This window comes from Schistocerca nitens, chromosome 1 (assembly GCF_023898315.1).
Source record: "Schistocerca nitens isolate TAMUIC-IGC-003100 chromosome 1, iqSchNite1.1, whole genome shotgun sequence".
Taxonomy (NCBI): Eukaryota; Metazoa; Arthropoda; class Insecta; order Orthoptera; family Acrididae; genus Schistocerca; species Schistocerca nitens.
In genome coordinates this window covers 188849997-188994175 of record NC_064614.1, presented here as the reverse complement: position 1 = coordinate 188994175, position 144179 = coordinate 188849997, and the positions used below count along the sequence as shown (strand labels likewise).

General features: G+C 42.5%; 1 protein-coding gene across 1 annotated transcript; it reads right to left on the bottom strand.

Annotated features, from left to right (window-relative positions):
* Positions 1 to 41863: 41863 nt before the first annotated feature.
* Positions 41864 to 100396, bottom strand: LOC126245198 (heterogeneous nuclear ribonucleoproteins A2/B1-like). Its single transcript, XM_049948296.1, has 5 exons — positions 100276 to 100396; positions 66296 to 66445; positions 59586 to 59757; positions 56765 to 56899; positions 41864 to 42587 (listed from the first exon to the last, which is right to left on the bottom strand). Exons 1-5 carry the CDS (start codon positions 100328 to 100330, stop codon positions 42572 to 42574), a joined length of 528 nt encoding a protein of 175 aa, XP_049804253.1. The 5' UTR covers positions 100331 to 100396; the 3' UTR covers positions 41864 to 42571.
* Positions 100397 to 144179: the final 43783 nt, after the last annotated feature.

Here is a 144179-nt window from a genome sequence, read left to right as displayed (position 1 = left end):
CTCGCAACTGTTCCTCGCGACTCCCTACACGCAACTACGACTGAGTCCAACTCACAACTACAACTGAACTCTCGCGCGGTCAAGCGCAGACTAGCAACGATAAATAACTCTCTGGTCAAAGATTCTGTCATGCCTCGCCATCGCTGTTAATGGATACACTGAATACATACGTGTTTCATAACCCTCCACTTGGGGGGGGGGGGGGGGGCAAAAATTTGGCACCGATGGTGAGTCATTTGGACTTGCCATGAGCAACAAATTTTTTCTTAACTAATTAATTTTACAAACAGAGAATATACAGATATAGAACATGAAGTAAATATGGTGCACATGCACCGAGTACACAACATTTCAGACAATGACAAAAATATATATACAATGAGTACAGAACATATCAGCAAATCAGAAAAATGTATATACAAATCATATAGATAAATGACAAAGGTGCACACTTACTAAAGTAGTGAACAGATCAGGAAATCACAAATGTCTAGGCAACGAGTACAAATCATATTGCGAAATGATAAAAGTGCACATCACTGAAGTTCAGCAAAAAACATATTAACAAATGACATAAGTGCTCATGCACTGAAAAATACTTCACAACAAATAGATATAATGAGTACAAATCTCATTGACAAATGACATAAGTGCACATGTACTGTAGTTCACAACATATCAGCAAATGAAAAAAAATGTACATACAATGAGTAGAAATCATGTTAGAAAAATGACAAAAGTGCACACGCACTATAATTCAGAATATATCAGCAAATCAAAAAAAAATGTATTGGACATGAATATAAATCATATTAGCAAAAAATGATTTTCACTATGTTACAAGAATTAGGATAGGAAAGGGAAGGATTGCATCATGGTTGTAGCACTTTAGGTTGCACGCAGCTGCACTGAAAGTCCATATCTTTCTACTGTAGCACAACACCAAGTGGAACAATCTGAAGTTCTTTTCCCAGAAGTATTTATCAGCGTAGCCAAGACACTGAAATGTCGTAGTAGTATTCCATGTTATCATTTTGGCAGTACATTAGGTACACCAAACAGTGGCACCAAAATAACACCTACATCGCTCAAGGTGGTGGACAGCATGTCGTGTCAACACCACGTTCTTGTAAGGTACACCAACGTAGAATTAGTGCAAAAACCAAATATAGTGCTCCATGATCAAGAGGATATACAGGATAAACGGATATTGCAGTAATTCAGGGTAGTTAGGCCACAAGGTGAAGGACATTAAGTCACATATTAGTCTTCACTGAGAATTACATTAGTAGTTTGCGGCATTCATTGCCCAGTTATTGAACATTTCTGTACCATGTATGTAGTATTACAGCATAATGTTCATAAATTGGCGTTATACAGAGAACATTGGCACTTATTGCCTAATTATAAATCATCAGAAGTCATAATATTCATATGGTGTTTTACAGAGAACATTGGCACTCATTTCCTAATTACAAGTCATCAGAAGTATAAATGCGGTGTTTTACAGAGAACATTGGTACTCATTTCCTAATTACAAATCATCAGAAGTCATTACATAATAATATTCATATAATGATTTAAAGAGAACATAGGCACTCATTTCCTAATTACAAATCATCAGAAGTCATTATATTCATGTGGTGCTTTACAGAGAACATTGGTACACATTTCCTAATTACAAATCATCAGAAGTCATTATATTCATGTGGTGCTTTACAGAGAACACTGGCACTCATTTCCTAATTATAAATCATCAGAAGTCATTACATAATAATAATATTCATATAATGATTTACAGAGAACATAGGCACTCATTTTCTAATTATAAGTCATCAGAAGTCATAACTTAAAACAGGAGGTAGTCAATAACATAGTATTACAGAATAATGTTCATAGTTAATCATTGCTCACTTCAATACAGTAATCAGTAGCATTCATTTCCCAGTTACAAAGCATTATTATTCATTATGCAAGTGACATACTATTCAGAGCTGAGCAGTAATACTCAGAACTTTCTTAAACTGGTATCATTATTTGGGAATGGTAATACATTTTTTGTTAGCAATGCATTGCGTTGGGTAATTAGAGGGGAAAGAAAAAAAATTGCTTTTGGCTTGTTGCTGTAAATGAAAATGTGTAACGTCATTCGTCATGAGTCAGCTGTAGCAAGATTATGAAACAAATAGAGTATATGTAATCACATTCATAAGTGACACAGGTTTAACGACCAACTGCTTATAACACATTAATTTCATGAATGATTTCTCCTGCAAAAAATACAAAATGGATTATTAAACTGAAAGAAGAAACGCATATTATGCTGAAAAGTAGTGAACTTAGAATTAACAGGTAGTGAAATGTGTATAAAAAATGTGTTCCATAGCTGTCCTTTCCAAAACCTTCAGTCATCCCACTATGCAATATAACACATACTGTCAAAACGAACTGCAACAAATACTTAAATAACTACATAGCATAAATACATAACTTCAACATTATCCTCATCTGTAAAGAAAAAACTTCATTATCCATCACTTCATTATCTATATTATCATAACCCCATTATTATCATCACCTGTAAAGAAAAACTTCATTATTCATAGTAGCATATTCTTCATCATTATTCATCACCATTCATTATCATCTGCAAAAAAAAATCACTTCATTACTCATTATACAACTATTCCTTATTTCTATCATATTTCATCACTAAAACTAAGATGTGTAGTTCTGTCAGACAGCCTGCATCAATCGCCTCGTATTCTGAAAGAAAAAATTAGTTAAGACTGCTATTCTACGATGTGTATAGTATATTCTTGTTAATGCTTGTTAATCCTGAACCATTTACTCTTCATCACGAGGTTTGCATCTTCTTTCGTTCATTCCGAAGGTGAAATTCCCATTTCTGTTTAATTTATTTCTTTTACGCATCATTTCTTTCTGAAATTGATGAACAAAGATTAATGTCTTGCATTTAAATCATATACTCACTAAATAATGATTGGTTTATGGTAACATAATTAAGCATACAGCATAACATGACAGAAAACGTAATATGTCAAAAAAATAGACAGTGTTCAAATGCAAAAATGTACACAGAATATCACAATGCAGCAGTAAAAAATGTAAAACAGTCACAATGTTGAGATATCATAGGGCAAAAATGTCCAAGTCAACTGGTGTGTGTTATATCTTAACTATTTCACAGTGCATACAAACAAAATATGAAAACAATCGTACATACATAAAAAAAATGATGACAAGAAATGTGACCTTCTTTGAGTTCAGCTTGTATGTTGTGTAGTTAATAGAGGCGAGAATTAAAGACTTTAATGGAGAGAGAATTTAATAAAATTAATATGTCACTAGATAAAATTGCATAATTATTCATAGCATACGTAATTTTATCTGGAAAATTGTGCACAGTCTGATATGTAACGACAAGAAGAGCGACCTGCTAACCTTACCTTGCCGGGCACTTGCCAAGAAAAAATACGACAGTCATCAGTAAGTAATCACATAAATGTAATTGCATAAATGGTCATAAAATGTGTAAATTCATCTGGAAAAATATGCACGGTCTGATGTGTAACGACAAGAAAAGCGACCTGCTAACCTTACCTTGCCGGGCACTTGCCAAGAAAAAATACGATAATCATCAATAAGTAGTCATGTGAATATAATTGCATAAGTGATCATAAAATTAGCAAATGGCATTATAGCGTGTTAAATCATAAAGTATCTTCATTCAATAAAAGGTTTGATGTTTGACCAGTGGTGGTTTCCTTTCGATTTTCTGGTTCTCAAAGTTTCGACGTGTACAACACTCGAGTGAGGAATGTTGCGAATCCGATATGGTCCTGCGTATAGAAGTTCAAATTTACTGCACCTACCTTTTCCTTTATTAGATAAATGGTGTGTACGTACTAATATCTTCTGTCCAATGTGAAAGTCACGGCGTATACAAACCCGTTTTTGCTGTCTTCTCCGGCGCTCTGCGGCACGTTTGATGTTGTTCAGCGCAATGTCAATTATTTCATGGTGTCGTTGTCGAAGAGATGTAGGAAATGTTACTAATTCTTTAATTTTGTTATGTGGTTCAACATTTTTCAGTATAACAGACGGAGATAGCATAGTAGATTCATTCGGTATGGAATTAATTACATCTTGGAATGAGAGTATGTGTGTGTCCCAATCAATATGTCTTTTATGGCAGTAAATTCTACACAGTTTACCAATTTCTTTCATTATTCGTTCACAAGGGTTCGAAGAAGCATGGTACCTGGATATACACTCCTGGAAATGGAAAAAAGAACACATTGACGCCGGTGTGTCAGACCCACCATACTTGTTCCGGACACTGCGAGAGGGCTGTACAAGCAATGATCACACGCACGGCACAGCGGACACACCAGGAACCGCGGTGTTGGCCGTCGAATGGCGCTAGCTGCGCAGCATTTGTGCACCGCCGCCGTCAGTGTCAGCCAGTTTGCCGTGGCATACGGAGCTCCATCGCAGTCTTTAACACTGGTAGCATGCCGCGACAGCGTGGACGTGAACCGTATGTGCAGTTGACGGACTTTGAGCGAGGGCGTATAGTGGGCATGCGGGAGGCCGGGTGGACGTACCGCCGAATTGCTCAACACGTGGGGCGTGAGGTCTCCACAGTACATCGATGTTGTCGCCAGTGGTCGGCGGAAGGTGCACGTGCCCGTCGACCTGGGACCGGACCGCAGCGACGCACGGATGCACGCCAAGACCGTAGGATCCTACGCAGTGCCGTAGGGGACCGCACCGCCACTTCCCAGCAAATTAGGGACACTGTTGCTCCTGGGGTATCGGCGAGGACCATTCGCAACCGTCTCCATGAAGCTGGGCTACGGTCCCGCACACCGTTAGGCCGTCTTCCGCTCACGCCCCAACATCGTGCAGCCCGCCTCCAGTGGTGTCGCGACAGGCGTGAATGGAGGGACGAATGGAGACGTGTCGTCTTCAGCGATGAGAGTCGCTTCTGCCTTGGTGCCAATGATGGTCGTATGCGTGTTTGGCGCCGTGCAGGTGAGCGCCAAAATCAGGACTGCATACAACCGAGGCACACAGGGCCAACACTCGGCATCATGGTGTGGGGAGCGATCTCCTACACTGGCCGAACACCACTGGTGATCGTCGAGGGGACACTGAATAGTGCACGGTACATCCAAACCGTCATCGAACCCATCGTTCTACCATTCCTAGACCGGCAAGGAAACTTGCTGTTCCAACAGGACAATGCACGTCCGCATGTATCCCGTGCCACCCAACGTGCTCTAGAAGGTGTAAGTCAACTACCCTGGCCAGCAAGATCTCCGGATCTGTCCCCCATTGAGCATGTTTGGGACTGGATGAAGCGTCGTCTCACGCGGTCTGCACGTCCAGCACGAACGCTGGTCCAACTGAGGTGCCAGGTGGAAATGGCATGGCAAGCCGTTCCACAGGACTACATCCAGCATCTCTACGATCGTCTCCATGGGAGAATAGCAGCCTGCATTGCTGCGAAAGGTGGATATACACTGTACTAGTGCCGACATTGTGCATGCTCTGTTGCCTGTGTCTATGTGCCTGTGGTTCTGTCAGTGTGATCATGTGATGTATCTGACCCCAGGAATGTGTCAATAAAGTTTCCCCTTCCTGGGACAATGAATTCACGGTGTTCTTATTTCAATTTCCAGGAGTGTATATATCGGAGAAATGTTTCTAGCTCGTAACATACGTGTCCTTATAGCAGATCGAAATTGTGGTCCATAGTCGGAAATTACTCTCATCACATGCCCTACATGAAATAGGAAATGTTTTACAAAAGCTTTCGAAACAGTTTTAGCAGTAGCTTTGCGTAACGGAGTGAAGGTAACAAATTTTGAAGTAAGTTCAACAGCGACAAAGATGTAACAAAAACCTCTATTAGTTCTGGGAATCGGACCAAAAATGTCTACAGCGGCCATATGTCTCAATTTAACAGGTACAATGGGATATAATGGAGGAATATGTGAAGTTGTGTCTGACTTAGCTATCTGGCAGGTTTTACATGACGCTAAAACTCGTCGTATACGTTTCTCCATGTTGGAAAAATAACAGTTCTGTCTCAGTATAAGAAAACATTTTCTAGCTCCGTAATGTGCATAACTTAAATGAGTATACCAGATTAATTTGTTAACAAGTTCGTCAGGAATGCATAATAACCAAATGTTGCTGTCAGGATGAGAGCGGCGAAATAGAATGTCATTGCGTACAGTGTAATGGTTTCTAATCGTAACATTATTCCTATCTTGCCAGAAGTCTTTAATCTCTTTCCATACGTTGTCCTTATTTTGCTCTTGTGCTATGTCCTGTAATGACGACGAAATGAAATTTTCAAATGCAACTTGTTGAATGTACATGACGCTGAAATTTGCTTTGCAGAAGTTGGTTGCGATGTCTTGCTGATTGTTGCTGAGAGAACGAGATAGTGCGTCTGCCACAACATTTTGTGTGCCGGGAATGTGAACAATTGTGAAATTAAACTCCTGCAAATAAAGCTTCCATCTACTTAACCTGTCGTGAGTAAATTTAGCGGAAAGTAAAAATTGTATAGCTCTGTGGTCTGTGTAAACTGTAGTGTGTCTTCCATAAAGAAAATGCCGAAATCTCGTAAAAGCCCAAACAACACATAATGTTTCCAGTTCTGTAACAGAATAATTTCGTTCAGCAGGTGACAAAATGCGACTTGCAAATGCGATGTTTTTAATTATTGTAGAACCATCTTCTTCAATTTCCTGAAAAATATGTACTCCTAAAGGGGTGTTGGAACTGTCGGTGGCAATGGAAAAATTTTTGGTAAGATCTGGGTGCGATAAAAGTGGTGCATTCAACAAAGCATGTTTCAGGTTCATAAATTCAGAATGTGCTTGCTTATCCCAGGACCAAATAGTGTTTTTACCTGTCAATTGGCATAATCTAGGTGTGCCTAAAGCAGAGTGATGAATAAATTTACGAAAAAAGTTAATTATTCCCAAAAAGCTGCGTAGTTGTTTCTTCGTCGTAGGAACAGTAATGTCACGTAAAGCTTGAAGTTTTTCCGGATCAGGCGCAATGCCTTCTGCTGAAATTACGTGTCCAAGAAATTTTATAGAAGTTTTACCAAAATACGATTTACTGAGATTAACTGTGAGTCCTTGTGCACGAAACGTTTGCAACAGTTGTTCAAGAATCAGATTGTGTTCAGTCCAGTTAGTTTCTGCGTTGAGAATGTCGTCTATGTACGTTGTAATTCTGTCTTTAAGTTCTGTCGAAAGTATTGTGTTCAAACCGCGAATAAAAGCTGCAGAAGAAATAGTTAAACCGAATGGTAATTTGCAAAATTGATAACAGTCGCCAAAACAGAGAAACGCTGTGTACTTTCTGCAGTTCGGATGGAACTGAATTTGCCAACATCCCGATTTTAGATCTAATGTAGAATAAATAGCAGTACCGTGAAATTTCTGTAGAAGTTCCTCTATTGTCTGTGGTCGATCTGTTTCATTAATAATTATGTCATTGATGTGACGTGAATCAAGTACGAGGCGAAGTGAGCCATCTTTTTTCTTAACAATATGTATCGGGTTTATGTACGGACTAACTGCAGGTTCTATAATTCCTTGGTCGAGCATATCTTGCAATTCTTTTTTAACTTGTTCTCTGTGGATATATGGAATGGGATAATGCTTTGCTTTAAAAGTGTCGTGCTGTTTGACTTGAAATTCATACATAAAACCGGACATAGTGCCAGGAATGTTGTCGAAAACTGGAGCTTGCTGTAAAAGAATTTTGTGTAGTTGCGTGCGTTCGTCGTCTGTATTTGCACTGCTCTGTTTAACTTTATCATAAATCATCTGCATAACGTCGTAGTCAGCTTCGTCTGGAGTATTATAGTTATGTACGTACGTATCTGTGAACAATGTGGGATTACAGTCTATGTTACGTGATACGGAAATGACCTCTGTGCGATTAATTGTCTGTTCTTCCGCAGATAAAGAGTGCTGAAATTCTAAAGCCAATTGTACATTTTCATCCTTCAACATTAAATAGGAATTTTGAAAATCAATAACTGCGTCGTGTTGTACCAGAAAATTCGTACCTAAAATAACGTCTGTTGTCAATAAAGGAACAATCCAAAAACTTGAGTGAAATGTGTGACCTGCAATACAAAATGATAAATGCGTCTGTAATTTTACATCTACTCCTTTACTCGATACTGCTCCTTTCACTTTCGTTTTGCCTAATGGTAATGTAGGATAGGTATTTCCTTTGTTACACTCGTTGAAAGTTTCTTCATTTATTACTGACATAGGTGATCCAGAATCGATTACTGCTGAAAATCTCGATGAACCAATTTTAATTTCGATGACAGGATGTGAAATGGTTTTCTGAACAACTGGTCTTTCCTGTAAAAGAGTGTCTCGGATGTCGTCAAAAGTAATAACATTTTCGTGAACAACATTCTGCGTGTCTAAAGTAGTGCTTGTGTTACTGGAAGATGCGACCTGTACAGTTTCTAGTCAGATTCTATCTGACGTGTTATTATTTTCAGGAGGATTCTGTGGCATTTCGACTATTTGAAATGTTCTGTTATTTCTTCCAGACGTATTACGTTCTGGATGATACCTACTGTCGGGTTCATTCATGAGAATATGTTGTTGCTGATCATTTTGCTGCTCGTAAAACCGACTGTTATTATACGTACGCTAATAATTGTGCTCATTGTTTTTACGTCTGTCGTGATAGTCTTTCCTATACGGTGCATTGCGATAGGAATTGAAATACTGTGTTTTCTGTACGTAGTTGTTTCTTTGCTGCCGCGCGTTACTATTTCTTGTACCAGGGACTATACGTCCACGCGGCGAAACATTAAAGCCTGGCTGAGCTTGCACACTGTATTGTTGGTTAGGTATGCTAACCGGCTGCCTTTGATGTTGTTGCGGAGAAAAACGTTAATTGTTACTAAAATGTGGTTCCTCTTGCTGATAATTTTGTCGATACTGATAATCAAAATTTTGTCTGCTATTAAAGTTTTGGTGGTTGTCGTTCCTAAAGCGTCTGTTACCTTTGCTATTGAAATTACGTGGCTGATCGTAATTGCTGTACGTTTGTTGACCTTGGTTATTATAAGAAAAATTTTTGTTAATGAAAGAATAATCCGATTGCTGTACTTCCAAAAGCTGTAACAGATCTCTGAATGCCGAAATGTTTTCCTTTGCTGGCCCGTTAAAAGTGACACTCTTAATGACCGTGGTAATTTAGAGATACATAATTGAATAAGTGCAGATTCACTATAAGGTTCACTTAGGTACTGGTTTTGTTGGACCATGTGCTCAAAAAATTGCGTGACACTGGGAAAGTTTGAGTTCTCATAATTTGGTAAACTTATTAATTGATCCTTAATTCCGCGCTGTGTCGTCTTCGACCAATACGCTGACAGAAAAGCATTCTGAAACTCTTCTACCGAATAGCATTGCCTCGCGATCGGTCTCATACGAGTTGCCGGTTCGCCTTCCAAAAAACTGCAAATAAATTCAAGTTTATGCGTTACGGGCCAAGTCGGTGGAAAAGCAAAGCTAAATTGTTGTATCCAATCCAGTGGGTGAATCTGTGTTCTGTCATTTTTTAAACACTTTACATTTTCTCACTGACAGAAAATGTTTGTAATCAAAATTATCGTCTCTGTATGACGGAACACTTCCCCCATGAACCATGGACCTTGCCGTTGGTGGGAAGGCTTGCGTGCCTCAGCGATACAGATGGCCGTACCGTAGGTGCAACCACAACGGAGGGGTATCTGTTGAGAGGCCAGACAAACATGTGGTTCCTGAAGAGGGGCAGCAGCCTTTTCAGTAGTTGCAGGGGCAACAGTCTGGATGATTGACTGATCTGGCCTTGTAACATTAACCAAAACGGCCTTGCTGTGCTGGTACTGGGAATGGCTGAAAGCGAGGGGAAACTACAGCCGTAATTTTTCCCGAGGACATGCAGCTTTACTGTATGATTAAATGATGATGGAGTCCTCTTGGGTAAATTATTCCGGAGGTAAAATAGTCCCCCATTCGGATCTCCGGGCGGGGACTACAACAAGAGGACGTCGTTATCAGGAGAAAGAAAACTGGCATTCTACGGATCTGAGCGTGGAATGTCAGATCCCTTAATCGGGCAGGTAGGTTAGAAAATTTAAAAAGGGAAATGGATAGGTTAAAGTTAGATATAGTGGGAATTAGTGAAGTTCGGTGGCAGGAGGAACAAGACTTTTGGTCAGGTGATTACAGGGTTATAAATACAAAATCAAATAGGGGTAATGCAGGAGTAGGTTTAATAATGAATAAAAAAAAGGAGTGCAGGTTAGCTACTACAAACAGCATAGTAAACGCATTATTGTGGCCAAGATAGACACAAAGCCCATGCCTACTACAGTAGTACCAGTTTATATGCCAACTAGCTCTGCAGATGATGAAGAAATTGATGAAATGTATGACGGGATAAAAGAAATTATTCAGGTAGTGAAGGTAGACGAAAATTTAATAGTCATGGGTGACTGGAATTCGTCAGTAGGAAAAGGGAGAGAAGGAAACATAGTAGGTGAATATGGATTGGGGGGAAGAAATGAAAGAGGAAGCCGACTTGTAGAATTTTGCACAGAGCATAACTTAATCATAGCTAACACTTGGTTCAAGAATCATAAAAGAAGGTTGTATACCTGGAAGAATCCTGGAGATACTAAAAGGTATCAGATAGATTATATAATGGTAAGACAGAGATTTAGGAACCAGGTTTTAAATTGTAAGACATTTCCAGGGGCAGATGTGGATTCCGACCACAATCTATTGGTTATGAACTGCAGATTGAAACTGAAGAAAATGCAAAAAGGTGGGAATTTAAGGACATGGACCTGGATAAACTGAAAGAACCAGAGGTTGTAGAGAGTTTCAGGGAGAGCATAAGGGAACAATTGACAGGAATGAGGGAAAGAAATACAGTAGAAGAAGAATGGGTAGCTTTGAGGGATGAAGTAGTGAAGACAGCAGAGGATCAAGTAGGTAAAAAGACGAGGGCTAATAGAAATCCTTGGGTAACAGAAGAAATATTGAATTTAATTGATGAAAGGAGAAAATATAAAAATGCAGTAAATGAAGCAGGCAACAAGGAATACAAACGTCACAAAAATGAGATCGACAGGAAGTGCAAAATGGCTAAGCAGGGATGGCTAGAGGACAAATGTAAGAATGTAGAGGCTTGTGTCACTAGGGGTAAGATAGATACTGCCTACAGGAAAATTAAAGAGACCTTTGGAGAGAAGAGAACCACTTGTATGAATATCAAGAGCTCAGATGGCAACCCAGTTCTAAGCAAAGAAGGGAAGGCAGAAAGGTGGAAGGAGTATATAGAGGGTTTATACAAGAGCGATGTACTTGAGGACAATATTATGGAAATGGAAGAGGATGTAGATGAAGATGAAATGGGAGATAAGATACTGCGTGAAGAGTTTGACAGAGCACTGAAAGACCTGAGTCGAAACAAGGCCCCGGGAGTAGACAACATTCCATTAGAACTACTGATGGCCTTGGGAGAGCCAGTAATGACAAAACTCTACCATCTGGTGAGCAAGATGTATGAGACAGGCGAAATACCCACAGACTTCAAGAAGAATATAATAATTCCAATCCCAAAGAAAGCAGGTGTTGACAGATGTGAAAATTACCGAACTATCAGTTTAATAAGCCACAACTGCAAAATACTAACGCGAATTCTTTACAGACGAATGGAAAAACTGGTAGAAACGGACCTCGGGGAAGATCAGTTTGGATTCCGTAGAAATGTTGGAACACGTGAGGCAATACTAACCTTACGACTTATCTTAGAAGAAAGATTAAGAAAGACAAACCTACGTTTCTAGCATTTGTAGACTTACAGAAAGCTTTTCACAACGTTAACTGGAATACTCTCTTCCAAATTCTGAAGGTGACAGGGGTAAAATACAGGGAGCGAAAGGCTATTTACAATTTGTACAGAAACCAGATGGCAGTTATAAGAGTCGAGGGGCATGAAAGGGAAGCAGTGGTTGGGAAAGGAGTGAGACAGGGTTGTAGCCTCTCTCCGATGTTGTTCAATCTGTATATTGAGCAAGCAGTAAAGGAAACAAAAGAAAAATTCGGAGTAGGTATTAAAATTCATGGAGAAGAAGTAAAAACTTTGAGGTTCGCCGATGACATTGTAATTCTGTCAGAGACAGCAAAGGACTTGGAAGAGCAGTTGAACGGAATGGACAGTGTCTTGAAAGGAGGATATAAGATGAACATCAACAAAAGCAAAACGAGGATAATGGAATGTGGTCAAATTAAATCGGGTGATGCTGAGGGGATTAGATTAGGAAATGAGACACTTAAAGTAGTAAAGGAGTTTTGCTGTTTAGGGAGTAAAATAACTGATGATGGTCGAAGTAGAGAGGATATAAAATGTAGACTGGCAATGGCAAGGAAAGCGTTTCTGAAGAAGAGAAATTTGTTAACATCGAGTATAGATTTAAGTATCAGGAAGTCGTTTCTGAAAGTATTTGTATGGAGTGTAGCCATGTATGGAAGTGAAACATGGACGATAACCAGTTTGGACAAAAAGAGAATAGAAGCTTTCGAAATGTGGTGCTACAGAAGAATGCTGAAGATAAGGTGGGTAGATCACGTAACTAATGAGGAGGTATTGAATAGGATTGGGGAGAAGAGAAGTTTGTGGCACAACTTGACTAGAAGAAGGGTTTGGTTGGTAGGACATGTTCTGAGGCATCAAGGGATCACAAAATTAGCATTGGAGGGCAGCGAGGAGGGTAAAAATCGTAGAGGGAGACCAAGAGATGAATACACCAAGCAGATTCAGAAGGATGTAGGTTGCAATAGGTACTGGGAGATGAAGAAGCTTGCACAGGATAGAGTAGCATGGAGAGCTGCATCAAACCAGTCTCAGGACTGAAGACCACAACAACAACAACATGACAGAACAGGTTCAGGATTGTATGGGAATCTGTTTGACTGTGACTGTTCGGAATCTAAGTCACGTACTCTCTGTAGATTACCCAAATTATACGCGCTGTGTGAATCTGACAAATGTTCGCAAAGTGGCGTCTGCTGTGATGTGTTATTAACTGAAATATTTTTCATCTCTGTTACTTCTTGCTGTAAACTTGACAACTTTCTACGTAATGTATTATTAGATGAATCGATCTCATTGATTGTCTGCTGTAAATTCTGAAATTCAGTTGTTTGGTTAAACGAAATCGGTGCAGTATCGTCTGATTTGTTGTCATTATTACTTTCGATAACATCAATACGACTGGCCAATTCATCATGTTTTTCAGTCAGTATTTTTGCCTGATCATCATTTTTACTGTCAGAAGCATTAATCTGTTTTTGTAATTTACGTGTGATTTCTTTCAGTTTTTTAACGTCAGCTTTGATGTCATCGGAATCCTGTGTTAGTTCTAATTGTTCGAGTTTGAATATCTACTGTGTGTGTATCTGTTTTTGATTTAAGATCAGAAATTTCATCACGTAATTCGGTGTTCAACTGTTTGATGTTATTAATTTCGTCGGACACTGTAGCAATATTGTTGTCGACTTATGTTTTTGCTTTCGCAAACAATTTACGTTTATGTACTTGTCTCTGTGCGGTGATTGTTTCCATGACTTGTCGTTTTACTTTATTCTGATCCTGTATAAATTTACGGAAACGCGTATCACTGTTTTGTATGTGAAGATTAAAACGTTCGTCAATTTGACTGTTCTGTTGTTCGAATTTCTCGTCTACTTTCGCATCCAGTGTGCGCGAAAATTCTGCTGTCATTACTTTAAACTCGTCGCGTAACTGTTGCTTTTTCGGAGCATTGTTTAGCGACTCCGCTAATTTCGTCTCTAAGTGTTTCTGTTGCAGCTGTTTGCATATCTCTTAATTCTTGAGCAACAGATCTAATTTCTTCACTACTTTTCCTAGCACAAGTCTCAATTTCCTCGCGTAACTATTCTTTAGTATCATGACACTGCGCGGCAACGGCTCTAATCTGTTCACTAAGCTGTCTGGAATTGTTGTCTAATTTTTCATTAAGTTTGTCTTGTTTTTCATTCTGTTGTCTGACCTGTTCATTAAGTTGTTTGAAATCTTCTTTAAATTGTTTGTTATCTTCATTAAGGTTGTCTTGTTTTTTATTAATTTCATTAAGTTGATTGTTCTGTTTTTCATTCATTTGTCGTAAAAATGCCATAACTTGATCCCAGTGAAAATTACCGGCTCTATTCTCCGTGCTGTGTGATGGCGTACCTGCAATTATTACATTTTGTGTGACCATTTGGTCATTCTGTGATTCACCAAAAGGTTTGCCGATCGGATGCGCACTGTTAGTCACTACCTCGGAATTAAATAAATCTGTCGTACTCTGATTATACTGTTCATTTTCATTAGAAAAACTTGTCTGTTCGTCACGTGAATTTTGCAAACCGGTTGTGTTAAGCTGGGCAGCACTCATTGCAACAGAACGCCCCACGTCATCAATTGTCGTCAAATTAACAGAGGACACAATTGAATTCGTCTGTTCATCACTAACATCAAAATCATTATTAGCGGTCGGTACGTACTGATTGTCAGTAAACGGAGGATTGTCATCAATACACTGTGTTTCACAAGTACTATCAGTGAAGTTATTTAAGTCGGTTATTCCGCTCATTATACCTCGCGATGCACTATTAACAGTCTTTCGCGGCATTTTTACACTAATCACAATTATTCACAAATGAGACAAAGACAATGCAAAATCCAACAAATACAAATACAACAAAGAGCAACGAATTGCCGATGATCTGAGGAAAGAAAGTCACAAAATTAGTGAAAGCGCTGCGCCAAATGCCAATTATTTTTTAGTAAATAAGAGCAGATATCTGGCTACTTTTCAGAAGATTCTCAAAGAAATACGATCCTGGTCCGGATGTCGCCAAGTGAAACCTCCCCGTGAAAATAAAAAACAATGATAATGAGCTAAAAGTGTAGCTTCCCCGCGAGAAATTTTTAAAAAGACAATAATTGAATAAAAATGCAAATAGTGCCAGATGTTAGCTTCCCACAATAATAAAACTCAATGTTAATAAAAAATTGCAAAAATGTTAAATCCCCACAAAATTAACGTTAAGATGAACCTGATAAATTTTATAAGGGCAGCTGCGCTGTCCTACGGCCCTGTGCAATAATTAAACCTGAACATAAAAAAATCAAAATTCTTAACTCAGTAAACTGCATCTATATCTGCTCTTATTTTCGGCACAGCACAGTGCAATGCTGGCCCATGTTTAATTCTGATTCTTGGAGGGAATGCATGGGGAATATTATTTAACTTGAAATGAATCCTTTTTGTTTAAAACAATTAGTTTAAAAGAAAATTATTATTGGGGCAATTCTTGAACAATTAATTACAATTAACATATGTTATTGCCCGAGCGCAATGCTGCTTCATTACCTTCGATAACAATATACCTCGTCCAGAACCGTGACCAGAGACCCATATCGACGCCCGCCGACTCCTCACACACAACTACTGTTCCTGCCGACTCGCTACACGCAACTGAACTGAGTCCAACTCGCAACTGTTCCTCGCGACTCCCTACACGCAACTACGACTGAGTCCAACTCACAACTACAACTGAACTCTCGCGCGGTCAAGCGCAGACTATCAACGCCGGCCGGTGTGGCCGTGCGGTTCTAGGCGCTTCAGTTTGGAACCGCGTGACCGCTACGGTCGCAGGTTCGAATCCTGCCTCGGGCATGGATGTGTGTGATGTCCTTAGGTTAGTTAGGTTTAATTAGTTCTAAGTTCTAGGGGACTGATGACCACAGATGTTAAGTCCCATAGTGCTCAGAGCCAGCCACTAGTGGGCCGGCCGAAGTGGCCGTGCGGTTAAAGGCGCTGCAGTCTGGAACCGCAAGACCGCTACGGTCGCAGGTTCGAATCCTGCCTCGGGCATGGATGTTTGTGATGTCCTTAGGTTAGTTAGGTTTAACTAGTTCTAAGTTCTAGGGGACTAATGACCTCAGCAGTTGAGTCCCATAGTGCTCAGAGCCATTTGAACCATTTTTGAACCAGCCACTAGCAACGATAAATAACTCTCTGGTCAAAGATTCTGTCATGCCTCGCCATCGCTGTTAATGGATACACTGAATACATACGTGTTTCAAGATCGTACGACGCGTAGTTCGGTAGCGTTATCTCGTCAGCAACACCTGAGTTTAGTTACTGATGGCCAACACGTGAGTTTCAAGGTGGTTCTGTCCGGTTTTGGGCAAGGTGAATGAGACACTGCAACTTACCGCCAGGAAGAAGGCACTGACGAACATCAAGTAAAAAATAAAAATCAAATTTTTTGTTCTAATAAATCCATCCAGTATCGGCCCCCACTGTACATTGCGCAGCATGTCTACGAGTATTGTACAAGGGAATTTATGGATGATTGAATGTTTTTCTCTCGATATGCATACATTTAGATTGTTGCATATCTACATCTACATCTACACGCATACTCCGCAATCCACCATACGGTGCGTGGCGGAGGGTACCTCGTACCACAACTAGCATCTTCTCTCCCTGTTCCACTCCCAAACAGAACGAGGGAAAAATGGCTGCCTATATGCCTCTGTACGAGTCCTAATCTCTCCTATCTTATCTTTGTGGTCTTTCCGCGAAATGTAAGTTGGCGGCAGTAAAATTGTACTGCAGTCAGCATCAAATGCTGGTTCTCTAAATTTCCTGAGTAGCGATTCACGAAAAGAACGCCTCCTTTCCTCTAGAGACTCCCACCCGAGTTCCTGAAGCATTTCCGAAACACTCGCGTGATGATCAAACCTACCAGTAACAAATCTAGCAGCCCGCCTCTGAATTGCTTCTACGTCCTCCCTCAATCCGACCTGATAGGGATCCCAAACGCTCGAGCAGTACTCAAGAATAGGTCGTATTAGCGTCTTATAAGCGGTCTACTTTACAGATGAACCACATCTTCCCAAAATACTACCAATGAACCGAAGACAACTATCCGCCTTCCCCAAAACTGCCATTACATGCTTGTCCCACCTCATATCGCTCTGCAATGTTACACCCAAATATTTAATCGACGTGACTGTGCTAGCACTACACTACTAATGGAGTATTAAAAAATTACGGGATTCTTTTTCCTATTCATCCGCATTAATTTACATTTATCTATATTTAGAGTTAGCTGCCATTCTCTACACCAATCACAAATCCTGTCCAAGTTATCTTGTATCCTCCTACAGTCACTCAACGACGACACCTTCCCGTACACCACAGCATCATCAGCAAACAGCCACACATTGCTGTCCACCCTATCCAAAAGATCATTTATGTAGATAGAAAACAACAGCGGACCTACCACACTTCCCTGGGGCACTCCAGATGATACCCTCACCTCCGATGAACACTCACCATCGAGGTTAACGTACTGGGTTCTATTACTTTAGAAGTCTTCGAGCCACTCACATACTTGGGAACCAATCCCATATGCTCGTACCTTAGTTAGGAGTCTGCAGTGGAGCATATATCCAGAATCATGTTTCAGTTAAATAGAATATTATCTTTTTTACACACATCCTACTGAGGACGTCCTACTGCACAGACGTTCGGCAGAGTGTATCAATTTCTGGAACTGTCATCAGTCGTTCGTCAGTAATTATGCGCTTAATTTTAAGAGTGTTAAATGATTCCGTGTAGGTGTCAAATAGTAGTATCAATAGGACATTTTACTTCTGGTTTCTTCACAGTATTTCATTCTAGTATCTCACGTGTTATGCATAGAATTTACGTAAAACAGTTATGTCACACAATCGAGATTTAATACTGTAACTCGTAAGTAATATTTAAAATATTTACATTTCTTTTTATTTTCAGAGTTAACGAATAGTGAATTCTTGTCTGTAAATGAAGCTAATTCGCTATGACCAACGATCCATAGCTATACGAATATGTGACTTTAATCGGTATGTTCAGCATCAGCCACAGTAGCATAAATAACCACCTGCTGGAACTGGAAGAAAAAGAAAGAAATAAAACAAAACACTGTAGCATGTAACAGAAGCTGCTCAAAGAGATTCAACGTCCAGCGTGCTGCATGTACTGAGAAAGCATTACATCTGCAGGATGTAATATTTATGATGATGGATGAGCATTTCTTGAGAATGACGCCTCTGAGTGGTTAACTGGTTAAAACAATGAACACATTTAAGTAACAGGAAATGACGGCAGAAAGAAGTGCAAGTCACTGCATCGCTCTAATACCTCTTATGTAAGGCCTATTCAACGCATATGTTTGAATAATGTAAGTTCGAGTTACTTTCAAAGCAAATGTAGTGAGAGAATGGATGTATTTTAAAGTGACTGCTTGCATTGTCAGCTGATAAAAGTGATGTGCAAGACACATATAAGAGACACAACATATTTTTCGTGTTGAATACTTTCTCTAGACGAAGAGAAACATTTTTTCAAGGTGACAGTTATCTTGAAAGTGTGTGGTTTTACTTGCCATGAAACATGCTAATATGATAAATACCCAGTTACTAACTTCGCGAAAAACATAATTTTCAGCTTCCTCTGTCCATGACTGATGGTTTATTGTCAGTAATCATATCCACAAAAATCCCTTACTTTGTCTATTCCTACAGATTCAATGCGTATTAAAATAAAAAATACCAAAAATATCAAGAATTCAACCGTTTTTATCTCACTTTGTAACTTCTTGAGATATAGGTAATGCAAGGTCCCTCAGTGGGTTATGAAGACTACTTAGACCACAGTTTTCGGCACGTTTTATAAATGTGATGTGAATCGAGAGCGCATAGAATGACCTCGTCGATTATACGTTTATATCTCAGCTGTGTATTTAGGAGATGATTTACACACTCGATCATGTTTTATGCAAATTTCCTTGTATGGAACGAACTCAGTTACGTTAAAAAAGTAATCCTGCATGTAACACTGTACACGTCCCACGCTGTATATAGATTATACAGTAATGTTTTTGATAGTTACAAGTCCCATCATCTTCCATCAAGCTGAATGATTAGTACGGCTATGGGCATTGCAGGACATCACTGGAGTGTGGTTACTTGACAACTTTGGAGTGCAAGGAATGATGATATCACCAAGCTCTACCTCTCTCAATTAGTGTGTCACCAAACCAAACGTCCTTGAGAGGTGGCATGAATCTCTCATTTTAACAACATTGCCAGTCAGATTAACGTTCATATTTTAGGTAATGATTTCGGTGTTGCCAGTATTATATTCGGTATGTGTGGTTTATGACTTTCATACACGAGGAAATTGTGGACAGAATGTTTTTATAATTGCCTGTGTAACCTGTAGAGACGGGTCATGGTGGAGGCGATAGAGAGCAGGGGGAGGCATGAATGCTGAGCGCAGCTATATAGCTGTGTGATTGATGCTGGGAAGCGTTTAGGGTCGGACGGAAGGGCGTTGGTTCGCACAACACTTTACCTGGGCCGGGCAGCAGTCAGTCCACCATGAAGATGGCACTTAGCAGGAAGTGGGTGGAGGAAGCCATTTAACAGAGACTGCTGAAAACTGATCCTCTGTGCAAACGGTGGGAAAGCTATACAACTCTGTGCGTTCTCGTGTTAGAAACTGAGACGATGTGGACAGAGGGGCAGGCGCACGTGTTTAGTGGAGGCAAAACTGTAACCCCCCTGACACCAGAAAGTCGCCAGTTTCTTTTAGAAATCGGCAAAAACATATACTTCCTGGCCACAAGTCTCTGGGAAGCTTAACAGCCTTTTTTCAGAAGTTGGAAAAAGGCGTCCCCCTGTGAATCAGGGGCTGTTGTCTCGCCTAAGAAGAGTTTTTTATTCCTTGAGAACAATACATCCCTAGTCTATAATCTTAACGAGGATAAACTTATTCGTCCTGAGTCGGCCGTCTGAAATTTGACATTTCCAGCACGTCCCGTCGTGCCTGTGAGTGAAACTGCTTTGGCCAGACCAGCGAATGGGTGCACCTCACACAGAAATATGCCGGGATTTCAGAGCACTGATAATCAGGACGACTGACGGCGTAGTTTCCAAATTTTCGTGGACGTGTCAGGACATTACAGCTGCCGCAGTGCATCGCTACTCGCCCACAGTACGCCGTTCTCTGCTGCCGGCTGAATCAAGGTGAAAGGGTAAAATGTTGCTGCACCAGCGTTGGGTCGATAATTGATATTCACAGCTCTCTGTTCATAGGTGAACCATAGCTTGTGAAATACTTGACCGTAGTTCATTCCATTTAAATAGAGCTGGGCCTCACAGTTGATTCATGTAAACAAACTCGGATTGCGCTGTATAAGGGATTAACTCAGTGGAGAATTTATGCAGCTTCCGCCCAAATTTATCCTTTGCCAATCAAACACCTTTACGTTTCTGATTTGTTTTTGTCATTTTTGTGAATGATTTATCAGCTAGTTGTAGTTAAAAAAGGGTTAATAAAACTTTGCATAATTTTGTAAACTTAAATACGCCACTGTTCTCATTCATATTCCCTCAACTACTCAACGTTTTTATTTTATTGTGGTAGTACAGGGGTACACCAGAAATTTCAGGTTCAGTCTTATTAAATTAATTAATATGATTATTAATTTCAGTTTTCAAAATGTTCAAATGTTGTGAATTCCTAAGGGACAAAACTGCTGAGGTCATCGGTCCCTAGAGTTACACACTACTTAAAATAACTTCTGCTAAGAACAACACTCACACGCATGCCCGAGGGAAGACTCGAACCTCCGGTGGGAGGTGCAGTGCAATCCGTGACATGGCCCCCTCAGACCGCGTGGCCACTCCGCACAGCAATTTGAGTTTTGAAAGTGACCAAAGGCACGGGTAACAAAATTGCCATGAATGAATTCCCTAATTCATCTATAAAACCTAAGGGTGTAGCACACGATTTAGAGGTTACTGAGAAGATATTACTTTCATTTATGTAAAAATAATAACTTTTGATATCATTCAGATACATATTTATAATTAATGCAAGCGACAGTTTGCACCCTCTCATCGCCGCCCTTTCCGCTTTTGGCTCAGCCAATTACACTGTACTTTTGAAACGTTGCATAAAGATGACAAGTTCAAAAAGGCCACTCACCCCGAAAAGCAAAAGCGTTGAGTTTTTGATAGGCACGCAGTAAAAGAAAGGCAACTTGCTAACTGTTGAAATAATCCTTTTATGAGCTAGAATAAAATACATACACGGAGAACACACATACACACACACGCACGCACACACACAATCATACACATGCCTTTGCCCCTACGTGGTGCCACCTGGACTAACAGTGACAAAGCTGCATTGCAGTGAGTGGAGTAGGGGTTGTATCAGGTGACGTGGGTAGAGGATTAGGCAGGAGACTGGGTGAATGACTGGGGGTGGGTGGCTAGCAGCTCGACGGGAGGCAGCCAGCTAGGAACGAGGGAGGGAGTGGTAACAGGTGTACAGGCTAGGAGTGTGCTGCTTGACAGTAGGAGCTAGTGGGGAGTGACGCCTGTTGAAGGTGACCTGGGAGGGGTGTGGCAGGATGGAGGAAGATGAAACTTGGGTGAAGGGTATGGGGAGAATTGGTTACCTGAGATTGAGGCCACGCCGATTATGGGAGCAGAGCATGTGTTGTTAGGATAATTCCCACCTGCATACATCAGAGAAACTGATGGTAGAGGGAGTGATCCAGATAGCCCAGCCTGTAAAGCAGCCATCGAAATTGAGAGTGTTGTGCTCAGTTGCTGCTGTGCTCTGGGTAGCTGATTTTTTTCTTGGCTGCAGTTTTCTGTTGGCTTCTCATCTTTATGGACTGCTGGTTGGCAGTTATACCTACACAAGAAAGCTGTGCAGTGATTGCATCAGAGTTGGTATATGACATAGCTGCTTGAATAGGTGGCCCAGTGTAGGATAAGCCTGTGACATGATTGAAGTAGGAGGTGTGTGTGGGTGGTTGCACCTTGATCTGCCACAAGTACTATATTTCTGATGGGGGTTGGGCGTGGTACATGGATGCACTAGGATGTTGTGTAGTTTGGGAAGCTGACAGAACACTACTTGCAAAGGGATGGGAACGATCTTGGGTAGGATGTCTCTCACTTCAGAGCATGATGAGAGGTAACCAAGGCTCTTCCGAAGGATATGGTTCAGTTGTTCCTGTCCAGAGTGATATTACTGTTTCGCTTGTTAAGAACCTTTAAACCTTTCGACTGCGGAAAAATTCAAAATTTGTGCTAAGGTCTTAAGGGACCAAACTGCTGAGGTCATAGGTTCCTAAGCCTACACACTACTTAATCTAACTTACGATGTGGACAAAACGCACACCCATGCCCGAGGGAGGACCCGAACTTCCGACGGGGGATGCTGCACGGACCGTGACAAGGCGCCTTCGACCGCGCTGCTACCCCACACGGCTTTTCGACTGAGGACAGACGATAATCTCTCAGAATCCGTTCATCGCTTACATACTCATCATCATCATCATCATCATCATCATCATCATTTAAGACTGATTATGCCTTTCAGCGTTCAGTCTGGAGCACAGTCCCCCTTATAAAATTCCTCCATGATCCCCTATTCAGTGCTAACATTGGTGCCTCTTCTGATGTTAAGCCTATTACTTAAAAATCATTCTTAACCGAATCCAGGTACCTTCTCCTTGGTCTGCCCCGACTCCTCCTACCCTCAACTGCTGAACCCATGAGTCTCTTGGGTAACCTTGCTTCTCCCATGCGTGTAACATGACCCCACCATCCAAGCATGTTCGCCCTGACTGCTACATCTATAGAGTTCATTCCCAGTTTTTCTTTGATTTCCTCATTGTGGACACCCTCCTGCCATTGTTCCCATCTACTAGTATCTGCAATCATCCTAGCAACTTTCATATCCGTAACCTCAACCTTATTGATGAGGTAACCTGAATCCACCCAGCTTTCCCTCCCATACAACAAAGTTGGTCGAAAGATTGAGCGGTGCACAGATAACTTAGTCTTGGTACTGACTTCCTTCTTGCAGAAGAGAGTAGCTGAGCACTCAATGCATTAGCTTTGCTACACCTCGCTTCCAGTTCTTTCACTATGTTGCCATCCTGTGAGAATATGCATCCTAGGTACTTGAAATTGTCCACCTGTTCTAACTTTGTTCCTCCTATTTGGCACTCAATCCGTTTATATCTCTTTCCCACTGACATTACTTTCGTTTTGGAGATGCTAATCTCCATACCATAGTTCTTACATTTCTCATCTAGCTCTGAAATATTACTTTGCAAACTTTCAATCGAATCTGCCATCACAACTAAGTCATCCGCATATGCAAGACTGCTTACTTTGTGTTCACATATCTTAATCTCACCCAGCCAGTCTATTGTTTTCAACATATGATCCTTAAATAATAGCCGGCCGGAGTGGCCGTGCGGTTCTGGGCGCTACAGTCTGGAGCCGAGCGACCGCTACGGTCGCAGGTTCGAATCCTGCCTCGGGCATGGATGTGTGTGTTGTCCTTAGGTTAGTTAGGTTTAATTAGTTCTAAGTTCTAGGCGACTGATGACGTCAGAAGTTAAGTCGCATAGTACTCAGAGCCATTTGAACCATAAATAATATGAACAACAGTGGAGACAGGTTGCAGCCTTATCTCACCCCTGAAACTACTCTAAACCATGAACTCAATTTACCGTCAACTCTAACTGCTGCCTGACTATCCATATAAAGATCTTTAATTGCTTGCAAAAGTTTGCCTCCTATTCCATAATCTCGTAGAACAGACAATAACTTCCTCCTAGGAACCCGGTCATATGCCTTTTCTAGATCTATAAAGCATAGATACAATTCCCTGTTCCACTCATAACACTTCTCTCTTATTTGTCTTAAGCTAAAGATCTGGTCCTGACAACCTCTAAGAGGCCTAAAACCACACTGATTTTCATCCAATTGGTCCTCAACTAATACTCGCAGTTTCCTTTCAACAATACTTGAGAAGATTTTACCAACAACGCTGATTAAAGAGATACCTCTGTAGTTGTTACAATCTTTTCTGTTTCCATGTTTAAAGATTGGTGTGATTACTGCTTTTGTCCAGTCTGATGGAACCTGTCCCGACTCCCAGGCCATTTCAATTATCCTGTGTAGCCATTTAAGACCTGACATTCCACTGTATTTGATGAGTTCCGACTTAATTTCATCCACCCCATCTGCTTTATTGCACTGTAATCTATTGACCATTTTCTCCACTTCCTCAAATGTGATACTATTTCCATCATCATTCCTATCCCATTGTACATCGAAATCTGAAATGTTATTGATCGTATTTTCACCTACATTGAGCAACTCTTCAAAATATTCCCTCCATCTGCCCAAGGAATCCACAGGATTCACCAGCAGTGTTCCTCACTTGTCCAAAATACTTGTCATTTCCTTCTTACCTCCCTTTCTAAGACTGCTAATTACACTCCAGCATGGTTTTCCAGCAGCTTGACCCAAAGTCTCCAACCTGTTTCCAAAGTCTTCCCAAGATTTATTTTTGGATGCTGCAATTATCTGTTTGGCTTTGTTTCTTTCTTCAACAAAACTTTCTCTGTCTACCTGAGTTCTAGTATGTGGTCATTTTTGATACACCTTCTTTTTCCTTTTACAGGCTGCCTTGACTGTGTCATTCCACCAAGCTGTTTGCTTCATCCTACTTTTACACACAACTGTTCCAAGACATTCTTTAGCCACTTCTAGTACTGTGTCCCTGTACCATGTCCATTCCTTTTCCAGTGACTGTAATGGACTACATTCAACTAACTGGTACCTTTCTCAGATCACTGTTATGTACTTGTGCCAGATTTCCTTATCCTGAAGTTTCTCCTACATATGGACCTGACCTCCTGCACTTTCGGCCTCACAATACCAATTTCACTGCAGATTAAATAATGATCAGTGTCATCAAAGAATCCCCTGAATACACGTGTGTCCCTCACAGCCTTCCTGAATTCCTGATCTGTTATTATATAGCCAATGACAGATCTGGTTCCCCTGCCTTCCCAAGTATACCGGTGAATGCTCTTATGTTTAAAAAAGGAGTTTGTGATTACTAAGCACGTACTGGCACAGAAATCCAAGAGTTGTTTCCCGTTTCTGTTGGCCTCCATATCCTCTCCAAATTTACCCATAACATTTTCCTACCCTTCTGTTCGATTTCCAATCCTGGCATTAAAATCACCCATGAGCAGAACACTGTCCTTGTCCTTTACTCTACATCACTGAGTGCATCATAAAAACTATCCATCTTATCTTGATCTGTCCCTTCACAATGCGAATATACTGACACAATCCTAATTTTCTTGCTAGACACTGTCAAGTCTATCTACATCAGTCGTTCGTTTACATACCTTATTGCAACTACGCTGGGTTCCATTTCTTTCCTGATGTAAAGCCCTACACACCATTGTGCTATTCCTGCTTTGACTCCTGACAGGTAGACCTTGTACTCTCCCACTTCCTCTTCTTTCTCACCCCTTACCCGAATGTCACTAACAGCTAAAACGTCCAGCCTCATCTTACTTGCAGCCTCTGCCAGCTCTACCTTCTTCCCGGAGTAGCCCCCATTGATATTAGTAGCTCTCAATCTCATTACCATTTGTTTGCCAAGTCGTATCTTAGGAGTCCCTGGTTTGTCAGTTAGAGGTGGGACTCCGTCACCTCCAAAGGTCCGAGGCATTTTGCTCTGATTGTTGCCAGCTTCATATTTATAGCACCAGGGAAGCAGGTTGCTAGCCTTACTTGCCCCGAGTCCCATTGAGTTTTACCCCTAACGGTTGAGGGACTAACCGGTGGATTTGGTAGTCTTTGCCGTATGAGCACAAAGGTGACCACGACTCAGAATACGTCCGAGATGCCCAGCCTTATTCCAAAGTAACTGGTATCCCGACTGTCGGGACCACTTACTAGGCCACTCATACGTTGCCCGTGGTTCATGAACTAGGACATGACAACAGGAACCCACACCATGAACCACTTACATACTCTTGGGAGAAAATTCCTTGCAACTATACTGAACTCTCGATGGTTGGGATAGTATGTCATCATTATCTTGAGTTCATCTGGTTGCTGATATTGCACATACTTTTCAGTGGAGTGTGTCAAGAAATTTAATGAATGGATAAACCGGACATTTGAGTCTCTTCTCCTGATGCACTACTTTAACAATCTTGTAAGTGATTTATATTTTTCGGCTTTCGACGGCAAAACAGAAACATGATCTGCATTCAGCTTAACTTCTTTCCATCACCATCTTTTACCATTTGTTGGTGAATACATGTGATCAGGAAATGCACGTTGTAACTACACAGATTGCACAATACGATGGGTACAGTAAACATCTACATCTGCGTGATTACTCTGCTATTCACAATAAAGTGCCTGTCAGAGGGTTCAATGAACCAACTTCAAGCTGTGTCTCTACCGTTCCACTCTCGAACGCCGCGTGGGAAAAACGAGCCCTTAAATTTTTCTGTGCGAGCCCTGATTTCTCCTATTTTATCGTGATGATCATTTCTCCCTATGTAGATGGGTACCAACAGAATGTTTTCGCATTCGGAGAACAAAACCGGTTATTGAAATTTCATGAAAAGATCTCGTCGCAACGAAAAACGCGTTTGTCTTAATGATTGCCACTCCAATCCACGTATCATGTCGGTGGCACTACCTCCCCTATTTCGCGAAATTACAAAACGAGCTGCCCTTATTTGAACTTTTTCGATGTCATCCGTCAGTCCCACCTGATGCGAATCCCACACCGCACAGGAATACTCCTGAATAGGACGGATAAGCGTGGTGTAAGCAGTCTCTTTAGTAGACCTTTGCATCTTCTAAGTGTTCTGCCAATCAATCGCAGTCTTTGGTTTGCTCTATGCACAACACTAGCTATGTGATCGTTCCAATTTAGGTTATTTGTAATTGTAATTCATAAGTATTTAGTTGAATTTTCAGCCTTCAGGTTTGTATGACTTATCGCGTAATCGAAATTTAGCTGATTTCTTTTAGTACTCATGTGAATAACTTCACACTTTTCTCTATTCACGGTCAACTGCCACTGATATCGTATTTAAATCACTTTGCAATGCGTTTTGCTCATCTGATGACTTCACAAGAAGGTAAATGACAGCATCATCTGCAAACAATCTAAGACGGCTACTCAGAGTGTATCCTATGTCGTTAATATATATCATGAACAACACTTCCTTGGGGAACGCCGGATATTACTTGTGTTTTCCTCGATGACTTTCCGTCTACTACTGCGAACTGTGACCTTTCTGACAGGAAATTACGAATCCAGTCGCACAACTGAGGCGGTATTCTATAAGCATGCAGTTTGATTAGACGATGCTTGTGAGGAGCGGTGTCGAAAGCCTTATGGAAATCTAAAAACATACAATCGATTTGACGTCGCCTGTCGACTTCATGAGTAGAAGGAGCTAGTTGTGTTTCACAAGAACGATGTTTTCTGAATCCATGCTGATTATGTGTCAATAAATCGTTTTCTTAGAGGTAATTCATAATGTTCGAACACATTGTATGTTCCAAAACCTTACTGCAAATCTAAATTAGTGATATGTGCCTGTAATTCATCGGAATACTCGTATTTCCCTTTTTGGGCATTTGTGTGACTTCAGGAATTTTCCAACCTTTAGGTGCGGATCTTCCTGTGAGCGAGCGGTTGTATATAATTGCTAAATATGGAGCTATGGGATCAGCATACTCTGAAAGGAACCTGACTTGTACACAAGCTGGATCGGAGGCCTTGCCCTTATTAAGTGATTTAAGCTACTTTACTACACCGGGGATATCTACTTCTATGTTTCACATCTTGGCAGTTGTTCTTCATTGGAATTCAGGAATATTTGATTCTTCTTCTTTGGTGAAGGAGTTTTGAAAAATCGTGTTAATAACTGCTTTTGTGGCACTGTCATCAGTGACTTCATCGCTGTTATCGCGCAGTGAAGGTATTGAAAGCATCTTGTTACTGGTGTCCTTCATGCATGGGTTTTCTACCAGATTTCAAGACAGAGCTTCGTTGTCGAAATTATTGTAAGCATCTCGCATTGAAGTACGCGCTGTCTGTCGAACTTCTCCAAAACTTTGTCAACCTTGGGGATTTTGCGTTCTTTGAAGTTTGGCATGCTTTTTTCGTTGCTTCTGCAACAGCGATCTGACCCGTTTTGTATACCATGGGGGATCAGTATCATCACTCATTAATTTATGTGGTCTATATCTCTGGGTTCAGTGTGGGGCGGCTGTGAGGTGGCCTGATGTGGGGTTGTGAACCACTAGGGACTACGGCGGGACGAAGCCTCTCCGTCGTTTCTCGGTCACCGAGAAAAACGAATAGCGTAGACCGAAGGCAAAAGACGACAAGCGCAGAGAAAAGCTAGCTGCTTTAGCAGTGACTCGTACAACGAAAGCTTAAGTTAAAATGGCTATGGGTAGGAAAACAATGACGAAAATAAGAAGGGGGAGAAGAAGAATGCAGAAAATATAACGAACAGAGAAATTAAAACAGTTCGAACTAGTCTAAAATGTACCAAGTCCGCCAGTAATCTCGTAGCAGCTGTGAAAATCGTTCGTAAAATTGCTTCACAAGTGGCTACAAAAGGTAAATCGCTTGACAGGGAGTGTATAATACCCATCCCCAAAACACATAGAATATTATGTCACATTCAAAATCTGGTGCACTATCTGTACTTGGAGGATAATCAGCATGTGCAGGAGGTGTTGTTTAGGCTGTAAATGAAGCAAAAGCTGCTCAGCAACAGCTAACGTAGATGCAAAGACACTATCATGTAATGGAACTTTATGAAAAGGAAACGAATATGGTCTATATCTAAATAAAAAGAATACATTCTCTTCTACAATGTCTTTTCACCAAAAGTGCTTGCCAACACTGAGTTAGAAAACTATAGATAAAAATCCGGGAATACCACTGTTTAGAGGTGTATCTATATGGGACACTTAAAGAAAAACTCCTGAAAGACAGGATAGTACAATTGTTAATCTCCAGACGGGAACTTAATCCGGTTCACATTAGTTAGCTTGGAAGGAAAAAAGATAATGTTCTATTATTCTGATAGCTTTGGCAACTTACCATATCATCAGGAATCAGTACACTAACTACAGGCCAAACTACAACTATAACATGTTTCCATCAACCAAGAGGTATGCTTATCTTTGTTTAAATTTTCCGAATCCTAGATAAATTAGTAAGGTTCTATCACAATACTGACGAAATCACCATCGATGTCACCGAGTATAGCGTAACTTCTAATGTATAGGGTAAAAACTCGATTATAAGTACTGTCTTTAGATCAGTATCAAATTCATCTCATTACTCATAAAAAATTGTCTTACCCAACATATTTACCTAGAATTCCACGCCGAATATTATGTCGAGATAGAATCACTTCTGCTTTTACAATGGATTAGGCGATGTGGGAATTCTGGACAGAGTTACTTTAAAATCTGGAACTTATGAACTCCATGTCACTGATTCCAACTTCTTTGCAGCGACAGTCATACAACGTCAAGAATGACAGCGAAATGACGCAGAGAAAAGAAAAATTAAAAACTTAAGATTAACTACAATAAAACACTCATCTTACGTTCTGAGAGAAACGTAATTGAAGAAAAGGAACATTAAAGACAGCTGAACATTCAGTAAATATTCAGAACGTTACCCTCCTAAGCGCTTACTGCAACATTTCTGGGTGTTCGTTCTATATTCCTCTTCCTACACACACATGTTACATCAATTCTGGCCCCCATTACCAAGTTGACATAAGATTTTGGAATCATCAGATTCGCCGGTCTACATGCCAGTTGTGATTAAACAGTTTTCAGAACTAAGTGCAGCAGTTAGAAATCAAGACGAAGATCTTGTGGGTTTCGATAGTGGAGAAATAACTGTTTGATTTCACTTTAGGAAACGTAATAGGCATCGCATTCAGGCAGAAGGTTATGTCTGAACAGAAAAAGCCATATACAAAGAATACGGTCCCAGCATGATGGATGTGTCTACTTCTTGCATAAATGGGACAAGAAATCGACGTCCTTCTGCGAATGTGGTGAAATGCAAACCATAAAACACATCATAGAAGAATGCCCTTGGACAGCTTCTCAATGGAAACCTGAAGATTTCCTGATGGCGACTCGAGAAGCAATAGCCTATTAAATACGTTAGATGATTGCTAATAAATATAATTATTTCAGGTTTAGCTAATTGTATTGTCATTTGTGTCTTACGCTAAATAAATAAATAAACAAAGAAGCTGGACAAGAAGAAGAAGAAGAAGAAAGTGAGAAATGTGATGGCTCCTCACAATTTAAATACTGTCATTGCTAGGTGTAATCTTCCATTCCATTATTTTTAGAGATCCGACCGTCATCATAATGGTTGGCTATCGGACTATATGGTGAGATACTTAACTTCAGCCACAATTGCACAGAACATCTCAATTGTAGTCTGTCCCTTCTCAGTGTAACTGTAGTTGTTGGCAAAAAAATTAACTATAAGACCTGGTAAGAAATAAAAGATGATGTCCTCTAACTTGATTTATTCATCTTCAAACAATGGAAAACACATCTAAATGTATCACATTAATTTCTTTGATGACACTCGAGAACTGACACTGATGATTCAACATTACTGTTACAACCAATATTTTCCTCACTGCGCTGCTAAACACTTTATAATTCAGCTTCACTTCATTACGTTTTCAGTTGAGCGACTCTCCCCTGCCACTGCCTTCGCTCGCTCGCTACTAACTCCCATGCAACCAGGCAATTCCCTGTTCACCGGATAAAGCTCTCGAACGTAAGGCTCGCTAGCTAGCGCCTGCTGCTTCATAGCTCGCTGGCAGGGCTATTGCTCTCGGGATCCCAACATAGGGAATGCATTGCTATAAATATTAACATCATTCACTGTGAGCTGTCAGTCGACTTCATTGTGGGAGACGGAGCACAGGAAGACGAAGAAGAAGATGATGATTATGAGTCCCATACTAAATGTGAGCGACAAAATTCTCGTTGACAACTCTGTTACTTACTTCGAATATCATAAGTATAAACGATTTGGTCAACCAGTTTTCACTCACAACGATTCCATATCGATTGCGATAAAAAATGAAAACACTTACCTACTGCGATGCGAGAAGCGCCTATATATCTATATATAGAAGGAAGACTTCTCAATGAAAACAGTGTGCTGAAAGCTCCTGTCATTGATTTAAATAAAAACTGCCCAATTCATTTGTTTTCGGAAATTCAGTGTCGTTTGAATAAACAAATTATTAATCACGTGCACAATCTAGGAACTGCAGTGCTAATGAAAAGATATGCGTCTTTTACACCTAAGGCGCAACCGCATTGCAGAATGCTAAATGACGAACGAAAAATGAACTAAAAGAATTTTTGGCTGAGATGAACGTTTCCATTTTTCTATCACACTCAATATTGTAGTTGCGTTTGCAGAGAAATACATGAAGATTATTTTAAACTTTCGCCACGAATGGTACTGATTCGCAGCAGATATGGCACTGATTGTATTATATCAAATAATGCAGAAACTAAGTCAAAAGTTTGGGAAATGTATTGGGAAATGCTAGAAATACGCGTGTCCTAGAAAATCAGGAAATTTGTCCTCTAAATGCGAAAATATCTTTATGGCGCCCACGACCATAGGGAAGAATGGTCATTGAGATTGCACGGAAAGATTTAAGTGTTCTGTTTTTTTCCGCACGCTGTTCCAGAGTATCACTTCACCGTGTAGTAGTTTGGGAAAAAGTTCCATCGTTCGTAATGTAGGAATATCTACATATTTCAGTTTATGAACCTTGTGCTACTGACTGTGACGGTGTCTCCACCAAGAAACTCTCCGATCAATCCAATGCAATGTGCACTCACTCCGCTACAGAGTGAAAACTAATTCTGGAAACAATCCTGCAAGCCGTGGCTAAGCCAAGTCCTCGCATTGTCCTTTCTCCTGGGAGTGCTAGCCCCGCATGGTATGTGGGAGAACATTGTGAAGTTAAGAATGTTGGAAATGTGGTACTGGTGGAGGACGTGTTGTGAGGGTCGTTCTTTAGTCGCCGATGTGTAGCTCAGTAGGTACAGCAGTTGTTCACAAAGGGCAAAGGGCCCAGATTAGAGTTCCCATCCGACACTCAGTTTTAATCTGTCAGGAACGGTCGATCTTCTCCTTGTTTGTCAAGCAGAAGAATAAATAGTGTCCCGTTTTCGCTGAGAGATTCCGAATATTGTAATGAGATTAGCAGGAAACTACACTCCTCTGTTAAAAAAGAGGTATGACTTTTTATTAGATAAGTATTTTCTGTCTTTTTAAATTCATACTGATTTTTGATCAGCATAAGCATGTAGTTTTCACATAGTCAGTAGCATGAATATTTTCTATCCCTCTGCTTCAAACGAAATTGAATCGAAGTGTTGCCAATTTTTGATTTTTAGAGACCTATTACCCATAATTCATATTTTTGCCCCACTGAAATGATGACAAAGAAACTAATTTTACTTTGCATTCCATTATTATAGGGTATAACGATATTCTCTACTAATTTAACGTTTTGCGCTTTTCGACTGTTGAGTAAATGTAAGCATGTAGCCTGATTTATCTCTCCAAACACATTGATTAGTCTTTGTGTTACGACACTCTCCCAGCCGGCCGCGGTGGTCTAGCGGTTCTGGCGCTGCAGTCCGGAACCGCGGGACTGCTACGGTCGCAGGTTCGAATCCTGCCTCGGGCATGGGTGTGTGTGATGTCCTTAGGTTAGTTAGGTTTAAGTAGTTCTAAGTTCTAGGGGACTAATGACCACAGCAGTTGAGTCCCATAGTGCTCAGAGCCATTTGAACCATTTTTGACACTCTCCCATGATCTACTTCCCTCCAATATAACGATAAAATTTCCGGCTGGTAATTCGATTAATTTTTATACATCGTGGTTATTCAGGAGGAGGTTACAAGTAATGTGTGTCATATACGTCTCGACAGAGAGTGTTTTTTATATTCCTACGATGAGAAGATTTTGTTAATACAAACACTGCCAAATCTTAGCTTTTTCACTTGATAAGGTACATCCAACACTTTAACAGTATACACTTCTATTGATAATCAGGGGTCACATTTCCTAATAGCTCCTGGAGGTCGATTTATTACTATCTTAGTTCCTTTTATTTTCTGATTATCATCTATGTACCGCATCAACAAAGAGCTCTGTTTAAATCTGAAGCCTTTCTAGCATTTTATTTGATACTTCCAGCGTGGAAGTAATCATAAGAAATATCTTTGAACATAATATATGTGACTGAATTATAGTTTCCAAGAACAATACCAGATCATCTTCTCGAATTATCGTCTTTCAGTTGCCTGAACATCAGATTTATGGACTTAAGATCGTAAAAAATAGTTACACTCGATTATTTGACGAACTGTTGGAGAAATTCTATTTCCAGTGAGGCATGTTTTGGAGCTTGACTCCCGCTAAATTACGATGGCTTATTTCTTTCGACTTTAGAAAACAGAGAAGCTAAATTGGAGAACTGGGTTTAAGGAGGAGAAATTGGACATCTAATTTCAAGGTAAGAAATTATATGTAACTAAATCATACGATAGAACCGGCTACCCGATTACAGTTAAAAACTGTATTAGTTGATTAGTGGACAGGATGATTCGACGACCTCTACAGGGGTTCATGAAATTTCTCGTAGATGCAGTAGTCCTTTTGGAATATTTACATTCAAATATCTGGAAAATTAATCTTGGGATATAACAGAAGTACACAGTGCTTAATTATCGAGCACTGGGTTTTGATTTCGAGACGATGTAACAAAAACTGAAATTGGTGTCTTGCGTAAAGAAAGATTTTCGCTGACAGCTACAGAGTACAAGACAAAAATCGCAGTTTTGAGTGTAATGAAATTGTTCATGTATGTAGTAGCACCAGAACAAAAGAAAAAATTCATATACTTTTATGAGCAGATTAGATATGGAACAGAAATAAACAAAGTAAGCTCTTTCAGTACTCAAAATGTGCACCAGACAAAGCAAAGACTCTATACAATCATAACTGAAATATACTTTCTAAATGGGACATTAAATACAGTGTAATGGTTTTATTTTCACATTTATCGTAGAATATCCTAGGTATGCTATTCTAGTGCGTTTCTACATGTTTCAAAATCGCTAAAGAAGAAACAGAACTGTTTACAACATTGCAGATGGGCAAAAAACCACATTAAGGTTTGCTAAAAACAGATCCCGTTACTGCTGCATTAATGGTTGCTATAGCCGTTATTATAAGATCATTTGACATGCAGAAAAATTTCGCTATTTTCCTCATTTCCAGTGTTCGGAGGTTTTCCAATGATTGCCAGTGTTGTAATCCTATTAAAGACCGTTTGACTAGTTTATTCACACATTTTTCTTTTCACATCAAGTATAGTATATCCAATAAGTAAGGGCAAGAAAATCAGTGCTAGAGTATCTCTTTCACTTTGGACTGCCTGTTTGGGAAGTTCAGGTACTGTGATAAATGTATCATTGGTACTGAAAGTCTAATGATGTGCAAAACTAGAGAAATAGAAAATGCGTGTGTCACAGCAAAAGTGCGTGGTAGTTTATTTTACGTTGTCCTTTTGTCAACCGTAAGGGCATGAGCATGCAAAAAAAAAAAAAAAAATTATTTCTTCAGACTTGTCGCTAATTTCAATTTTCGGATGTTGTTACTTGTTCATTCAGTTTTAAGTTCCTAATAATTCGTTTTTCACTCATGTGTGGTGCTTCCAATAACAAACGATTACAATAGTTTGAATGTCTTCTTACAGTTATTTATACACTCCTGGAAATGGAAAAAAGAACACATTGACACCGGTGTGTCAGACCCACCATACTTGCTCCGGACACTGCGAGAGGGCTGTACAAGCAATGATCACACGCACGGCACAGCGGACACACCAGGAACCGCGGTGTTGCCCGTCGAATGGCGCTAGCTGCGCAGCATTTGTGCACCGCCGCCGTCAGTGTCAGCCAGTTTGCCGTGGCATACGGAGCTCCATCGCAGTCTTTAACACTGGTAGCATGCCGCGACAGCGTGGACGTGAACCGTATGTGCAGTTGACGGACTTTGAGCGAGGGCGTATAGTGGGCATGCGGGAGGCCGGGTGGACGTACCGCCGAATTGCTCAACACGTGGGGCGTGAGGTCTCCACAGTACATCGATGTTGTCGCCAATGGTCGGCGGAAGGTGCACGTGCCCGTCGACCTGGGACCGGACCGCAGCGACGCACGGATGCACGCCAAGACCGTAGGATCCTACGCAGTGCCGTAGGGGACCGCACCGCCACTTCCCAGCAAATTAGGGCCACTGTTGCTCCTGGGGTATCGGCGAGGACCATTCGCAACCATTTCCATGAAGCTGGGCTACGGTCCCGCACACCGTTAGGCCGTCTTCCGCTCACGCCCCAACATCGTGCAGCCCGCCTCCAGTGGTGTCGCGACAGGCGTGAATGGAGGGACGAATGGAGACGTGTCGTCTTCAGCGATGAGAGTCGCTTCTGCCTTGGTGCCAATGATGGTCGTATGCGTGTTTGGCGCCGTGCAGGTGAGCGCCACAATCAGGACTGCATACGACCGAGGCACACAGGGCCAACACCCGGCATCATGGTGTGGGGAGCGATCTCCTACACTGGCCGTACACCACTGGTGATCGTCGAGGGGACACTGAATAGTGCACGGTACATCCAAACCGTCATCGAACCCATCGTTCTACCATTCCTAGACCGGCAAGGGAACTTGCTGTTCCAACAGGACAATGCACGTCCGCATGTATCCCGTGCCACCCAACGTGCTCTAGAAGGTGTAAGTCAACTACCCTGGCCAGCAAGATCTCCGGATCTGTCCCCCATTGAGCATGTTTGGGACTGGATGAAGCGTCGTCTCACGCGGTCTGCACGTCCAGCACGAACGCTGGTCCAACTGAGGTGCCAGGTGGAAATGGCATGGCAAGCCGTTCCACAGGACTACATCCAGTATCTCTACGATCGTCTCCATGGGAGAATAGCAGCCTGCATTGCTGCGAAAGGTGTATATACATTGTACTAGTGCCAACATTGTGCATGCTCTGTTGCCTGTGTCTACGTGCCTATGGTTCTGTCAGTGTGATCATGTGATGTATCTGACCCCAGGAATGTGTCAATAAAGTTTCCCCTTCCCGGGACAATGAATTCACGGTGTTCTTATTTCAATTTCCAGGAGTGTAGTTTCATTACCAGTCACAAATTACAACTACTGACTGTCAAAAAATACATAAAGCCTTTATTGCCTTTGAAATAATGCACAGAGTATACCTGTGAAACGGGCCAAGATTTAGACCATTGTGATTAAGCACATCTTTCGATACTACATTTTCTACTGAATATTTAGATACTGTTTTAGTAACGATACACGCATTGTGTGATATTTATGGAAGTGTATAATACTCTGAAGTACTTACACATTTTCCATTTTCCGTTTTTGCTTATAAATTATGAGAACGAATTTTGTGAGTTACATTGTGTAAACATGTAATGTAGAAAAGATAGTTGTTCTATTAATTTCACTTTGAAAGTGAATGGAAGCATCATTCTGAGGAGAATTTGTATCCGTAAACAACGTAATTTGCCTTTATTTCAGTCATTCAGTTGATAACGAATGTCATAGATACTCACCAGATTTTATTTATCAAACAAAGGAAACTCCAAGTAAGAATATCAAAAATGTACGACTTACCGTAAAGATGAGACGTCAAGTCGCAGACAGGCACAATTAAATGATATGTACACAAAGCTTTAGGCCACAGCCCTCATGACAAAAAGAGAAACAGACACTATTCATTCACACAAGCAAGCAAGCCTCACGCAACTCCGGTAGCTCAGGCCAGAATGCATTTTGTTTTTAAATGAAATTCAGAACGTACGGTTTTGACTTGCAGACTGACGGGTTTCTTTCTTTGGGAAGTTGCCTGTTGCATTTGCATCTTTGAGTATTTAATTTGCTACTTTCGCTATTAAGTCTTTTAACCACAGGTTAACTCCAAAGATACATTTCTCTACCCAGCTTATGGATAGCTGCCTTTGGACAATCTGTGAGGTGTAGAGGAAATATACTTTGCGTTCAGGCTGACCCGACCTATCAGGTCACTGCCCACCTCGCTAGCAATCCTCGGTCGCGAGTTTGAATAAACACTTTGTATCCTGGTGTGCTTGGAATAAAACTTATTTCGGAGTCTGATGCCGCACGTTGCTGTTTGTTGTATGACGTGGCGCGATTTGTAGTTCGGCTTGTGCAGTACGATTTTGTAAATCGTTTACCGAGAACGTTTGGCTCACGCATAATTATTTTCTCGATTCACATGTTGAAGTTACTGAAACTTATATTATTTGGAAGCGCATTTCACATGTAGACATCCGGTATTTGTGTCTTTGTGCGGAGATTATACTTCGAGGTCCTGTACAGAATCTTGATGTTATTAATTCATCCGAATGGTAGAACAGTAAATTTCGTCACGCTCGCTAACGGTGGCCCTTTGCCAATGCTTTGTGACTCGTAGTGATGCTGCTTTGTTTGATTTTGGAATTCTGTGGAACGTGTTTTCTGAGCACTAATATTAAATATGCCATTGCTATTTAATTACCTTTGTGAAATCAGTTCTCTTATTTTAACTACTGGTATTCTTTCGTATAAACCTTTCCTTGCCAATCATTTTACTATTCAGAAGAGTTCGTGCCAACTCGCACTAGGCAGCCAGCGTAAGATCACTCATATGAAATGTGTTACTTTCTTTCAGCAATTGGTTAATATTTACTTGCAGTAGGAAATCAATAAACATCAAAATTAGCACCAGCTACGGTCAACAGTGTACTTCACGTTTTTTGCATGATTTTTCAGCGTGAAAGGTAAGTGTAGGTGTTGACGCAGCAGGCACGGCCGCAGCAATTTGTTGTAAACAAATTGTGGTTTACTCGACGTCTCGCATTTCTGACCTGTTACGTGATGTTATCCGCACAGCACTGTGCGGGTCTATTAGCACCGTTGCATTACACACTTTCATGCTTGGTGAGATATTTGCTAGTCCTACTCAGATTCAGTTAAATTCAATTTTTTTTACTATGCTTATCAAAAAATAGTTGCATGAATTCGTAAATTATGCACTCTTTGTCTAGGCAATAACCTGCAAAATGTTTGAAGTCAAATGGGTTATTAGTTTGTTTCATGGGTCTAAACATTATATATGAGGTCGCATTTTTCCTAATTAAGATCACGTTCGGACTTACTTTCGTAGATAATCCGTAACCTTAATCTTCTGCCTTTGTATCTATTTTTGCTCTGCTTCTCTCCAGTCTTGACCATTTCACCATTCGGGTATTGCCTAGAACCATCAGATTCTGTACAACTTCTTTGTTTTGCGATTAAATATAAACAATTTAGTGCTATTTTCATTTGGTCCTTAACAAGTCAATTTTGTCTTTGTTTTCTCCTGGAGGAATATCTTAAGGACAAACATGTTATTCTTCTCTGCGAATTTAACTAACCTCTGTCATTTACGATGTCGCATCGTAGGTATCCTAACGAAGAACCCTTCTTCAGTTTTAGTCCTACTTTCGAATTAAAATCTCCCGCTATAGAGTCGTTGTGGAATTTGCTATCATTTATCAGTTTCTGGAACTCTTCAGTTAGGTTGACTGCCTCCAGAGGCGCATTCACTCGCTCGCTACCTAGGCTGCAGCCTCGAGGACCGTACCACAAAAATTTAAAATATACAAAAATTCGTTGTTTCAAAACAGTGATGCGACTAATCTTGCAATCGTAGAAATTGTAAAAGTAATTGATTTTTATGGACTTAATCGGCTGAATTTTTCAGTGTACAGCTTTAGTGAGTTAATTAAGCATTCACCTCTCAGAAGCAACGCTCCCTCGCTTCTAATAGCCGGTGGCGGCGTCCGCTCCAAGTCACAAAATTCAGTTGTCAAAATCGTTAACACCTTTAATTTATACAATTTTGGGGGTTTGAAGTGAGTTCGATTCCACAAAAAGTCGATTTTCCCGTACATCGTTTTCGAATTGGGATGCCCAGATATTTTTACTTCCTGTCGCGAGGCGTGGATTCTTAAGCTCTTGAAGCTGGAGGAAACCATTTCTGGACGACGTAATTCGCCAGCGAGATATTAAAGGAAGGTTATCCGACCGCTGTGATAGTTTTAAATTCAGAAAATGAATAAATATTTTTAAATAAACTACAAATGTATTTTTATAAAGACTTTTTCTCGTCTCAGGAGATACAGCCTTATAGTTGCACTGTCCATGCTGGTGGAGACGTGTGCATTTTCATATGATACTTAAGGTGGCTTGGATGACATGGTCTGTATTTTTTCCTAGTATTCTGAAATACAATAACGCAAAAATTTTAACAGATACCGAAATGAAGTTTTAACCAAGTAAATACCGTACTGTGACCGTAATGTCAAAAAAATTAAATACTATGAAATTCCTCACTTATCCCCACTCTCTCCCCATCAATCATGGCGGACCTTGCCGTTGGTCGGGATGTTTGCGTTCCTCAGCGATAGAGGTAACCGAACCGTACCGTACGTGCAGACACAACAGAGGGGTATCTGTTGAGAGGCCACACAAACGTGTGGTTCCTGAAGAGGGGCAGCAGCCTTTTCAGTAGTTGCAGGGGCAACAGTCTGGATGACTGACTGAACTGGCCTTGTAACATCCAGCAAAACTGCATTGTTGTGCTGGTACTGCAAACGACTGAAAGTTAGGGGAAACTACACTGTAATTTTTCCCGACGGCATGTAGCTTTACTGCGTGGTTAAATGATGATGGCGTCCTCTTGGGTAAAATATTCCGGAGGTAAAATAGTCCCCCATTTGGTTCTCCGGGCGGGGACTACTCAGGAGGACGTCGTTATCAGGAGAAAGAAAACTGGCGTTCTACGGATCTGAGCGTGGAATGTCAGATCCCTTAATCGGGCGGGTAGGTTAGAAAATTTAGAAAGGAAAATGGATAGGTTAAAGTTAGATATAGTGGGAATTAGTGAAGTTTGGTGGCAGGAGGAACAAGACTTTTGGTCAGGTGAATACAGGGTTGTAAATACAAAATCCAATAGGGGTACTGCAGGAGTAGGTTTAATAATGAATACAAAAATAGGAGCCCGGGTAAGCTACTACAAACAGCATAGTGAACGCATTATTGTGGCCAAGATAGACACGAAGCCCACGCCTACTACAGTCTTCAAAAAGTTTATGTGTCAACTAGCTCCGCAGATGGTGAAGAGATTGAATAAAAACGTATGATGAGATAAAAGAAATTATTCAGATAGTTAAGGGAGACGCAAACTTAACAGTAATGGGGGACTGGAATTCGACTGTAGGAAAAGGATGGGAAGGAAAAGTAGTAGGTGAATATGGAGTGGGTGTAAGAAATGACAAAGCCGCCTGGTAGAATCCAGGGAGAAGGACTAAAAACCTTGGGGGTTTGGCGATGACACTGTAATTCTGTCAGAGACAGCGAAGGACTTGGTAGAGCAACTGAATGGAATGGACAGTGTCTTGAAAGGAGCGCATAACATGAACATCAACGAAAGCAAAACGAGGATAGTGGGATGTGTTCGAATTAAATCAGGTGATGCTGAGGGGATCAGATTAGGAAATGTGACACATAAAGTAGTAGACGAGCTATGCTGTTTAGGGAGTAAATTAACTGATGATGGTCGAAGTCGAGAGAATATAAAATGTAGGCTTGCAATGGCAAGGAATGCGTTCCTGAACAAGAGAAATTTGTTAAAATCGAGTATAGATTTAAGTGTCAGGAAGTCTTTACTGAAAGTAATTGTATGAAGGGTAGCCATGTATGGAAGTGAAACATGGAAGATAGACAGTCTAGACAAGAAGAGAATAGAAGCTTTTGAAATGTGGTGCTAAAGAAGAATGCTGAAGATTAGATGGGTAGACCACGTAACTATTGAGGGGGTACGGAATAGAATTGGGGAGAAGAGGAATTTACGGCACAACCTGACTAGAAGAAGGGTTCGGTTGGTAGGACACGTTCTGAGGCATCAAGGGATCGCGAATTTAGCATTGGAGGGAGGCGTGGGGGCTAAAAATGGTAGAGGTAGACTAAGAGACGAATACAGTAAGCAGATTCAGAAGGGTGTGGGTTGCAGTAGTTACTTGGAGATTGCACAGGATAGAGTAGCTTGGAGAGCTGCATCAAACCAGTCTTTGGACTGAAGACCAAAACAACAACAACAACATGTGTAATTTTTATTTTAGGTACGCTGTACTTCGACACCATTCAAAATAAGAGGTCAAAACAATCGGTATACGGATCACTTTCCAATAGAGCTGCCAAGTATTCGTATCAAAAACGTCATTGACACTTGGTCATTGAGTCACCTGCAATACATTTGGTCGAGGGAGTTGTGAACTTTGAATTGTATTTTGCTCAGTATATAGTTATTCCTCATAAAGCGACGCTGCAACAGCTGCCCGGCATAATCGTCAAGAGTGGACACTGCGATGCCCCCTGATTCCCCCACCCGCGTCGCTCCCTCAGTCCTAACTACGATGTAATTAATGGTTCTCCTACTGTTCTTCTGCGAAACACGTTTTTCAGTCCATTGCAAGTCGCTATGTTGTCTGAAATAATTGGCTTCTTAAAGCACTGACATCATTTGAAATGATTTGGTTTTGTTCCTTTTGACGATTTATTGTGAAATATCCATTTGCTGTGAAGCACATAGAAAACATTCATTTGTCACGGTATGCAAACGCCTGCTGTTATGGTACAGCCCATGAAAATATTTGTACTCTCACAAGATGATATGTTCACTTAATGCCATGATAAATGATTTTTTTTAAATTTAAAGACAAATATTTCTATTACAAAAGTTATACAAGCATTTGTCTTAATTTTTACTATTACCAATGAATTTCAGTTTTCAGAATTTATTAAATGTGAGTCAATTTCAACACGACAATTTCTAATTTATCACCAACTACCAAAAACGTATGGTTCATGTGAGAATTAATAATGGTTCGTAATTAGTTACTCTATAACAGTGCTTGTGTCTGCCCCTTTATAAGTGTACTTTCAACACTTGGCTAGAACGCAGTTGCAGTATGTTCACTTATGTCATACATCCCACTGAACAGAGGTATTTTTATAGCGAAATTTTTGTTGTTTTACAGAACCTAGTTTGTTTTCTCTTTGTAGAAGGAGACACGATGAATAATGAGAGTTTGTAATATGTCAAACACACTAGAACCACGACACACGTACAAACTGTCAGCCAGATATAACACGATGAAAAACTCTAGCGGAGAGCAGAACGTTGGCAGACAGTTACTCGTAGCGTCGTGACGAGCTGCTCCTGAGTGGTGTCGACGCCTCATTTTCTTCGACCCCTGGAACAACAGAAAAAATATATTTCATTATCCCTATTTAGTTTGATCGAATATGTTCCGCAATAACTTTAACATGTATGAAATGAGAGTGTAATACGACTGCATTTGTTAGAGATAGTGTTGTTGTTATTTCTTCAATAGCAGTTTTTGCGCCTGTCACGCATATGTCCTTGGGGGTTCGTGACTGCAACTAAACTAAACTCCGTCCAAATAGGCTTCGGAAGACCCAACCGTACCAACCCATAGTCCTCAGTCGGTAGGCGTCACGAGATGCGGATATGGAGGGTATGTAGTCAGCACACGCTCTACTGGGCGTTGTCAGCATTCGTGACCAGAACCGCTGCTTCTCAGTCAAGTAGCTCCTCAATTGATCTCAGAAGAGCTGGTTGCACCCGGCTTGCAAACAGCGCTCGGCAGACTCGGACGGTCAAAGTTCTAGCCAAGCTCGACAGCTTCGGTGATCTGACGGGAATATGCGTCACTGCTGACTGGAGCTGAACAGTATTAACGTGGCGTTTGAGGTCCGACGGATGGGTTTTGCTCACGATATTTACATTGCACAGATGTTTCCAAGGCCTTACATATCTGTTTCCATATTAGACGTGTTATTCCAGTTTACTGTCACACTAAATATGTTTAGTATTTATGAAGGTACTTGTGCACTTTTTTGCGAAAAATGTTTTAAAACGCACTGTGAGTGCATTAGTAATTATGGACTGAATCCAAACACCCTATTGTGTCTCTCATACTCGCGTGCCCTAAGCTTCTACCAACATGTCCAACTTTCCCCGACCATTCTACAAGCTTTCACACCACAACTTCAGTAGCCTTCCCCTCTATGGCATCATCTCACAAATCTACCCTACTTGTCAGTCATTATCTGCCCTGTTCCCTCCTCCCAAATGAGGGCCTACACCCATTCTCTTCCGACGTAAACACAGAACTACTCACCTCGAAACACCTAAATTCCATCCATTAACTTTTTCTAATGTAGACATGTCGTTCGCTTTCTGTCCTTATTTACAGCTGCTAGAAGGAATTATTTCGGCGATCATGCTGATGATGCCACCTCATAATGAATATTAAATTTGTCTGAAAATGGTTGTGTAACTGCAATAAAATTAAATCGGCGCCGGCCTAGTGGCCGTGCGGTTAAAGGCGCTGCAGTCTGGAACCGCAAGACCACTACGGTCGCAGGTTCGAATCCTGCCTCGGGCATGGATGTTTGTGATGTCCTTAGGTTAGTTAGGTTTAACTAGTTCTAAGTTCTAGGGGACTAATGACCTCAGCAGTTGAGTCCCATAGTGCTCAGAGCCATTTGAGCCAATTAAATCGCAATTTTCATTGTTTTAACAATCGCTGCTACACTTTCGGCACTTTGTTTGAAATTTTTTTTCTTACTATTACACGACGGAAAATACACTGCTGTCCATTAAAGTAGCAGCACCTTTAATGCGTCATGCAGCAAACATCAAACTGGCAAGATGCGTACTACATGCGTGTATATGCAAATATCTGCGTTACATTCTCGGACATGACGTGACTTCGAATACAGGGCACAGAGACATGCCTTAATATGTCAGAAATGAAATGGTTTATGCAGACCCAAACTGATCGTGGTGTGTACACAGTGGCATCGCGTACCACCAAACCAGGTTCTGAGCCTATGAAAAATGTAACGTGATATCGTTCGTTCTTTGTAGAGCCCCCAAACTCAGATACGTCTATCGTGATGCTGTATGCATAATTGGGGCTCGTCTGAAAAGACGCCAGTTTCTCACCGCTGTTCCCAGTCTTATGGTTGGGGGCACCACAGTCGGCACATCTCTCTAACACTCTGTCTCCTGTTGTATCAATTGATGCCACAACAATGGTCATCATGCTGTCAGTCCTTAGTGTTCAGTTAGTCGTCGCTTTTTCCTTTTGGATACTTGTCTAGCAGTGAACAAGCCATTTCCTGACTGAATGTTTGCGACGTGGCTGCACGATCCTGCACAGCCGAGTGACCATTTTATATCTCTCTTAACTGGTGCTTGTCACATGGGGATGCTGAGGTCTGTTATGGCGTTGAATATGGTAGTTCTGAACACAGTGATACTGTATTCACATTACAGTCGTCGCATCTTAACGAATGATCAATTCATGCAGCACTTTCACAGAATGACAGGCCACAATCGTACTGCTGTCGTATTCTGACAGGCACTATGTGACGTTCCTTCTACATACATGTGGCATAACCCAATTTCCTCACAAACAAGCAACATTCATATCTGATTTATGAATCGGAAAATTAACAACCAATATTCAAATTTGATTTCTGAATGAGAAAATTACTATCTACTTTTTCCTTATATACTTTGCGTGGTTGTGTTGAATTGATGATCACTTGCATATAGTACACTTCATGCTAATACGATATCTGTTGCATGCCACCACCTTAGTGTTGTTACAGTTTTCACGATTTTGATGGCCAGTAGCGTACTCTCTCAGGACCACAGAAGGGAGAAGAAATAAGTGAACAACTGAGAGAAGAGGATGCAGAGATAAGTTAAAATGTGTTTGATCACACAGAAGAAAAATTGTGTACATATCGAATTTTTATATGTATACAGTCATCCAAGGAATTTAGTGTTGCTGCAAACAGTTCGTATTCTGGAACTGAGTTAGAAGTGTTTCAAATTACAGGTACTGACACTTAGTTTTGTAGGTATGATGTTAGCTAAGCGGTAGAGATATAGTCTGAGTCACTGCTTAATAGGAGAGAAACAAACAAACACACACACACATACACACACTCACACACACACACACACACACACACACACACACACGTGTGGATGCGCGCGCGCGCGTGTGTGTGTGTGTGTGTGTGTGTGTGTGTGTGTGTGTGTGTGTGTGTGTGTGTGTGTGTGTGTCTGTATAAATAAACATTAAAATTAAATGGAGGTTTTAAGACCAATTATCCTTAAAAGACCACTGTAGGACTCATGGTGAGCTAAGTTTGTCTATATTATCTCTGTAGAAATACTAATTCTTTATTCACAAAAACTGCTAAAGAGAGCGTCATCACAATTGATGATGCTTGTGATCAAAAGCGGCATGAGTGATATTAATTCAAATGAAGTCAGATTATTTTTTATAAAAATGAGTAAGTTGTATCAAAAGAGTGCTTATAGAGGTGAGAGCAGGTTAAATGTCACAAACTAAAAATTATTGAATGAGATTGGGAAAGTAAGAATGAGATTAAACCAGGGGTGTATCACATTAAAAAACAAAGTTGAAGGCTACAGTTGGAAGCTGCAAGTACAGGAGCATGAGATACACAAATGTAATGGTATACTCATTCCAGTTATAGGGATCACGTGCTATTAAAAGTGCTAAGACTAAATAATTGTATTTCTAATGACAAGTGAACAGTATGGGAATGGAAATGGAAATGAAGTACCATGCTTCTTGACAAAGTGTAGCGGAACGATAAGTTAGACCTGCACTGTTGTACTAGGCAAGGTCCTAATGGAGGATGAATGGGGATGAATGATGATAATGAAGACGACACAACAACACCCAGTCATTTCAGGGCAGATGAATATCCCTGACCTCGCCGGGAATCGAACACAGGACCCTGCTCTTGGGAAGCAAGAATGCTACTGTGACACTATGAGCTACGGACAGTATGGGAATATTATTAGAAAAATATCAACAGTGCCATAGGATGCAAATATTCGAGCGAGTAACAAAGAAATTACATTCAAAATAATAATTAGGATGGTTATCGAAGTATTAATAATATATACCATAGGTCAACTTTAAAAAATGAGAGGGGTAGTTAAAAATTACTAACAAAGTATATAAAATTTTATCCTCTCAGAAAGAGGAGAGAAATAAACAATGACTGATCATGAAACTAACTACTAAAGTAAGAACTTTTGTAAATGCAATCAATAAGTATCTGAATTATCATTTATACATATGCTAATACAAGAGATTTTTTATATGGATGCACAGAATGAGATGAAATACAAACTTTGGTGAGACACCCATTGGTGAATTTACTTGATGTAGGCAAATTACCACCAAAGATGCCATATATGTTAAATATTACCTTTGGCTGAAAAATCTAGTAACTAAAAAAATTTGTATAAACCTTCATATAGAAGCATGTGACTAATAACTTAAACTAAATAATGGTAATTTTACAGATGTAATGGACTATTTCTGAAAAACTTGGTTTCCTTGTTGTACTATCTGTCAAGCAGAGGGAAGCAAAGTATTGTTTATGGGTATTTCTATGTAGATTTTCTGAAACACTCAGATAGGAAGAATGATCTTGAAGTATGACTCAAACCTCTCAATTTGACATCTGTTACTGATTTCCCTACTCAGATAGTGCCCAGAAAGCAGCACACTGATGGATAATATTTTCATGGTCTTGAAAGCTATCAGTAGTTACACTGGTATGAGGTGCACCAGGAACCTGATGCTAATTAAAAATGTAACTTAATTCATGATACATTTGTGAGTATTTTTGAAAACAGTTTCTCCAATATATATGCAAGAAACCATGTAAAACCATGGCTTTGTGAAGGGATATAAATATCTTGTGACTGGAAAATGGTACTGTACCTAATAGCAAGAAAGAGTAATAACTCAGAAACAGTCATACATTATAAAAGCTACTGTAGTATATTAAGGGAAGTTATTAAAAAGTTAAGAGGTATGTGTATTATGTCTGAGATTGCTAACTCTGATAGTAAAATTAAAACAAGTTGGAATACTGTTGAAAGCGAAAGAGAGCAGTCTAAAACATAGTATGAATGCATTACCATCAAACTGAATGAGAAGGTTACTAACACAAAGTCAGAGGTTGAAAACATTTTTAATAATCCTTTTTTAAATGTTGTGGAGAAAATAGGGTCTAAATGTTCATTAGAAAAGCAAAACTATATATGGAAGACGTGATACATATTCAAACTGATATAATTGAAATTCTATTCACCTCTCCATTTGAGGTGAGGAAAATAATAAACTCACTCTAAATCAAAGTTCACATGGAATTTATGACCTCTTCAACAAAGTACCACAAGCTTGTTCCCACACGATAAGTATGGTTCTCAGCCACATATGTAATAGGTGACTGAAAAAGGCATTTTCCCTGATAGACTGAAATATGTTATTGTTAAACCATTGCGGAAAAAGGGGGTAGGTATGATGCCAACAACTACCGCTCAATCTCTCAACTGACCGCTTATCCAAAATTGATCGAAAAAGTAACGTAATCAAGAGCAGCTTCACGTATTTGTAAAAATGAAGTATTAACAAAATGCGTTGGTTTTCAGAAAGGCTTTTCAACAGAAAATTTTACATATGCGTTCACTGATCAAATAGTAAATGCTCTGAATAACTGAACATCATCAACTAGGATTTTCTGTGATTTCTGATTGGCTTTTCATTGTGTAAATCATGGGATTCTTCTAGATAAGCTTAAGTATTGTGGTATGAATGGGACGTTTAATTCATATTTAACTGGAAGTTCAGGAAGCTGAAATGAACAGTTCACATAATGTGCAAAAATCAGCAGATTCCTCAAACTGGTGAAGTATCAAGAATGGGATCCTACAAGATTCAATCTTGGGTCCCTTACTCTTCTTAATATACACTCCTGGAAATTGAAATAAGAACACCGTGAATTCATTGTCCCAGGAAGGGGAAACTTTATTGACACATTCCTGGCGTCAGATACATCACATGATCACACTGACAGAACCACAGGCACATAGACACAGGCAACAGAGCATGCACAATGTCGGCACTAGTACAGTGTATATCCACCTTTCGCAGCAATGCAGGCTGCTATTCTCCCATGGAGACGATCGTAGAGATGCTGGATGTAGTCCTGTGGAACGGCTTGCCATGCCATTTCCACCTGGCGCCTCAGTTGGACCAGCGTTCGTGCTGGACGTGCAGACCGCGTGAGACGACGCTTCATCCAGTCCCAAACATGCTCAATGTGGGACAGATCCGGAGATCTTGCTGGCCAGGGTAGTTGACTTACACCTTCTAGAGCACGTTGGGTGGCACGGGATACATGCGGACGTGCATTGTCCTGTTGGAACAGCAAGTTCCGTAGCCGGTCTAGGAATGGTAGAACGATGGGTTCGATGACGGTTTGGATGTACCGTGCACTATTCAGTGTCCCCTCGACGATCACCAGTGGTGTACGGCCAGTGTAGGAGATCGCTCCCCACACCATGATGCCGGGTGTTGGCCCTGTGTGCCTCGGTCGTATGCAGTCCTGATTGTGGCGCTCACCTGCACGGCGCCAAACACGCATACGACCATCATTGGCACCAAGGCAGAAGCGACTCTCATCGCTGAAGACGACACGTCTCCATTCGTCCCTCCATTCACGCCTGTCGCGACACCACTGGAGGCGGGCTGCACGATGTTGGGGCGTGAGCGGAAGACGGCCTAACGGTGTGCGGGACCGTAGCCCAGCTTCATGGAAATGGTTGCGAATGGTCCTCGCCGATACCCCAGGAGCAACAGTGGCCCTAATTTGCTGGGAAGTGGCGGTGCGGTCCCCTACGGCACTGCGTAGGATCCTACGGTCTTGGCGTGCATCCGTGCGTCGCTGCGGTCCGGTCCCAGGTCGACGGGCACGTGCACCTTCCGCCGACCACTGGCGACAACATCGATGTACTGTGGAGACCTCACGCCCCACGTGTTGAGCAATTCGGCGGTACGTCCACCCGGCCTCCCGCATGCCCACTATACGCCCTCGCTCAAAGTCCGTCAACTGCACATACGGTTCATGTCCACGCTGTCGCGGCATGCTACCAGTGTTAAAGACTGCGATGGAGCTCCGTATGCCACGGCAAACTGGCTGACACTGACGGCGGCGGTGCACAAATGCTGCGCAGCTAGCGCCATTCGACGGCCAATACCGCGGTTCCTGGTGTGTCCGCTGTGCCGTGCGTGTGATCATTGCTTGTACAGCCCTCTCGCAGTGTCCGGAGCAAGTATGGTGGGTCTGACACACCGGTGTCAATGTGTTCTTTTTTCCATTTCCAGGAGTGTATATTTGTGACTTGCCACTCTATATTCACAAAGATGCAAAGCTAGTTCTCTTTACTGATAATACAAGTGTAATAATCACACCCAACAAAGAAGAAATAACTGAAGAAATTTTAAATAATGTCATTCAGCAAGTTATTAAGTGGTTCTCTGCAACTGGACTCTCATTAAATTTTGATAAAACACAGATATACAGTTCTGTGAAGTATATGACATAACGCCATTAATAAATATAACGTTTGAACTGGCGCCTGTAGCATAGGTAGATTATACCAAATTTTTGGATGTATGCATTGATGTGAGATTGAACTGGAAGAAACACATTGATGATCTACTGAAACGTTTGAGTTCATCTACTTATGCTATTAGGGTTATTGCATATTTTGGCGATAAACATATATGTAAAATGGCTTCTGTGCCTCTTTTCATTCGCTGATTTTGTATGGCATCATATTTTGGGATAATTCGTCATTAAGGAAAAAGTGTTCGTTGCACAACAGTTTGCAAGCAGAATAATAGCAGGAGCCCAACCAAGAACGTCTGGCAGACATTTATTTAAGGACGTGAATATATATTTTGGGATAATTCTTCATTAAGGAAAAAGTGTTCGTTGCACAACAGTTTGCAAGTAGAATAATAGCAGGAGCCCAACCAAGAACGTCTGGCAGACATTTATTTAAGGAATTAGGGATACTCACAGTAGCTCCACAATACATACATACATACACACACACACATATATTGTGGAGCTACTGTGAGTATCCCTAATTCCTTAAATAAATGTCTGCCAGACGTTCTTGGTTGGGCTCCTGCTATTATTCACCTTGCAAACTGTTGTGCAACGAACACTTTTTCCTTAATGACGAATTATCCCGATATATATATTCATGTACGAACTCTGTTATTTAATAACCCATCCCAGTTCAAAAGCAATAGCAACGTGCATAGCTACAACGGTAGGAGAAAGGCTGATCTTCACAACTTTGGGTTACATCTAACTTTGGCACAGAAGGGGATGAATTATGCTGCCACAAAAATCTATGGTCACTTACCAAACAGGATTAAAGTCTGACAGATAACCAACCAACATTTAAAAGCAAATTAAAAGAATTTCTGGATGATAACACCTTCTACTCAATAGACAAATTTTTAGATAAAAATTATTAATCTCACAACTTCAAAAAAAGTTTGAATTATGGCGTGTAAAGAAACGTTTTTTTTTAAACTGACAAGTTCCATATCATTACAAAGTGTTATATTCATAATCAGTGAAACAAATAGTAATGTAATCTAACCTTTAATGTTCTGATCGAAACCATCAAAGCTGATCAGATGGAAATGAAGCTTCGAACAGGGTAAAACCGATAGAATGCGCGAGATAATGGCAATGCATTTCGTAATGATTTGCAAAGTATACAAATGGAGATGGATGAAGTTTATCATTTATTGTGATGTTTGAACATTCTAAGTGTGATGTTGTGACTTTACTAATGGTAGCTAGCTAAAATCTTGACAGAATGCAGCTGAGATCCGATAGGTCTTTTGTCGAGAAACTAACGCGAAGATGGAGCTTAGTTTCAGCTGGTCTCGAGACATAGCACCAAGAGTTACAACCAGTGTACGGAATGGTGTGGGGAGAAAACTTTTCTAGGAACGGTGATAGCGGGTAAACCCATTGACAGGTTTAGGCGAACAGCATGGAGTAGGATGACTGAGAAAGCTTGACTGAAAGCACATTGTATTCCGGATAATATTAATTTTTATGCGGTGTAATACATTCACAGAAAACACAAATACATCATTTTAATTGTCTCGACGAGGAAAGTTCAGCGACTCTTCAAAACACGCTGTACGACGAATATTAACGGAGACACCGCACAGATTAAGAATGAAAATTTTCGCAGCCAGCAATAAACCATAGTTACAAACTCCAATAGCTGCAGAGACATATGATTTTACTGGAATTCCGTATCTATACATACAGGACATCCAACGCTAAAGCAATAACGTAGTGTGTAAAAAATTATAACGAAAGATAGGTTAGACGGAAGTTTTGGAATTGGAAGTTAATACTCGCTTATTGTTTTTGTTTGTCGCATAAACTAAGCTAGTCCTGAAATGGACTGTCCTGACTACAGTCCCTACCTGAACCCAGTGAAATACTTTAGGATGAGTCAGAATGTCAGACTCAGTCCAGTCCCGATCCTAGACCATCACTACCTTCCCTGGTATCGGCTCTTGAGGCAAAATGGGCTGACATTCCTCAACAGTGTTTCAGACACCTCATTCAAACTCCAGCAGAGTTCAAGCTGTCATAAAGGCGAAGGGCTTAGTCCTATATTAATGTCCGCTAATAGGTGTCCAAATACTTTTCCTGAGGCCGGCCGCTATGGCCGAGTGGTTCTTGGCGCTTCAGTCCGGAACCGCGCTGCGGCTACGGTCGCAGGTTCGAATCCTGCCTCGGGCATGGATGTGTGTGAGTCCTTAGGTTAGTTAGGTTTAAGTAACTCGAAGTCTAGGGTACTGATGACCTCAGACGTTAAGTCCCATAATGCTTAGAGCCATTTGAACCATTTTTGAACTTTTCATGAGACAGTGTACGTTGTGCACTTCATGTTTGTAAGCACTCAAATGTACGACGATGAGCCAAAGCATTACGACTACCTGTTCAATAGCACGTTGTTCCACTATTCCAATGCAGTACAGCAGCGGCACCAGATGTCTATGCAGAAGTCAAGCATTTCCCGCAAATTACGGGATGGTGGTTTACGGGCCAGCACCTGGCGCCGGATATAAATTCCAGTGTGTACAGATAAGGCACTTTTGCTGGCCAAGACATCAATGTGCGTTCACTATAATGTCCCTCAAACCACTGTAGCACGATTCTGGTCTTGCAACACGGGCAGTTATGCTCCTGTAAGACCTCATATCGCAATAGGGGGAGACTCCAAGCATGAAGTGACGCAGGTGGTCCACAATAATGCTCACGTAGTTCACTGCTGTCATGATGCATTCGATTACCACCACAGATTCCATGGAAGCGCAACTCAGGGTACACAACAGCATAATTCTGCTCTCATTGGCCTGCATATGTGACGCGGTGCCTGTTTCGTGCATCCATTCGCCTGGAGGACCCAGCCATCGACCTGATATAACAAGAAATGCGATTCGTTCTACCGGCAACACATTTCTATTGATCCACAGTTCAATGTGCTGTGCCCGCTGCAATCATAACGAACGACGACGTTGTGTCAACGTAGCAACACGTAGGGGTCGAGGGATGTGGAGCTCCATGTTCAACAATGGCTTTCGAACGGTGCGTTCTGAAACACTTGTGCCTCCACCAGTATTGTGCTCTGTCTTCATATTTGCGATGGATCTCTGCCGTTCCTGGATTACACACTGGGGGATCTTCCGATCTTTACGTTTTGTGATAAGACGTGGTCTTCGAATACCATACCGCCCACTCATTATTTGGAAATTTGTGGTAAGGTTTTATGGGACCAAACTGCAGAGGTCATCGGTCCCTAAGCCTGTGCACTACTTAACCTAACTTTAACTTACGCTAAGGACAACACACACATCCATGTCGGAGGGAAGACCCGAACCTCCGACTGGGGTATCCACGCTGGCCGTGACAGGACCGCGTGGTTACCCCGCACTGCGCTCCTTATTTCGCCATCGTTGAACGACTTTCCATAGGTGATTACGACAGTAGTACGCCAACAAATGACCATCTTCGTTTCCAGCCGCAGCGCCACAACAATGTTCCCTTTGTCAAAACCGCTTGTATCAGTGAATTTCCACATTTGCGCCCCATATTTTTCCTTTAATGATAGCCCATTCTTCTGTATTCCGCTTTCATTCTTTCGTTAATGCGTCACGTGCGTGCAATACCACCAGAAGACATCCAACCTCGTTGAGGGCTGTGGTCGTAATGTTTTGGCTCATCAGTTTTTGACAACCTAGATACAATTTTAAAGACGGCTGTGAGACAGCAGCCGTTGTATAATACAGCCAGCCGGTTTACTTTAATCTGGTTTCGAGATCGTTTATGGTGTCTCCACCAGAAAGTCTAAACAATTTCCTAAAAAAATAACAAAACCATTGAAACATACAAATGTCGAGAATAGGTAGTTTTTATGCCGAACATATTTATGAGGCGTAACAGATGTGGTAACAGACAACCAGTTTTAACTGCAAAGTGCTCTATTCAACTGAAGTACGCCATAAAAAAGGGTAATATTTAAACCATATAAGATTACAGACATTGGAACTGACATAAAACTGGTATCAGTCAGTAAAATTATAGCTACGTGGCGTAGAACGCAATACGCCGCTAAGGGCTGTAAGAGGAAACGGACACTGGAGGTGACAACAGACTAAGAGGCTCATAGGCCGAAGCTGCCACAACGTGTGCTCACAATCTAAAAAATCAGCTGTTTATATCACAAAAATATTTTAAATAACATATAAATGTTGACCTCTAGTCAATAGCCAATATTAGTGCAGGACAATGCAATAGCAATTATTCTATACATTGTGCATTAAAACGATTACAATGTAATAAATAAGAAGGATAGAGGAAGGCGACATTTTAGAGTCTACTCCGAGGAAAAAGAGGAGTAAATTTTAAGCGTTTCTAAGTAAGGGTTTCATACCACTGAAGAAATTTTTATTAAGTATCTGCAACTATTCTTTCAGAATGAAACCGTAATTTAGAGAAAGGTGCTTGAAAATTTCTCTTTCCTCGTAAGTGATGTTTTTTTATATGTAACAGCAATTGTTCGCCCTACATAACAGGCTGGAAATGTGTCAAAAATAACTTTATAGACGTCTGAATTTTGTAAGGGAGAATGTATTGGTTTCAAATTATGAATAAGATTATGTTTCAAGTTGTTGTTAGTAGAAAATGCTACTTTACAGTCGTACTTGTTTTCGAAGAGAGGCTGATCCAGTAAGATGCAGGTCCCAGAAACGGCAAAGAATTCCTTCTTCTTTTCATTATGGTCGTTATTAGAAATAGTAAAATTCGTGATTCTATTATTGATTTAATTTTTGAAAATATCATCCACTACGGTTGGTTCGTATCCATTATTGACTGTAATAGCTTTAATGAGATTAATCTCAGCATCGATAATTTCATCAGATAAAGGAGTAGAAACAGCCCTATGAATGGAAAATTCGAAAAAGACTTTTTTATGAGAATGAGGATGTGTTGAACAGGACCACTCTGTTTGATCAGTGCAAATTTATTTGCTAAAAATATTGAAAGAAACTTTTTATCAACTATTGCTAATGTTCACCGACAGAACTAGTTTTCGAACTCACATGTGAAAGTAATTTTTTCGTGAAGTTCGATAAAAACTCTGAAGAGGTGATCAGTACCGTTATTAGACGCTCTCAAAGTAATTAAAATGTTGTGTAGATATCTGCAGTATGAAAGAACACCTGCAGTGGCAGCTACACTCCTGGAAATGGAAAAAAGAACACATTGACACCGGTGTGTCAGACCCACCATACTTGCTCCGGACACTGCTAGAGGGCTGTACAAGCAATGATCACACGCACGGCACAGCGGACACACCAGGAACCGCGGTGTTGGCCGTCGAATGGCGCTAGCTGCGCAGCATTTGTGCACCGCCGCCGTCAGTGTCAGCCAGTTTGCCGTGGCATACGGAGCTCCATCGCAGTCTTTAACACTGATAGCATGCCGCGACAGCATGGACGTGAACCGTATGTGCAGTTGACGGACTTTAAGTGAGGGCGTATAGTGGGCATGCGGGAGGCCAGGTGGACGTACCGCCGAATTGCTCAACACGTGGGGCGTGAGGTCTCCACAGTACATCGATGTTGTCGCCAGTGGTCGGCGGAAGGTGCACGTGCCCGTCGACCTGGGACCGGACCGCAGCGACGCACGGATGCACGCCAAGACCGTAGGATCCTACGCAGTGCCGTAGGGGACCGCACCGCCACTTCCCAGCAAATTAGGGACACTGTTGCTCCTGGGGTATCGGCGAGGACCATTCGCAACCGTCTCCATGAAGCTGGGCTACGGTCCCGCACACCGTTAGGCCGTCTTCCGCTCACGCCCCAACATCGTGCAGCCCGCCTCCAGTAGTGTCGCGACAGGCGTGAATGGAGGGACGAATGGAGACGTGTCGTCTTCAGCGATGAGAGTCGCTTCTGCCTTGGTGCCAATGATGGTCGTATGCGTGTTTGGCGCCGTGCAGGTGAGCGCCACAATCAGGACTGCATGCAACCGAGGCACACAGGGCCAACACCCGGCATCATGGTGTGGGGAGCGATCTCCTACACTGACCGTACGCCACTGGTGATCGTCGAGGGGACACTGAATAGTGCACGGTACATCCAAACCGTCATCGAACCCATCGTTCTACCATTCCTAGACCGGCAAGGGAACCTGCTGTTCCAACAGGACAATGCACGTCCGCATGTATGCCGTGCCACCCAACGTGCTCTAGAAGGTGTAAGTCAACTACCCTGGCCAGCAAGATCTCCGGATCTGTCCCCCATCGAGCATGTTTGGGACTGGATGAAGCGTCGTCTCACGCGGTCTGCACGTCCAGCACGAACGCTGGTCCAACTGAGGCGCCAGGTGGAATTGGCATGGCAAGCCGTTCCACAGGACTACATCCAGCATCTCTACGATCGTCTCCATGGGAGAATAGCAGCCTGCATTGCTGCGAAAGGTGGATATACACTGTACTAGTGCCGACATTGTGCATGCTCTGTTGCCTGTGTCTATGTGCCTGTGGTTCTGTCAGTGTGATCATGTGATGTATCTGACCCCAGGAATGTGTCAGTAAAGTTTCCCCTTCCTGGGACAATGAATTCACGGTGTTCTTATTTCATTTTCCAGGAGTGTAGATAATAATATACGAAATACGTTTCAGTTTCTTATGTGGTATCTGCTATACCCCCCACATCAATATCATCGTAGTAAAAAATAAAAACATATAAATATTGGGGTAAGCGTCGATGTGAGTATGTGCTATTAATTAGAACACATTTGTGATAGTTCAGTTAAGCGAAATATGGATTACTACTTTTACTAGTGAATGATGGAATGAGTGTCTCACCACGCGTAGCTGGAAGACTGGCTGGAGCTGGAAGACTGGCTGAAGGAGCCGCCGGAGGGGTAGTAGCCGCCGCCCCCACCGCCCCCACACACGTTGCAGTAGCCGCCACCGCCGCCGCCGGGGTGGTACCCGTACCTGGTTATTCATTTATTGCTATCTTATATGTATTGTCTATAATTATAAAATAGGTCGTGATTACATGATTCTTAGAGTTTGTTACATAATGTAATTGATAAATAAGATGTCATTCAGTTTTCGGTTATTAGCAGTAATGATAATAATAATAGCAATAATAATACTAGTAATAATAAGTAAATGCTTAACAATAAACCGAAACGGCATAGAGAATTACAAAAAATATTTGCAGTAATGATTGTATACAAAGATTTGGAAAAATTATGGATAACAACACAGTAGCCAAATTCAAATGGCTCTACACAAGTCAAAGCATAGCTCTGTATTACAAAGGAGACAACCTATTAATAGTACATGTAAGAATCATGAAGAAAATTATCCAATAATAAGCAAAGAAGTCTCGAATCAGTGACGAGATGTATCAGAGTATAGAAAAGAAAGTAATAAAGAAAACAGCTATTTATTGGACGTTTATACAAGGCGAATGACAATAGACTGCAAAAAAAAAAAAAAAAAAAAAAAAAAAAAAAAACAGATTGTCAAATTATCTCTGCGAAAACAACCTGACAGGAAATGGAGAAATACAAGTATAGGTATAAAATGTAGATGAAAGAGACATATGTCACAAACACAAGGAAAGTGAGGGATTCGAAAGCAGCGCAAGTAAGATAATAGCTGTCAAGTGGTCTCAAGAAAGGAAACGTATAAGCGGTGAAACGAAGAAGAGAATATGGGAGGAAAAAAATCCGGTGAGAAGAAATTACTCCTTTGTCAGCCAAACGGAAGAATTAAGAAAGATTAAATGGTAACAATAATGTTATGTATTAGTAGTAACATCAGTTGAGAGAAATACTGGCTTTGCCGGATATCAGTCGGCTTATACACGACTGGCCATTACAATTGCTACACCAAGAAGAAATGCAAATGATAAACGGGTATTCATGGGACAAATGCATTATACTAGAACTGACATGTGATTACATTTTCACGCAATTTGGGTGCACAGATCCTGAGAAATCAGTACCCAGAGCAACCACCTCTAGCAGTAATAACTGCCTTGATACGCCTGGCCATTGAGTCAAAAGGAGCTTGGAATGGCGTGTACAGGTATGGCTGCCCATGCAGCTTCAGCACGATACCACAGTTCATCAAGACTAATGACTGGCGTATTGTGACGAGCCAGTTGCTCGGCCACCATTGACTCAGACGTTTTCAATTGGTGAGAGATCTGGAGAATGTGCTGGCCAGGGTAGCAATTGAACATTTTCTGTATCCAGAAAGGCCCGTAAAGGACCTGCAACATGCGGTCGTGCATTATCCTGCTGAAATGTAGGCTTTCGCAGGGGTCGAATGAAGGCTAGAGCCACGGGTCGTAACACATCTGAAATGTAACGTCCACTGTTCAAAGTGCCGTCAATGCGAACAAGAGGTGACCGACGCGTGTAATCAATGGGACCCCATACCATCACGCCGGATGATATGCCAGTATGGCGATGACGAATACACGCTTCCAATGTGCGTTCACCGCGATGTCGCCAAACACGGATGTGACCATCACGATGCTGTGAACAGAACCTGGATTCATCCGAAAAAATGAGGTTTTTCCATTCGTGCACCCAGGTTCGTCGTTGAGTACGCCATCGCAGGCAATCCTGTCTGTAATGCAACGTCAAGGGTAACCGGAGTCATGGTCTTCAAGCTGATAGTCCATGCTGCTGCAAACGGCGTCGAGCTGTTCGTGCAGGTGGTTGTTGTCTTGCAAACGTCCCCATCTGTTGACTCAGGGATCGAGACGTGGCTGCACGATCCGTTAGAGCCATGCGGATAAGATGCCTGTCATCTCGACTGCTAGTGATACGAGGCCGTTGGATCCAGCACGGCGTCCCGTATTACCCTCCTGAACCCAGCGATTCCATATTCTGCTAACAGTCATTGGATCTCGACCAACGCGAGCAGCAATGTCGCGATACGATAAACCGCAATCGCGATAGGCTACAATTCGACATTTATCAAAGTCGGAGACGTGATGGTACGTATTATCTCCTCCTTACACGAGGCATCAGAACAACGTTTCACCAGGCAACGCCGGTCAACTGCTGTTTGTGTATGAGAAATCGGTTGGAAACTTTCCTCATGTCAGCACGTTGTAGGTGTCGCCACCGGCGCGAACCTTGTGTGAAAGCTCTGAAAAGCTAATCATTTGCATATCACTGCATCTTCTTTCTGTCGGTTAAATTTCGCGTTTGTAGCACGTCATCTTCGTGGTGTAGTAATTTTAATGGCCAGTAGTGTACTTTCACCTGATTATAGCACCTATTCCTGGGTTTCAGGCAGAATCCCCCTTTCTTCGATGCTGAGGTGCTATTCCAATTTAGCTGGAGAACCTCGGGAATGCTGTTCAAGTTTAGTAGGAATACCAAGTTGTTTGAGTTTAGTGGCAACACCAAGTGGGCTGAGGCACGAATGGGAATTTAGACTGAGAAGGGAAGCGTGCTAGGATAGTCCGCGCAGTTGTAGAAAACCACTATGCCGGGGTGGGTTTGAATCCTGGCCTTGGTACAATCTTTCATTCGTCGCTTCAGTCTGCATACATATATCATTGACGTTTGAGACTTGGAAAGGTCTATGGAAGCATATAGTTTCGTTAAAAACAAAGAAAATTAAAAATGGAGAATGAAATACGTACCCATAGGATGGCCGCTTCTGCACCGTGACGACCACTGGGATCACCAGGCCACCGCCGTAGCCGCCACCATAGCCGCCACCATAGCCGCCTTTGTAGCCTCCGTAGCCACCACACTTCTTGCAGAACGTGCGTTTCGGTCGCGAAATTCCTGCGTCTGCGTTTGATTCTGTTCCTGATGAAAAAGTAGAGTTTAGTCAGCTGGACTCCACATAATCCACACGTATACTGTGCAAACCACCATGAAGTGCAGTGGTAGTTCATACTGTACCGCTTATTTACGAATGGATCGTGGGAAGAATGACTGCTTAAATACCTCTATGTGCACTGTAATCTTGTATTCCCGCTTCCTATGGGAGCGATACGTAGTGTTTGTACTGGTTCCCTAGATTACTCATTTAATGCTGGTTCTCCACACTTTTTAAGTTGGCTTCAGTGGGGCTGCTGGCGTCTATTGTCAAGCGTCCGCCAGTTCAGTCTTCTTCAGCATTAGCCCGGCGCTCTCCCATGGGTGAGACAAAGCTGTGACCATACGTGCTGCGTACCTGCTATAACTCCTCATATTTCTCTTTGGTATTGGGAGCACACACTCGACCGATGTTGTGGGTGCCATGTACGAGTCTTTTGTAAGATATCTTCTCTATAGACTGATTGGATATTTCCAATATCCTATCAATGAACCAAAGTCCGCCACCTACTTATCTACGACTGAATCTATGACCATTCAAATTCATTGCTGTACAAAATGTTGCACTCAGGTATGGAAGAGCTGACGCACCCCAATTATGTCTCAGAGATAATGTAGTCATCGCATTCTAGGTTCTTGCTTGACAGATCATTAATATCAAAATGAACAACAAGATTATATGTAGATTTTGTGCGGTACCAGATGACAGTTCTGAGAGAGTTGATGTTGAGATTGGTCGTTGATTCTCCCAGTACTTCAATTTTGTGTATGCCTTCCAACGGGGAGTTAACAACAGTTAAAAAACATGGACGAAGGCTGGTGCTACTGTGAATTAGTATTCTTAATTGCGTTTTCGTAGTGAATATAATTCTATGGAGCCATAGTCTGATTTCCAGAATAAATTTTCACTATTCAGCGCATTGTGCACTGACCTGAAATTTACTGGCAGATTAAAACTGTGTGCCTGATTAGCAATATAACATCTACATCTACATCTAAATTTATACTCCGTGAGCCATCCAACTGTGTGTGGCGGAGGGCACTTTACGTGGCACTGTCATAAACTCCCCTTCCTGTTTCAGTCGCTTATGGTTCCCGGGAAGAACGACTGCCGGAAAGGAATAATATATTCGATACCTCATCCAGAAAGGCACCCTCTCGAAACATGGACAGCAAGATACACAGCTATGCAGAGCCCCTCTCTTGCAGAGTCTGCCACTTGAGTTTGCTAAAGATCTCCGTAACGCTATCACGCTTACCAAATAACCCTGTGACGAAACGCGCCGCTCTTCTTCGGATCTTCTCTATCTCCTCTGTCAACCCGACCTGGTACGATTCCCACACTGACGAGCAATACTCAAGTATAGGTCGAACGAGTGTTTCGTAAGCCACCTCCTTTGTAGATGGACTACATTTTCTAAGGACTCTCCCAACGAATCTCAACCTGGCACCCGCCTTACCAACAATTAATTTTATATGATCATTCCACTTCAAATCGTTCCGCACGCATGCTCCCAGATATTTTACAGAAGTAACTGCTATCAGTGTTTGTTCCGCTATCATATAATCATACAATAAAGGATCCTTCTTTCTATGTATTCGCAATACATTCCATTTGTCTATGTTAAGGGTCAGTTGCCACTCCCTGCACCAAGTGCCTATCCGCTGCAGATCTTCCTGCATTTCGCTACAATTTTCTAATGCTGCAACTTCTCTCTATACTAGAGCATCGTCCGCGAAAAGCCGCATGGAACTTCCGACACTATCTACTAGGTCATTTATATACATTGTGAAAAGCAATGGTCCCAAACACTCCCCTGTGGCACTTCAGAGGTTACTTTAACGTCTGTAGACGTCTCTCCATTGAGTACAACATGCTGAGTTCTGTTTACTAAAAACTCTTCAATCCAGCCACACAGCTGGTCTGATATTCCGTAGGCTCTTACTTTGTTTATCAGGCGACAGTGCGGAACTGTAACGAACGTCTTCCGGAAGTCAAGGAAAATAGCATCTACCTGGGAGCCTGTATCTAATATTTTCTAGGTCTCATGAACAAATAAAGCGAGTTGGGTCTCACACGATCGCTGTTTCCAGAATCCATGTTGATTCCTACAGAGTAGATCCTGAGTTTCCAGAAACGACATGATACGCGAGCAAAAAACATGTTCTAAAATTCTACAACAGATCGACGTCAGAGATATAGGACTATAGTTTTGCGCTTCTGCTCGACGACCCTTCTTGAAGACTGGGACTACCTGTGCTCTTTTCCAATCATTTGGAACCTTCCGTTCCTCTAGAGATTTGCGGTACACGGCTGTTACAATGGGGCAATTTCTTTCGCTTACTCTGTGTAGAATCGAATTGGTATTCCGTCAGGTCCAGTGGACTTTCCTCTGTTGAGTGATTCCAGTTGCTTTTCTATTCCTTGGACACTTATTTCGATGTCAGCCATTTTTTCGTTTGTGCGAGGACTTAGAGAAGGAATTGCATGTCATGCTCTGTTTCAATGCCATCATCATCCCGGAGTGTCTGGATATGCTGTTTCGTGCCACTTACTGATTTAACGTAAGACCAGAACTTCCTAGGATTTTCTGTCAAGTCGGTACATAGAATTTTACTTTCGAATTCACTGAACACTTCACGAATAGCCCTCCTTACGCTAACTTTGACATCGTTTAGCTTCTGTTTGTCTGAGAGGTTTTGGCTGCGTTTAAACTTTGCAGTGAAGCGCTCTTTGCTTTCGCAGTAGTTTCCTAACTTTGTTATTGAACCACGGTGGGTTTTTCCCGTCCCTCACAGTTTTACTCGGCACGTACCTGTCTAAAACGCATTTTACGATCGCCTTGAACTTTTTCCATAAACAGTCAACATTGTCAGTGTCGGAACAGAAATTTTCGTTTTGATCTGTTAGGTAGTCTGAAATCTGCCTTCTATTACTCTTGCTAAACAGATAAACCTTCCTCACTTTTTTTATATTCCTATTTACTTGCATATTCAGGGATGGTGAACCGGCCTTATGATCACTGATTCCCTGTTCTGCGTTTACATAGTCTAAAAGTTTTGGTCTGTTTGTTATCAGTAGGTCCAAGATGTTATCTCCACGAGTCGGTTCTCTGTTTACTTGCTCGAGGTAATTTTCGGACAGTGCACTCAGTATGATGTCACTCGATGCTCTGTCCCTACCACCCTCCTAAACATCTGAGTGTCCCAGTCGATATCTGTTAAATTGAAATCTCCACCTAAGGCTATAACATGCTGAGAAAATTTATGTGAAATGTATTCCAGATTTTCTCTCAGTTGTTCTGCCACTAATGCTGCTGAGTCGGGAGGTCGGTAATAGGAGCCAATTATTAACCTAGCTCGGTTGCTGACTGTAACCTCCACCCATAATAATTCACAGGAACTACCCACTTCTACTTCACTACAGGATAAAGTACTACTAATAGCGACAAACACGCCACCACCGGTTGCATGCAGTCTATCCTTTCTAAACACCGTCTGTGTCTTTGTAAACATTTCGGCAGAATTTGTCTCTGGCTTCAGCCAGCTTTCTGTACCTATAACGATTTCAGCTTCGGTGCTTTCTATCAGCGCTTGAAGTTCCGGTACTTTACTAATGCAGCTTCGACAGTTTACAATTACAATACCGATTGCTACTTGGTCCCCGCATGTTCTGACTTTGCCCCACACCCTTTGAGGCTGTTGACCTTTCTGTACTTGCCCGAGGCCATCTAACCTAAAAAAAAACCAGTCCACGCCACACAATCCCTGCTACCCGTGTAGCCGCCTGCTGCGTGTAGTGGACTCCTGACCTATCCAGCGGAACCCGAAACCCCACCACCCTATGGCGCAACTCGAGGAATCTGCAGCCCACACGGTCACAGAACATTCTCAGCCTCTGATTCAGACCCTCCACTCGGCTCTGTATCAAAGGTCCGCAGTCAGTCCTGTCGACAATGCTGCAGATGGTGAGCTCTGCTTTCATCTCGCTAGCGAGACTGGCAGTCTTCACCAAATCAGATAGCCGCCGGAAGCCAGAGAGGATTTCCTCCGATCCATAGCGACACACATCATTGGTGCCGACATGAGCGCCCACCTGCAGATGGGTGCACCCTGTACCCTTCATGGCATCCGGAAGGACCCTTTCCACATCTGGAATGACTCCCCCCCGGTATACACACGGTGTGCACATTGGTTTTCTTCCCCTCTCTTGCTGCCATGTCGCTAAGGGGCCCCATTACGCGCCTGACGTTGGAGCTCCCAACTACCAGTAAGCCCACCCTCTGCGACCGCCCAGATCTTGCAGACTGAGGGGCAACCTCTGGAACAGGACAAGCAGCCATGTCCGGTCGAAGATCAGTATCAGCCAGAGACAGGGCCTGAAACCGGTTAGTCAGACAAACTGGAGAGGCCTTCTGTTCAGCCCTCCGGAATGTCTTTCGCCCCCTGCCACACCTCGAGACGACCTCCCACTCTACCACGGGTGAGGGGTCAGCCTCAATGTGGACAGTATCCGGGGCAGCCACAGCCATAGTCCGATCGGGGGATGCGCGGGACGAGCTGAACTAATCTACATAGAGCACAAACAATTCGACACAAAATTTAAATGGTTATTAAAATACAAGATTGCCTATTAAATGCAGTAATGGTGCTACTTGCCCACTGCTGACACACTGCTCGGCGGCGGAAGGAGACTACGCTATTTTACACTATTCAGGTACTAAAACGCGATGCTACAACTCTCAGATACTATAATACGCCCGAAATTTTTGAATTAAACAATGCAAGTACCCAAAAACACGCAAAGAAATTAAGAATTAAACCAGGGCTTAACAACTGGCCGGTTTTGAGCGCGAGTACTCGCGTCTGCTCAGGCACGTGCTCGCGAGCAGGTGCAAGGTGGAGGAGAAGGGTGGGAGGGGAAATGCGCGCGCACGTTTGAATAGGGCCGCAGCGTGCCTATTGAATTCGCGCCGACTGTGTAACGTTTAAAGTACCACGATCAGCTCTAACAGTCACTTCGCTGGTAAAGAATCATGTCAAGTCGCCGTTGTGTAACCCCAACCATGCTTTCGCAGTTCAACCCCCATTGGGAGGAATCGTATCTGTTTACAGAAAAAGATGGTGTTGCAAAATGTTTAGTATGTCACAAAACGCTGAATTCTTTTAGGAAATTTAATTTGCAGTGACATTATATGTCGTACCACGCGAAAGACTACGGACGTGGAAAATGTGATTGACCAGATCGTGCACAGGAAGTTATTAAACTTAAAAGGAAGCTATCCGAAGAAGATCTGGACGACGAAGAAAAATCAAGTGAGGCAGCTCTCAGAGTGGGTTACAAAATTGCTTTGCTTTTAGCAAAATCCCTGCGCGCCGTAACTGATGGCGATTTAATAAAAGAATGTTTGGTAGTCGCAGCGGAACGTTTGTGTCCATCTCAAGTTGAACAGTTTCGGATTGTACCATTATCTAACATGACCATTATGCGTCGCATACAGGACATGGCAGACGACGTCCAGAGCCACTTGGAAATATCTGTAAAGATTTTATGGCGTATTCTCTAGCTCTGGACGAAAGTGTTGATATCACTGGAACAGCGCAGCTTGCCATATTTATTAGAGGTGTTAATAGAGATCTTCAGGTGAGGGAGGAGCTCCTCGATGTAGTAGCCATGAAGAACACTACAACCGGAGGTGATATTTTAAGTAGTGTTGAAGAAAGTGTTGAAAATATAGGATTGTCGTGGAATTCTATAGTTTGTGTCTACAGATGGTAGAGGCATACACTAAGCTAATAAAATTATGTGGCACGTGAACATTCTTCTTTATTTGTTTCATTTGTCGCAGTAATAATTCGTGAGTGATATCGCTGCAGGTGGCCGCGGATTTACATTGACTGGCGGCAGCTGTTGTGTACCCCACGTGACTCTCCCCACTCTCCGCTCTGGTCCGGTAGTGGGGGGTAGCGTGCTCGCGCTGCTCCGTGCTCGCACCTTGCTGCTCACGGCTTGCTCCGCGAGCACGTATGTTGTGAAGCCCTGAATTAAACTATGTAACAAATAAGTGAGCTAAGAGTATACGACTTACTGCTGGCAGCTGCTTATCCAACGACGGCAGGGAGCGCCAGTTTGGTGTACAACCGCATAATGGTCAATGGTATCAGTTTCAACGCTGAGGTCCTCAGAGAGATCAGCTCTATCTGTTGCCATTAATTTGATTATATTTACATGAAGAGTGGTCTTCCGAACTACTTGTTTTATTTAGTTTTCAGAGAAGGTATTTGGTATTGTTTCGCAGGCTGTACTGTCACGACCACCACTTACAAAATGGTAATCATCCCAACTGACCGTGAGACTATAAGTCTCTTCCAAAGATGACAGTACGATCTGGTAAAATGTGCACTGGTGAACTAATGTTTTCTCAAAAGGTCTCACGGATTGGTCGGTGCCCAAGTCTCTTGCGCGCAGAATTCGGTAAGGACACAAGTTAGCCGAACTTCCGGTGTGGGGAGCTGTTGTTCTTACCTTGCAAGGGGTCGGCGCCGACCAGGGCGGTGAGTAGCGGTCCGTGTCCCACGTAGCCGCCGGCTGGTGCCTGGCTACCTTGAGGCGCAGCCGCGAGCGCCGCAGACGGCGGCGCGGCGCCAGGCGTCCCTGCCGCTTCCGGGGACAAGTCTGTTCCACAGAAACCAGGCACAATGAGCAACAGGCCTTCTTACTCTGTAAAAAGTTGCTAACATGTGTGGTATACTAGCAATTTTCTCGATCTGCATAGACAATACGAGGGGCGTTCAGAAAGTAAGCTCCGATCGGTCGCGAAATGGAAACGACTATGAAAATCCGATAAAGCTTTGCACAGATGTGTTGGGTAGTGTCTCTAGTATAACCCCAGTTAGCATCACGTCGCTCTTCTCATTTCTGAGCTCGCAGTGAGTGCGTAAAGATGTCTAGAAAATAGTGTCTGCCGCCAAGTACGAGGGCCTGGTGAGAAATTTCGCCTGAAGCTATGCAGCTAACATTACATAACTGTCGTGCTGTTTCTTCTTCAAGACAATTCTCAGCCGCATTCTGCAGGGGCAATGAAGATGCTCCTGCATCGTTTTCAAATGGAAATGTGAGATTACCCACAATACAGTCCGCAATTGTCTCCCCCTGAGTTTCATCTCTGGTCACATGAACCGCTGTCTTTGAAGACAACATTTTGACACAGACAACGAGGTGTAGGCCAGCGTGGAGAATTGGCGGAAAGCACTAGCGGCTGCCTTCTATGATGAGGCTATTGAAAAGTTGTACAACGCTATGACAAAAGTCTAAGTCAGAACGGCGACTACGTAGAGAAGTAGCTGAAAGGTGTAGCTAATTGTTACAAGTAAAACATTTCTGATGTTCACTGTGGTTTCAATTTGGCAATCAATCGGAGCTTACTTTCTGAACAGGCCTCGTAAAACAGAGATACATACAGTGAAGTGACAAGTCGTGGGATACCTCCTAATATCGTGCCGCATCTCCTTTTTCCCAGCTTAGTGCACGAGATCGACTTAGCATTAACTCAACAGGTCGCTGGAAGTCCCTTGCAGAGATACTGAGTCATGCAGTCTCTATAGCCGTCCTTTATTGCGAAAGTGTTGCCGATGCAGGATTTTGTGCTCGAACTGATCTCTCGATTAAGTCCCGTGTTGGGCGATTTTGGTGGCCAAATCTTCGCTCTAACTGTCCGGAACGATACGCGAATAATTGTAGCCCAGAGACATGGAACATCGGTTGGGAACATGAAGTCAATGAATGGCTAGGAAATGGTCTCCAAGTAGCCGAACGCAACCATTTCCAGTCAATGATCGGTTCAGTGGGACCAGATGATTCAGTCACTTCCGTGTGTACACAGTCCACACCATTATGGACCCACCATTTTCTCGCACAGCGTCTTGTTGACACCTTGGGTCCATGGCTTTTGACACTGTACCACACAAGCGGCTCGTAGTGAAATTGCGTGCTTATGGAATATCGTCTCAGTTATGTGACTGGATCTGTGATTTCCTGTCAGAGAGGTCACAGTTCGTTGTAATTGACGAAAAGTCATCGAGTAAAGCGGAAATGACTTCCGGCGTTCCCCAAGGTAGTGTTATAGGCCCTTTCCTGTTCCTTATCTATATAATCGATTTGGGAGACAATTTGAGCAGCCGTCTTCGGTTGTTTGCAGATGACGCTGTCGTTTATCGACTAATAAAGTCATTAGAAGATCAAAACAAACTGCAAAACGATTTAGAAGAAATATCGGAATGGTGCGAAAAGTGGCGGTTGACCTTAAATTACGAAAAGTGTGAAGTCATCCATATGAGTGCTAAAAGGAATTCGTTAAACTTCGGTTACACGATAAATCAGTCTAATCTAAAAGCCGTAAATTCAACTAAATACCTAAGTATTACAGTTACGAACAATTTAAATTGGAAGGAACACATAGAAAATGTTGTGGGGAAGGCTAACCAAAGACTGCGTTTCATTGGCAGGACACTTCGAAAATGTAACAGATCTACTAAGGAGACTGCCTACACTACGCTTGTCAGTCCTTTTTTACAATACTGTTGCGCGGTGTGGGACCCTTACCAGATAGGACTGACTGAGTACATCGAAAAAGTTCAAAGAAAGGCAGCACGTTTTGTATTATCGCGAAATATGGGAGAGAGTCACAGAAATGATACAGGATTTGGGATGGACATCGTTAAAAGAAAGGCGTTTTTCGTTGCCACGGAATCTTCTCACGAAATTCCAATCACCAACTTCCTCCTCCGAATGCGAAAATATTTTGTTGACACCGACTTACATAGGGAGGAACGATCACTACGATAAAATAAGGGAAATCAGAACTCGTACGGAAAGATATAGGTCTTCATTCTTTCCGCGCGCTATACGAGATTGGAATAATAGAGAATTGTGAAGGTGGTTTGAGGAACCCTCTGCCAGGCACTTACGTGTGATTTGCAGAGTATCCATGTAGTAGTACTAGTAGTAGTAGATAGTTTTATTGGATCTGTGCTACACTCGAACCCTACCCTCTTACCAAATGTCTCATTTGATCTCATCACGGTTTTCCAGTCGTCATGGGACGAACAGACTTGGTCACGACTCCAGGAAAGGCGCTGCAGGCAATGTAGCCCTGTTGGAAAAGTCACTCGCGTCGGTCGTCTGTTGCCATAGCTCATCAACGCCCGATTTAGCCTCACTGTCCTAACGGATACGTTATTCGTAACAGATACATTCGCCGCACGTCTCACATTAATTTCTGCGGCTATTTCACGTAGTGTTACTTGTCTATCAGCCTTGACAACTCTACGCAAATGCCACTGCCCTCGGTCATTAAGTGAAGGCCGTTGGCCAATGCGTTGTCCGTGGTGAGAGGTAACGTTTGAAATTTGATATTCTCGGCACACTCTTCACACTGTGGATCTCGGAATACTGAATTCCCAAACGGTTTCCAACTACCATTCCGCATTCAGAGTCTGTTAATTCCCGTCTTGCGGCAATAATCACGTCGGAAGCCTTTTTACTTGAATCACCTGAGTACGAATGACCGCTCCACCAACGCATTGTTCTTTCATACCTTGTGTATGCGATACTACCGCTATCTGTGTATGTGTATGCCGCTATCCCACGACCTTCATCACTTCAGCGTATGTATGGAGCAGAAATCTGTGATAAATGCTACACCCGTTGATAATTTATAGACATTTAACCTGTACAGATATTGATATTGGATACAAGCAGAAGAACAGCGGCGTTTAAGGAAATAACTTTCGTGTAGTGACTATGTACCAAAATTAATACAATTAATTAAAAAAAACGACATTTCGTGTAGAAATCCATATTTTATTCAGTTATAATACATAAGAATTTGACAGTTTCGAGACAATAGCTTTGGGAATTAATGTAAGATGCAGAGTTTGATTAGAGTGATTACAGTTTGGGGGTAGGGAATGAAGTGGGGTGGAGCGGGGATGGGGGTAAAAGATGCTCTGACACAATTACAAACTCACAATCAAACACCTAGGGTTAGTATCGTTCTGGCTATTCGTCTTTGAATGCTATTACTTTACATTTACTAGGCTGTAGAACAATATCGATTTGAAGAGTTTCAGCTTGACAAATAGTGAGGCAACTGTTTACCTAAGACAAAGAACAAATCGCCAGCAAAAGTAGCTCTTTTTATAGTGCACTGCGAATTCTAAAATGCTTTGTATCTCTTTACCACTCTTTTATAATAGCGTCAACATTAATGTTACGTAATGAGCACTTGTTCGTTAGAAGAATTGTGTTTCAAAGTAATGACGATGAACAAGTGCTCATACCTCTTAAGATATACATTTTAGAGCACATGTTTACTGGACATATTTTTCTTGTTTTGGTCCATACTACCGGGTCCCAAAATATGGAAAGCAAAGAGGTTGCAGTAGAAGATATTTGTTTCAAAGTACTGAATATCAAGAATTGCTCATAGCTCTTAAGGTATGCGTTTTAGTGCCCATGTTTTCCTGTCATGTCGCTGAATATTGACCATCACTTTTGAAACACCCTATATATGCTATACCAGGTGGCCCACGCAAGCCGACCTCCGTAGTTTTATGTTTCCCACATGCGTTAGTGCCAGAAGGGTTGGCTCGTCACCGTTTTCCAAAGGGGAAGTTCACGCACAAGCAAACATCCACCGAGCTGTGCCGCCATCTGCGTGTATTTTCCTCCAGATTCCGCTCTGATAAGATCGCGTGGCCGTCTGTTTGTATTTCGAGTCAGGTCTTGCAGTTAAACAGGTAACAACTGCAATATCCTTCAGCGAAGACTAAACCGAGACGCCCTGCAGTAAAGCTGAGGTCCGAAGGCTGTATTCACAACGTTTTCCAGTGCGACGTCTACTTTCTGCGCGTGTTTTTAGACGTACAGGGATGCCTTAAGAACCGAGGGAGTTCTCCAGGCACAACCGGCACGCACATGATGTTGTCCGGAACATCCCACGCACGGTAAGCATACGCGTGCGTACAATGTAGTATAAACGAAAGTGTTAGCGTGCTATTGCATTTAGTTTGCCGTATTATTTGGACCTATAATAATAATAACACTATTCTCGCCATTGTTACTAATATTACAAAAGTCATTAGATCTCGCCCAATAATACCTATTTCTCATCTTAATTAGGACAAAAAAGACCTGCAGTTGCCCTGGGGATACCGAAGTCTTCTGTAAAAAGAATTCTGGAGGAATGGAAATGGCAGCCCTTTCATCTGCACTAACTCCAACACTTATACGGAAACGATTTCCAAAATCGGTTATCGTTCTCCAGACGTCTCACAAATAAAGTAGCTGTAAATCCGGCTTTCAAAAGCCAGATTTTATGGGGAGATAAATGCTATTCCGCCAATGATGACACTGTCAATAGACACAAACTACATTACTAGGCTCCTGCAAATCCTCACTGGTTATGACCACATTACATGCAAGAGCGATGGGGTGTTAACGTATGATGCTGCAATCTAGGAGATCACGTCATCTGACCAGTTTATTTGGCTCCCAGACTAACTGGTCGGCTATGTTTTCAATTTCTACAAAATGAGCTGAATCTTGGGCATCTCCTAGAACACATCCCACTTCGTTTAGCTGTGGAATACTGGCTTCACCACGATGGTGCACCACTCCGTTAGTGTAGAGGGGTTAGGGAACATCTCAGGAATGTGTTCCCTGCACGGTGGATATGTGTGGTGGTTGCTTTCGACCGCCAGCGAAATCACTTGATTTATCGCCGTTGGATTTTTTCTTATGGTGTTATATCAAGGTCAGGGTGTACGATACGGAACCGGAAAATCCGGATGTGTTACAAGAATGAATACCTCATGTCTGTGCTTCAGTATCTGCGGAAATGTTAAGGGACGTCCATGCTAATACCGAGAGGCGCTTACATCAATCCATCCAACAAGGTGGACTTCATTTTAATATTTGTGTTATGAATAATGCAGTTATAAAGATTTTTCAGACTGAAACATAGGTTTAAAGGATCATCATTTATTATATTCATTATATTCTTTGTTATTTATTGCAGTCAGAGATATGATAGCCTTTACGTAATACTGCCAATTGTGAAGCATGAATTGGTGCATTACATGTTGTTAAAAAATTGGCTGTCATATGGTGGAATGCCTTGAAACAGATAATTAACATCCTCTGGCTCTTGCGCTTATTATTTTGCTCAAGTACAATCATTCTTCTACAAAGACACTTTTCTCGAGCCCAAGAATCGATCCTGGCTCTCCTCTTATAGTAAGCAAGTTTCCTATCGACGATCTGTAGGACTAGTTATAGCTGTAAAACATTTATTTTCAAGCGCTGGTCTTACGTTTAGCAGGGTCCCCTCTCTCTTGGTGTAGAGTCCCCTTAATTGTTCTGCTTAGGCCAACCTTTTGGCATCTGTGGTATCCAGGCTTAACTAACGTCAGTGGAGGACGGCGTGTGTGGGCCGTCTACTGCATGTACACTGAAGAGCCAAATAAACTGGTACTTGGTGGTTTACCATATCGTATATGGCCTCCGAGAGCATGCAGAAGTGGCAGAACACAACGTGGCATGGACTCGACTAATGTCTGAATTGGTGCTAGAGGGAGATGACACCATCAATCTTGCAGGGCTATCCGTAAATGCATAAGAGTACGAGGGGTTGCAGATCTCTTCTCAACAGCACGTTGCAAGGCATCCCAGATGTGCTGAATAATATTCATGTGTGGGAAATTTGATGGCTGATGGAAGTGTTCCTGAGGCCACTCTGTGGCAATACTGGAAGTGTGGGGTGCAGCATTGTCCTCCTGAAATTGCCCAAGTCCGTCAGAATGCACAATGGACGTGAATGGATGTAGGTGACCAGATGGTATGCTTACATACATGTTACCTGTCAGAAGCGTCCCGTATCACTCCGACTGCACGCACCCCACACCATTACTGAGTCGCCACCAGCTTGAACAGTCCCTTGCTGACATGCAGGCTCCTTGGCTTCACGAGGTTGTCTCCATACCCGTACACATCAATCAGCTCGATACAATTTTAAACGAGACTCGTCCGACCAGGCAACATATTTCCAGTCATCAACAGTCCAATGTCGGTGTTGGAGAGCCCAGGCGAGGTGTGCAGCTTTGTCTTGTGCAGTCATCAGGGTTACACGAGTGGGCCTTCGGCTCCATAAGCCCACATCGATGATGTTTCGTTGAATGGTTCACACGCTGACACTTGTTGATGGCCCAGCATTGAAATCTGCAGCAATTCGAGGAAGGTTGCACCTCTGTCACGTTCAACGATTCTCTTCAGTCATCGTCGGTCCCGTTCTTGCAGGATCCTTTCCCCGCCGCAGCAATGTCGGAGATTTCACGTTTTACCGCGTTCATGATATTCACGGTACACTCGTGAAACGGTCGTTCTGAAAAATCCCCACTTCATCGCTACCTCGGAGATGCTGTGTCCCACAGCTCGTGAATCGACTATAACCCCACGTTCAAATTCACATAAATCTTGATAACATGTTGTTGTAGCAGCAGTAACCGATCTAACAACTGCGCTAGACATTTGTTGTCATATTGAGGATATGCCAACCGCGGCGCCGTATACTGCATGTTTAGATATCTCTGTATGCATGCGTACACCAGTTTTTTTGGCACTTCGGTAAAAATATACACGAAAGTTGTTTATGAGTAACAGAAACATGCTTTATATAAGTTCGACGCAGTATAGAGTGGACCATTTTAATACATGATGACCAATATCTCAATGAGCAGATGGAATACAACAATTCGAGAAAATATGCGTGAACGTCCTCATCGCTGAAAAACCTTCCATCCCCCCAGATCCCAGATAATCTTTCAACTTGCCGAAAAGTTGTAAATGGCATGGTGCAAGATCTTAACTTCAAGGCCGGTGCTTCCATACAACCCATCGGAAACGGTGAAGTAAAACTTAGGTTGTGCGTCCCGCATGAGTTGTTGCATTATCGTGCAGGAGAACAATATCTTTGCTCAAGGTTTAAACACTACTGCAGAATTTTCAAAAAAATCATTTGTTTTTTATTGACTTAGGAGATCCTTCGAACGTTCTAAAATATCAGGCAAAGAGTCTAATCCTTGAAAAAATATTTGTTCTGTTAAATTCTGAGCTTCTTCTCTAGCTCTCCGGATGACGTAAAACGGCCTATCTGCGCCAACGCAGTACTTCATGTAGTACGTGGATATACACTCCTGGAAATTGAAATAAGAACACCGTGAATTCATTGTCCCAGGAAGGGGAAACTTTATTGACACATTCCTGGGGTCAGATACATCACATGATCACACTGACAGAACCACAGGCACATAGACACAGGCAACAGAGCATGCACAATGTCGGCACTAGTACAGTGTATATTCACCTTTCGCAGCAATGCAGGCTGCTATTCTCCCATGGAGACGATCGTAGAGATGCTGGATGTAGTCCTGTGGAACGGCTTGCCATGCCATTTCCACCTGGCGCCTCAGTTGGACCAGCGTTCGTGCTGGACGTGCAGACCGCGTGAGACGACGCTTCATCCAGTCCCAAACATGCTCCATGGGGGACAGATCCGGAGATCTTGCTGGCCAGGGTAGTTGACTTACACCTTCTAGAGCACGTTGGGTGGCACGGGATACATGCGGACGTGCATTGTCCTGTTGGAACAGCAAGTTCCCTTGCCGGTCTAGGAATGGTAGAACGATGGGTTCGATGACGGTTTGGATGTACCGTGCACTATTCAGTGTCCCCTCGACGATCACCAGTGGTGTACGGCCAGTGTAGGAGATCGCTCCCCACACCATGATGCCGGGTGTTGGCCCTGTGTGCCTCGGTCGTATGCAGTCCTGATTGTGGCGCTCACCTGCACGGCGCCAAACACGCATACGACCATCATTGGCACCAAGGCAGAAGCGACTCTCATTGCTGAAGACGACACGTCTCCATTCGTCCCTCCATTCACGCCTGTCGCGACACCACTGGAGGCGGGCTGCACGATGTTGGGGCGTGAGCGGAAGACGGCCTAACGGTGTGCGGGACCGTAGCCCAGCTTCATGGAGACGGTTGCGAATGGTCCTCGCCGATACCCCAGGAGCAACAGTGTCCCTAATTTGCTGGGAAGTGGCGGTGCGGTCCCCTACGGCACTGCGTAGGATCCTACGGTCTTGGCGTGCATCCGTGAGTCGCTGCGGTCCGGTCCCAGGTCGACGGGCACGTGCACCTTCCGCCGACCACTGGCGACAACATCGATGTACTGTGGAGACCTCACGCCCCACGTGTTGAGCAATTCGGCGGTACGTCCACCCGGCCTCCCGCATGCCCACTATACGCCCTCGCTCAAAGTCCGTCAACTGCACATACGGTTCACGTCCACGCTGTCGCGGCATGCTACCAGTGTTAAAGACTGCGATGGAGCTCCGTATGCCACGGCAAACTGGCTGACACTGACGGCGGCGGTGCACAAATGCTGCGCAGCTAGCGCCATTCGACGGCCAACACCGCGGTTCCTGGTGTATCCGCTGTGCCGTGCGTGTGATCATTGCTTGTACAGCCCTCTCGCAGTGTCCGGAGCAAGTATGGTGGGTCTGGCACACCGGTGTCAATGTGTTATTTTTTCCATTTCCAGGAGTGTAGTTAGAAGCAGTTCAGAACAATAACGTTGGCGTCAGCAAGCCTCAGAACATGTACTAAAAACACAGTTCTTTCGCTTTGAATCTTGAGTTTTGTATCCAGTTTTGACTATGTTATTGTATTTGTGAAAGGATACGAAAACATCGTTATCATACGGGACGTCGAAGCAGTATGTAATCACAGTGTTCAAAGAATGGATATGAGGTTGAGAGCAGTTCGGAAGGAGTCAGTGCTACTGCTACGAAAATGAAAGACAGTGACCAGGGTTATGATGTGAATTACGGATTGAGTTACAGGATTATGAAGTTTCGTCACTTTCTTTGTTATTTCTCAACACATGAAATGTAAAACGTGCAATACAGACATCACGTTGCAAGAACGAAGTCCTCGAGGCTCAGGCCTTACAATAATTGTTGCTTGTCATGACTGCTCAAAATTTGTTACACCAAGCGGGAGATTTATACGCAACGCATATGAAATCTACCGCCAAATCGTCCTAGAAATGTGCCTGCTTGGAGTGGGGTTCAACGGAATTATGAAGTTTCGTGCATTCATTGAATTGCCACGACCGATATTTCAATTGTTCTACAATAAACTATGGAAACGAGTTCAGTCGCCAAGACAACAGTACGAAATGCCACTCCTCGGATAGCAGATTAATGGTAATTTTTTCATTGTTCGTACCTACAATACATTTCAAAACTTCTAACGCGTTTGTCTCAGAATATAATTTTTCAGAACGACACGAAATTTAACTACAACAAATTTTCTGTCTTTTTTCTTGAAAATTTAACCATGACTTCGAAATTCAAACTGAGCCACGTAGGTGATTTTCGATTTGTTGGTCTGAACAATATTTATTAAAAAATGACTGTCCTCTTTTTGTGGAAACTCTACGACTTTATTTAAAAATTCATCAATTGACGAAAAATCAATATTTCTAATACCTCTATGTGGTTTACTAGCTACACTACTGTAGATTACATGCAATTGTTTTACAGATTCGAAATGGCACCAGTTTAGTACGTGCCGCAGATCTCCTCAAATTCATCATACCATTTTGTAATATTCTCCGCCAAAAATGTATTGTAATGTACTTCAATATATGCTTAAGAAGTACCCAAATATTATTTCTCTATCATCTTTCCTTACGCCCGAAAAAAGCTGTAAGTAAAACGCTTTTCCTTATGCCGTTACAATGGTGTTACCCCTTAACGTTTGACGCTGGCGTTGTGCATCGATATCAGTATTGCACGGTACGAATCAATATTGATGGTTGTGCCCTTTTTCATTAACTCTCTGCGCACAACTTCTTCACAAGTTAAGAAAACGGTTGCCATGACCTTCCCTACTGATGGCGTAACTTCGCAATCCTTCCGCAAAGGTAGGCAGATGTGTCTCCATGTTATAGACCTAGTTTTTGCCGGTGTGAAACGTCTCACGCTCACAATGATGCGGCCTAGGAGATCACTGCTTTCCACGAAGTAACATTCAAAGAAGTCCAGAGACGCCATAAATGTTGCGCCTTTCTGTCCAGTTGACAGCGATTACGGAACCAGTCACGAGCACAATTTCCGATCCTGCAAAAGATCTGAGACGATTTAATGAGCACTGCCTAATGAGACGCGTATCTGTTGAGCAATGTCCGCAATAGTTACTCCTACGATTCCTGCCAGTCAGCTCCTCGACTGCCTCGATAATATTGTCGGTAGCCTTTCTTCCCGATCAGCGTCACCCACGTCTGTGACGCCCTGGTGACATTGCATTTGGTCCATATGCCACCAGCACATTACGGACAATCAACGGGGTATAGTTCCACGAGAATGAGATGGTTCCACATACTTTAACTTTGGAGTACGTGGCAACAAAACGATTATTCACATTGGTGTGTTGAATGTATGAGACTGGCGGTATACCACAATACTTTCAGAAAAACATCAGTCACATAATTCCCGAGATTTTAAGAGCTAAAAAGTGCGGGATTATCACACAATTAGCTTAAGAACTCACACATCCAAATTGTTGAGAAGAACAGAAAAGAAAATTTAGGTCTGTTAGACGACGACCAGTTAAGCAATAGGAAAGGCAGTTATGGCTTTGCGGTTGGAAGTGGAAGCAAGACTGAAGAAAAATCAAGACACATTCATAGGATTTGTCAACCTGAAAAAAGCGTTCGAAAATGTAAAATGTTGCAATATGTTCGAAATGCTGAGGAAAATAGGGGTAAGCTATAGGGAAATGAGGGTAATATGCAGTATTTAAAAGCACCAAAAGAGAACATTAAGAATGGTAGACATCTATTCGTCGAAGAAGCAATGACGACAATAAAAGAAAGGTTCAAGAGTGGGATAAAAATTCAATGAAAGGATATCAGTGTTAAGATTGCTATCCTCAGTGAAAGTGAAGAACAATTACAGGTCTGATGAATGGAACGAAAAGTCTAATGAGTACAGAATAAGGACTGAGAGTAATCCGAAGAAAGTTGAAAGTAATGAGAAGTAGCGGAGATGAGAACAGCAAGAAACTTAACTTCCTGACTGGTGATCACGAACTAGATGAGGTTAAGCAACTCTGCTACCTAGGCAGCAAAATAACCCATGACGGACAGAGGGGGACATCAAGCGCAGAATGGCACTGGGAAAAAGGGCATTCCTGACAAAGACAAGTTTAGTAGTATCAAACATACGTCTTAATTTGAGGAAGAAATTTATGAAAATGTAAGTTTGGAGCACAGCATTTTATGAGAGTGAGACATGGAGAGTGGATAAACCGAAAGGGAAGAGAATCGAAGCATTTGAGATATGGTGCTAAAGAAGAATTTTGAAAATTAGGTGGACTGGTAAGGTAACGAATGAGGAGGATCTCCACAGAAGCGGAGAGGAATGGAATGTATGGAAAACACTGGCATCAAGAAGGGACAGGATGACAGGATATCTGTTAAGACATCAGGGAATGACTTCCATGGTACTAGGCGATAAAAACTGTAGAGGAAGACAGAGATTGGAACACTTACAGCAAATAATTGAGCACGTACGTCGCAAGTGCTGCTCTGAGATGAACAGTTTAGTACAGGAAAGGAATTCGTGGCGGGACGTATCAAACCAGTCAGAAGACTAATGACCCAAAAAATAAATCTTTCCAGGTACCACGCCATTTCACTCCGACACTGTGATGTATTCTGCTATTCGTATCGCAGCAAAACTGTGTTTGCTAGGAACCCGGAACATATGTAATCTCTATTCTGACAATGTATCACGCTTGTTGAGCAATAGTCTTAGCTTGAGACGCCACCTGTAACTTACATTCTGAAGTCACAACGTAGAGCAAGCAGCCATATGGAGACAAGACGAGACGACTGAGTACAAAAAGGAGCGTGCTACATTCTCTCGACAACATTCGCTACACCATTCTTCCAAGCCTGGGGGAAGCAAAGTGTTTTCCACAAGCGGTAGTAACATAGATTGACATTTATCCTGAGTTTACTATTAAAATTCTAAAATCTCATTCTGAGTAGCTTTAATAGTTTCAGATAGTTCTAATACTACATTCTTCGCAGTTCTTGTAGGACGACACTGTCAACTGAGGAACTGTGAATAAAAAAAAATCTAGGTATCGCACAGGCAGACCCTTTCCTCGTATCTCGGAAGGTATTGCTGGAATCCAACTGGCAACCGACTGACATAATTCATCCACAGGGCTTATGCTGGCAACCCTCTAACATTTGGTTAGTATACGGCTAATGGAATTACTTCCAGCTTCAGTCGACGTCAGTCAAACAAAAAATAGAAACTGAATTTTCGTCTGGCAGCGACACATGGCCTCCAAGAACAATCGTCTGCCTTTTGAGGTGAAGCTTAGTTGTTGCGTCAGAAGAAGCTTGTGATCGTAGCTTAGATAGTGGACAATTAACTCGAGCTACGTCTTCATTCTCCACGGGTCCATGGAGGCGTCAAGGACACCACGCTCGCTGACTACTGTGGTACTTCTCTCCCTCTCTCTCTAGCGTGATACATATGGAAATTTTTGAATGTTGGGCTCTATAAGGTTCCCTTTCTGTGCAGCAACCGTAGAATACAAAATTATAAAGAATGTAGCAACCAGTCGCGTAAACATAATTTATTTATCTTGTTGCAAATAGATTTCGACTGATATCAGTTATCATCGGTGCAACTGCTTTAACAAAGGAAAAAATTGACAATAAAACGTAGTTTCATCAATTACAACATGTACAGACGTCTGAAATTAAAATTCAAAGTCATAACATACCATTTTTCTAACCGATACATGCCTTAAGTAGAAGTACTGCCCTTAGCAGATTTCTATCGTGGAGTGACACATCATAGGTCAACACTACAACAAGACAACATGAGGTGGCGCCGCGTTGCAATAAGCACCAGCAATGTAAAATACAAAAGTAATGTAAAATAATAGCAATAATGAATATATCGCCGGTGGTTGGCGGTGATATGGCAATCCTTGTATCGGTTACCACCATACTCAAGAGAAATATAAAGGTGCATGGTACATTTGTTCATGAGGCTAAGTTCACATAGTAGATCTGACGTCTTTACCCACACATATGGTTCTTTATATGCGCAACACTTTGGTAATCGCATTATTTAAGTAATACGATTGTTTATCTCGTACTGTAATTTTTACCTGAACTCTGTCAACTCTGGATTTGTGCATTCAGTAACATAGTGTCGTGTACTGGAAGTAACATAAATGTGCCTTTTGATGCACTTGCAATTCGTATGTAGAACGGCAGATGGCCATTGATACCACTATTCGGTTTCGCCATTATGACAAGTTTCATTTCCTAAATTTCTGTGAATGGAATCATATTTTTAGCGAGTTTATCTCTTCTTATAATTTTGACGATAGTAGTTTAGACGTATATATTTAATTTGTTATTATCATCTGACAAACAATGTTCAGACATTTTCACTTGTTGTAATTATTTATATTGGTATTATCAATTACCATCACTGTATAATTTTTTTTTCATGTCAAATATTCCTTATTGCGTGTATTTTACATTACTTTTGTATTTTACATAGAGGGCGTATGTTGTAACGTGGCGCCATCTCATGTTGTCTTGTTGTTGTGTTGACCTATGATGTGTCACTTCATGACAGAAATCTGTTAAGTAGAGTACTTCTACTTAAGGCATGTATCAGTTTAAAAAATGGTATGTTACGAGTTTGAATTTTAATTTCAGACATCTGTATATGTTGTAATTGATGTATCTATGTTTTATTGAGAATTTTTTCGTTTGTTAAAACAGTTGTTGTTTATGCCCTGTCTCTTGTATTTGTTTTAGCACCGATGATGACTGATATCAGTCGAAATCGATTTGCAACAAGGTAAATAAATTATGTTTCTGCGATTGGTTGCTACATTGTTTATAATTTTACAGATGGAAATTGCTTTGAAAATATCTATTTTCCGATCAACGGCATAGATCTGATTTCGTGTTTTCAGTAATGTTTTGGCGGGGCATCTGTTCAAACCAGTGCGTCTTTAGTGTGTTTGTACGGGACTAGAGTAGCGCATCAGTTAATAAGGATAAAACCTAAAACGTTGTGGATGGATTTTAAACGGTAACTAAATATTTGATGTATGCACATCCAACCCCGTACAGAGCAAAACGCTGTATACTTGTTATCTGGCTGTTTACTTCCAATTTCCACCTCTCTCGTAGACTCTACATCTAATTCCACATCTTTGCCCCGCAAAACTATTTTCGGAGTGTGGTGAAGGGTGTTTCGAGTACTACCTCCATTTCCTGTCTTTTGTGTTCCAATACGCTCCATTTCCGGCCTTTCGTGTGCCCATCACGTACGGTGCTCGGTATGAAGGGTTACGGTTAGTCTATGTATGGGCTGGAATTTTCTTATCATGGATACTTCACGAGATCTCTGTGGGAGGAATGAGTAAAGGTATTCATTGACTCTCTTATTGGCATGAATTGAGGCCATTTCCTCTCAAAGATGTCAAGGTCACCCCTGCATCTCTATATTTTTGTATCCTTTTGGCATGTGATTCAATAAACGTATGAGTATTTACTTGTATTTGTGAAATTGTGGTGCCACTTTCATTTATGCAGTTTGGTTATGTTCTTGTACTCTTTTACTGTTATGTTCCATTTGAAACATCTGGGCCAGCTCTTAGGAGAGATACTACAGGATGACACAGAGAAACGGGAACATTTCCACAATCCAATAAAACTAGAGGTGATGAAGGAAAGAAATTGCATTCATGGTAATTGAAACTTTACAACTTTGCCGTTTATGAAACATTGATGGCATTTATAATTTTTTTAAAAAATTACATCCTTTGGATGACGTCCTCCTGTACGAATACATTCCTAAAATCTGCTGTTGAGATTCCTCATTGACGGTTGCACCATCTCAGCTGGGATACTGTGAACTGTATCCCGAATTATCTGTTTTAAATCATCCAATGTTCTTGGTCGAGTCGTGTAGACCTTGCTCTTGAGTTATCCCCATATGAAAAAATCATTAACGGATAAATCTGGCGATCTAGGTGGCATGGGAACGTTACCGAATCATGAGGTCACACGGTTGCCAAACAATTCTCGTCCTTATGTCACTGATTGCCGTGCGGTGCGTGATGTCGCTGGGTCCTGTTGAAACTAGGTTTCTTGAACGTCCGGAAAGTTGTTCAGTGCAGGTGTACCGAAAGTTCTCAACATCTCCACGTAACGATCGGCATTTACAGTTACTGTGTTTCCCTGTCCATTTGCGAAATAACACGGTTCGATAATCCCATGTGATGAAACACCACACCATACTGTCACTTTACTAGCGTGTAAAGGGCGCCCATGGTTGTTATTATGATTTGTGTTTGCCCAGTAACGGGAGTTCTGTTTATTCACATAACCTGTGATATGAAAATGTGTCTCATCTGACATTGACAACCGGGCGGGGTAGCTGTGTGGTGTAAGGCGCCTTGTCACAGTCCGCACGGCTCGCCCCGTCGCAGGTTCGAGGGGTGTGTACTGTCCTTAACGTAAGTTTGTTAAAGTTAGAATAAGTCGTGCCTGAGCTTAGGGACCGATGACCTTAGCAGTTTGGTCTCATAAGACCATACCACGAATTTCCAAAATTTGACATCCACAACTTATTTAGAAATTCATAGTCATTGTTCATTTTTGTTACCATTTCTTGACAGAATCCTAATCGTAACCGGTAATCGTCGTCCAGTTGTTGCACCATCTGTAGTGTGTTCTGATGAAATTAAAAATCAAGATGAAGTATTTTGCGAACACTCTCCAGGGACATTCCAACCACTGCTGCTTGCTTACGAATTGAACGCCGTGGGCTTCGTAAGACAGACTTGCGTACAACATCAACGTTCAATGGAGAATGCACACTTCTTGTTCGTCCAGTTGGTTTCTTCTTGAGGGCAGTTCCACTCTCTTCAAAATTATTAATCCAACATTTTATCGTATGTTTGGTCTAAACGGCATCATGACATCCTAAATTATAAAAACGTAGAAACTCCTTCCGAATTCGCTACCAAACTAACATTGTTTTTATAAAACATTTTTGTGGCTAATGCACGCTGTTGTTCGTTCCACTGATCCACGACTGAAATGGCGGACTGTTTACTCGCTAAATGTCACGAACCCGCAGTGCTGCCACCTACCCATGGCTGTCACTACTCATTTCAAACATTCCCATTATTCTATGTCACCCTGTATTTACTGCCTCTACCGTTTATCATTTCCATTTACTGCCCTACTTTTACTGCTGAATACTGGAAGGGCATTGGGCTGCCAACTGCCAAATGAACTGCAATACCCAATGCTTGTGTGTCCTACATCTACATCTGCATCTACAACATGATTGCTGTGCAGTACACAGTTAAATGCCTGTCAGAGGGTTCGTCCAACCACCTTCAAGATTTATCTATACTGTTCAACTTTTGAACATTGTGAAGGAAAAACGAACACTTAAATCTTACCATGCCAGCTCTAATTACTCTTATTTTTTTCTTTTACAATGGGATTGTGATTGTCACGTGCGTACGCGAGCTGAGTTAGTGGCACTTCGCTCTCAGCTCCAGTCTGTGTTGACTTAGGTTATACAGTTTGAGTCCGCAGCGGGTGGGCATCACTGTTGTTGGCGGACATGGGGATCCAACAGACGTCCAGCACGACCCACGAGTCGACCAGTCAGTCTGCACCGGTGGCCAGCCCAATCACTGCTCGCACCAATGGACGAGTGGGAGCTCGCCTTGGGGGGGGGGGGGGGGGGGGTGGCAGGCTGCCAAAGATTTTCTGGGGGAACCGAAGAACGTAAGGCCTCCCTGGTTAGTCTGAGCAACAGGTCCTAGGTGCTGTCTGTGGCTGACATCATCCCTCTGCTGGATGCAGTCGCTTGTCATGTTTCAGAGGGAGCCTCTCAGTCTGTAAGATTCGGGTAGTCATAGGGGGTGGGGAGCCCCAATGTTAGGCATGTCATGAGGCGCTTTTTTGACATGGCTGTCAAGGAGAGAAAGAAAGCTAGTAGGCACTCCGTCTGCATACTGGGTGGAGTCATTTTAGAAGTGGAACGGGTCCTTCCAGATGCTGTGAAGAGCACAGGGAGCAGCTAACTAAAGCTGGTGGCTCACGTCGGTTCTAATGATGTATGTCACTTTGGATCAGAAAAGTTTCTCGCTGATTACGAGCGGCTATCTGATGTGGTAAAGGCTGCTAGTCATGACTGCGATACGAAAGCACAGCTGGTCATTACAGGATAGTCGAGAGAAACGATTAAGGACCTCTGGCACACAGCAGAGTGGAGCGTTTGAATCGGAGACTCAGAATGTTCTGCGACTATGCAGGCTACAGACTCCTCGACGTGCGCTATAGGACCGTGTGATTTCGGGTTCCACAAAATACTGTAGGTCCGGAGCCCATTACGTACAGGAGGAAGATAGACGGATAGTGGGGGCTGTGTGGCGTGGACTGGCCGGTTTGTTAGGTTGAAGGGTTTCGTGGAAATACAGAAAAGGGCTTCAGTCTCAAAAGTTGCAGGTCGACCACAGGAAGAGCGTAGATCAAGGAACCATCGGTATAAAAGATGGAAATAGTCGTAGCTGTGATGGGAAAGTACCAGAACTCCAAACCCTAATACAAAGCACGGATGCTCAAATCGTTATAGGCACTGAGAGCTTGCTCAAGCTGGAGATAAGTTCAGGCGAAAATTTTGCGAAGGACCTAACGGTGTTCAGAAAGGATAGGCTAAATAAAATTGGTAGTGGCGAATTTGTTGCCATTAGAAGCGAATTATCTTGTAGCGAAATTGACGTAGATAGTTCCTGTGAGTTAGTATGGGCAGAGGTTATTCTTGTCAACTCAGATTATACTATTGTTGAAAGGTTCAAAGAAAACTTCAGTCTAATTTCAAACATGTACCTGACTCATACAATTATAGTTGGTGGTGACTTGACTAGTCATGACTGCGATACGAAAGCACACTATTGTTGAAAGGTTCAAAGAAAACTTCAGTCTAATTTCAAACATGTACCTGACTCATACAATTATAGTTGGTGGTGACTTCAATTGACCCTCGATACGTTTAAATCTGGAGACACGCATAAAACATCATCCGAAATTGCGCTAAACGCATGGTCTGATAATTTCGATCAGTTAGTTCATGGGCCCAATTGAATAGCAAACAGTTGTGAATACACACTTGAACTCTTAGCAACAAATAACTCCGAACTGAAGGGCTTATTTCAATTGTGATACAAGTCCATTACCTCTACGTTTGTGCCTATAATGCTTCTGAAATTAATAATCCAAACAAACAGAATGAAAGGTTCATCTCTAGCAAGAAGCCAGATTCTTGAATATTTCTGGTATCTCAACTGCAGATTTTTCAGCGTTCATTTAACTTTAGGACTCTGTATCTCAAAATGAACAAAAATGGTCTTTTACCACTATTGAAATAAGCCCTTAAACTAATAATGAGCGTCAAAACTGATACAGGAATTAGTGAATACAGCTTTGTCGTAGGGAGACTGAATACTCTAACTCCCTAATCCACCAAAAATAAACGAAAATATATCTATTCAGAAAAGGAGATAAAAAATCTTTTGGAGCCTTCTTGAGAGACAATCTCGACTCTTCTAAATTAACAAGGTAAGTGAGGACCAGACGTCTCTTACATTCAAAGAAATAGTATCGACAATAACTGAAAGACATATTACAAATAAAGTAACAAACGACGGAGCTGATCCCCCATGGTACACAAAACATATGAGAACACTGTTGCAGAAATAATGGAAAAAGAATGCCAAATTCATACGAACGCAAAATCCCCAAGATTAGAAGTCCGAAACTTGACAGGGACTGCAATGCGAGATGCTTATAATAGTTTCCACAACGAAACTTTGTCTCGATACCTGGCAAAAATGCAAAGAGATCCAGGTTGTATGTAAAGTATGCTAGCGGCGAGACACAATCAAAGCCTTCTCTGCGCTGTAGCAATGGAAATACTATCGATGTCAATGCTGGTAAAGCAGAGTTACTAAACACGGCCTTCCGAAATTCCTTCACCAAAGAAGACGAAGTAGATATCCCAGAATTCGAATCAGGAATAGCTGCTAACATGAGAAACATTGAAGTAGATATCCTCGGAGAAATGAAGCAACTTCTTAATAAAAGCAAGTCCTCCAGTACAGATTGCACACGAATTAGTTTCCTTTCAGAGAATTCTTATGCAATAGCTCAATACTTAACAATCATATACAACCGCTCGCTCGACTGAAGGTCCATACCCAAAGACTGGAAGATTACACAGGGCACACAATTATTCAAGAAACGCAAAAGGCATAATCCATTAAATTACAGATCCATATCATTAACGTCGATATGCATCAAGATTTTGGAACTTATATTGTGTTCGAACATTATGAATTACCTCTAAGAGAACGGTGGATTGACACATAACACGGATTTAGAAAACATCGTTCTTGTGATACACAACTAGCTCTTTACTCACACGAAGTATTGATTGCTATCGATAAGGGATTTCAAACTGATTTCATATTTTTGGCTTTCCAGAAGGCTTTTGACACCGCACCTGACAAGCGGCTTGTAATCAAATGGCGCGCTTATGAAATATCGTCTCCGTTATGTGACTGGATTCGTGATTGCGTGCTAGAAAGGTCAAAGTATGTAGCAGTTAACAGAAAGTCATCGAATAAAACAGAACTGATTTCTGGCGTTCCCCGAGGTAGTGGTTCAAATGGCTCTGAGCACTATGGGACTTAACATCTATGGTCATCAGTCCCCTAGAACTTAGAACTACTTAAACCTAACTAACCTAAGGACAGCACACAACACCCAGTCATGACGAGGCAGAGAGAAATCCCTGACCCCGCCGGGAATCGAACCCGGGAACCCGGGCGCGGGAAGCGAGGACGCTACCGCACGACCACGAGCTGCGGACCCCGAGGTAGTGTTGTAGGCCCTTTGCTTCTTCTTATCTGTATAAACAATTTAGGGAACAATGGAGCAGCGTCTTAATTTGTTGTAGATGATGCTTTCGTTTATCGTTTAGTAAAGTCATGACAAGATCAAAACAAACTGCAAAACGGTTTAGGAAAGATACCTGTATGGTGAGAAAATTGGCAGTTGGCTCCAAATTATGAAACGTGTGAGGTCATCCAGATCAGCGATAAACTGAAACTGTCAAACTTACGTTATGCGATAAATCAATCAAATCCAAAGGCCGTAAATTCAAATAAATACTCAGTTATTACAATCTCGAACAACTTAAATTGTAAAGAATACGTAGAAAATGCTGTGGGGAAGGCGAATCAAAGACTGCGTTTCACTGGCAGAACACTTAGAAGATGCAAAAGATCTACTAAAGACGTTCCCTACACCACGCTTGTTAGACCTGATTTGGAGTACTGCTACACAATGTGGCATTCTTACTGGATAGGATTAACGGAGTACATCGATAAAGTTGAAACAAAGGCAGCCCTTTTTGTATTATCGAGAAATAGGAGAGAGAGTATCGCGGAGATAATACCGGATCTGGTGTGGACATGTTTGAAACAAAGACGTCGTTTCTTGTTGCGCGGTATCTTCTCACGAAATTTCTCTATTAACATTCTCCTCCAAATGCGAAAATATTTTGTTGATGCTGACATACATAGGGAGAAACGATCATCATAATGAAATAAGGGTAATCAGAGCTCGCACGGAAGGATATAGGTGTTCGTTTTTTCAGCGCTGTTCGAGAGTGGAATAATAGAGAATTATTGTGAAGATGGATCGATGAACCCTACGCTAGGTATGTAAGTGTGAGTAGCAAGTAGCTATGTAGAAGCAGATGTAGTTGTAGATATAGATCATCATTTCCCCCTATGTAGGTGGGCGCCAACAAAAGGCATTTTCACACTATGAGGAGAAAGCTGATGTTTTCAATTTCATGAGAGGATCCTGACGCAACGGAAAACGCATTTCTTTTGATAACTGCCATCCCGATTCACGTATAGTATCCGTAGAACTCTGTCACTGATTTCCTGACTAAACGAAATCGGCAGCCCTTCTATGAGCTTTTTCGATGTCCTGCGTTGTCCTATCTAATGCGGATCTCACACCGCACAGTAATACTCCAGAAAAGGGCGGACAGGCGTAATGTAGGCAGTCTCTTTAGGAGATCAGTGATACCCTCCGCAAACAACTTCGTCTCCGAAGTTCACCTAACCGTTTGACTTATATTCACACACATAGAACCACGCAATGACTCTCAACCAAGTAGATAGGAATGATTATTTTTGAATTGCAGATAGCCGATTAGGCCTGTGCACATATTTTGATTTGAGGAATCAATGCTAACATTTTCAGATTAGCAACTTCTCTAAACTGAGTGGCAAATCCAGCGAAATACGACTGGGACCATTCAAGGAGACGGCACGCTGAGAGCTAGAACGAACACTGAATGTCATCTCATAAAAAGCGGTGACTTCCTGAGGGTAACATAGAGCTGAAGAATAACGTGGTTGGGAGATGTTCTTCGATAATGGAAAGCTATAAAAGAAATGGTAGAGGAATGGAGATAAGCTGCGAAAAGAAGACAGGAAGACACCTTAAACCGATGGACATATGATGTAGAAAAGAGAAAGCTACATACATTAGAGAATGCAGTAGAACTGTCATTATCTGGGCAGAATGGGGACACAATGTAAAACTAGCCATGACGTATACTGTTATAACGTCATGAGAAGATAAAAAAGGGGAAGGAAGAGGAGGAGGAGAAAGAAAAGGAGAGGCAGAATAAAATGAGAAGCGCTCTGATACTACGATTTTTCGGCTAATAGAGTAAGACCTGTACAAAAATGTTCTCCACAATGCTGCAGAGTTAACTTTTAGCAAGTGAAGAGCCCGAAGAATCAAATGTTGAAGAAAAAGTTTATATCTTTGCTCATGAGTTATGAAATTATTATTTATGTCACCATTTATCATCTTCACAGCTTCTTGAATCTGCTAGCTGATGTAATGGGTTGGCGTTGGATTTAAGCTGTAGAACGAACTTTTCATCATAGTAATTGGCAAAAGTGAACTGAGCAACATTACTGAAGAGTTTTTACGTAACCTCCTTCGTAAATGAACCAGTTCGTTACTCATGTTCCATGGTATTTGAGATAGAAATAATGGCTTTCTCCACAACTCCAGATGGAAACGGAAAGATTACGCGGCCACATCCTTTCACGTTTCTTTCACATTGTGTTGTATTCGGTTACGGTCAGGTCATCTGCCACTTTGTGCACCAGTCATCGCACCTTCATGCATTTTGATAATTTTTATTATGCCATAACGACTGGACCTCCTCTAAACATTCTGCGTGGTGTCTGTTCGTTCTATATCGTGTCTCCCTACCACTTTCGCGCAACGACGCTCTGAGCGTGTTTTTTAGGGAATCGACTAGTTTCAACCTGGGACCTCTTGCTGGTAAGGAGACGCCAGACCACACATGACATGTAGAATTCAGAAGAGGTCATTGAGACTGGCGATGATATAACCAAATACTTAATGATTTCAGCGTCAGCTCCACTGCACTCCCACTCCCTGTAAAAGAATCTTAATACTAACTAAATTTAGTGGAAGGGGTTCAAGGCTTTCCTATTTTTAGTTAGCTGGTAAAATAACGTCGAAAAAGCAGTTAAGTTTACCATTGGAAATTTTATTCTACTCACAAAACATTGTTTATAAATTGCACTATTGATAAAAGGAAATGTTTTAATACAGGATGGTAAAAACCGACTGCGTTCAACAAAAATGTGAACGAATATTCCCTGAATGGGTTTCCAAGTTCTGCAATGGATCGAAGGATGACCTATGCCATATCACATCTATAATCTAGGTTTAAATTAAGTTTCACAAAAGAGAAAACTATCAAAATGGTCTACAGTGACCCTCAATTATCTTTAATTACTTATGTAACTTGTTGTAAATTACAGTGGCTGATGTGGCTTCTCAATAACTATATAACAGAAAAATCATCGCGTTTCAGATTTTTACTTCAAGTGGCAAATGTGAACACCATGAGATTTAATTGACGATCGACACTAGTATTACGCAAAAAGGGGATGTAACAGATGAGACTTCTGCAGTTCTGAGTGAAGCCTTATGTGCTCAAAAATGCGGCATCGCGTGCGTTCATTACCTTGTCGGTGTTCGTAAGGGGCGGCAGGCAGCACAGCTCCGCTCACCTCGCCGTCTCGGAAGTAACTCTGTTTAACTTCTCCTTACTACAATTTACCGAAGTTGGTTTAAAAAAAAACTATCTGGCTGTGTTTTCATCTGACCAATCAGGGTCTCAATGTTAACCTTAAGCTCCGCCTACAAAAATTCTGTCTATCCAATGAGAAACGTTATACTTTTCGTGGCGGGGCAATGTTTTTAAAGTTTGCAACGTAACAGAGACGCGAAAAAGTCTCACGTTAAAACTTGCAGCTGGTGTGGTCCTTTTAGCGTTATCGTGAGATCTATACTGTTCTTCTGGAGGGCTCTATCTTTTAACATGGGCTGGGGGGTGGTCCTAACGTAACAGAGACGCGAAAAAGTCTCACGCTAAAACTTGTGGGTGGTGTGGTCCTAGCGGTTAGCTGGCAACGTGGGTGTCCGTCCGTCCCTTATCGTAGGGCCTTCCAGCTTAACACGGTTCTGCTCTCGGCTTCTGTTCTCGTTTCTCCCCTCGGAACTGCGTCTGTCCCACGGTGGGAAGGTATGACATTCATGTAGGCATTCTTGTGTTAGTCTGTGGTATTCCATTTGCTCACTCGTTACTCGTATTACTTTGGTTAATTTAATGTCACGATTTATTCGGAGCTATGTGACATACTACTGGATTTGCTTATCATGTCAGGGTTTTCATGGAAGGTGTTGGGTTTGCCTGACACCTTACACTCCTTGTATACAACCATTCGAGGAGGTCTTTCACCATATACTGGTGGTTTAAGAGGAGATGTGGAAAACACACATCTCCTCTTACCACATGACCGATTTCAACAAAAGCAGAACACATGCACCTTACTGTCAGGGAACAATCGCTGTGGGGCGAGAATCACCTACCCATCAGAGTTCGGTAGATATTATGTCATAAAGGATGAAATGTGTGAAAGACTGTAGCTTTATGGATGAAGTTCAAATGTATTGCTTATTTTCTACTAGCGGTATTCGTGACATATTTTGCAGACAGTATCCGTATATGCTGCTGAGTGTACCTACACAAATACGTCACTGTACGACAAGAGATATGACATGATAAACTATGAGGTACGTAAAATGCTGAGGCGTCATGCATGAAGTTGTAATACATTTATTATTTACTACGGAGACACTCTTACTGTCGACTCATCGAAAGTAAATCCCTGACACCAGGCAGCGCTTCTGTCATCTATCAGCGTACAGGAACTGTCCGGGGTCATGTTTCTTAATGTAGATACTGTACTCACAAATTTTTACATTATGCATGTTTCTTTGGAATATTGTTTCATTATATCAAAGGTGTTTTTACAAATTAATGGAAATGAATTTTTTCATTTTTTCGATATTTCGCTAAAAACACAGTTTATTTTTTTGTTTTCGTTTGTTACAGAAAGACGGCAAAATGAGTATCTTGGTACTGCCAATGTAATGCCGGGTTTGTCAGCCATGTTTGTGTGTGTGTGTGTGCCCCTTACGCTCAGGAAACAACAGCTGTTGGACTAAGAACCAACTACCTATCTTAGTTCAGGAGACATTTCATAAACACTGAGATGCGTGAAAAACTGCCGCAATGTGGATGGCTTTAAAATTTATTACTTCTTTTCTGCTAAATCTATTTGCAACATATTTCGCAGACAGTACCCACATGTCGCTGAATGCGCATACGATTTCTCACGAACGTATGAAATGAAATTTTTTCGATATTACACTATAAACTTAGTTCACTTTTTGTTTTCGTTTGTAATAGAAAATTGGCAAACTGAATAACCGGGAAATGTTGAGTTCGTTAGTCAGTATGTCATAAAAATGGGTGTACGTACATACCTACGTGTGTATGTTACACACCTCCTCCTAAAACACTAGACAGATTTCAACAAAATTCGGTATACATTGCACTTACTGTTTGGAAAAAATCGCTATGGAAGTACGATCTGCCTATTTAGCAAAGGGGTGGGGCAGATATGAAACAGCAGTGCAGCCGACGGAGCGCGAATTCCTATACTTTTATCATCCAGTATTTGAGAATGAGAACACTTAGTGACTTGCAACGAACTTTACACATAATCTCAGACTTTTACCAAACTTTTATGGTCGACAGCCCTCCCCCCCCCCCCCCCCCCACCCAAGCAATGAAAGGGAAAGGCTTATCACCCACTCTATTTTCGCTGTTCGTTCAGTACAACTGCCGTATGAAACATGACGTTTTATTTGATTACTTCTTTACTATTCACTGTATTCTCGAGAAATTTTGCAGGCAGTGTTCACATATACCACTAAATGTACCACCAAAATTATATCATTGTACGACAAATAATTCAGGAGATACGCCGTCATATACCGAGGTGCATGAAAAACTACCACATCAAGATGACATTTCAATTTATTATTTCCTTACTACTAACTCTATTCACAAGAGATTTAACATATAGCCGGCACGTATATCACTGGATGTACCTGGAAAATTATGTCATTGTACAGCTCATTGTTCTGGAGATACAACGTCATAAACATATAGCTGCTTGCAAATTAAACTGCACGGTGAAATTCGCTAGAGATACAGAAGAGGCGAGGTGCAGATGGGCAAAGAGAAGGAGGAGATAGACAGAAAAAGAGAGAGAGAGAGGCAAGAGGAGGTCGAGAGAGAGTCGATGGGGCTGAGGACTTGGACAGGAGGACAGGAGAGCTTCTGTGAAGTTTGGAAAGTAGAAGACGAGGTATTAGCGGAAGTAAAGCTGTGAGGACGGGGCGTGAGTCGTGCTTGGGGAGCTCAGATGGTAGAGCACTTGCCCGCGAAAGGCAAAGGTCCTGAGTTCGAGTCTCGGTCCGGCATACACTTTTAATCAGCCAGGAAGTTTCAAATGCCAGGATGTTTCTTTGAAAGGGCACGGCGGCTTCCCTAATCCGAGTCCGTGAACCGTCTCTAATGACCTCGTTGTCAATGGGTGGTTAAACACCGGTCTCCTCTTACTCCTCCTAATCTGCTAATATCTGTGGATCAGAGTACACGGTGTAGTCTGGGTACGCCAGGTCCTCTGCTAGAGTATATACACCGAAGTGCCAAAGGAATAGGTATAGACATGCGTATTCAAATACAGAGATCTGTAAAAAGGTAGAATACGGCGCTGCGTTCGGCAATGTCTATATAAGACAAGTGTCTGACGCACTTGCCGGCCAGAGTGGCCGAGCGGTTCTAGACGCTGCAGTCTGGAACAGCGCGACGGCTACGTTCGCAGGTTCGAATCCTGCCTCGGGCATGGATGCTTGTGATGTCCTGTGGTTAGTTAGGTTTAAGTAGTTCTAAGTTCTAGGGGACTGATGACCTCAGAAGTTAAGTCCCATGTTCCTCAGAGCCATTTTTTTTCTGACGCAGTTGTTGTATCGGTACTGTTGCTACAATGGCACGTTATCAAGATTTAAGTGAGTTTGAACGTGGTGTTATACTTGGATCACAAGCTATGGGACACAGCATCTCCGAGGTAGAGATGAAATGGGGATTTTCCCGTGCGACCATTTCACGTTTCTATTGTGAATATCAGAAATTCGTTTAAACATCGAATCTCCAACATCGCTGCGGCGTGGTAAAGATCCTGCGAGAACGGGACCAACGACGACTGAAGAGAATCGTTCAACGTAACAGAAGTGCAACCCTTCTGTGAATTGCTGCTGATTTAAATGCTGGGCCGTCAACAAGTGTCGACGTGTGAACCATTCAACGAAACATCATCGTTATGAGTTTTCGGAGCCGAAGACCCACTCGTGTACCCTTGATGACTACACGACACAAAGCTTTACGCCTCGCCTTGGCCCATCAACACCGACATTGGATTGTTGATTACTGGAAACGAGTCTCGTTTCAAATTGTATATAGTGGATGGATGTGTACGGTATGCCGAATCCAAGGAGCCTGCATGTCAGCAAGGGACTGTTCAAGCTGGTGGTGGCTCTGTAATGGTGGGGGCGGGAGGGGGGTGCATTTGGATGGGACCCCTGTGATAGGTCTAGATGCGATTCTGACAGGTGACACGTACGTAAGCATCCTGTCTGATCACCTGTATCCATTCATGTCCATTGTGCGTTTCGACGGACTTGGGAAATTCCAGCAGGACAATGTGACACTCTGCTACAGAATGGCTCCAGGAGCAGTCTTCGAGCTCAGGCACTTCCGCTGGCCACCAAAATCCCCAGACATGAACATTATTGAGCATATCTGGGCTGCATTGCAACGTCCTGTTCAGGAACGTCGTGTTCCATCCCGTCGTACTCTTACGGATTTATGGACAGCCCTGCAGAATTTATGATATCAATTCAATCCAGCACTACTTCAGATATTAGTCGAATCCATGACAAGTCGAGCTGCTGCACTTCTGCGTATTTGCGGGGCCCTATTCGATATTAGGCAGTTCTACAAGTTTCTTTGACTCTTCACTGTATGTACTAACAGGAAAAACGGAATTGCCTAGGTATGTATTTTCCATACATACGGAGTCACTAAATAGGGCTTCGGCTTGGGGTTCACGATCTACAGCCTCTTGATGCTCACGAAAGAAAATGTGTGTATCACAGAATCATTGTTTTCGGAATGTGCTACGTTCTTCCACATGCCTAGATGTGTTGTTCAGCCTGAGACATGCACATCACGTACATGAAGCTAGATAGTTCATTTGCATTTCTTGGAAATCTCAGTCGTATATTTAAGGAATTATTTGAATTAGGGTGTAACGTCTAAAACTTTCACCGTGAAAAACATATTCAGTAACGATACATTTAAATCCTATACTACACACTGACATGGAAGTCGAAACCTTAGTTTCATTTCATATGGCCAGAAGTATTTTTTTATTTTACGTTTTAGCCCTACCATTTACTCCGTATAACCATATCAAGCGCTTGCCATAAGTCTGCCGTTGCTGTTTCCTCGCTATGCATCGCCGCGATGTCATAGTGCTCGCACGGGTAACTGCCCGCCGAATGCTCGAGTTAAATAACAACCAGTTTGTTTGTAGAGAGCCTCTGCAAGCTATTGCTGTTGAGCCAATGCTTCCGTGATGAATAGTAACAAAAAGACCCACATTCGCAGTTTTGTGAATGATAAACGTGTTTCCCCCAGGAGGCCTACATGCTGAACGCCTTCATGTCATCTTCTGCCATTGGTGTCACTTACATACTTTTTGGTGGGCCACGGGGACAGCACACCGCTCTACCGGCTCGTACTAGACGCTAGACTCTCTACCTCTCTTAGAAGTAGCTCCTGAACTGGTCTCACAATGCTGAGCGCAACCCTTTCTAGTCTTCCCGCCAAGGAAAATCCACTGGCAATGTCAGGAAGTGGACCCACGTCCTCTGCAAGGCAGTGAGCCCAGCTGAACGCTCAGCCACGCGTACATTCTAAGAAAATGAAGCACCAAGCACGCTTCATGACTCACTGCTGCAGGCGTAACGTTACATTAAAGAACTTATCTCCAATCGTTTGTTATATCTAAAAACTAAAATATTCCGTAAGTGCTAATGGTCCTCTGAGAAGCACAACAGATACTCTAGTAAGTGCGAGGACTTTGTAGTGATGCGATAAAAAAATAAACTGACATACAAGCCACATACCGCGAAAGAGTGCAAAAGCTAGTTTGGTTGATGCCCATAATATTTGTGGATTGCGAATCACTTCGGTTTACTGATATCGTGTCTAGTTTCACACACGGCGTGGGCTACTTGTTCACTAAAATTGCAGCACAAATGTATATCTATGGTTCTGCATGTGTGTTCTGTGACCATTTTTAAGAGATGAAATGGCCCGTGCCTATTGGGAATCGCTAGTTCGTTGCTCCAGAGACCTACAGTGAAATGTCATAAGGAGTCAGTTTCTTCATACAAACGCTATACAATCCAAGATAAGCAATGATCTCTCGTATGCCGACTTGTCTTTGTATTGATAAACAAACAATCCACAATTGGTTCCATTTGTGGTTTATATATCATTCTGGAAAGTTGTTCACGTACGAGTAGATCATGGAAGTTGTTAACGCTGCACTATGTCGACGGTATCTGCAGTTTGATAACTATAAGATCTGAAGTCGTTTTTTATATCTAAAAATTTAAAGTAGAAGGTATGATTGAATTGTTCTCTGGTTAGAACTCAGCTAAGCTTTTCCCATGTCTTTAGGTGAACTCGAAACTTCTTCTTCCGATTATGTGTGTAAAGTCGTGGGTATTCACAAATAAAATTCGCAGTGAATTATATACAGTTCCAAGACGCTGCTTCGTGAGAAACAGTCTACTAACGCAGTTCGCGGCAGAACTATATGACAGATATCCGACTTTTTGGAAACTAGTCAATGGAGAACTTCGAATAAATGTTAATATCTAAGCCAATTATCGGGTCACCGTGTCAGTGATAACATAGATCTGCCAGTAATATATTTGCATGAAGATGTACTTGAGTCTGTTACACGACACAATTTCGTAATGAAACTTCGGTAACTACTTAAACTAATGGACTAACGGTCTCATCAGTGTGCAGGTCACGTAATATAGACTAGCCAGTTACATCTTTGACAACATTTCCGGCTCCTTTTATCTATATTAGGGACTTTAATGTTCACCATATATCACTGATACATGATGGAAATTAAGAGAAATTGGCTATATGGAGTTAAGGGCAGTATATATACCTCAGTTTTGATTCTCCAGAGACCAACAAATTCCAAAACAGTCAAATGATACACCATCAACAATGCTGATCATTTCCACAGACGATGAGAATGTCTCCTTGGACCAATCAAGAACGGATTTAAATAGTTTTAAAAACAGTCAACGTCTCCCAACAATTGTCGTCGGACCCAGAATTCCAGAACTAAAATCAATTTATAAAGTCTGTTAGAGCTCCAAGAAAACCAGCTGGGTGAAGTATAGTAAGCAATTAGACAATAATCAGCGATATAAATCCACCAAGGAAGAGAATTACAAGAGATCTGTCGGAATAAGATTAATGAAGATAAGCAAAACTTCCCATGTTGATTTAAAAATGCTGTTGTCCCTTGCTGACACAAATATGCCTCTGAAACAAGAGAAATAATCATAGTAGTACCAAACAGAGACTGAAAGAAGACACGGAAGCAACTAACATTCACAATCAGTTTACATTTCGCACTTCAGCAGAACACACGGTTGCTGTTAAGACAAACTGGGACTACATAGACCAGTTGACAATGAGAATAAAAAATAGTCTTAAGCGACGCCTTACATCAAATAAGGAGCACAGAAAGTCGCAGAAAATCAGTCACCAGAAGACAGATAAAGAAAAGAGATAAATATAGCTCTGTCAGTAAACTCCAATATAATGCCACCCACGCCAACCCTTGTTGTCAACAACGGATACATGAAGCTTTCATGAAGCTGAAAATAGGTGACATATCAGGATTGGATGAAGTATTTCTAGATTGAACATATTAGGATTCCTGCAAGAACGTGGCTGAGGACAATCTTCAGTGACAGTGCAGAGCCGGTGACCTCCAGAATTCAAGGGGGCCTCTGACACAGGAGCCTTTAAATGGGGAAAACCAGCAGATGGCGCTACAGGTCCGTAGCATTACTCAACATCTCCTGTATCACTTACTGATTAACAGAATTCAGGAAATAACGAACAGACTGCTGAATGTCAAGCAGGTTTCCGAAATGAGCCAAGCTATTACGTACAGGTACTGGCACTGATAACTTACATTGAGGATAACAGAAAAACCTGAAAACGTCAGGTTTTAGCAATTTGTGTATTGCGTATGGTATCGTAATGGCTAGACGAAACCTTAGAAAACTAAACTGGTGCGTACGAAGCAAAGAATTTACCACTGTCGTGAGGGAAGTCGTTCTTAAAGTCATCATCAGGTTTATCTAAAATGAGGAATCTCAAAGTCATGCATTATTGCAACACGAATAATACGGCTGATAATTCGCGTATGCAGATCATAATGAAGTTAGTTGAGTCTGGAGTACGTAAGTAATAACCAACCACAGACAAATTCTACCATTTATCTGGGGCAGTCCTATTTTTAAAATTAATATCCACAACACGTTTCGAGGGTTTATACCATTGTCTTCAGACGGATACAGTCAACACAGGAGTAAACACCAAAAAACATACAAGATAAAGCATCTTACTGAGGATGACAGAGTAAACCCTCCGAAAAAATCGAGTGTTAACTCAAAAACGTAATTGATGCAAATAACTGTTAAAAATTGCATTTTATCGTCAGTAGTCCAACTTGCGAATCAGGCGAAAGGGAACAGTAATGTACAAAAAACTAGACTGAATGGAAGTGCAAAATGGTAAGCGGGAAAGGCTAGAAGACAAATAGGGAAGTTTGGAAGCATTTCTCGCTAGGGGAAACATAGATATCACTTACAGGAAAATTAAAGAGGTCTTCGGAGAAAAGAGAATCAGCTGTATGAATATCAAGAGCTCAGATGGAAAACTGGTCCTCAACAAAGAAGCAAAAGAGCCTGTACAAGGAAGACGAAGGCTATATTGTAGAAATGGAAGAGGCAGTAGATGAAGATGAGGTGGGAGATGAGGTGGGAGACATGATACTGCAAGAAGAATTTGATAGAACACTGAAATATCTAAGACGAAATAAGGCCCCTGAAGTAGACGATATTCCATCAGAATAATTGATAGCCTTGGGGAGATCCAGCCATCTGGAGCTCAAGATTTATGAGACAGGCTAAATATGCTCAGACTTCAAGAAAAATGTAATAATTCCAATTCCAAAGAAAGTAGATGCTGACAGATGTGAATGTTACCGAACTATCAGTTTAATAAATCATGGTTGCAAAATACTAACACGAATTCCTTATGGAATAATGGAAAAAATGATAGAAGCCGACCTTGGTGAAGGTCAGTTTCGATTCCGGAGAAAAGTAGGAACACGAGAGGCAATACTGACCCTACGACGTATCTTAGAAGGTAGCTTAAGGAAACGCAAACCTACGTTTATAGCATTTGTAGACTTTGAGAAACCTTTCAACAAAGTTGGCTGGAACGCCGCTACGGTCGCAGGTTCGAATCCTGCCTCGGGCATGGATGTGTGTGATGTCCTTAGGTTAGTTAGGTTTAATTAGTTCTAAGTTCGAGGCGACTGATGACCTCAGAAGTTAAATCGCATAGTGCTCAGAGCCATTTGAACCATTTGAAACAGAGTAGTAGCCTATATACTATGTTATTCAATCCGTAACCTGACCAAGCAGTAAAGGATACCAAACAAAAATTTCGATTAGGAATTGAAGTCCAGGGAGAAGAAATAAGAACTTTGAGGTCTGCCGATAACATTGTCATTCTGTCAAAGACAGCAAAGGACTCGGAAGAGCAGTTGAACGGAATGGACAGTGTCATGGAAGGAGGACATAAGATGAACAATAACTGAAGCAAAACAGAGATAATGGAATGTAGTCGTACTGAATCAGGTGTGGCTGAGGGAAGTAGGTTAGGAAACGATACACTCAGAGTAGTAGATGAGTTTTGCTGTTTGGGCAGCAAAATAACTGAAGATGGCCGAATTAGAGCAGATATAAAATGTAGACTGCCCACAGCAAGAAAAGCGTTTATGAACAAGAGAAATGTGTTAACACAGAATAAGAATAGCGATGTATGGAAGTGACACATAGACGATAAACAGTTTCGATAAGAGAAGAATAGAAGCTTTTGAAATGTAGTGCTAAAGAAAAATGCAGAAGGTTAAATGGGTTCAGCAAGCAACTGTTGGGGAGGTACTAAATAGTAAGGTGTTCCATTCAGTACTGGGGGGAGAGAAATTTGTGGCACAACCTCACTAGAAGAAGAGATCGGTTGACAGAACACGTTGTGAGACATCAAGGGATCACCAATTTAGTGCTGGAAGGAAATGTAGGGGGTAAAAATTGTAAAGCGACACCAAGAGATGAAAGCAATAAGCAGATTCAGAAGGATATAAGCTGCAGTAATTATTCGGAGATATTGATGCTTGCACAGGATAGGGTAGCATCGTCAGATGCATCAAACCAGTCTTCGGACCGAGGACCACAACAACACCAGTCCTGTATGGCTGAAGTAACGGAACGAAGGACTGACCTGCGCTAGCGACGGCCAGCAGGCAGAGCGCTGGGAGACCGAACAGGGCCCGCATGCTGCGGCGATCCTCGCTTCGCTGTAGGGTGGGTAGCGTCTGGTTGCGCGGGCACGCTGCGGCGGTTGTGTAAGCGCGCTGCCCGCTGCGGCGCTCTTATAGCAGACGCCTCCACCCGAGAGCGCCGTCATGTGACGTCACCAGGGTGGGATTACCACCACGGGAGCGTCTCTACGCAGTCTCCATGACGCGTCATAATGACAACGTACTGACACCTCCTAATACCACGTCTGCACATAGGTCACCCTTCAGCACGTATCATATTGGTTAGTCGTGATCGGTGGGAAACAACGAGTCCGTGAAGCAACATGACAGTTATAGGAGCTCCCGGAACCACTCAAAACATAATACAGTACGTGAGAGCAAGGTGTTACGTAGTGAAGGAGACATCGGAAGCTGAATTGCTTTACCCGTGTATGTAGCGGAGGTGGTCTGAACATGCACTCGAATCCTTGCAAACGACGAAATTCACATCATTCTGGTGTTCAATCTCTGGAAGTCTATGGCTGCAGCAATGTCTTACTTCAAATACTATCACTCTCCAAAGTCTCTTGGAATGAGAGTGCGTGCCAGTGTTGATGAGGACATTAAGCTGGTGGCTTCTTTGGCGCCATTCGAGAGAAGTAGACAATACGTTTATTGTTCGCTGGCATATTTTCCAACAACTATAAAAGTTCCTAGAAGGTATGAACACATTGCGCGAGGTGTACGAGAAAGGGGTGAGGTAGAGGCTTTGTCTAGCAAAGTAATTATCCATCGCAAGCAAGGCTACTCAATGACAGTGACTTCCATCTGAAAACCATCAAGTTGCAGTGATAGTTGAGAAAGAAATTTTCGTCTTTGGAATGTGGCTAGTGACGTGAGCAGAGGTGGCGACGTATAGTTCCTATAGAATCGTCTGTGTAACAGTCTTATGGATTAAAATCCATAGCCGTTAGGCATTTTGTGGTGCAGAGACGTAAGAGGTAGTGCCGATTAGTCTTTCATGTCCTGGACTCTGACATGGTCGTTTATGATGGAATTCTTATGTGCCGCCCTAAAATATTTCTCAGCCAAAACTACTGCATTTTCATCATAATTTGTAATGAAAAGTAGCTCTAGGCATGCTGTGGTAGATCTAATTATTTCGGCCCCCTTCTTCGGAAGGGAATCCGTAGTTCCTAACGGCAGGATCATCGAAATTCGTATGATGCCAAAAAATATTTTACCTACAGTTTCTCGAACTCTGAAACGTGTACTGAAATATGGGTCTTACTACATACAGTATACTTGGTTTTGTTTCCGCATATACCTGTTCACGCTTTTTGTCTACTTACAAAATAAATGTAGACGTTACTTGCCCATGACTCAAGATCATAATCTGTACGAGTGCAGTCTTTTATATTGTTCAAATGTTCAAATGTGTGTGAATTTCTAAGGGACCAAACTGCTGAGGTCATAGGTCCATAGACTTGCACACTATTTAAACTAACTTATACTAAGAACAGCACACACACCAATGCCCCAGGGAGGACTCGAACCTCCGGCGGGAGGGGCCGTGCAGTCCGTGACATGGTGCCTCTAACCGCGCGGCCACTCCGCGGCAGTCTTTGATACTGATTTAAAGTTAGTCAATATGAAGATCAAGGGACCATCACAAACGGACCCACAGTGTACTGATTGTGGTCGTTCAGAGAAGGCAACAAACTCTTTTCTTTTTTCAACTTTCCCTAAAATGTATTCCACAAGAACAATATCCGGGCTTATTTTGTCTAGTATATTAAAGTCTTATTGTCCTCTCAGTACATACCAATCTCCGCTGGTCTCTGCATAGTATTCACGTATGTGATACAGTCCTTTACATCAAAATCTAACAGACATCATTACTAATGATCCGTGAATTAAGATAGAAGTGGCTTCTATATTGACAAAGATCGTACGACACAGCTTTCGAGCCCCTTATTTTAGTTAGTAATTCACAAAAATTTCTATACATTATTGTACTGTGTTAATCTAAAAAGTCAACAATTATTTATATAGATGTTAATATTATGTGCTCAAATATCTCGTTTATCAATAACATGTTTACACATTCTTCAAATTTAAGGATGGTATTTTCGCAGCTCTGTGTCAAGATCTATTAGAAAGGATCACGTGTTAGCTTATTTCTCCGAAAGAAGGGTTTGGTTTCAAAATACATGGAAGTTAATGAAGTTACATCCGGCTCCTGTGGATTTATCATTCAGCTGATAATGATTTCAGACGTCCTGAAACGCATCATTTGTTGGACCAAAACACCACAAAAAACAGAAGCAGTAGATCTCTTATAAATGGAATAAAGAAGAAATTATCCTCGCAGTTTAATCGTGTCTAGTGCTTTCTGGAATACAACACGAAATGCTTTATTTCTTTGTCAATGAGAAATTTTCAACGTAATTCTAAGAGTTATCCCATACGAAAGAAACAGCTGCGAATGTCCAAATATGTAAGCCTTGAGGCAGCAAAAAGGTTGATGAAAAACTATATTACGAGCATACCTGCTTATAGGTTCAAAACGTGGGCGCAGGGGAAGACAGTAATGAAACAATTTAAAGCATTTGGAACGTTTTTGTTACTGGAGAGTGTTGGAGAACTGATGGATTAGTCGAACAACGAATGAAAACCTCTTGCAAACAGCCAGAGGACAAGGAAGTCATTGACAAATAAGGTAAAGAATAGGAGAGATGGAACTAGTACGACATAAGTTGCTTCTATAAACTGTAGTTGAAAGGATGATGAATGAAAGAATCACAGTCGAAGTACTAGATATGAGTACGTAAGAAACATCGTTGTAGATGTACGACGTGACAGTTATACTGAAATGAAGAAGATGGCTTACAAGCGAGAGTAGTGGAGATCTACAGTAAATAAACCGCTGCGCTTCCTCGCTCTGCCGACCTTTAAACGTGCTTACCCAACCAGTTATATCGGAGTTCAGCAATGTAACGTGTAACTCGAATCAAGGTGCAAATCGCTTACACAAAGTATTGTCTGGGGTTTAAGTTGCATCACGCGCCGGAAAAAACTGCGACAGACCTAGAATCGAACCCGAAACATTTTTCATTTCTCTAGAACTTATTGAAGAAGCCACCAATGCAAGAAACCTTTCTATAAACTCAAAAACTGTATACGCCCTCTTTAAAACATTTTGTCAGTTAAGGTGAAAGAAATATGTGGTTCAGTTTTTCCTCTCTTTTTCCTTCCCTCATTCATGAGCGAATCGGCTTTTCTCATAGATTACACTCACTTTCAGTGACATGTCAGTAACATAGAATAGTGTGCAATATAAGAACACGTACGTATTGTCTATTAGCGACATTCTAAGACAATGACATCATTGCACAGGCATCAATTTTCTTCGGTGTTGCGACAGATTTCGTCAGACTCTGAAAGCAGACTGAGCTTACTTGAGTCAATATCTAACAGACTGTGGAGAAAATAAACTCTTAAATCTTTCCTTACGAGCTCTCTTATTTTATTACTATTATCATTACTCCTTATGTAGTGTGTCGTCAATAAAATATTTTCGCATTCCGAGGTGAAAGTTGGTAACTGAAATTTATGTAAAGATCTCGCCGCAACGCAAAACACATTTGTTTTAATGATTAGCACCCCAACTCGCTTATCATATAAACGATACTCTCTCCTCTATTCCTTCTTTGGATTTCTCCGATGTCCTCCGTAAACTCTATCTGGTAACTATCACAAACCGCACCTTGATTCTCCAGCAGAGGATGGACAAGCGTAGTTAGCCAGTCTCTTGCATCTTCTAATTGTTCTGCCAATAAATTTTTTTTGTTTTGCCTTACCCACAACATTATCTGTTCGACCGTTCCAAATTGAGTTGTTTACACGGATAATTCCTGGGTATTTCGTTGAATTGACAGGCTTTAGATATGTGTAACCGAAATTTACCGGATTTGTTTTACACTCCTGGAAATGGAAAAAAGAACACATTGACACCGGTGTGTCAGACCCACCATACTTGCTCCGGACACTGCGAGAGGGCTGTACAAGCAATGATCACACGCACGGCACAGCGGACACACCAGGAACCGCGGTGTTGGCCGTCGAATGGCGCTAGCTGCGCAGCATTTGTGCACCGCCGCCGTCAGTATCAGCCAGTTTGCCGTGGCATACGGAGCTCCATCGCAGTCTTTAACACTGGTAGCATGCCGCGACAGCGTGGACGTGAACCGTATGTGCAGTTGACGGACTTTGAGCGAGGGCGTATAGTGGGCATGCGGGAGGCCGGGTGGACGTACCGCCGAATTGCTCAACACGTGGGGCGTGAGGTCTCCACAGTACATCGATGTTGTCGCCAGTGGTCGGCGGAAGGTGCACGTGCCCGTCGACCTGGGACCGGACCGCAGCGACGCACGGATGCACGCCAAGACCGTAGGATCCTACGCAGTGCCGTAGGGGACCGCACCGCCACTTCCCAGCAAATTAGGGACACTGTTGCTCCTGGGGTATCGGCGAGGACCATTCGCAACCGTCTCCGTAAAGCTGGGCTACGTTCCCGCACACCGTTAGGCCGTCTTCCGCTCACACCCCAACATCGTGCAGCCCGCCTCCAGTGGTGTCGCGACAGGCGTGAATGGAGGGACGAATGGAGACGTGTCGTCTTCAGCGATGAGAGTCGCTTCTGCCTTGGTGCCAATGATGGTCGTATGCGTGTTTGGCGCCGTGCAGGTGAGCGCCACAATCAGGACTGCATACGACCGAGGCACACAGGGCCAACACCCGGCATCATGGTGTGGGGAGCGATCTCCTACACTGGCCGTACACCACTGGTGATCGTCGAGGGGACACTGAATAGTGCACGGTACATCCAAACCGTCATCGAACCCATCGTTCTACCGTTCCTAGACCAGCAAGGGAACTTGCTGTTCCAACAGGACAATGCACGTCCGCATGTATCCCGTGCCACCCAACGTGCTCTAGAAGGTGTAAGTCAACTACCCTGACCAGCAAGATCTCCGGATCTGTCCCCCATTGAGCATGTTTGGGACTGGATGAAGCGTCGTCTCACGCGGTCTGCACGTCCAGCACGAACGCTGGTCCAACTGAGGCGCCTGGTGGAAATGGCATGGCAAGCCGTTCCACAGAACTACATCCAGCATCTCTACGATCGTCTCCATGGAAGAATAGCAGCCTGCATTGCTGCGAAAGGTGGATATACACTGTACTAGTGCCGACATTGTGCATGCTCTGTTGCCTGTGTCTATGTGCCTGTGGTTCTGTCAGTGTGATCATGTGATGTATCTGACCCCAGGAATGTGTCAATAAAGTTTCCCCTTCCTGGGACAATGAATTCACGGTGTTCTTATTTCAATTTCCAGGAGTGTAGTACTCACGTGGCTGACCTAACAATTTTCCTTATTTAGAGTCAATTTACACTTTTCGCACCATACAGATATCGTGTGTAAGTTATTTTCCAATTGGTTTTGATCTTATGATGACTTTATCAGGTGGTAAATGACAGCGTTAATTATCTGCAAACAATCTAAGAGAGTTGCTCAGATTGTCTCCGAAATCGTTTATAAAGATTAGAAAAAGCAGACTTTCCGTCAACTACTAGGTACAATAACGTTTCTGACAGTAAATCAAGCATCCAGTCGCACAACTAAGACGATAATCCGAAGGGGCGCAATTTGATTAGATATCTCTTGTAAGGAACAGTGTAAAAAGCCTTATGTAATGAAACTGAGATGCCCTGTCGATACGAATCATAACGTCGTACGAATGAAGAGTTAGTTGTGTTTCACTAGAATGACATTTTCTGAATCTGTGTTGACTATTTGTCAATAGAACGTTTCCTTCGAGGTGATTCATAATATTAGAACACAGTATGTGTTCCAAATTCCTATTGCAAATCGACGCCAGTTATATGGGTCTGCAATTCATCGGATATTTCTAATACACATAAAGTAGACGGAAACAGCAACTTAAGTAATTGCGTTAGAAGCTTCCATTTTGTTTGAGAACTCATTATTCTCATCAAACAACTCGATCTTTTTGTTGTTGACTCTCTGAGCTCCCAAGACTTTACAACGGTAGATTTAAATTTATAGATCTCAATGCATTATTATTTTCGTAGAGAAACCTTTGAGTAAGGAGTGGAAGATCTTGTGTAAACATTGTGTGTCTGCGGGGCTAGCCGATAGATATACATACAGCGCTGTTCAGTAGGAAAATAGGAGCTTTAGGGTACAATGTCCCATGCTGAACTGCCAGCAAGTTTTTTCCTACAAAAAATAAAAATCTCAGTATACACACTGGATTTCTATTGTTCATTCTGTGGAAACAAGACATCTAGTAATCTGATCCTTCTGCAAAAAGAGGAATGTTTATGCCTTGCGTCACTGTGATCCAAACGCTGTAAATAATATAATCATGACTGCAAACCCAGAAATGTTGTTCATGCTGATATTTCAGTTATGCGATTTTACGTGGTTGGAGCATGATTTAATCTCTCCATATTTTTCTTTTGCTCTCCCGCTCATACAAATAAGCAGGAAACGCTGTCAAGGCATCGAACATTGATAGAAGTAGCCTGTATTTGTTCATGGGGCAACAGAGTTCACCTTCTCGTTCACAATCCTTTGGTTTATTGCTGGGAAAGTAGATCTGTTCAAGCAGTCATTCATTATCGTAAGGTAAACTGGAATCAATGTATTATCAGTTCATCTACCTCGTTTACATAATTTTCATTCAATTCCTCATAAACTGGAACAACATTTGTAGCACGCTTGAAACAAATGTGGAAGTGGAACAGGTGTACGGATGGCAGAAGTGTGACTTTTGGTTCTAGACCTAGGTTATCTTCTCTGAACTTTTCATTTCAACCTTAATTGGCACGTGTTTGTGGTGCTTTGTAAAAACTATGCTGGTCCATTATTTCTATTTTCACAGTGCAGTCTTTAGATATTTCCATCACGTCTGTTTCACACCATTTGTGTTAATAAACATTGTAGTGAGAGCCACAACTCAAATTTTGTTTATCTATTGTTGCTACACAAGAGATAAAAGCATCTAACAGTTTCATTTCACAGGAAATCAAAGACTCATATGCGTAGGTAATCAATTCCTTGTGTTACGCTACGTGAACCACTTTCGGATTGTTGCTGCATTAGGTTACTGCCCAACAATAACATACGGTAGCTGCATATATGTTGTAAGAACTGTTTATGTGCGAGATGGGACTTGTTCAGTTGTGTTGCATGACTCCTCTGCTTACTTACAAAGTTAACAGAGTGTCCGCCAACAGGAAACAGCAGTATAAAACAACTAAAAGTCACTGCGCATCCCGCAAGCAACGCTTATGTAAGACGCAGCTAGCGCGAAAATGTGGCCCCTGTACTGAGCTCAAGTGAAGTTTATCTGAAGAGCAACAGGTGATGGTCAAACTAGCGGTAATACTTACAGCACGGAATAAAGGATATATGTGAGGTACACAAAGACTGTAATTATTGCCGTATCGATTGAAACCATTCTAGACAACTCAGTCCTTTACATTAGGAATCCACACATGGAATTGGTACAGGCGTAGGTGAGGTAGTGGGGACCAAGCATAGTGTGGGTGCCTCAATGGTCAGTGGTGGGTTGGTTCTAATGGCTCTGAGCACCATGGGACTTAACTGCTGTGGTCATCGTTCCCCTACAACTTAGAACTACTTAAACCTACCTATCCTAAGGACATCACACACATCCATGTCCGAGGCAGGATTCGAACCTGCGACCATAGTGGTCACGCGGCTCCAGACTGTAGCGCCTAGAACCGCACGGCCACTCCGGCCGGTCTCAGTGGTGGGACTGGTACTGTTGCATATACACTGACTGAAAAATAGTCACAACACCAAAATGTAATTAATTTACAGTAATGAAATTTCGGGAATACATTTCTCTAGGTACGACATATAAGTGTAAGTGTAACTTGGTCGGTCAATACAGCAATGGTTCATGCTGTTTGTGGATGACGCTCGGGTTGTCGTCGGATAGTGTCCCATATGCGCTCGATTGGAGACAGATATGGTGATTGAACAAGACCGACAAAACAACACATCTACGTTCTGCAGAGCGTATTGGGTTACAAAGCGGCGTGTGAGCGAGCGTTTTCCTGTTGAAAACCATCCCTCGGAATGCTGTTCATGAATGGCACAACCAGTCAAATTATCAGACTTATGTACAAATCTGCAGTCAGGATGAGAGAGACAACCACAAGAATGCTAACAGCTGTCATACGAAATCGCACCACAGACCAAAGTTCCAGGTGTATGTTCAGTGTATCTACCACGCAGACAGGTTGGTTGGAGGCCCTCAAGTGGCCTGCCTATAACCACTATACGGTCATCGTTGTCACCGAAGCAGAAACACCTTTCATCAGAAGACACAACAGATCTCCACCCTGTCCTCAATAGGATCTCGCTTTACACTACTGAAGTCCCAAAATGGTGGTGATTTGTGGTCAGCGGAATGCACACACACAGAGTCTTATATGGCTATGGTGTCTGTTCTTTCGGACATGTCCGAAAGCCGACCGAATGACCGAGCGGTTCTAGGCGCTACAGTCTGGAACCGCGCGACCGCTACGGTCGGAGGTTCGAATCCTGCCTCGGGCATGGATGTGTGTGATGTCCTGAGGTTAGTTAGGTTTAAGTAGTTCTAAGTTCTAGGGGACTAATGACCACAGTAGTTAAATCCCATAGTGCTCAGAGCCATTTGAACCATGTCCGAAAGAACAGACCCCATATCCATATAAGTATATAATTCTGACAATACCAGCCATGCCCTTCTTCTTCTGTGTGGATGCACGAATATTCCACGAACTCTTACGGGACTTGATAAGAATGTCTTCCACGAGTAACGAGTGTGTTGGGGTGGGGGGCACTACGAATGTAGTGCGTGGACATACAAGGTGAGAATGTGGGTCTCGTAGGAGGCGTGCGCGAGATAGTCCCTGCAGTCGCACTATCCTCTGTGCCCTCGGTGGCTCAGATGGATAGAGTGTCTGCCATGTAAGCAGGAGATCCCAGGTTCGAGTCCTGGTCGGGGCACACATTTTCACCTGTCCCCGTTGATATATATCAACTCCCGTCAGCAGCTGAAGGTATTAATTTAATTGTAATCTCGTCACAGAGAGTCTGACTTGAAGCTGTCCATGAAGAAACCGAGCTTTTGACACCGTTCCTCACAAGTGACTTCTAATCAAGCTGTGGGCCTATGGGGTATCGTCTCAGTTGTGCGACTGGATTAGTGATTTCCTCTCGGGAAGGTCGCAGTTCGTGGTAATAGACGGCAAGTCATCGAGTAAAACTGAAGTGATATCAGGTGTTCCCCAGGGAAGCGTCCTGGGACCTCTGCTGTTCCTGATCTATATAAATGACCTCGGTGACAATCTGAGCAGTTCTCTTAGGTTGCTCGCAGATGATGCTCTAATTTTCCGTCTAGTAAGGTCATCCGAAGACCAGTATCAGGTGCAAAGCGATTTAGAAAAGATTGGTGTATGGTGTGGCAGGTGGCAGTTGACGCTAAATAACGAAAAGTGTGAGGTGATCCACATGAGTTCCAAAAGAAATCCGTTGGAATTCGATTACTCGATAAATAGTACAATTCTCAAGGCTGTCAATTCAACTAAGTACCTGACTGTTAAAATTACGAACAACTTCAGTTGGAAAGACCACATAGATAATATTGTGGGGAAGGCGAGCCAAAGGTTGCGTTTCATTGGCAGGACACTTAGAAGATGCAACAAGTCCACTAAAGAGACAACATACACTACACTCGTTCGTCCTCTGTTGGAATATTGCTGCGCGGTGTGGGATTCTTACCGGGTGGGATTTACGGAGGACTTCGAAAGGGTGCAAAAAAGGGCAGCTCGTTTTGTATTATCACGTAATAGGGGAGAGAGTGTGGCAGACATGATACGCGAATTGGGATGGAAGTCATTACAGCAAAGACGTTTTTCGTCGCGGCGAGATCTATTTACGAAATTTCAGTCACCGGCTTTCTCTTCCGAATGCGAAAATATTTTGTTGAGCCCAACCTACATAGGTAGGAATGATCATCAAAATAAAATAAGAGAATTCAGAGCTCGAACAGAAAGGTTTAGGTGTTCGTTTTTCCCGCGCGCTGTTCGGGAGTGGAATGGTAGAGAGATAGTATGATTGTGGTTCGATGAACCCTCTGCCAAGCACTTAAATGTGAATTGCAGAGTAGTCATGTAGATGTAGATGTAGATGTAGATGTAGATTTGTAACAGTTAGTTGTGTCACTGCCGCATTGACAGGACGATGCGCTAGAGCCATACGCCGAACACGATGGTCTTCCCGTTCGCTAATACCTCGTTGCCGTTCGGAGCGCCGGCCGGGATGGCCGAGCGGCTCTAGGCGCTACAGTCTGGAACCGCGCGACCGATACGGTCGCAGGTTCGAATCCTGCCTTGGGCATGGATGTGTGTGATGTCCTTAGGTTAGTTAGGTTTAAGTAGTTCTAAGTTCTAGGGGACTGATGACCTCAGCACTTAAGTCCCATAGTGCTCAGAGCCATTTGAACCATTTGAACCGTTCGGAGCAACTTCTTGCAACCGTATAGTGTCGTAACCACCGCCGCCGGAGAAGGAACATCCAGCTCCTCGTAGCCTACTATAAGACCTCGATCAAACTCTGTGAGATTTTTATTAATGACTTCTTTGTCACCTTAAAGCTGATCCTGATTAACATCGACTCACCATGTTCAGTCCTGAAGGTAACTAACGTTCACGGCCGTTACAGCGTGTATTTAAAGCAAATCTGATTTGCATTTTCTTAGTGGCGCTACAGCGCCACTCTTATGCCGATGATGCGAGATTTATTTTTCCGACAGTGTGTATATAAATGATGTAGATTGTAATATGACAGCTGATTCTAAAACGTGTCAGTTTTAATGATGATATTAATTTAATAGTGAAGGATGTTGATTGCAACATAGGTAATGTATCAAATAGTGCAGTTAAAGACATATGTTCATGGCTTTGTAGAAAATAAATTGATGCTAAATCACAGTAAGTAAAACTGACATATTATAGTAAAACTACAATTACAATAAAACTGACATGTTAATTGCATAGAAATTGCATATGGTTAGTGAGTTTGAACAGTCTAAACTCCTAGGTGCTAAAATAGGTCAGCTGTCATGGAATGCCCGTTCAGAATCTTGTTCATATAGTGAAAGCTGCTATATTTACCATTAGAACAGTGTTTCCATTGGGAGGTGGTCCTCCACGGCAAATCACTCTGTTTTGCTTATTTTCTTTTGCTAATGACATACAGTACTGTATTAGTATTATATTTGGGGGTAACTCTTCCCATTCACAAAGGGTATTTTTGGATCAGAAACTGGCAGTTCGAGCAATGTGTGGTTTAAGTTGGTGAACCCCCTGTCGATACATATTTAGGAATCTGGGAATTTTGAGATGGGCTACTCAATATATCTTTTGTTTAATGTCGTTTGTTGTTATCAATATTATCTTATACCCAACAATTAGCAACTGCCACTCAGTTGATACTCGGCAGAGATCCAATTTGCATTTGGATTGCATCTCCTTGACTCTTGTCCAGTAAGGTGTGTAGATATGTACGAGTGTTGAGGGAAAGTGAAAGATTATTGTGTTATTTATCTTGGGGACGTGGCTGTTTAAGGTTGTTGATTCCGGTACAAAGTCCTTCGACAGTGCCTCGAGAGGAATGGTCAATATTCAGGATTTTGGGAGGGACAATCATCTGAAGCAAAAAGGTCTAGTAATCATGGGCTCTAAAATGCATCCCTCAAGAGCTATGAGCGTTTCTTCATCTTCTATACTGTAACCAAATCTCTTCTACTCCAGGACTGCTGATCGATGTATGACAAGTAATAATGGTCATTGTAAATACCAAGCAAGCTATAGTAGATGAAAGGCAAATCATCAGCAGCTATCTTCAACGTAGTGCTAGTTGCCCTGATTGTTTATTACCTTTATTTAAAGCATGTATTAGCGTAAATGAACTATGACTGTCAACTGTTAATACAACGTTCATACACTAATGTCCATCAACATTACAGCACCAGGATCATTAGAAAATAATAAAATTTTCCTTCCTGTGCTATACACCACTGTTATTAAATTTGTAGGTGATTTACATATGTACTGGGTGCGAAATATATTACGCACTGCTACTACCTCTGGAGCAACAATTGCTCTAACCTGCCTAGCCTTCGAGTAAGAGTCCACTAACCGTAGTGGCTGGCGACTGATGGCGTGACAGTCTCTAGGCTGAGACATCTGTGAACGTGCTGACCAAGGCAACATTCGAATACTCTCTGTATCAAGGTAGGCCACGACGGCACGGGCAACATGCGTCCTGTTGAAAGATAACGTTATAGACATCGAAGATAGGGCACAGCCACCGGTGTTGACACCCCAGAAATATAGTGGCTGGTGTGCAAATTACTGGCTAGGCCGACCAGAGATGATTGTGCTGTGTTTCCAAATGTACATGATACCATCATGCCAGATGTTGTGCCCACATGACGAAGACAGATGCAGGCTGGTTACGTTTGTCCTCAACGGAGCCTCCACATAAGAGAAAAAAAAAAAGGAAAATTGGGTTTAGCGCCACGTCGACATAGAGGTCATTAGAGATAGAGCACCAGCTCGGATTGTGTCAAGGACTGGGAAATAAATCGGTCGTCTTGCCCTTTTAAAGGAATGATTCCGGTATTTTCCTGGATTAAGGGAAATTACGGAAAACCTAAAGCTGGATGGCTGGACGCGTATTTGAACCGTTGTCCTTCCGAATGTGAGTACAGTGGGTTAACCACTGCGCCACTTCACTCGGTGAAATGAGAGTACGTCCGTCGTGATGCTATGGAAAGAACCATGAATCGTCTGGTGACATTCTTGTAGCCAGTGATGTCGATGGGTGTACTGTTGTCAGCACACCTCTCCCTGCTGCTGCATCAACGGAATTCGACACTGTTGTCTGTCTGCTGACAGTCTTTGATGGTCCAGACATTGTCGCACTGTCTGTGTAGATACTTATCTCACTGAAAAAAAGTAACAACATTTTCTGACTTAAGATTGGTGACGTGGCCACACACTCCTGTAAGGCCAAGCGAACAATATGTTGGACCTTTCGGGCGCGTGCCATATGGGATCGAACATACCCTACATGGTGTTAATTACATCCATCCTGAACCATGCAATTACATAATTGCATTACACTCGCCGGATACTGACCAGCGTGAGCAGCAATAAAATAAAACCACAAACCACTATCTCGACAGGCTACGATCCCGTGCTGACGAATTCTGACGATTTCCGACCAAGCAAACAATATTCACATGAGATTTCTAAATGAGAATACCACTACCAAGTCTTTCATTATAAAGATTGTAATGAGTGCGGATATTTCTTTTAATGACTGAGGTTGGTCACATTACATCAGCATTTACGTCATTCGCACACCAAAAATTACAGCTCTTACAAGTTGCATGTTTCTAGATTGTATAGCACCTCCAAGCACAAGTGGCAACAGCAAGTTATAAATTCTTATTTTCTCCTGGGCAGCGGATCAGGTGTTGAAGTGTCGACTGGTGGACGTAAAAGGTTAGTCTGTACCGACAGGCGTAGCGCGCGAAGTGGTACGGCCGTACAGAAGACAACAGGTCGTAAAGTTTGTAATGTTTTTGCGAGAAGACTGTTCGACGCAGAGAAAAAACGATCAACAGGAATGACATATTTATCTGCACTTGCACCCGTTACAACCTGTATACAGAATGCAGCTGGAATTACTCTCATCTACTTAGTGCATTGCACTGAAACGCTGATCATTTGTATACACAGACTTGTAGTGCAATTCGTGCCAGTATGATATTTGATGCTTGCCCTCTTCACGTTACTGTAACTTTAGAGTCCAGGCATGTAACTCGCTTCTGATGACTGTACTGAAGTATATTTCGAGTTGTTGCACATCCTCGAAAGTTTCCTTTCGGTACAGAGTCTGCAGAACACAATGAACATATACAGGGTGAGTCACCTAACATTACCGCTGGATATATTTCGTAAACCACATCAGATACTGACGAATCGATTCCACAGACCGAACGTGAAGGGAGGGGCTAGTGTAATTCGTTAATACAAACCATAAAAAAATGCACGGAAGTATGTTTTTAACACAAACCTACGTTTTTTTAAATGGAACCACGGTAGTTTTGTTAGCACATCTGAACATATAAACAAATACATAATCAGTGCCGTTTGTCGCATTATAAAATGTTAATTACATCCAGAGATATTGTAACCTAAAGTTGACGCTTGAGTACCACTCCTCTGCTGTTCGATCGTGTGTATCGGAGAGCACTGAATGACGTAGGGATCCAAAGGGAACGGTGATGTACCTTAGGTACAGAAGAGACTGGAACAACACATTACGTCCACATGCTAACACCTTTTTATTGGTCTTTTTCACTGACGCACGTGTACATTACCATGAGGGGTGAGGTACACGTACACACGTGGTTTCCGTTTTCAATTACGGAGGGGAATAGAGTGTGTCCCGACATGTCAGGCCAATAGATGTTCAATGTGGTGGCCATCATTTGCTGCACACAATTGCAATCTCTGGCGTAATGAATGTCGTACACGTCGCAGTACATCTGGTGTAATGTCGCCGCAGGCTGTCACAATACGTTGTTTCATATCCTCTGGGGTTGTAGGTACATCACGGTACACATTCTCCTTTAACGTACCCCACAGAAAGAAGTCCAGAGGTGTAAGATAAGGAGAACGGGCTGGCCAATTTATGCGTCCTCCACGTCCTATGAAACGCCCGTCGAACATCCTGTCAAGGGTCAGCCTAGTGTTAATTGCCGAATGTGCAGGTGCACCATCATGCTGATACCACATACGTCGACGCGTTTCCAGTGGGACATTTTCGAGCAACGTTGGCAGATCATTCTGTAGAAACGCGATGTGTGTTGCAGCTGTTTGGGCCCCTGCAATGAAGTGAGGACCAATGAGGTGGTCGCCAATGATTCCGCACCATACATTTACAGTCCACGGTCGCTGTCGCTCTACCTGTCTGAGCCAGCGAGGATTGTCCACGGACCAGTATGTTCCGTAGATTCACTGCCCCGTGGTTTGTGAAACCGGCTTCTTCGGTAAACAGGTAGAACTGCAACGCATTCTCTGTTAATGCCCATTGACAGAATTGAACTCGATGATTAAAGTCATCACCATGTAATTGTTGATGTAGCGACACATAAAACGGGTGAAAGCGGTAACGATGCAGTATGCGCATGACACTACTTTGACTCAGTCCACCGGCTCTCGCAATGTCCCGTGTACTCATGTGTGGGTTCATTGGCAACAGCAGCTAACACACCAACTGCACCCGCTTCTCCTGTGACGGGCCTGGTACGGACCCGTTTGCGTGCTACGACCATACCTGTTGCATACAGTTGGCGGTAGATGTTTTGCAATGTGCGGCACGTTGGATGCTCTCTGTCCGGGTACCGTTCTGCATACACCCTGCAGGCTTCAGCTGCATTTCGTCGACACTCGCCATAGATGAGTATCATCTCCGCCTTTTCAGAGTTCGAATACACCATGGTCACAGTTCCTACAACACTACACTATCACAGACGTCTGGTAACACGGTGTACTACAGTTGGTCTGCGTGCGGAGACGAATGCAGAATAACAATAGCAGCAAGCGCTACATGCGGACACTGCGACAGCTAGACCAAACCACAACAGTGCACTACAGCCACACTCGTAAACACGGTCGTCATCGTAAACATGTCCCTGCAGATGCTGCTCGCCGACCGTGGCCCGTGTTTGTTACAACACGCAACTGAACGTCGGGGGTTTCAAGCGTCAACTTTAGGTTACAATATCTCTGGATGTAATTAACATTTTACAATGCAACAAACTGCACTGATTACGTATTTGTTTATATGTTCAGATGTGCTAACAAAACTAACGTGGTTCCATTTAAAAAACGTTGGTTTGTGTTAAAAAACATACTTCCGTGCATTTTTGTATGGTTTGTATTAAACAATCACACTAGCCCCTCTCCTCACGTTCGGTCTGTGGAATCGGTTCGTCAGTATTTGATGTGGTTTACGAAATATATCCAGCGGTAACGTGAGGTGACTCACCCTGTATATGACATAAATGGATTAATTAGTCAATGTTGTGCAGTTTATTCGAATAAGAGTGCCGAAGGTAGCTGAGTGTCTATAGCATCACTGTTCACTACAGAAGGCACTAGCGAAGAGTTACATCAAACCAGCTGTCAGTGACAAACATCAACGAAGTCCAAGGGCATGGTGCGATCGCGATGGCACCTTAATTCATTCACCGTTTGAGAAGAGACGATTCTGCAATCACTTTGCGACACGAAGCGCAACAACTGAAAGGCATTTGGGAGAGATTAATATGATCCTCTAGCACATCTTTCATGTTATTTCCAACAAGACACCGTTTTTACCTACCGTCCGTACTCAAATAAAGTGAAAACTTCTCTACTTCTACCGATAAATATCGGTTCGACCATGGGTGGAGCTGGATACGTTTCGCAGCTTTCCAGGACCTCGTTGTTGCTCTTAAGTTACATGTATTGCTTCCCAACGACCGCGACTGAAACGCCAACGAAGAACACGTTGAAGCAAACGTTTCAGTGGAGCACCTTGTGTGACCTCTGCCAAATGTTGATCACGGTATCAAGCATCATTCGATCGGCCCCTGTTGCTGCAGGACCGTTTGCTTATTTCATATTTATGCATTAATGCATTTATCGTGGTGCCACTGGAGCACGTGACTTTTTCTTACTGATGCCTTACGACAATAACATTGTGTAGAGTCTGTCTTTGTGCAGCGCTGGCCTCAAGTAAAATAATTGTGTTTTCAGCTAAATACATGTTGGGGTTTTGCCTTGCCACTCCCTGATCCTCGCTCTATAACAGTACGGTACACGACAGTTGGCGAACACTGATGGCTGTTCTACGTCTGCAACTACATTGGTACCTCGCAAGCCACCTTACGTTGTGTAGCTTGTGTAGTTGAGGGTACCAGTGTGATTTCCTCATTTTTATGTTCCAGTCGCGTATGGATCGCGGGAAGACCGATTGCTGGTAAGCGTCCGTGTGGCCTCGAATCTCTCTAATTGAGAGATATACAAAGGAGGAACCAATATACTGGTTGAGTCTTCTAGGAATGTACGCTTTTGGAACTTTAATAGTGCACCATAACTTGATGCAGAATTCCTCTCTTGTAGCATCTGCCACTGTAGTTGGCTCAGCATATCCGTGGAGCTTTCGAGCTTACGAAATTGACGTCTAACGAAAAGTACTGCTCTGGCGTCTGCCTTACTCCTGACTAGTTTTATGTGGTCGTTCCACTTTAAGTCGCTTCTGGATAGTGAATGGAAGTAACTACTTCCAGTGACTATATTGCAAGTCTGTAATCATTCATTAAGAGGCATCTCTGTCTATGTATTCGCAGTAAGTTCCATTTATGGATCATTTGACACTTCCTGCACCAAGCGTCGATCCTCTACAGATCTTTCTGCATTTCGCAACATTTTTCTAGCATTGCGACTTCACTATTTACAACAGCATCATCCGCGAAAAGCCTCATGGAAAAAAATGTTCAAATGTGTGTGAATTCCTAAGGGACCAAACTGTTGAGGTCATCGTTCCCTGGACTTACACAATAATTAAACTAACTTATGCTAAGAACAACACACACGCTCATGCCCCAGGGAGGTCTCGAACCTCCGGCGGGAGGGACCGCGCAATCCGTGACGTGGCGCCTCAAACCTGCCACTCCACGCGGCCAGCCTCATGGAACTTCCAACGTTATCCAGCAGATCATTTACATACACTGAAGCGCCAAAGGAACTGGTACAGGCATGCGCATTCAAATACAGAGATATGTAAACAGGTGCTGCGGTCGGCAACGTCTATATAAGGCAACAAGTGTCTGGAGCAGTTGTTAGATCGGTTACTGCTGCGACAATGGTTGCCAAGATTTAATTGAGTTTGAACGAGGGGCTATAGTCGGGGCACGAGCGATGGGACACAGCATCTCCGAGGTAGCGATGAAGTGGGGATTTTCAATTCGACCATTTCACGATTGTACCGTGAATATCATGAATCCGGTAAAACATTAAATCTCCGACATCACTGCTACCGGAAGAAGATCCTGCAAGGACGGGACCAATGGCGACTAAAGAGAATCGTTCAATGTGACAGAAGTGCAACCCTTCCGGAAGTTGCTGAAGATTTCAATGCTGGGCCATTAACAAGTGTCAAGGTGCGAACCATTGAACGAAACACAATCGATATGGCTTTCGGAGCCGAAGACCCACTCGTTTACCCTTGACGACTGCACGACACAAAGGTTTACGTGGCGTACATTAGATTGTTGATGACTGGAAACATAGTACCTGGTTGGACGAGTTCGTTTCAAATTGTATCGAGTGGATGGACGTGTCCGGATATGGAGACAACCTCATGAATCCAAGGACCCTGCATGTCAGCAGGAGACTGTTCAAGCTGGTGGAGGCTCTATAATGGTGTGGAGTCTAGATAAGACTCTGACAGCTGATATGTACGTAAGCATCCTGTCTGATCATCTGCATATCCATTGTACATTCAGAAGGACTTGGGCAATACCAGCAGGACAATGCGACACTCCGCACATCCAGAATTGCTGCAGAGTGGCTCCAGGAACAGTCTTTTGAGTTTAAACACTTTCGCTGGCCACCAGACTCCGCAGACATGAACATTATTGAGCACATCTGGGGTGCCTTGCAGCGTGCTGCTCAGAAGAGATCTCCACCTGTTCGTCCTCTTACCGATTTATGGACAACCGTGGTGGATTCATAGTGTCAGTTCTCTCCAAAGCTACTTCAGGCATTAGTCGAGTCCGTGCACGTCGTGTTGCGGCACTTCTTCGTGCTCGCGGGACACCTGCACGATATTAGTCAGGTGTACCAGTTTTTCTGGCTCTTCGGTGCATATATTCTGACAGTTACTGGTCCTATAACACTCCCGTGGGACACGCCCGATGTTACTTCTACGTCTGAAGACTTCTCTCGGTTCAGAATTACACGCGGTGTTCTTATTATTAGAAACTCTTGAATCCAGTCACGTAGTTGGTCTGATATTCCATACCCTCGTATTTTGTTCATTAGGTAGCAGTGCGGACTTGTATCGAATGCCTTTCGGAAGTCGAGGAACACGCTTTGTACCCGGACGCCTGGACCTGTCGTCTTCTGAGTCTCGTGGACGAACAAAGCGAGCTGGGTTTCACACGAACTTTGTTTTCGGAAGCAGTGTTGGTTCCTGCGGAGGAGATTTTCGGTCTCCAGAGATGTCAAAATATCAAACTACTCGAGGATAAACATGTTCCAACAATCTACAACACAACGCTGTCAGGAATACAGCCCTATAGTTTCGTGCGTCTATTCGATGATCCATCTTGAAACGGGAAAGACCTTTTGCTTTTTTTACAATCGTTAGGAACGCTTCTCTCTTCAAGAGACCTAGCATACACTACTGCGAGAAGAGGAGCAATTTCTTTTACATACTCTTTGCAGAATCTAATTGGTTTCCCATCATGTCTGGTGGCCTTTACTCTGTTGAGCAATTTCTGTTGTTTTCTATCCCTTGCTCACTTATTTCGAGATCCGCCATTTTGTCGTTCTCGTGACGATTTAAAGGAGGAACTATAGTGTGAGCTTCCGCTGTGAAACAGTTTTGGAAAAAGACGTTCAGTGTTTCGGCCTTTTCTCCGTTTCACTGCCATTATGCTCACGAAGTGTCTGGAAAGATGAGTTCGATTCCTGTGAGCTACGGCGTGCGTTTCCCGGTCTCCGGTGATGGGAAGATTTCTCACGCGTGGAGCGAAGTGCCCGCTCTTTGACGAATGCAGCCGGGTTCGACCTGGCCGTTTTCAAAGACTAAAGTTTCCTTGAGAATTGCTGGCGTTTCCTAGTGCCCTTAGGGAAACAAATTCCTGAATGTGGAGCGAAGTGCCCAGTCTTTGCTTAATGCACTCCCCTCCGCGGAATCACGTATTTTTTAAAGAGGGCGTTACTGTCCACCGAGCGTACACGGGCTGTCCAGAAAGCTGCCGTCTGGCAGAGGGTGGAGCAATTGACTGGCTGGAGGTGTTGTCTATCGAACGATACGGACTTGGCGAGGGCTATTAGAAGATGATAAATTGCGGTTTGATCTAATAAGGATCTGAAGCGCTTGTGTTAATGTGAGATTCCTTATTCTTTTGACTTGAGACTGTGACCCTGTGTTGTTTATAGAGAGATGGTAGAAACGGATGGTGACATTGTAGTAATTGATAGTGGTGATTGTTGTCCAATTCAGATTTGACAGCTTTTTTGTGACAAGGAAGGCACGGGTATTGAGTGTCGCCATCGTGGATGAGGAAGATGGAAAGTGGTTGCCGACGATGGTGGACAGATGTTCTGAATTGAAACATTTGGGGGTTTGTGATCATGCGAACAGAGGGTTCCGGACTTAAGTTCCACCGAAGGATGTCATCACTTTGAAGACCATGGTAGAATTTTGTTATGACCGTTTTTCTTTTTAGAAGCTTGGCGGGATTCTGAGAACGCCGTTGATCAAAAGACTTTTGGAAAAGTGTTTCAAGGAACTAGTGTGTTAATTTAAACAACTTTCAGTCTCAAGATATTCTGCGGTACAGCGGGCTGATTTGTGCATTGAGAAGTATTGCCAAAGGTACCTTGTTGAAACTGAGGCAAGACACCGGTGGCATGAATAGTCTGAGAACCTTATCGGTGAAAGGGGTTGGTAAATATTAAGTAATTATAATTTTCCGCGCTGAATATGGTAAATGTTATGGGAAATGCAAAAGGAGACTATAAAAACTTATGTATTTAGCTGCAAATATGTTCACTTTATGTGATTCTTACGACAGCGAATTGTCTATAGTTGAGCTACTGTTCCTTTTAGCAAAGGCAGTCACAGAAACAGTCGTAATGGTATTGTATGTAGGAAGGAAAGCGTAACAATTTTCAGAGAGCAACTGATGTGTGCTTTCAATTAAAGGTATCAAATTGTAATTAATTTTCCTCAAATTACGATCGGTAAGTTAAAAAATTTTGTAATTTTGAAAGGTTGGTAATGTTGAGTGGTAACGGAAAGAGTTTCAGATTGATGCTTTTTAACTGATAGTGGAATGTTTCTTATTTATTTCTGCTGAAACTTCTGAATGTCTCTGGCTTAAATTAATGTTTGATGGTCAAAGAAGCCAAATACTGAATATCCAATTCTGCAGCGGACACACTATTAGCATTAGGAGTAACAATGGTTACCAATGCCTTTTAATTAAATTCGGAAAGCTTTCTGAAATTGCGTCTATGATTTTCTTTTTGTAATTATGATCATCAGTTATTTCAGTGGAGTTTTTCTGTGTTGTGTTACTGAAAGTGAATAAAATGCTAAAGTTTCTTTTTGGCTTTCGGTATAGGACTAGTTAGCTCTAATCCCTATAAATCCTTGTCCCTATCTCGTCAGACATGTGACTAACATGCATAATAAAAAGTATTAACTTTTCTTATAATGCTCTTCGTGGTACTGAATACAAAACTAAGAAGTAAGATAAAGAGAATAACATAATGGTTCTTACAAACATATTGGATTTTCACTGAAATCACACTAAGTAAACCTGAATTGTTTGCTGAATGAAGTGGTTCGATACACTAAGTCCCTGCGTGGCCATCTCCACAGCTTCCAAAAATATGCTGTTTATCCTCACAAATCGAAGCAACAGTTCTCGGTTACATAACACGTTTAGAAGCAGCTTCACACGCAACAGTAATAATTTAGGCCTCTTGACATTAGTGTTAACTTTCATTAAGCCGGGCAGCACGTAATCGTACCCTGCTACCTCCCACTTGGGCAACATGGATGAAAGGGAAGTTCGCCGCCTTAACAGGACATAATTTTCTAGCAAATACAGTGTCTCTACATAAAAGTCTTTGTGGTGGCTACGTAAGGCTACAGTCAACTCATTCCATACGTGTGCCTTGTTTCGCAACTCCACAGATTCAGTTACTCTCACTGAACTCGCTTACAGGAAGAAATTCATGTAAAGGACGCAGTTTGTTTCGGTCCACACCATTAATCAAATCGATCTTATTCTTCGCCTCTAATAACCTCGTAATCGATAGAAACTTCCATTCCCAGGTTTCGTTTATCTATTACTCACGCCTCTTTATCTGTTGGATGTATTACTAGGAATTAGCACTTGACTGGCACAGTAAATGGCGAATATTCTCACGATTAATGTTAGAATCAGCCGAGTTTATTACTAACGCTTTGTGATCTTCATCAGGAGATTGCTATTTTGTAGCTTTCATGTTACATATTAACTCTGCATGAAGTATTAAATGATTCTTCAATTGATCTGTAGCGTACAGTAGCATTTTTAATGTTCGTCAAGCGATTAGTTGCCATCTGTTGCATGAGCGGACTACCGTGGGAGGACGAACCTAAAGGAAAAAATCAACTGCAAAGCGCGGTGTAGCGCGGACAGTTGCGGTTTTCTACTCTCACGCCTAGTTGCCTGTGGAGGATCATCGACCAAATAATACTCATGTTACTTAACTGTGAGAAGCAAACTGTGAAAAAAAAATTGTAGAAACAGAAGTAATACAGCACAAACGCAGGTTACGAGGATGTTGGGGACAACGGTAAAATTTTCTATTGTGGCAATACGTTTTTGAAGAAACCAATAAAAATAATGCGTCGAAACATTTTGGTGGCTTTTTCAGTGGTGACATAGTGTATAATATTAAATAATACGTTGCACCATAATATGATTTTGTATGAACCTAGGTCGCTTGGGCCCGCTTGTGCGTTGTCATTCGAACGCGGATGATGGAAAAAATTTTCACTGGCAGGGGAAGAAGAGGTGGTGGCGTTTAGTCTCTAATCACCAGATTTTGCGCCAATGTCATGGTTCAAATGCCATACCTCAGTGCAGTTTCTCATGAAGTTTGAGGGCATGTGACTCTGTTGATGGTGATACGTCCATCGCATGGGGACCTTAAGCTTAGCGGCCCCCTTGGTGCTAATCGCGAGGAGTAGGCTATGTGCTGACATCGGGTTTCACCCTCTCCCTTCTCCATTCATCATAATCGTTCAACATAAACATTATACTACACCCTACACACGTACCACACAGACACACACACACACACACACACACACACACACACACACACACACACACACAATACATAGATGTAGTACTACAAATATCGCAATGGAGCATGTTGCATATAAGTAAACAAAAAATAATGTGCCTTCATTTTTTTCCCTTGCTCAGGATTTCGTTATTGCTTCGATTCTCCTTTCCCCTTTTGTCTTATTTCTCCGTAAAGCTGATAATTCTAATTCCAAAGCCTACTAAACAAATATTTCATAGCTGTTGTTGCAGCGATTAGCTTCTGTTCTGAGCAGCTGAAGTAGACAGAGTGATCGAACCAGCTGAATACTACGATAGCCAAATTCTGTCAGCAATTAATATCAAGAGCCACTGAAAAAGCAATGACTATTTTTCAAAGCAGCACTAAGATTTGTGAGAATCTACTTCGTCATTCTAGGCACAGCCTTTTTTTTTAAACTGCACGACACTCTCTGTTATCATATTAGCATTTATTTCGTGTGTGTGTGGGCGTTTCCGGTTACGTGTGAGCTATGCAGTACACTTATTTTGACGTAGTTGGCTTGTCCACCTCACATCGATATTTCAGAGCAAAACTTTAAACTTATCTGTATGGTCCCACTCCATTGGAAACAAGAAATTAACACTTCAAAGTCCTGGAATAAAACCATCCTCTCTTGTGCAATGAGACTGCTGGCTACTTGTGAGGGAGGCTCGTTTATCGTATAGGGCAATATATCAGTCGACATATCCTGCGGTGGAAAAGTGTTGTTCGTTACTTCATTTCTGGTCCTTCCTCATTCACCATCATATACAGCATCAAAACAATAATGCGTTGCAGTAAACTCCACACTGACAGAGTATCCAATACCACTCACCCTCCACTCTTCCCTTTTTGTTTGATTGTTTTTCCAGAGCTGTTTTTTCTGTGTTCAGCGGCATAACAAGCAAAACTGCTACGGCTGCTAACGTTACAGAAATGGTTTCCTAACGAGATTGCCGTAGCCGATAGCCTGGGTATCGGTGTACAATTGATGCATTATGTGAACTAGGGAACCAAATTCAGCTATAAAGCAGAGCTTTACCCAAGACCGCATGTGAAGCCGCATAATACGACGTCCAGAATTAACCATGTATAAAGTGTAAAGTATTAATAAAACATGAGGATTAGACGTGTATTATGTCTACAGCCCTTCTCTAGCGTTAGATATCAGCCAACTTACATCTTTGTAATTTAATGTACCTAAAATCAGGCTCAGAGGTTTCGGGGTTAGATTACTTTTCTGCATGTTCTGCGTCAGTTTAAGGACATAGAGTCAACAGACACACAAATATAATCTCATTGGAAATGTGACTAAGTAATGAAATCTTACATAATCGTGTTTTGCGTTAATTTTGGTCTCTGTTTAAACTCAGTAGCTGAAAAACACTGATATAGCGGTATTATCCTTCCAGAAATTTATCTGTGGAGTAGAAGGAGTTGCTAAGCAAAAATGATTTCACTTATTCTTTAAGACTGTTTCCACTATCTGTCATAGTTGTTCTGAGTGCTACAACACCCAAGCAGGGGTGGTGAGTCGTTCTTCTGGTTGTCATAATGGCGTAGCTGCTCTCCGACCAGGTCAGTATGGGGTCTAAGGGTTGGCTGGGATCGGATGTGGAGGTGGCTGCAGGTCAGGAAAATGTTATTCATCTAGCTAGAGCAGATGCAGGTGCACGCCCTCGTCCGGTGGGCGCCTCTTTGTGTCGATCAGTGGCCAACTGACGGCACATTTCTGTACTGGTGCAGGCGCAAGTCTTTCGGAGCACACTGCTCAGCGTACATTGTTGAACATGAGGCAACCGCAGCAGACGACCAGCGCGTTTCCCCATGTCGCCCGATGGCTTCCTCAATCGTGATTGTAGTCGCCATGAGATGTTTAGAGTGGACCGTGGATCCATGGAAATGTGTCGCCTGGTCGGATGAATCACGTTTCTTGTTACGTCAACTCGGTGGTTGTGTTCGGATACACCGTCATCCAGGCGAACAGCTGTTCGAAACGAGCACTGCACCGTGGACACAGCCTGGTGGGGGCAATATTACGCTGTGAGGATATTCTTCAGGACTTCTTTGAGATCTGCGGCAATAGTGGCCATTAATGCGGATGACCTGCATCCCTACATACACTACTGGCCATTAAAATTGCTGCACCAAGAGGAAATGCAGATGATAAACGGGTATTCACTGGACAAATATATTATACTAGAACTGACATGTGATTACATTTTCACGCAATTTGGGTGCATAGATCCCGAAAAACCAGTACCCAGAATAACCGCCTCTGGCCGTAACAACGGCCTTGATACGCCTGGGCATTGAGTCAGAGCTTGGATGGCGTGTACAGGTACAGCTGCTCATGCAGCTTCAACACGATACCACAGTTCATCAAGAGTAGTGACTGGCGTATTGTGACGAGCCAGTTGCTCGGCCACCATTGACCAGACATTTTCAGTTGGTGAGAGATCTGGTGAATGTGCTGGGCAGGGCAGCAGTCGAACATTTTCTGTATCCAGAAATCCCCGTACAGGACCTGCAACATGCGGTCGTGCATTATCCTGCTGAAATGTAGGGTTTCGCAGGGATCGAATGAAGGGTAGAATTACGTGTCGTAATACATCTGTAATGTAGCGTTCACTGTTCAAAGTGCCGTCAATGCGAACAAGAGGTAACCGAGACGTGTAACCAGTGGCACCCCATACCATCACGCCGGATGATACGCCAGTATGGCGATGACGAATACACGCTTCCAATGTGCACTCACCGCGATGTCGCCAAACACGGATGCGAGCATCATGATGCTGTAAACAGAAACTGGAGTCATCCGAAAAAATGACGTTTTGCCATTCGTGCACCCAGGTTCGTCGTTGAGTACACCATCGCAGGCGTTACTGTCGGTGATGCAGCGTCAAGGTTAACCGCAGCCATGGTCTCCGAGTTGATAGTCCATGCTGCTGCAAACTTCGTCGAACTGTTCGTGCAGATGGTTCTTGTCTTGCAAACGTCCTAATCTGTTGACTCGGTGATCGAGACGTGGCTGCACGATCCGTTACAGCCATGCGGATATGATGCCTGTCATCTCGACTGCTAGTGATACGAAGCCGTTTGGGATCCAGCACGGCGTTCCGTATTGCCCTCCTGAACCCACCGATTCCATGTTCTGTTAACAGTCATTGGATATCGACTAACGCGAGCAGAATGCCGCGATACGATAAACCGCAATCGCGATAGGCAACGATCCGACCTTTATCAAAGTCGGAAACGTGATGTTACGCATTTCTCCTCCTTACACGACGCATCACAACAACGTTTCACCAGGCAACGCCGGTCAACTGCTGTTTGTGTATGAGAAATCGGTTGGAAACTTTCCTCATGTCAGCACGTTGTTGGTGTCGCCACTGGCGCCAACCTTGTGTGAATGCTCTGTAAAGCTAATCATTTGCATATCACAGCATCTTCTTCCTGTCGGTTAAGTTTCACATCTATAGCACGTCATCTTCGTGGTGTCTTTCGGCAGGATAACTGTCGCTGCCACAAGGCCAGAATCATCCTACAATGGTCTGAGGAGCTTGGTAGTTCACTCAAGTTAATGACTTGGCCATCAGATTTACCTGGCCTGAACCCGGTGGAATACAGCTAGAACGCCATCGGGCGCCAGCTCCACGCCCGCAAACCACAAGCCCGTAATTTACGGCAGTTGCGTGACCCTGCGCAGACATCCGGTGCCACACACCTCCGTAAACGTACCAAGGCTTGCGGAATCTGTGCCGGGCGGAATCGTGCTGTATTGCGTTCGAGGTGTTGTTGCAGGACCTAATTAAAAATGTGATTAAGTAATAAAAATGAGTAATAAAGAAATGTTATTTAATAATATAGATGAGAGTATGCGTCTATATTTATAAGTTGTGGTACCTGTGGATCCAAATCTAAAATTCCATCATTTAGTTCCCACTCGCAGCATTAAATCAGCTTCCTACAGAGTATTGTTTTTATACAGAACTGTTCTCTATCGTTATAGTTTTGCTAATCAGTTATGACAAGAGGCGATGACGTATGAATTGTTCATCGGATCCTGTGTAGAAGTTCGGTCCCCGTGCAGTGACCTAGACCTATATCTCTAACGTCGATCAGATGTATAACTTTGGAACACGTATTATGTTCGAGTATAATGACTTTTCTGGAGACTAGAAATCTACTCTGTAGGAAGCAGCATGGGTTTTGAAAAAGACGGTCGTGTGAAACCCAGCTCGCGCTATTCGTCCACAAGACTCAGAAGGCCATAGACACGGGTTCACAGGTAGATGCCGTGTTTCTCGACTTCCGCAAGGCGTTCGATACAGTTCCCCACAGTCGTTTAATGAACAAAGTAAGAGCATATGGACTATCAGACCAATTCTGTGATTGGATTGAAGACTTCCTAGATAACAGAACGCAGCATGTCATTCTCAATGGAGAGAAGTCCTCCGAAGTAAGAGTGATTTCAGTTGTGCCGCAGGGGAGTGTCATAGAACCGTTTCTATTCACAATATACATAAATGACCTTGTGGATGACATCGGAAGTTCACTGAGGCTTTTTGCAGATGATGCTGTGGTGTATCGAGAGGTTGTAACAATGGAAAATTGTACTGAAATGCAGGAGGATCTGCAGCGAATTGACGCATGGTGCAGGCAATGGCAATTGAATCTCGATGTAGACAAGTGTAATGTGCTGCGAATACATAGAAAGATAGATCCCTTATCATTTAGCTACAAAATAGCATGTCAGGAACTGGAAGCGGTTAATTCCATAAATTATCTGGAAGTACGCATTAGGAGTGATTTAAAATGGAATGATCATATAAAGTTGATCGTTGGTAAAGCAGATCCCAGACTGAGATTCATTGGAAGAATCCTAAGGAAATGCAATCCGAAAACAAAGGAAGTAGGTTACAGTACGCTTGTTCGCCCACTGCTTGAATACTGCTCAGCAGTGTGGGATCCGTACCAGATAGGGTTGATAGAAGAGATAGAGAAGATCCAACGGAGAGCAGCGCGCTTCGTTCCAGGATCATTTAGTAATCGTGAAAGCGTTACGCAGATGATAGATAAACTCCAGTGGAAGACTCTGAAAGAGAGACACTCAGTAGCTCAGTACGGGCTTTTGTTGAAGTTTCGAGAACATACTTCCACCGAGGAGTCAAGCAGTATATTGCTCCCTCCTACGAATATCTCGAGAAGAGACCATGAGGATAAAATCAGAGAAATTAGAGCCCACACTGAAGCATACCGACAATCCTTCTTTCCACGAACAATACGAGACTGGAATAGAAGGGAGAAGCGATAGAGGTACTCAAGGTACCCTCCGCCACACACCGTCAGATGGCTTGCGGAGTATGGATGTAGATGTAGATGTAGATATGTACTTCACTTCCTTGTTGCAGATTTCTTTTTCTAAAAGGCTCGTTTGGGAAACAACTTGAAATAATTTCTGATACGCATTTTTCTCTTCTGTAATTCGCTTATTATATCACTCCATGGAAGTACACGCGGATAGGACACAACTGCAGTTATATATAATACGAGGCGACATTGCCCCCCATTTTCATACTGCCCCACTATCTGACAACTCACGACTAACAGTCCGTGACCCATGTCTAGGCTCAACAATCATAACAAGAACAGCTCAGCTTATATATATATATATATATATATATATATATATATATATATATATATATATATATATATATATATACAGGGTGAGTCACCTAACATTACCGCTGGATATATTTCGTAAACCACATCAAATACTGACGAATCGATTCCACAGACCGAACGTGAGGAGAGGAGCTAGTGTAATTGGTTAATACAAACCATAAAAAAATGCACGGAAGTATGTTTTTAACACAAACCTACGTTTTTTTAAATGGAACCCCGTTAGTTTTGTTAGCACATCTGAACATATAAACAAATACGTAATCAGTGCCGTTTGTTGCATTGTAAAATGTTAATTACATCCAGAGATATTGTAACCTAAAGTTGACGCTTGAGTACCACTCCTCCGCTGTTCGATCGTGTGTATCGGAGAGCACCGAATTACGTAGGGATCCAAAGGGAACGGTGATGGACATTAGGTACAGAAGAGACTGGAACAGCACATTACATCCACATGCTAACACCTTTTTATTGGTCTTTTGCACTGAAGCACATGTACATTACCATGAGGGGTGAGGTACACGTACACACGTGGTTTCCGTTTTCAATTATGGAGTGGAATAGAGTGTGTCCCGATATGTCAGGCCAATAGATGTTCAATGTGGTGGCCATCATTTGCTGCACACAATTGCAACCTCTGGCGTAATGAATGTCGTACACGCCGCAGTACATCTGGTGTAATGTCGCCGCAGGCTGCCACATTACGTTGTTTCATATCCTCTGGGGTTGTAGGCACATCACGGTACACATTCTCCTTTAACGTACACCACAGAAAGAAGTCCAGAGGTGTAAGATAAGGAGAACGGGCTGGCCAATTTATGCGTCCTCCACGTCCTATGAAACGCCCGTCGAACATCCTGTCAAGGGTCAGCCTAGTGTTAATTGCCGAATGTGCAGGTGCACCATCATGCTGATACCACATACGTCGACGCGTTTCCAGTGGGGCATTTTCGAGCAACGTTGGCAGATCATTCTGTAGAAACGCGATGTATGTTGCAGCTGTTTGGGCCCCTGCAATGAAGTGAGGACCAATGAGGTGGTCGCCAATGATTCCGCACCATACATTTACAGTCCACGGTCGCTGTCGCTCTACCTGTCTGAGCCAGCGAGGATTGCCCACGGACCAGTAATGCATGTTCCGTAGATTCACTGCCCCGTGGTTTGTGAAACCCACTTCATCGGTAAACAGGTAGAACTGCAACACTTTCTCTGTTAATTGCACTCGATGATTAAAGTCATCACCATGTAATTGCTGATGTAGCGACACATGAAAGGGGTGAAGGCGGTGACGATGCAGTATGCGCATGACACTACTTTGTCTCAGTCCACCGGCTCTCGCAATGTCCCGTGTACTCATGTGTGGGTTCATGGCAACAGCAGCTAACACACCAACTGCACCCGCTTCTCCTGTGACGGGCCTGTTACGGACCCGTTTGCGTGCTACGACCATACCTGTTGCATACAGTTGGCGGTAGATGCTTTGCAATGTGCGGCACGTTGGATGCTCTCTGTCCGGGTACCGTTCTGCAAACACCCTGCAGGCTTCAGCTGCATTTCGTCGACACTCGCCATAGATGAGTATCATCTCCGCCTTTTCAGAGTTCGAATACACCATGGTCACAGTTCCTACAACACTACACTATCACAGACGTCTGGTAGCACGGTGTACTACAGTTGGTCTGCGTGCGGAGACGAATGCAGAATAACAATAGCAGCAAGCGCTACATGCGGACACTGCGACAGCTAGACCAAACCACAACAGTGCACTACAGCCACACTCGTAAACACGGTCGTCATCGTAAACATGTCCCTGCAGATGCTGCCCGCCGACCGTGGCCCGTGTTTGTTACAACACGCAACTGAACGTCGGGGGTTTCAAGCGTCTACTTTAGGTTACAATATCTCCGGATGTAATTAACATTTTACAATGCAACAAACGGCACTGATTACGTATTTGTTTATATGTTCAGATGTGCTAACAATACTAACGTGGTTCCATTTAAAAAAACGTAGGTTTGTGTTAAAAAACATACTTCCGTGCATTTTTGTATGGTTTGTATTAAACAATTACACTAGCCCCTCTCCTCACGTTCAGTCTGTGGAATCGGTTCGTCAGTATTTGATGTGGTTTACGAAATTAATCCAGCGGTAACGTTAGGTGACTCACCCTGTATATCTTATTGAATCACTGCTCGTAACTTGTTCTTAATCCGTGACAGCACGGTTTTCTCCGACGTCCTAACGCCCTAGTTGAATATACCTATATACTATTTCAGATTATTTAATTCACTTACATTTCACTGAGAAAATAAAAGTAACTAAAGGAAGAATTGCGTGGATATTTTTTACTTCCTGTTCAGATAATTGTAACTTGTCACTGCGACCTGAGTCCCACTAATGAGGACATGGTCATAATGTTTTCTCACATCGCTGTATCGGATCGAGAAAGTACAGCTGACCGGTTTCCATCAATGTGCAGGAATGAACCACTTCATCGTATCGTCATAAAAAACTCACATGCAGACTTAGGCGACGAATTAAAATTTGTAATATGAATTAAAATTTGTACCAAGAGCAAAGTTTGAATCCTAGACTCCTGATCAGTAGGCAGATGCGCTAACCACTGCACCACGCTGTCACATTGGTTTTGCATTACTGCATGGAGTATCCTTGCACGCCTCCTTCCGCAATCCCAATTCCCGTTCACGTCTCACAATCAGCCCACTTGGTATTCCCCCTAAACTCGATACTGGATTAGAAAGGAGGCATGCTTGGGTAGCCCGTTTGGTCGTGCAAAGCTAGTGTGCCAGGGTGGCGTAGTGGTTAGCCCCTATGCCTCGTGAGTAGCAGACCCGGGTTCAAAACCTAGAGTTAATACAAGTTTTTATTTCTCTCTTCACTCTGGATACATACATTATAGATGTTTGAGATGAGAAGGTCTGGAACCAAATAGTTCAATTGATTAAATAACTCATTTTTCAAACTACAGGAAACGGTGCTTATAACGTAAATCCAAGTTTATCACGCATCTGGGAGACGTCATATCATAACTATACCGGAAAGATTTGACGCTGGTGGTGAGGTAGAAATTTACTAATTCCACGTAATAAACGAAAACACTTTTCTGGGCTACAGGCTACCGACAGTTTAAACATTCAGTTGGTTCCGCGAATCTTTGGACCACAGATTACGTAAGTCACGTTTTGGAACGAAATTACTCTTCGGAGTTCCGGTTGCGGATGGTGTATGGGAAATTGCGTTATTATGATTACTGTTGGGAATTTCTGTCTAGTGGATTCAATTTTCAGTTATTCGTATCGAAGTAATTTTGTGAGGACTGTTCTTTACATGAAGTTATAGAAAGTAAGAGCCACTGAACTCATGTCATCTGAACCACTACGCATATTATACTGCCAAGCAAGAGAATGTTTTACAATCGCATAAGGAGATTTAATAACTTCATTAAAAGAAAACCTTTCCATCTTAAGACAGCTTCGTGGCTACGTGCATTTCACATCACATACTGCTTCTTGTATATTACGCTATGTTAGTAGCTTTTATTTTTGTGTCGTCTAATTACAACTGAGTGAAACTCAATTTTTGAGCCATTCGCGTTTCGGCTTTATTCTTTGCAAGGTATCTTCAGTGGCTTGGAATTCGTACATATTTTTGTTTATGCTATTTAGTTTAAATTTTGAGACTATGTATATAAAGGCTATCAACAATTCTGGCTGTTGGCTTTCCTATGATGTAGTAATAATGTAAATTTCTACTTGCAGGTGTTCTTCTTCTTGTAACTGCTATTTGAAATTATGTTTTTCAGGCTTCACAGCACTAGGAACTGAACAATTGCATTGATGGTAGTATGGCTGCTTGGCTCTGCCGACTGTCGATTTTTATTGTCGAAGATCGAATGTTACTGCCAACTATTGAGTGTAATGTTATTATATCTGTGAGCTTTATGTGTGTGTGTGTGTGTGTGTGTGTCAAACTGATCACAAATATCACACAATTACAGTCAATATTTGGCAATAGCATTCGATCTTTGGCAGCAACAATAGACAGGTGGCAACAGAACATAGCGTCAAAACAAGTGTTCAGTTCCTAGTACTGTGAAGTCCGAAAAATTAAATTTCAAACAGCAATTATAAGAAGAAGAACACCACCGAAAATGGATCAAAAATATCACATTTAGAACAACATCCACAGGCCTGTAAGTAGAGCTTCACCTTATTACTACATTATAGAAAATCCAACTGCCAGAGCTATTTATTGTCTGCATACACATCGTCCCAAAATGAGAACTAAAAGATATAAACAAAAATGTGTACATATTCCAGGCCACTGAAGATGCCTTGCAAAGAATAAAGGCGAAACGCATAGTCCACGAAAATTGTGTTTCATTCAGTAATTAGACAGCCCAAAATTAAAATCCTCAACAAACCGCATTATTTCTCGCAACGGAGGACGGAAGGACTACAGGAGTTGAAGATGTTACTGCTTCTTCTATTTTCTATTATATTTTCGTCATCGTTTTTCTAGAAGTCCATCTCACTTTCAGATACCACAAATAAAACGATTTATAATATAACCAACAACGGAAATTATACTGTTTTCGTTCCAGTCGCTGCTTTTTCACCAACTAAAAGTGATGTATTAGTGTCTCATACATTGCGAACAAAAATTTTCCTTTATCATTCTGCCAAATGTTACCTGTAATAACCTTTTGGCGATAGCGCATCAAATGTTACACATAAAAAACTAGATACGATGGTGAAAGACACCAGCTTCTAACTTGTTTAACGTATATTGACATCAACATTACTATTATGTGAAATGTTTATCACTTCAGTCGGAGCTAGTATCTATTGTTTAGTCGCAACAAGATATTATTCATAGTCATACATTCCAACTAAAGGCAGTCACCTGTTACTCACTAAAAAGAGTGTTCATCCATTGTTTCTCATATCCTCTCACTCAGAATATTGATGAAACATAGTATCATGTTAATGCCTAAATGCGTATTTGATTATTCTTAAAGTTTCCTTATGATGTTGCCCAGCTTCGTGGTAGCATTAGATTTTCTGATGGGACTTTCAATACGAATTCTGATGCAAAAGTAACTAAAAAAACCTCTTTAAGCAGTTTATCTAGAAGAACAATGAAACTCTGTGTTGTTATCATGCATCTCCGTGCAGAGTGATAAAGCACAGTTTCGCTCGAAACAGGCACTAGTGAAAGCAAAAGAAAATCAGCTGCGTGAATACTATATTTCATAATGTCAGTGCATGTTAAGGAAATGTTAAAGATCATGACAGATTTGAAGAGGCTCTTTTTGCGATTGAACGCCGAGGAAGTCAAGGTTAGGGCAGGTAGGCTGTGATGACGTACGCGATATGTATGAAGGCCACACGAGAAGCAACAGTGATTAGGATGATGCAAACAAGCGTACGGAATTGGAAATAGCCCACCAAATTACCGACGGAAGCAGAAACAATACCTAAGCTGCTCAATGGAAAAAAGTATTAAAGGGGCATATATAATGTCTCTAATTAACGAAAATTAAATATGTTAATAGAATTTTGTCGGATGACTAATTTCAATGAAGCAAATCTACCTCTGTTTTGTAAGTAGATTCGCAATGCGTTTGGAATATGTTTTATTGGAAATGATACATGGGAAAGATAATGGGTAAGTCGCAGGATGTCGTAAGAAATACACCTTGAATTTTGAATGTCGCGCTGATCTAAGTTACAACATACAGTGTCACAACTAACTGCCCATTTGACACCATATTCTTATCACGTTTCAATAAAGTGCGCTGGTATCTGACTGCTGACGTTAAGAACTGTCAATGAGCACCTTTTCTGACGTTAAGAAGTGTCAGTCAGCTCTTTTGCACTAACTACTTCCGTACGACAATTAGCGCCGTTCTTGAATATTCCACCTACAGTCAAAACTTTCTGCACCGTAGCACTGCGAAGTTTTTCCTACACCACCCGAAGTAACACCTGATAACCTTAGCAACATTTACCCGGTCAGAAAGCCTTACACGATACAAGAAGTCTCCTGTCTTCTAGTTCTTATTTATTCCGGCTACTGGCTCGCTCAGCTTGTAATTGTTCACATTATTTCTTTCTATCTTTTATGAAGTAATTTTACCTACAACTATTTTAACCCCTCAGGAACACTGTTGCACAATACAGACTGTACACTTGGCTTAGTACAGCTCTTATATAACACCTATTGACCTTTGTACTTCATGTAACCAATGTGGTTATTAAGTCTTCAATAATTTAATAACCGATTCAAACTTCCATTTTTTTTTTTGGGGGGGGGGGGGGGGGGAGTAATCTGCATGTATGTCTCGGCACGCCAGCGTATAAAAATTGTACCGAGTAAGGCTCCATGCATTCAGCATCCAAAGTGATCGACTGTCAAACATGAATGGTTTCTACCAGTTCGTTTTAACGTTACGTTACTATTAGCATGTTGCGTTGGTGTCAGGTTCACATTGTAAAAAGTATACAGCTTCTTTTATTTTTCCATTAACAATAGTTTTCTTACACTTTATGTTAAAAATCAGTACACCATTTGTATTGGAATTAAACATATATTTATTAGTTTATTGCATATGTAATAGCTTTGGTAGAGATCCGACCAGGCGCAGTTATTTCGCCTTACAGACCTACAAATGTAGCCCATTGTACATTAACATTGTGCTTTCTTCTTCCCCTATTTAGAACAGAGCAAAATATATATCGAAGTGACACAGCATAGTACGGTTGTTGAGACACAGAGTGTAGTACTTCGTTTACAATTCTTTTCTTGCTGCTGTCTGGTACAAACTTTCCAATTGTATGCTATTTTGCATCTCGCTTCAAATGTGTAACTTCACTGAGTCAGTGACTGTGATAAACGCGTTTTGACTATGCAGAGTGCTTTTAATATCTTTACATATTTTTGTCTATGAAAGAACTAGGCTCACGTGTCTGTTACGTCGTAATTACGACGAGAGATTGTCAGCGTTGTAGTACCTTAACGGTGGATTTGACTGCTGTTTGAGAGCTGCATTTGCAGTTATCGACCTTTGTCAGGTGAGTCATTGGCGAGGAGCAGAATGCGCTCGGGTTGTCGCAAGCTCTTCGCACGGTTTGTCGGTTCCTTCTACTGCAGACGCAGTCGGCAGAGAAACTTAGTATCAAGCGATCACCAGATACCCGAATCATGCGCTGCTTCACAGAAGTAATTTCTGGGAAATGTCCTCGAACAGATTTGAGGCACTGCCTTTCTCTGATAAACAGAGCCAACACGCCATGCCTCTCTTGCGCGAACAACGGATCTCCCTTATCGATGTCATGGCAACCTTAAAATGAGAAAGAAAGTGTTGCCTAGTCCACACAACTTACATGTCAGGAACGTATCATGGTTACCATAGTGGAAACGTCGTCACAAGACGGGTCAGGATCAAACGTCCACTCTATGACATACGCTGGTCGTTTCGACGCAGAGAATACATGGTGTCTGACAAGAATCATCCCACTTTGCAGCGCCTCGCTTGATGGAGGAGTATTTATAGTGCTTGCGGCCATTCTGTTAATGAAGCATACCCATCTGGTACCTAAATATGAGACAATATTGTCTTGAAATAGGTAGTACATAGGCTATATGACGTGAACAGCAAATTGAAACATACAGCTGCAGAAATACAGTTCCTTACAATAAAAGTGAAACAGCCAGATACCACGCTAATGCCTGATGTTTATGTAACTTCGTACGCGTTTAAATCTTCGGTGTATACGTACATGATTAGGTTTGCAACTCTCTGAGACGGGTGGAAGAGCCAGCAGGATGCATTTGTTGTTCGTGTTGTTGTTACCAGGCCTGGTAGAACTATAAAGGGCGCAACCAGCGTCTTGTTGAGTGATTACTATGAAGGACACAGAGATGCTGCGTACCCGTTTGAGACAATGTTATCAGCAGCTGACAGAGTGCCAAAGGAGGCTCATTGTGTGTCTCCATTCAGCCAGCTTGTTGTATTATGCAATATCCAGATAAGTGGGACATTAAGGTGTGCCAGTGGTCCGATATTCGACTGTATGAGAACGTAAGGGCAGGAATACTCGTCAAGGTTCCGACTGACCACTTCTGACACGACAAGTGAGGAACGTCGTATTGTGCACCAAACGCATCGTGGTACCTTCATATCTGCCTCTACCATCCAAACTAAATGTTGTGGCGTAACAAGCTAGTCACGCCACACTGAGGAGGAAGCCGAAAGGCACGCGTACACACACGCCGACTGGCGTCAAGTCTGGAACAGGATACGTATTGAATACTATAAAGAAAATACGTATCTTTGGAATATACTTAACATTTAATCAATCCTTGTGATACATCTCTCTTGACTATACAAATGAGACTCGTAAGATACATGCACTGTGACAATTGGCGCCTTGCTAAGTCGTAGCCATTAACTTAGCTGAAGGCTATTCTAACTGTCTCTCGGCAAATGAGAGCAAAGACTTCGTCAGTATAGTCGCTAGCAACGTCGTCGTACAACTGGGGCGAGTTCTCGTACGTTTCTCGAGACCTGCCGTGTGGTGGCGCTCGGTCTGCGATCACACAGTGGCGACACGCGGGTCCGACATGTACTAATGGACCGCGGCCGATTTAAGCTACCACCTAGCAAGTGTGGTGTCTGGCGGAGACACCACACTAAATAAATAAAATAAAATAAAATTGGCTTCCTTCAATGTTGTCCGTCATTCTGCACCTTTAGTGGGAAACTAGCATCAGACGAACTAGAGAATTACAGTCCCTTTCATAGGCTTTGTTTGGAGTGCTGTCGTGACCGGGAAGCAGATGGTGTCACATAGTGTACAGAAATGAATCGCGATTCTGCACTACCACTTATGACCATCGTCAGCGAGGATGGAAGCAATCTGGGGGAGATCTCCCATTCTGATGTTATTTTGGAGAGGTACAATGGTGTTAGTCCTGGCATGATGGTGCGGGGAGACCTCAGGTAAGACATCATGTCATGGCTGGTAGTCATTGGAGGGACAGTGACAGAGGGAATTCTACACCCCAACGGCACGTAACGGGCATTCTGTATCCTCATGCGACTGTTCTTAGTACACTACTGGCCATTAGAATTGCTACACCAAGAAGAAATGCAGATGATAAACGGGCATTCATTGGACAAATATATTATACTAGAACTGACATGTCATTACATTTTCACGCCATTTGGGTGCATAGATCCTGAGAAATCAGTACCCAGAACAACTACCTCTGGCCGTAATAACGGCCTTGATACGACAGGGCACTGAGTCGAACAGGTACAGCTGCCCATGCAGCTTCAACAGGGTATCACAGTTCATCAAGAGTAGTGACTGGCGTATTGAGACGAGCCAGTTGCTCGGCCACCATTGACCAGACGTTTTCAATTGGTGAGAGATCTGGTGAATGTGCTGGCCAGGGCAGCAGTCGAACATTTTCTGTATCCAGAAAGCCCCTTACAGGACCTGCAACATGCGGTCGTACATTATCCTGCTGAAATGTAGGGTTTCGCAGGGATCGAATGAAGGGTAGAATTACGTGTCGTAATACATCTGTAATGTAGCGTTCACTGTCCTAAGTGCCGTCAATGCGAACAAGAGGTAACCGAGACGTGTAACCAGTGGCACCCCATACCATCACGTCGGATGATACGCCAGTATGGCGATGACGAATACACGCTTCGAATGTGCGTTCACCGCAGTGTCGCCAAACACGGATGTGACCATCATGATGCTGTAAACAGAACCTGGATTGATTCGAAAAAATGACGTTTTGTCATTCGTGCATACTGGTTCGTTGTTGAGTGCACCATCGCAGGCGCTACTGTCTGTGATGCAGCGTCAAGGGTAACCGCAGCCATGGTCTCCGAGCTGATAGTCCATGCTGCTGCAAACGTCGTCGAACTGTTCTTGCAGATGGTTGTTGTCTTGCAAACGTCCCCATCTGTTGACTTAGGGATCGAGACGTGGCTGCCGTTATAGCCTTGCGGATAAGATGCCTGTCATCTCGACTGCTAGTGATACGAGGCCGTTGGAATAAAGCGCGGCGTTCCGTATTGCCCTCCTGAACCCACCGATTCCATATTCTGCTAACAGTCATTGGATCTCGACCAACGCGAGCAGCATACGATAATCCGCAATCGCGATAGGCTACAATCCGACCTTTATCAAAGACGAAAATGTGATGGTACGCATTTCTCCTCCTTACACGACACATCACAACAACGTTCACTAGGCAACGCCGGTCAACTGCTGTTTGTGTATGAGAAATCGGTTAGAAACTTTCCTCATGTCAGCACGTTGTAGGTGTCGCCACCGGCGTCAACCTTATGTGAATACTCTGAAAAGCCAATCATTTGCATATCACAGCATCTTCTTCCTGTCGGTTAAATTTCGCGTCTGTAGCACGTCATCTTCGTGGTGTAGCAATTTTAATGGCCAGTAGTGTGCCATTGTTCAACAGGGCAATATTCTTCCACACATGGGACGTGTCCCTATGAACTGTACGTGATGCTGAGGTACTCCCGTGGGCTGCAACATCCGCCGATTCCTCCCTGATAGAGCATGTGTGGGACCAGCTCGGGCGTCGTCTCCAGCCAAGTGTTAGTGTCTGGGATATCAAGGATCAGTTACAGCAGTAGTGGGCCAACTCCCGTCAGGGGAGAATGCACCCATCCCAACTGGATTAGTGCTTTCATCCAGGCCATCAATGGTGCGACATAATACTGACAGCTGATAAGTGGACCCAGTCTGTCAGTTACTTTGCAAATGTGACACAGTTTTGCTATCATCGAAATAACGTCTGGCACCGTCATAAACCGTGATGTTTCATTTAGTTTCCTTCTCTCCTTCTAGGTCTTAACATTTTTTTGCCAGGCAGTGTAAATACACAACTAATAGTCCTATAAATTTTTAGCACGTAGCACACACCACGAAAAGTTATGTGATGCTGTTCATACAAAACCTTGTTGAGTAAATTTATAGAGCAGGTATTCGACAAAAACTGTGGCACACCTATGGTAGCTGCATCGTGTATCTCATTTAGGAATCACTGCAAAAGTCTAATGAGAAATTAGACCGCTAGCGAAGTATCTGTATAATCATTCTTCCCTTTCTCCACACACGAAAGGAACACTGTAGAGAATCGCTAATATTTACATAATGCACTCCTCCCACCATGTACTGTACAGTAGCTTGCCGAGATGTATCTAAATGGAAGGCAGAATCATAGGTTTATGCGAAAGACAAATCACCATTATGAATATCACGTGCCTCCTGCTGGACATTACAGTGTGGAGAAGTTAGGAATTGAGCCCAGGACAGCGACGAGTTTCGCGATAAGGAACTTGACGTCACCTCCTCTTCTTCCGTTGGCGGTCCAATACCTGCAATGAAACTTTTTCGCACCAACAGGATTCGAAATGTCGAGCTCCTCTCACAATTTTCCGGTTGTGTGGGCCGGTGAAGCGAGGAATTGCTTATAAGTATACGTCATAAGCTGACTTGAAGTCCAGTTCAGCCATATTGGTATAGCTTAAATTAGCAAATACGTGGACTGTAAGGGCCGGTTTTCTCATGCACCATTGTCCACCTCTCTAATGCCATCCATGTCGACGGATCGTTAAGCTTCAAACTTTCGCCAAACCATCCGAATGCTCTCGTTTTCCTCAAGCAAGCCCCTATCCAAATTAGAGAGAATTTAACTGCAGCCCATTGGATGTAAATTACAAATATAAATAAATTTCTAAGCTTTAAAATTCTAAACGCGTTGGAAAACCTTCTCATGAACACGGATGACACCCCTGCATCTGAATCTGAAATATACACGTGATTAGCTCTACGTGTAGGCCATTAACTACATCCAGGTATGTTGTTCCAATGCATTCGCCCACAAATAAGAGATCTACAGATCATGTTCTCCTCCTGCATTCACCATTGAGAGTTTTTGGAAAGGAAATGAATAATAAGATCACTGGAGACGAAGCACTGCATTCTTACTGACACGAATGCGCAAAAACGTTTCGTGCCAAGTATTGGGCTGGTAACGAAAAAAGAGCCAGTGACGTCAAGTTCCTGATCGCGAGACTGCGTCACTGTCCTGCGTTAAATTCTAAACTTGCCTGCATCGTAACATCCCAAGAAGCATGGCTTTAATGATTTAAGAAATCGAGGCTAAGTTGACGCCGAGAAGCGTGGACTCGAATTAAATCTTGACGTCCTCAGAACGTGAGTATACACTTGTATCACAGCAACAGGGTGAAGTGAATGGACTGTGAAAAGAAGAATAAAGCAGGAAATTCTGCGTCAGGCATAAGCAGGGTTTGGAGTTCCCTTTAAAATGGCAATTAAAACCTTATTTTAAGTTTTGAAGTAGCGTCACTTATGTAACAATCCAATATACACTGTCTGATTAAAATCACGTGGACACCTTTAATTGGGCATTGAAATGGCATGTATCCACTCTACACCTTTACAGATTCTTGAACACTGTTGGGGACACTTTCTTTTTGAGGTGTCTGAATGCCTGCGGAACAATGGTTGCCCAGTCTTCTTCCAGAGTCGAAATCAGAGAAGATAGTGATGTCGAGTGAATTCGAAGGTCTACCAGAAGCGTTTCATTGGGTTCTAGTCGGGACTCTGGGCATGCCAGTCCACTTATGTGGATATTAACGTGGGGTATGCCAACCCTACGCCTTTACAACGGATTGCATACTGTTGAGATGTCTGAATGTTTGTGGAGGAATGACGACTCATTCGTCCTCCACTGCTGAAACCAGAGAAGATAGTGATGTTGACCGCTGGGGTCCCAAGCAAAGTCATATTGGGTTCAGGTCGGAACACTGGGCCTGACAGTCCATTTAAGGAATGTTATTGTCCACAAATTGTCTGCCTCACGGTTGCCAGTTTATGACATGTTATATCGCCATGCTGATACAATCACAGTCTCCTAGCTGTTCCTCTATTGTACGGAGTACACAACACTATAAAATGTGTTCATATCCTTCCCCGTGTAGCTTTTCCTTAAGCACAATAACCCCCATTCCGTAACACCGCCTCATCCGTATTTCACTACTGGCACAACACATTGTGGCAGGTGACATTCTATAGGCATTCAATAAACCCAATCGCTGCTTTCGGATTCGCATAGGGTAAATCGTGTTTCATCATTCCAAGTCATTCGTTTACAGTCATTCACTGTACAGTGACGTCGTTGTATATATCAAGTCGTGCCTAGGTTAGCATTGGCTACAAAAATGTGTGGCTTATAAAGAGCTGCTCGACCGTTCTACCACATTCTTTTTAAGTTCTTACGCACAGTCATTGTGCTCGCTGACCTTCTGGTAGCACTTTGGTGATTCCTTCAGCTGACTTCCTCCAATTTTTTACAACTAGCCTCCGCATCGCTCTACGGTTCCAGTTAGACAGTACACTAGGTTTGCCTGGTCTTGGTTCTTGAAGTTCTATGACGCTATAGATAGCGCGATAATGAATAGCTTAGCAGGAAGTTCAGTTGAAGAGGAATGCACACATCTAAAAACTACAATCACAGAAGATGGAAAGACACGCATAGGTACACGGAAAGTAACTGTCAAATAACCATGACTAATACTTCAGCTGATCACTGAAAGAAGGAAGTACAAAAATGTTCAGGAAAGTTGAGAAATACAAAAATAAATGTCCGTTAGGAATGAAATAAATGGAAATGTAGGGAAGTTAAGTCGAAATGGCTGCAGGAAAATGTGAAGAACTCTACAACGAAATTATTGTCGGAAGGACTGACTGAGCATATACAAAAGTCAAAAGGACCTTCGCGGAAAATAAAAGCAACGGTGAAATCACTAAGAGTGCAACTCTAGTGTTAAATGCATAGCAGAGATCTGATATGTGGAAACAGTACGTTGAAAGCCTCTATAAGGGGAGGACTTGTCTGATGATGTGATAGAAAAAGAAACAGGAGTCGACAGTTAAGAGATAGGGGATCCAGTATTGGAATCAGAACTTAAAAGAGCTTCGGAAGACTTAAGATTAAATAAGGCAAAAGGGATGGATAGCATGCTTCACGATTTTCCCTGGACTGTGTATCACGAACAGCAGCGACATACATTGCAGACTGCTTGACGCTAGCTCTAGCATCTGTCTGGCCCTCTGCAGTAGTTACTGGAAGATCAAAAATGTGTGCCTGACAGGGAATCGGGAATTGAATCCTGTCTTTAGAGGATAATGCTTTTACAGATTTAGGAAGAACGACTGACTTCATATTTTATTCAGACAGCTAGCAACTCATATTGCCATCTTATTACAGAAACAGCATTCATACCATAAGCTCCATTAACAGACACTTAATGTTTTTGTTTACTATGTACACTACTGGCCATTAAAACTGCTACACCACGAAGATCACGTGTTACAGACTCGAAATTTAACCGACAGGAAGAAGATGCTATGATACGCAAAAGATTAGCTTTTCAGAGCATTCACACAAGGCTGGCGCCGGTGGCGACACCTACAACGTGCTGACATGAGGTTGTTTCCAACCGATTTCTCATTCAGAAACAACAGTTGACCGGCGTTGCCTGGTGAAACGTGTTGTGATGCCTCGTGTAAGGAGGAGAAATGCGTACCATCACACTTCCGACTTTGATAAAGGTCGGATTGTAGCTTGTCGCGATTGCGGTAAATCGTACCGCGACATTGCTGCTCGCGTTGGTCGAGATCCAATGACTGTTAGCAGAATAAGGAATCGGTGCGTTCAGGAGGGTAATACGGAACGCCGTGCTGGATCCCAACGGCCTCGTAT

Coding starts and splice junctions, on each gene's coding strand:
- LOC126245198 (XM_049948296.1), bottom strand. CDS start 100,330: ATGCGGGCCCTGTTCGGTCTCCCAGCGCTCTGCCTGCTGGCCGTCGCT. Junction 66,446..100,275: donor GCTGGCCGTCGCTAGCGCAG/GTCAGTCCTTCG, acceptor TCTGTGGAACAG/ACTTGTCCCCGGAAGCGGCA. Junction 59,758..66,295: donor CGGCGCCGACCCCTTGCAAG/GTAAGAACAACA, acceptor CTTTTTCATCAG/GAACAGAATCAAACGCAGAC.